At 33.7% G+C, this 130,540-nt stretch overlaps 6 protein-coding genes and 3 long non-coding RNA genes across 12 annotated transcripts in view; 1 reads left to right on the plus strand and 8 right to left on the minus strand.

Annotated features, from left to right (window-relative positions):
- The window catches only part of LOC143080993 (dual specificity protein phosphatase 3-like), a 2,773-nt gene extending 1,114 nt beyond the window's left edge, over nucleotides 1-1,659 (minus strand). The window contains exons 1-3 of one of the 3 annotated variants that reach the window (XM_076257226.1): nucleotides 1,341-1,659; nucleotides 953-1,140; nucleotides 448-679 (exon numbers count right to left, since the gene is read on the minus strand). In XM_076257226.1, coding sequence (XP_076113341.1) covers nucleotides 448-679; nucleotides 953-1,134 — 414 coding nt within the window. In that variant the 5' untranslated portion in view covers nucleotides 1,135-1,140; nucleotides 1,341-1,659. The remainder of the gene's footprint in view (nucleotides 1-447; nucleotides 680-952; nucleotides 1,141-1,340) is intronic. The other 2 variants (XM_076257225.1, XM_076257224.1) reach the window with 2 other exon arrangements.
- A 19,971-nt stretch (nucleotides 1,660-21,630) lies between these two features.
- Nucleotides 21,631-23,035, minus strand: LOC143080994 (uncharacterized). The gene has a single exon (XM_076257227.1). The coding sequence runs from the start codon at nucleotides 23,007-23,009 to the stop codon at nucleotides 22,029-22,031; it is 981 nt and encodes a 326-aa protein (XP_076113342.1). The 5' UTR covers nucleotides 23,010-23,035; the 3' UTR covers nucleotides 21,631-22,028.
- Nucleotides 23,036-23,604: 569 nt separating this feature from the next.
- LOC143080995 (uncharacterized) lies at nucleotides 23,605-30,239 on the plus strand. The gene is made up of 2 exons (XR_012979836.1): nucleotides 23,605-23,746; nucleotides 29,494-30,239. It is a non-coding gene; the product is annotated as an uncharacterized LOC143080995 (long non-coding RNA).
- A 14,874-nt stretch (nucleotides 30,240-45,113) lies between these two features.
- On the minus strand, nucleotides 45,114-81,169 carry LOC143080996 (large ribosomal subunit protein mL38-like). Of its 2 annotated transcripts, none has more exons than XM_076257228.1 (8): nucleotides 80,987-81,169; nucleotides 72,219-72,377; nucleotides 70,250-70,458; nucleotides 60,855-60,973; nucleotides 51,758-51,916; nucleotides 50,497-50,633; nucleotides 49,535-49,622; nucleotides 45,114-45,639 (listed from the first exon to the last, which is right to left on the minus strand). In XM_076257228.1, the coding sequence occupies exons 1-8, from the start codon at nucleotides 81,123-81,125 to the stop codon at nucleotides 45,411-45,413; spliced, it is 1,239 nt and encodes a 412-aa protein (XP_076113343.1). In that variant the 5' UTR covers nucleotides 81,126-81,169; the 3' UTR covers nucleotides 45,114-45,410. The 2 variants fall into 2 exon arrangements, with proteins under 2 accessions (XP_076113343.1, XP_076113344.1); XM_076257229.1 differs by lacking the exon at nucleotides 80,987-81,169 and adding an exon at nucleotides 72,759-72,874.
- A 7,750-nt stretch (nucleotides 81,170-88,919) lies between these two features.
- On the minus strand, nucleotides 88,920-90,263 carry LOC143078494 (uncharacterized). The gene is made up of 2 exons (XM_076253355.1): nucleotides 90,227-90,263; nucleotides 88,920-89,971 (listed from the first exon to the last, which is right to left on the minus strand). Exons 1-2 carry the CDS (start codon nucleotides 90,261-90,263, stop codon nucleotides 88,920-88,922), a joined length of 1,089 nt encoding a protein of 362 aa, XP_076109470.1.
- A 2,188-nt stretch (nucleotides 90,264-92,451) lies between these two features.
- On the minus strand, nucleotides 92,452-103,353 carry LOC143078470 (uncharacterized). Its single transcript, XM_076253328.1, has 3 exons — nucleotides 103,220-103,353; nucleotides 93,690-94,022; nucleotides 92,452-93,207 (listed from the first exon to the last, which is right to left on the minus strand). Exons 2-3 carry the CDS (start codon nucleotides 93,906-93,908, stop codon nucleotides 92,992-92,994), a joined length of 435 nt encoding a protein of 144 aa, XP_076109443.1. The 5' UTR covers nucleotides 93,909-94,022; nucleotides 103,220-103,353; the 3' UTR covers nucleotides 92,452-92,991.
- Nucleotides 95,112-98,492, minus strand: LOC143080997 (uncharacterized). The gene is made up of 2 exons (XR_012979837.1): nucleotides 95,536-98,492; nucleotides 95,112-95,204 (listed from the first exon to the last, which is right to left on the minus strand). It is a non-coding gene; the product is annotated as an uncharacterized LOC143080997 (long non-coding RNA).
- On the minus strand, nucleotides 102,049-102,549 carry LOC143080998 (uncharacterized). Its single transcript, XR_012979838.1, has 2 exons — nucleotides 102,457-102,549; nucleotides 102,049-102,141 (listed from the first exon to the last, which is right to left on the minus strand). It is a non-coding gene; the product is annotated as an uncharacterized LOC143080998 (long non-coding RNA).
- Nucleotides 103,354-117,136: 13,783 nt separating the features above from the next.
- LOC143080999 (zinc finger protein 862-like) lies at nucleotides 117,137-120,931 on the minus strand. The gene is made up of 9 exons (XM_076257231.1): nucleotides 120,401-120,931; nucleotides 119,788-120,102; nucleotides 119,429-119,642; nucleotides 118,930-119,302; nucleotides 118,553-118,807; nucleotides 118,245-118,430; nucleotides 117,986-118,135; nucleotides 117,648-117,852; nucleotides 117,137-117,513 (listed from the first exon to the last, which is right to left on the minus strand). The coding sequence occupies exons 1-9, from the start codon at nucleotides 120,660-120,662 to the stop codon at nucleotides 117,332-117,334; spliced, it is 2,142 nt and encodes a 713-aa protein (XP_076113346.1). The 5' UTR covers nucleotides 120,663-120,931; the 3' UTR covers nucleotides 117,137-117,331.
- Between the last annotated feature and the right edge of the window lie 9,609 nt (nucleotides 120,932-130,540).

The raw sequence follows: 130,540 nt of genomic DNA on the forward strand, positions 1-130,540 counted from the left end.
TTCTGTTTTAGAAATGAGGTCTGCAGTATGCTATGTTAGAATTTATCCATAACCTGGGATCTTTAAAGAATGATTTCAGAGTTAGGATTAGGAGCCTTTCATTCAGTGGTTGTTCATAGTTGCTGTCTGCCATATATTTTAAGCATAAATTGTTGGTATCTTCATTTAATTTTTTTCACATTTTTTCATGCCTATGGGGTTTGTAGATTAAACTATGGTAAAGGTTTGGCTTATTGTTAAAAGCCATACTTGGTCTAGTAGTAACTGGTTGCTTGCATCCTTGTCTTTTGGTCTCAGGTGAAATGTTGTCTCATTGGCAAACATTTCACATCTTCTAACTGTTTTAATACAATAGCTAAACAGTTGTTATCCATTTGTTTGAGCTTTAAGCTTAAGGACTTCCCTTTTAGAATTTTCCTTGGGTGTTCAGTTTTTTTGTTATCTTACTTTTTTACCTTGATCCTTTAGAGCTTTGTCTAGAAATTCTGCTGCCTTGTCAAATTCTGGAGCCATTTTAAATGTTGATATGTCATTAGCTTTTATTCCATAGTACTGTATCCCTGCATCCTTAAAGTAACCAGAAGAAGTGTTTATCTGGTTAAATTTGGTCCCCTGAGCACAGTTCAACACATGTGTTATATTTTCTTTCTGTAGTTTTTCTATGTTTGAGGCTATCTCTCTGAAAAATAAATTTGAATAGTTATTAAGATTAGATAATACCAAAGTCTCTTTCCAAAACATATCAAGCATGTCAACCAGAATTACTTACTGAGTAATATAGTAATGGTGTTACCAAATTAAAAAGGTCTCTAAACACTATAGCAATGATATACCAACATAATAAAGAGGTCTCAGTTTGTATGCTTATGTATAACCAATGTTTATTGTCTTGGTATCAATCCTGTAGTTTTAGATTTTAAACCAATAAAATATCTTATCTTATCTTACTTACTTGTCTCCAATGATGATTCCAGGGTAGACCTCATTATAATGGTCTTTAGGTCCACCAGGTAAAACAAACATCCAGAAAGTTGGCTGGGCTCCATTAGGGGCTTTATCCTCTAAATGTCTATTTTGAGACTGTAAAAGTAGGCTTCTAATTTCACCAAATAACTGGGGATCATACTCTGCCATTGCTATCTGTAAAATGTACAAAATGATCATGTAACATCTGTAAAGTGTATGGTGTTTTATTCTTATCATGCTTATCATCTGATTTTTTTTAACCAGGTGTTCTTATTGTTGATAAACATTACTAATTAACATCAATAATAAATCATCAAATTGATAACATGACAAAAGTTGTGAAAACATAAATATAACTCGTTAAAAATACTAACTTGATGAGTTCTTTTTGTCAGATGAAGTAGCTGCCACTCTGGAAAATATTATACCTGGCCTCGTCATATATTTATATATATATATTATATATATATAAATTATTTATTAATAGATATTACACCTTTCTGTAAATCACTCTCTAAACAGGTAAAAACTCTAGTTAACACGGAATACCATTTATAGAAATAATGTCAGGTTCAACTTTAACAAATTTTGATTTTTGAAATAACAACAGCACATCTCTGTTGCTTGGAGTCATCAACACTTGTTTTGTAAAGTTCAAATGTACTCGACCTGTCAATATTTATTGTTATTATTGCTTTGTCTCCCTTGAAAGGCGCGTTTGACCGGGAGATTTTATGGGATATCTATTAACCGAATATTTAAAAGGAAGCGAAAGAGAGAATAACGGGTCCGTTCGCCTTGAGTCACGTATAGTACGCCCTAGCATTTTGGTCTATTGTGTTCGTTCGTTCTGATTTTTATTTTATTTTGTTGTCATGATGTATGATAAATGTTAACAGAATATGTTTAACCTGGGAACAGTCAGGATATCCAATATATGTTCCTATTGAAGTTGGTTGAAATTTTGATATTTCATGCCAAGAAATCCTAGCTAAAAATATCGGTGGACGTCCTACGGCACCCATTAGTAGATATAGATTTAATTTCATTCAACAATTAATTTATGACCTTCATGTACGTCTCGCTAAGAACACGACCATATAGCAAATGGTCAATATTAATCATCAATGTAATTTGCTCTATGGGATATTTGCAGAATTTCAACGGAGGCAATTTCTTGGCATGATGATGTATGATCCTGTATTGTTGCTACCATTTTTTTTTGCATTTGACCTGCATGAATATCAGTCTTAGTGGCGGATCCAGCAATTTAAAAAGGTGGGTTCCCAACCAAGAGTAAAAAGGGGGGGTCCAACTATATGCTCCCATTCAAATTATGCATTGATCGTCCAAAAAAAGTGGGGTTCCAACCCCCGGACCCCCCCTCCCCTGGATCCGCCACTGATGCGTTAACGAAAACTACATCGAAAATCATCCTTTTATCCTTGGTTGCTATGCGACTTGTTGATGCTAGGGTGCTCTCCTTGAGGTCCGCGTTCTTGGTACAAATCAAATAAAAAATATATATATATATTCTTATTAAAGGGCCCGTAAGGGCAAATCAATTACAAACAAGAAAGTAACAAGCTAACATGTCACATCATTTCATACAAAACAATCATTTAACATTATGTTACATTAATACAAGTGTGGACACAGATCAGTGAGAATAGTATATTTGGATGTTTGACACACATGCACTTGTCTCGAAAATAAATTTCCTATCATACCTTAATATAAAATAATATTAAGGTATATAGGAAAAAAAATTCTGAGACAAGTGCCTGTGGTTTGACAGTGTTTTCTGACTTTTCCCAATAGGTTTGTTTGTTGAAATGTGGTGCACAGTGACAGCCAACCTGTACCAAACACTAAAAATACCTGTGTATTTTATCTAATATTTAGTTTTAATGTTGAATACTGTTATGAAGCCAAGGAGACACTAGTTTAAATCAGTGCCACCCTTTAACAGATTTTTTTTGTGATAAAAGTTGTTATTAGTTGATATTGTAACAGTAGGGGATTTTAAGTTGTGTATTTTCCGTGTCATTCTCGACATATTTTAACTTGAACTGTTTACCCCTGTCTGCCTAAAGAGTTCAAAGCTAGATCCTGAGTCTCTGATCCTTCATATTTGGCCTTGCAAAACTTAACACTAGCAAGTTTTCATAGTTTATAAGCAAATTCATACTGTAAACCAACAAATATCAACAATTTTGTAAAGATAAAAACATGACACATGTATATGAAAAGCAAGTAAAAATTCACATAAAAGGGACAAAGCTCAATCTGTTATTCTTACCTTTGTCTAGATGCATTATATATAATGCTAAACCAAAAAGCGACATCGTGTCTAGATGCAGTACAATGCATTACACCTTTCGTGTAGTGTAGATAGCAGTGGCGGATCCAGGGGGGGGGGTTCCGGGGGTGCGCACCCCTCTTTATTTTTGCCGATCAATGCATTTGTATCGGGACATATGTTTTGCACCCCCCCCCTTTTGCCCTGGGTGCCCTGGGTTAGCACCCCCCTTTCGAAAATTCCTGCATCCGCCCCTGTAGATAGTGATCGAGGTCTAAGCAAGACCAGTTAGACAGTGGGGTCTGTGAAAGACCAGTAGGCTCTTATATAAAAGCTGAAATGAGAGGTTGTCATGGTTGTTATATTTTTTTTCCTTTTTCCTTTTTTTCTGTTTTTGAAGTTGTTATATTTACCAGATGGCTTATGACTACAAGCCGAGAACAATTATTTATCTCAGCACTTATTTAACAAATACTAGACAAATATTTACAATCTTTAACCAAAACATAAGATGCAAATTCAACAAAATCTGAGAATATATTCAATGAATTATAGCACAATAATGTATCTACATATATTTTTTTTAATAATGTATCTACATATATTGAAATGTTAAACAACCATTTTTATCAATAATTTATATTATAAACAATAGTTATTAAATGTTAATTTTACAACAGTCTTTTTTACAGGGACATTAAATTTGCAAAACTTGAAGTGGAGTTATTCCGTCTCCAAGTCTTTGAATATACCAAAAAGAGTTAGTGGTTTTCTCTTTGGATTAATATTAATAATTCCCCAATTGTCACAACCGTACGTATGAATATTCATCTTCTTGTTATATCAACCAGATTTATCTCCCTTTTGACATCAGAATGAAAATAAACAAGGATAAAATTATGTAATTTACGGCAGACGCGCGTTTCGTCTACAAAAGACTCATCGGTGACGAAAAGGCAAAAAGGCTAAAAAAAAGTAATAGAATTTTCAATATTTTGTCGATAATTTAAAGCTTGGATACTGTATCAAAAGAACACACAAGGCGTGTGTGCATAAATGTTCTAAACAGGAAAAGAATACATACGTTATCATTGTACTGTTTTTGTTATTAAAATAATATTTCTACAACGTGTTTTGTTGAGATGTTACCCTGTGCGTCTGTAGTCTGTACACTATGTTTGTTGAGCTGTTATCCAGTGTACAGAGAGTTCGTTGAGATATGTATCCTGTGTGTCATAATTTTTCCACTTGTTTTATCAAGAGCTTCAGATTTTAATTAAGCGTTCCAATGTTGCTTTACTTTTTTCTTAGTTTCTTATCAGTCATCTCTTTTAATAACACATTATATATAATGCGGGAAGGAACAAGCCTTGAAGTGTTCTCGCAGAAATAAGGGGCGACAACTTGATGTTCCTTAAGGGTTAAACAAAAAGGAACAGGACGATAAGGGAAACAGATATTCTGGACTGCGTGGCAAACTTGTAACTAAGAATGAATAACTTTACGGCCAAAGACAGGATAATATGAACAATCTGCCCCAAACAATGCAGGAATAATTAAGCTTTGTACAGAAATTAAAAAAAAATCGCAAAATAAGTAATGAATATATCGTCCGCAAACAAATCCTCCTGTCCCTCTTTTCCCGGAGTCATCTACGTGTAAAGGTTTCGGCAAATGTATGAATACGTACATTATGATTAACTATGTGCGTCTCTGGAGTCTCGAAAGTGCAAAGTTTATACTACATATAGTATATAAGCTCATCATAGATACCAGGACTAAATTTTGTATATACGCCAGACGCGCGTTTCGTCTACAAAAGACTCATCAGTGACGCTCGAATCCAAAAAAGTTAAAAAGGCCAAATAAAGTACGAAGTTGAAGAGCAATGAGGACCAAAATTCCTAAAAGTTTTGCCAAATCCAGCTAAGGTATCTATGCCTAAGGTAGAAAAGCCTTAGTATTATCACTGGACTAGTATATATTTGTTTAGGGGCCAGCTGAGGGACGCCTCCGGGTGCGGGAGTTTCTCGCTACATTGAAGACCTGTTGGTGACCCTCTGCTGTTGTTTTTTATTTGGTCGGGTTGTTGTCTCTTTGACACATTCCCCATTTCCATTCTCAATTTTATTAGTATTATGTGTACTTTTATTAGCTATCGACATAATCATTAAAGCGAAATATGTTATATCCTGATTTTAACATCATTTAATGTAGGTGAATCCCCTTAATCTTATCAATGAATAATATTTTTGTATACGAGACATAGATCAACACCATGAATTATATCTATCTAGATCTATTTATAACATAAACTACGTACTAAAGTGTTCCGAATGAACCTGATGCTGAGGTGGATTGATACTTCGTATTGACCAACTGATTCACTGATTATCAGGGAACCATGTACAAACAACAAGGAATTCAAGAAAAAAATCAGCCTTTTACTGTTTGTATTGTATAGTATGACGAAAATACGTCACATCCAGCAGTACGTAACAAGCTGATTGCCATGGTTACAGGAAATAAAAAGTTTCCACTGACTACCTGGTTGTTTTGGATAACACATAACACTGAGAAGTTTACATTACTCACTTTCTCTAAGTAAAATATAATTAACAGTTAACGGAAATGTTTTTCAGTTTCAATTCATATATTTCACACACGAACACAAGAAAGATAAAGAAAAAAATGATCTGCCTTTTTAATATGGTAAAAAGGAACTGGAAAAACCCTGACAGGGGATATGACCGCCCCCCCCCCCCCCCATAAATTACCCTAGGAAGATACCGAGATAAATGAAATATAAAACCCTAACAATATAAGAGTTCAGGTGTATAAATAAATGTCAGGTTTTTTACAGGATCAATATAAAAATAAACATTGCCCCCCGATAATCCGATGAATAATCAAATATAAAATAAATTATTCGATATAGTTTTTTATAACATATTCGGAGTCTGAAATGTTTTATATCGTGTGTAGGTCAAGAACGCCCCTAGCGGAAAGTATAGTAAAACAGCCAAAGAAAATTTAGTATGAATTTGAAAAGAATGCTATACATCAATATTTGGCTTCAGGGCCAAACGAATAAGACATCTTGTGATAGTTTGGGTTTAACCAAACAATTCTAATAATCAGATCATCTACACTTTGTTGTATATTGAAAGACCTATGTTTTATCTAATTTTGACTCATTGTTTGTTTATATTCGTAAATCATACATTAAACCAGACCAACCGAGAGATTTCTGTTTCTATATTTGTCCAGCAAATTCTATTTAAAGTAACACACAATACAAAAATTAAATTAAACTTGAGATTTGACGTCAGAAGCATCCTTGACACTACTACGTCACATTGTATGTGACCTTTACCTTGCTACGTAATTCAGTCACAAGACTTTGAATCGGCGTATTAGATTACCCCCTCTGTGGTATTGATAATGATGCTCTATACGAGTAGTCAATAAATTTATAACTAATTAAAAAATACTCTAGCAAACACGGGAAACACACGAGTGGTATTGATAATGATGCTCTATACGAGTAGTCAATAAATTTATAACTAATTAAAAAATACTCTAGCAAACACGGGAAACACACGAGAAAAATCCAGAGGAGAAAATTAGCGGACGGATTTAAGCTAAAATAACAAAAACACGAATATATTGCGCCACACAGCAACAAACGACAATCAATCAACATACAGGTTCAGCAAATAATGTGGTGTGGTTCCTTAAGCCTGTTTGTGAGCTCTCAACCCTTTTTGTAATTAGGGAGCTACCATTTGAATTTTATGGGGGGCCGGGCTAGGATGAAAAATTTTGTCCTGCTTTTTTTTTAGTTGTAATCTCTGTCCTGCCTTTTTATTTTTTACTCTATTCGGTCCTGCCTTTTTTTTTATTAGTTTATCCTGACTTTTTTACACCAATTGTCATCCTGCCTTTTTTTTTACTCAAAAATCCTGTCCTGCCTATTTTTTTCAAGTTTCATCCTAGCCCCCCCCCATAAAAATCATTAAAATGACCCTCCTTTTTAATGACATCCTATATTAAAATGCATTTACGTTTGATAATTGTATATTGATTTGGGGTATGATCTACATATCATATTTAAATATGCTATTGATATATGCACCAAACGATGTCAATTCATATATAACAAGAATGTGTCCAAAGTACACGGATGCCCCACTTGCAATATCCTTTTCCATGTTCCATGGACTGTAAAAATTGGGTAATAATCTAATTTGGCATTAAAATTAGAAAGATCATATCATAAGCAACAAGTGTACTAAGTTTCAAGTTGATTGGACTTCAGCTTCATCAAAAACTACCTTGACCAAAAAACTTTAACCTGAAACTCCCCCTTTCATTTTCTATGTTCAGTGGACCGTGAAATTGGGGTAAAAAGTCTAATTTGGCTTTAAAATTAGAAAGATCATATCATAAGCAACAAGTGTACTAAGTTTCAAGTTGATTGGACTTCAGCTTCATCAAAAACTACCTTGACCAAAAACTTTAACCTGAAACTCCCCCTTTCTTTTTCTATGTTCAGTGGACCGTGAAATTAGGGTCAAACGTCTAATTTGGCTTTAAAATTAGAAAGATCATATCATAAGCAACGAGTGTACTAAGTTTCAAGTTGATTGGACTTCAGCTTCATCAAAAACTACCTTGACCAAAAACTTTAACCTGAACGGACGCACAGACGAACGGAGCCACAGACCAGAAAACATAATGCCCCTCTACTATCGTAGGTGGGGCATAAAAACTTAAGGGTAGCTGGTGTATTTATGAATTATGAGTGATGATGAGTATAAGCATAACAAGCAAGGGTCATATTTTAAATATTGTATATCAGTATAGGTCATTCTTTATTAAATAAATAACTATAGGTACTGAATTTCAGTGAATGTTATATTAAAATGGGTACTTTTTTGAGGCAAAAATGGCACACCCCTACCAAAAAAATATCGAAGTTACCCCCCCCCCCCCGTGACTAGATCGACAACAGTAAAAAAAAAAACACCAATCACGTAGCTAACAAGTAGACAGCACGGTACCGATCTACGAGTTCTCATTGTATAAATAAAAGCTACTTAAAATTGAGCCAATTCCAACTAATAAGTATGACCACGTTTTAGCAAACAAATCATTTCAATTGTAGATTTAATTATGTCTACGGCAAATTTGTATGCAGCTGTTTTGAAAAGAGTTGGTTTTAACTAAGGGAATATTTCCTTCTTGTATTTGTTGTAAACGGGTCACATTGTTCCAATTCTATACAAACGGCTGTTTTATTAGTTTGTCTAAAGCTGTACTGTTAAAACCTGACGAAGAGTATGAATCCAACACGATCTCAGGCGGCGGGGCCAGCCATTTAATTTAAAACTTTGGGTCCCAAATTATGTCCCCATTCAAAAGCATTGATCGTCCAAACAATGGGGACCAACATGCGGAACCCTCCCCCTGCATAGGCGGATCCAGGGGGGCGCCCCCCCCCCTAACCTGGGAAAAATTTTGTTGATTGTATAGGGAATCATTGAAGCATGACTGGAGCGCCCCCTTTTATGTCAGTCAGCGTGTCCCCCCCCCCCCCTTTAGGAAAAGTTCTGGATCCGCCACTGCCCTGAATCCACCACTTGGTCTGTGACAGTTCAGTAATGTTAATCAGACGAAACATATTTAACGAGCTTTGAAGGAAAGAACCATGCACCAGTGGTATTTTTACTGTGACCTCTTTATTTTAGAAATATTTTTGTCGGAGCCAAGGTCAAGGATAATTAATATGGTCAGTTCGTTTGCACATTTAGACGTCTTTCTGTCTTTTTCTCTTGTACATAGTTCCCAAAGTAAAATTGTATCTACTAGAAGTTATTTTCATTGTTCATTGTTTTTTTCTCATTTTAAACATTGTAAATATTTACGTCATAGTACAGTAAAGTTAATTATTGTACAATATATTCTGAAACCACAGGAACCACAATCAATTAAATTAACCCTCTAGGTATACGTCGCTCCTTACTCGTGCATCATTTGGTAAACACGGATGATATTAGAAACCATTAACTTATATGTGAATAAAATTAGATGTGAGGTGTATGTCAATGAGATGTGAGGTGTATGGCAATGAGATAGAAACCCAACGACAAAAAAAAAAAAACCCACAAAAAAACCATACATCTACAGAAGAATCATAGTTTCAGTCCACATGGCAAAGTAAACACGCTTAAACATAGGTCATTATACTGTTTGGCCTATACAATTCTGCTAAATAATCAGTCTACCGACTTTCAAATCAGTGAATTGGAAGTAAGCAATTATATTGATAGAGGGTTGCTGCTCACAAGGAAGCTATTAAACCAAGAGTTCCAAATGGTGAAGTTGAAACTCATCCCTTCGTAAATTTTACGGACGCTATCACGAGTTGGTTGACCGTTATGGAATAACCGTTTCACAAATGATATCGGATATGTTCCCTACGTCGTAACTACAATCCCCTTCCCTTTCATGAATGCATGTGACCTACCGAATTAGACTATTTAGGGAGCTACCATTTGATTTTTATGGGGGTGCTAGGATGAAAAATTTTGTCCTGCATTTTTTTTTAGTTGTAATCTCTGTCCTGCCTTTTTATTTTTCACTCTATTCGGTCCTGCCTTTTTTTTATTAGTTTATCCCGACTTTTTTTACCTAAATTGTCATCCTGTCTTTTTTTTTGGCAAAGTGTCTCATCCTGCCTTTTTTTTTTACTCAAAATTCCTGTCCTGCCTATTTTTTTCAAATTTCATCCTAGGCCCCCCCCCCATAAAAATCAAATGGTAGCTCCCTTACCGGATTTGTAATCACATAAGCAACACGACGGGTGCCACATGTGGAGCAGGATCTGCTTACCCTTCCGGAGCACCTGAGATCACCCCTAGTTTTTGGTGGGGTTCGTGTTGTTTATTCTTTAGTTTTCTATGTTGTGTCATGTTTACTATTGTTTTTCTGTTTGTCTTTTTCATTTTTAGCCATGGCGTTGTCGGTTTGTTTTAGATTTATGAGTTTGACTATCCCTTTGGTATCTTTCGTCCCTCTTTTATAGTCAGTCAACCGTACGACAAAAACTTTTTTTTTAAATTAAATTTGATAATAAAGATTAGTTCATTTATCATATTTATATATTATTATATAAAAGGCGTGTTTTCTATGACATCTGTCGTGTTTTTTTTACAGAATGTTCCTTTTCTCCGCTTTAGAAATTTGAATTAATTTAGCTCCGTTCTAGACCCCAGCGCGTCATTGGGATTTCCCATTCATTATTATCGATCAATACACACATACCGGTGGTTAACCATACGTGTGTTTTCTTTCTAAAGTGCACATTTAACAGTGTATTTTATAGTTATTAGTTGAACATATAGGACGATTTTAAATATAGGTTACTCATCTGGAGCTCTGCAACTGTGCTTCAACCGTCTACAACCAAAGTGCCACTGTGGGCATCCAGTTTGGACTTTTTTTACTTTTACTGAAAATACAGTATTTAAATAAAAATCTGAATTATTTAATACCTATTTATATAAGAAAATAATTGGATTACATTTAATTTATAACCAATTGTTAGAGAACGACCATTCGCAAACTTAAAAAAGGGGGAGGGGGTTATGTTTTGTTTTTCCTTAAAAATTTCTGATTTCCAAATTGACGACAAACAATATTCTTTTTAAGAAGAGGACACAATTTATCAAAAAATATTCTGAATGCAGATTTTCCCCATACCTTGTACATGTAGTGTTACATTTGAAATAATTTGATCGATAGCTTTGAAAATAAATCGAATTATTCAACTTTGCGCATTTTTTTCCCCCTGACTTTGACAACAAAACATAACTCCCTTGAAGTTAAATATTTGCTCCCTTAGTTAATGTATGAAGCATTTATCGTAATCTCAAAGGTGGGTCTCATTGGGGTCTAAGCGTGATGCGGGATTGCCGATTTTTTGTAAGCGTGACACGTGAAAGTCAAATTATTGTGTCGGGGAAAACGGGAAATGAGGTCTAGCGGGACCTGGGAAGTGACAAAAAAAATAGAATTGCTTACGTACATAGTGTAAGCGGGATACGGGAATCGGACAAAACAGTAAGCGGGATCCGGGATCGGAACCCCCCAATGAGACCCCCTCAAAGTGATCAAACAGTTTTTTTTTAAAAGTATAATTGAAGGAGATATTGTGATATGAGATTTAAGCAGACTCAATTATAGTCTTTGAGTCAAAAGACACCAAAACACTGCTGGTCACAGTCACCATCATACTGCATTCAATAATGAGCAAATCACACACAGGGTCATATTATCACGGACTGACTGTGCATGGATAGTGTCGGGACTGTTACTTTACAATACATGATGTCAGTAACGGAAATTAATGGTCGAATGAAACAAGGTTGGTATGCCGGATGATAAGTAAGGAGACAAACCCTTGTCCGGTTAAAGTGTGCATCTCGTGTAATTTTTATTGATGTATCATTTCTAGTGTAATATAAGGATTGCCTGTGGACAAAACAAAAGAAAAACATATATCTTTGTGAATTTCCAAATGAACAGTTGTACATATATCTTTCAATGATTTTAATTAGTCAGAATGGTACCCGGCTCTACATGTCCAATACTCTGAGGTCCAATAATACCGGTATATGAAAGCGGTGATAAGCACTCCCTGACTGGCATACTTTGGAATTTTATAATTAAATTATTAAATCAAATATGTTATTGGATAAATTAAGCACATATAATATTGTAAGACAATGCGTATAAACATATTCATGACAAAACAGTGTAAACAAAACAAATTAATTTATAACAACAAGTATACAATCTGAGATGACCTGCATTATCAGAGTTGATTCGATATTTTGCATTTTTTTTTTAGAAGTTTCAGTACACGAGCCTTCTTTTTCGAGTGAATCCAATTTTAGTTTATATACATGTCATACATGATTGCTGCCTGTCAGAGCTCGCTTCTCTGTGGTACCAAATCTTGATATTTTATCGGAATGCATATCTGAAAAGAACATAACTTTACTGTCAGTTATATTAGCATACTATTTAAATGTTTATGATATGAAGTATAATATATAAAGCTCAAGTTAACATATTTAACTCCGCCGCATTTTTGACCTGTCACAAGTCAGGAGCCTCTGGCCTTTGCTAGTCTTCTATGTCTTTTAATTTTATTTCATTTATATGTTTTTGAGTTATTATAAATGTGTCGTCCATTTTCAATGAGCTAGTACACATCTCAGTAATTTGTTTCTGTGTTTTTCTTTTAGGTCATGGGGTAGTCCAAAACTGCCTAGCAAATTTCGAGAGAAAAAAAAACCCCGTTAGATGTCAGAGCAATCTCGGACTAGTTGTTGGGTGGTCCGTTTTTCTTCGTCGTGAGGTTATGATTGTCCCCTTGTTATCTTCATTTTTTTGTCTTCCGACTTTACTCTTTGTGAGTGAGATATATGCTAATAGAACATGACCAATATTACATAACCTATACTGAAGTTATAATCACATGCAACAAATACCCAACAGTTGTTTTAATAACATAGAATTATATATTTTAAAATTACGTATATTTTCATCAATTTTAAGATTTTCATAAGCGTCATTTGTTAACTAACTAACTAACTAACTAATTTTATTCAGTATAAAATCCAGTACAAAAGGATCATCGCTGAAACACATCATTTATAACAAGCAAGAGACAAAACTTACACTTCAATATTATGCAATTATTCCCACTGATGAATGTCTAATCAAAATACATTTGTCTATATATATAAGAAATCGGGTGAGAACATCAGTCTCCGAACAGTTCATTAAATATTTAAATTTATCAAAATTATCTAAATTACAAAAAAACGCATGAAAGTATATCAGATATACATATGCAGCTACTATAGTATAGCAGTTTCCGTTTCAAGGATACAATATGTGTAATATTCACAAATATCGTCCATTTTTTATTTTTCGTATAAATTTACTCTGTATGATAATATACATTTGTATGTTTACACTAATAATACGCAAATCATTAATCTGACTGTTATTACTGTTGTGACCCATTTTCTTTAATTCAACACACCTACAATGTATACGTGACAGACCTTGGGATATTGGTGTATAATTTAAATGCGATGATTAAACAAATTCCTCCATTTAAATTGGTCATGTTTGTAATGTATACATACATATAGTTAGCAATGGCAGTATGTTGATGTTAACTGTGTAATGTTATAAACCATTCAGGGGAGGGGGTAGATGGGATGGTTAGTTGGGCCGCTATAAACCTTTCGGGTAGATGGGATGGTTAGACTAGTTGGGCCGCTAAAATCCTTTCGGGGTAGATGGGATGATTAGGGCCGTTATAAACCTTTCGGGTAGATGGGATGGTTAGTTGGGCCGCTAAAATCCTTTCGGGGTGGATGGGATGATTAGGGACGTTATAAACCTTTCGGGTAGATGGGATGGTTAGTTGGGCCGTTATAAACCTTTCGGGGTAGATGGGATGATTAGGGCCGTTATAAACCTTTCGGGTAGATGGGATGGTTAGTTGGGCCGCTCAAATCCTTTCGGGGTGGATGGGATGATTAGGGACGTTTAAAACCTTTCGGGTAGATGGGATGGTTAGTTGGGCCGTTATAAACCTTTCGGGGTAGATGGGATGATTAGGGCCGTTATAAACCTTTCGGGTAGATGGGATGGTTAGTTGGGCCGCTCAAATCCTTTCGGGGTGGATGGGATGATTAGGGACGTTTTAAACCTTTCGGTAGATGGGATGGTTAGTTGGACCGTTATAAACCTTTCGGGTATATGGGATGGTTAGTTGGGCCGCTATTAACCTTTCGGGGTAGATGCGATGGTAAGTTGGGCCGCTATAAACCTTTCGGGCTAGATGGGATGATTAGTTGGGCCGCTATAAACCTTTCGGGGTAGATGGGATGATTAGTTGGGCCGCTATAAAAGACGGTACAAATCTATGCCAAGAAATTGCCTCCGTTGAAATTCTGAAAACATCCCATATGATATATGGATGGTTAATATTGACCATTTGGTATATATATTGGCCGTGTTCTGAGCGTCGACACGTACATGGAGGTCATAAATTAATTTACTGAATGAAATCTAATGTGTAACTACTGATGGATGTAGGAGGTCCTCCGGAATTTTTAGCGATGATTTCTTTGCATGTGACTGAAATACAGAGCATGCGTTTCATGGCAGTATGTTGATCATGTAAGCTGTGTTTTTGGGTAGATGGGATAATTTTGGGAGGTTTTGATCATATGGATGTTAGAATGAATCAAGTAGTGGACTGATCAGTGTGGTGCACCAGCTGGTAGCTTGTACTGTCTACTGGTAAATTATCTAACTTCGTAACTCATATCCTATAGTATAATAATAATTAAAGAATTCATTAACCCTGAAACATATATAACGCATTTTGCAGCTCACTTAAGGATTATCATTAATTATAATCAATGTTTATTGATCACTCTACGAACTGGGTATATTTGTTTATTTTTCATCAAGGTGTCCGATAAGGTAACCCATTTCTGTTATCAGTGACAAACAATTTACAGTTCTATACTTATTATATGATACTGTTTTACTTCTCACAAATAACTGAATCACTGTCTGACAATACTCATATACGTTGTCCGTGTTTGCGGAGATATGTTATGGGTTTCTGGTGAGATCTGGGAAACTGACTAAAAAATAACAACTGTAAATGTTGTTTGATGAGGTATACATACTGCAGTTCTTATGATTGTGTTCTTATTTATGAGTGTAGTCTTTTGTATAGTGATTTTTATTCTAATTCTTAATGCCCCTTAATGCGACAGTTTCTATGTATTATATAAACATTTTTTTAAGACTTGTTATGATTAGAGTGTGATACATTGTCGTTTAATATAGGTCGAGTTGTGGATATCTTCGTTACATGTATTGTTGTATTATATTATACAATATAGATTAATTGGGGTCGCCCCGATATTCCGACACCCCAATAGTCCGACACCCTATTAATCCGACACCCCACTAGTCCGACACCCTGTTAGTCCGACACTTTTAACATAGATTATGACATTATATATAACTATGCAAATGCTTGAAATACTGAAAAACGTAATTGCAAACTGCATTAGTACACTCAAAAACATGCTAACAAATCTGTTCCTAGTGTCCATTTCTTGTTGGGATGTACAAGTAACCGGCCACGTCCATGCACTTGTATTTTTGTCCATTTGATGAGTTAAGCCATTTTCAACTTATTTGTATAGTTCGTTCTTATGTTGTACTACTATACATTTGTACCACTGTCCCAGGTCAGGGGGAGGGTTGGGATTTCACTATATTTTTAATCCCGACATATTATGTATGTATGTGCCTGTCAGGAGCCTGGAATGCAGTGGTTGTCATTTGTTTATGTGTTACCTATTCGTTTTTCGTTAATTTTTTATGTATATAGATAAGTTCGTTAGTTTTCTCGTTTGAATTGTTTTACATTGTCAATTCGGGGCCTTTTAAAACTGACTATGCGGTATGGGCTTTGCTCATTGTTGAAGACGGTACGATGACCTATAGTTGTAAATTTCTGTGTCATGTTGGTTTCTTGTAAAGAGATGTTTCATTTGCAATCATACCACATCTTATTTTTTATAGATATATCGGCACGATTAAAACAACGTCATCACACAATTTTAGGGAATCGACAATCGCAGTTAACTTATAAATTCCTAAAAGGTGTTTCATATATCCACTTGTTGAAGCCTACCTGAAAATTAGCAAAATCTTTAATTCAGGAACGTCGATTTTGTTACAGTACTATCTTCTGATTTCTTAACTTTTACTTCAAATTATTCTATTTATGTTATCAACTACTCCTTAATTCTATTCAATGATAATCACGCTGTTCATTAAACTCCGTGTAATATGACTTTCATATGCTAATATATAGGTACAGTTTTAGCCAATCTGACCTGAAAGGTCAAATAAGCTTTTCTCATCACTTGGCGTCCGTCGTCCGTCTTCGTCGTCGTCTGTTAACTTTAACAAAAACCTTCTTCTCTGAATCTAATGGTCCAATTTTAACCAAACTTGGCCACAATCATCACTAGGGTATCTAGTTTAAAACATGTGTCCGATCGATGACCACGCCTGCCAACCAACATGCATGGCCATATGGCTGACATTGCTAAACATAGAACATAGGGATAAAATGCAGTTTTTGGCTTATATCTATGAAACTAAAGCATTTAGAGCAAATCTGACAGGTGGCAAAAATGTTTATTGGATTTAGATTTATCTGCCCTGACATTTTCAGACGAATCCGACAACCCGTTGTTAGGTTGCTGCCCCTGAGTTTGTAATTTTACCGTTTTGCCGGTTTTTTTTTATCATTATATCAATATTTAATATTTTTATCTAATAAAGAGTTTTTTACTGTTTTATTAATATTTCTATATTATTTGCTATTTTTCTGCCATTGAGCTGATCGTCATACCGAGGGAAAGATATTTTGATCTATTGCATAGTTACATGTACATATTAAATAACTGTATACTATTAATTATGATTGTAACCTTATTTTACATGATTATCTAAGCATTAGTAAATGCAGGTGAGCGACACATGCTCTTGAGAGCCTCTAGTTAAATTATGTACAGTCACGAAATGACAGTATATATTGTCTATGTATGTTATAAAGTACGAGGTATAAACACAACTGATGATAGTTTTCAAAAGGAAAATGCTTGTATATAAGCTAAGTACGTCCGTAATATTATGTTAATAAGGAGCATGCATACAATTCTTGTAATGCATTCGCTTGCATTATGGCCAATAAGACGACCCATGTATCTAGGTACATGTACCTGCAAACGCTATTATGCGTTATATTATCATGACTATGATATGCATGATTTTTACTGATATATATTTCTCAAGAAGTTTGGACATTTTGACAAAGAAATGTTGTATGCTCTTTGGTTGGGTTATTGTCTCTTTGACATATAAGATATTTGTTTTTATAAAATTGAGATTGGGAATGGGGAATTCCCAATCTCAATTTTATTAAAACAAATATCTTGAAATTTCATTGGTTATATTAATATACCGTTTAGCGGATTATTTTCGTAGGTGTAACAATTCACGATTTTCATTGAATAAGGTATACATGCGAAATATTTTGGAAGTTATTATTTTGGCGGATTCATAACTTTTGTCATACCTTTGCATGTTCACTTGCGGGATTTAATTTGGAGATTTTATTCTATCCGCGAAAATTCACACCCCGCAAAAACAACCCAGTATACGGTATATGAAGCGATAAAGAACTCCATGTTGCATTCGATGACGTTAGTATATGAAGATATATGCGCAGCAATACTTGTTTAATGAACAGCTGCGTCATGAGCGCATGATACGTCCGTCGTCTTGTGTGTGAATTTTTATGCAATAATCATGAATTATACTTTCATACATATGGCGTGACATGTGAGAACCCCCTTTTTTTTTAGCTCACCTGGCCCACAGGGCCAAGTGAGCTTTTCTCATCACTTGGCGTCCGTCGTCGTCGTTATCTTTTACAAAAATCTTCTCCTCTGAAACTACGGGGCCAAATTTAACCACACTTGGTCACAATCATCATTGGGGTATCTAGTTTAAAAAGTGTGTCCGGTGACCCGGCCAACCCACCAAGATGCGTCATGGCTAAAAATAGAACATAGGGGTAAAATGTAGATTTTGGCTTATAACTCTGAAACCAAAGCATTTAAAATTGTTTATCAAGTCAAGATCTATCTGCCCTGAAATTATCAGATAAATCGGACAACTGGTTGTTGGGTTACTGCCCCTGAATTGGTAATTTTAAGGAAATTTTGCCGTTTTTGGTTATCTTGAATATTATTATAGATAGCGATAAACTGTAAAAATCAATTATGTTCAGCAATGTAAGTTCCACAAATATATTGTCCTTTATAGTCAATTTTTAACAATTTTCAATAATTTTGTAAATTTGAATTTTTTTACAAAAGATTTTCCTCTGTAACTTAAGGGCCAAGTTTATTATAGATATTATAGAAAATTGTAATAACAAGAATATTCAGTAAAGTAAGATCTACGAACACATCACCATCACCAAAACATTTTATAAAAAAAATAATAACTCTAAAATAAAATTTTGAATCATCACCAAAAAGTATACATAACTTTTAATTTAGTATAACTAAGAAGTGTATAAAGTTGTAATTCATAATCATAAATTGTTTTTGAAAAACGGCGCGACATGTGGACCCCCCTCTCCCCCTCATTTTTTTATATATAAAAAAAATTCAATATCTCTAAATACAATTTTCAATCAAAACCAAAAAGTATAGAGATCTTTAGATTAATAAAACTAAGAAGTATATTAAGTTTTAAGCAATAATCATAAATGGCTTTTGAGAAACGGTGCGACATGTGGTACAAAAAATTACACCCCTGTTTTAGTTATAAAGTCCCGTAACTCAAAAAGTTTTAATCTTATTGTCATCAAAAAGTATACAGATCGTTTGACCACCATAAGAAACAACTATGATACGTTTCATGAAATTTGGATGATTCGTTCTCAAGTTACGATGCGACATGTTTACGCTGGACAGACAGATGGACAAACGGACAGACGGACATTTGTATACCATAATACGTCCAGTCAAATTTTGACGGATGTATAAAAACAAACACAGAACTGCCATAACATTACTTTCAATATTTGAACCTGCATTTATTTTGCTGATATTTTGATACCTTGCCTAACTAGATGCTTTTTGTAATAATATACGTGTACGTGTTTTTTTTTCTTGGTTCCGTGAAACTACATTTGCACAATCGAATACCGGTAACAAGTAAGAATATAACGATCTTCTGATGAGTATTTCTTTGAAGTGTTGTTTATATCCTTCAAGATCACCTAGTTACATTTCAGGTTGTGAGTGCGAGTTTTTGTTTTGAACAACTTTTATTTTTCTTAATAGTCAAATTAAGCATGGAAATGGGGAATGTGTCAAAGAGACACCAATCAGACCAAAGAACAGACAACAGCCGAAGGCCACTTATGGGTCTTCAATGCAGCGAGAAACTTCCGCACCCGGAGGTGGTCCTCAGTTGGCCCCTAAACAAAAATGTATAGGGATTGTTTTACTTGAACATTTGTATTGTCCTTTTTTCTTATATACTTATTGGCCGATTTTTGTGTTGCCTTTGATATAGATACTCTAGGGGTACCCCTTGATCTAAGTCGCAAAATTATTGAATTTGTGTTCACTTTTATTTCAAATACAATAGATCTATATAATAGTACAAACAATAAACAATCAAATAAATACGGAAAGAACTCACAGTTTTCGATTTCGGTCAAACTAACCAATGAAGGTATATCTTAAATCAACAATATAGAATCAAATCATTTACCAATAAATGAGTTGAAGTTAAAGATTGTTGTTTGCATCTCCCGCAAAGGAGTGGTGAGGGATAAGCAATTCCGTTCGGATAGCGAGTTAATTGACAAGTGAATTGATGTGGAAAGTGTGTGTTCACAGTTTCGGTTTGCAAGTTATCCTGTGTTGTTCCTCGTAAAGATAATCATTTACATAATAGTACTATCGATGTGTCCCTGATTGCTCTCTAAAAACTGGTCTAACACTAGGTTCACAAATAAGAAAGTTTCTGTGTATCAGCTTACTGCTATTGGTCGGGATTAATTGTATTGTCGGACTATTAGTGTGTCAGACCAATGAGGTGTCGGACTAGTGGGGTGTCGGACTAACGGGGTGTCGGACTAGTGGGGTGTCGGACCAATGGGGTGTCGGACTAGTGGGGTGTCGGACTAACGGGGTGTCGGACTAGTGGGGTGTCGGACCAATGGGGTGTCGGACTAACGGGGTGTCGGAACATCGGGGCTGCCCCAGATTAATTGAGCTGTGGATATCTAAGTTATATGTATTGTTGTATATATGTAATACAATATAGAGCTGTGGATATCTTAGTTATATGTATTGTTGTATTATATTATACAATATAGAGCTGTGGATATCTTAGTTATATGTATTGTATTATATTATACAATATAGAGCTGTGGATAACTTAGTTATATGTATTGTTGTATTATATTATACAATATAGAGCTGTGTATATCTTAGTTATATATGTATTCTTGTATTATATTATACAATATAGAGCTGTGGATATCTTAGTTATATGTATTGTTGTATAATATTATACAATATAGAGCTGTGTATATCTTAGTTATATATGTATTGTTGTATTATATTATACAATATAGAGCTGTGGATAACTTAGTTATATGTATTGTTGTATTATATTATACAATATAGAGCTGTGTATATCTTAGTTATATATGTATTGTTGTATTATATTATACAATATAGAGCTGTGGATATCTTAGTTATATGTATTGTTGTATTATATTATACAATATAGAACTGTGGATATCTTAGTTATATGTATTGTTGTATTATATTATACAATATAGAGCTGTGGATATCTTAGTTATATGTATTGTTGTATTATATTATACAATATAGAACTGTGGATATCTAAGTTAGATGTATTGTTGTATTATATTATACAATATAGAATTACGGATATCTTAGTTATATGTATTGTTGTATACAATGTACTCAAATTGAGCTATGTTATATGTATAGTTAGGTCGTCGTCTCATTTCGTCCATAACGTTTTAAAGGTTGATCAAGCTTCAATATCATAACAAATACCATTCAAATTCCATAGTTGAAGTACTTCCAACATTATAATTCATTTGTATGCATGTTTTCCGAGCTTGAAAAAGAGTGATCATGATCTCAAAGATTTCAGAAATTGTTATCTCGTACACCAACCCTTGTACATGTATGATCAATAGCCATACATATATCAGACCGGTAACATTAACATGAACCAAAATCTAGACAATTATAGATACCAAATATGGAAATCTGAAACTATGAAGACCTGTTAACCAAACCAATCTACCAACTCTAGTTAAGAAGAACGAAGTTCACGTGTGAGTGTGTGTAGTTCACGTGTCATTTTCCAATACCAATTTGAGCTGAACATTTTTAGTTTGTGGACAAAACAAACACCTACAATGACAATTCAGGACCAAAGTAAACAATTCAAATAAAATCAATAATGTCTTCGTATATTGCTTTTGATAAGCTAGTTTTCAATTCAAACCAAAACCTTTTAGGTTTAACTTTGTAAAATATTTTAATCCTTGAAAACCTCTATTCACCAGGTAGAAAATGTAAATAAAGTCGATATAACTTTTAAATTATTTATATTATAGATATACACTAAAGTCTTGTCCCATACTTTATACACATGCAGCGGGGACAAAACCTTTTTATCACTACAAAAGTTAGAAAAAATACAACTACTATAATCTATGTTAAGTAAATATCTCTGTCCATGAAAAAGTTTGTATGAATCACATCCATAGAACTGAATTATTATGCAGCATTTCCCACTAGTCAAATTTGATCTCACTGAGTTTATATTGTCACTTTCTCCAATATTTGTACAATGTTCATTAGTACATTTTCTGCAGTCATTTGATACCCAGTCTTTCTTGTCTATTAATGTTACATGAGAAATATGTGATGATGATGATGATGAAACACAACTGTGAACTAACAAAAGTCTAAAGTTTGAGCGTTCGTCAAGAACACTTGGCGAGCATTTTTTCAAGTTCTTTTGGTAAAGTGGAACCAACATTTATAAACAAACTCTTCAGCACGTTCAGTTCCTTTGTTAACAAGTCCAATTTCTTGTTTAATGTTTCGTTTTCGTCCGACAACTGTTGCACTCTTTGTTCAGTTTCAACTTGTTTTATTTTTGCCTTGTCTCTGCTTTTTCGGACAGCCACGTTATTGCGTTCTCGCTTTTCGAAATATTCCGCCGTATCCTTAACAGGTTGGCGTTTCCTTGGGCGGATGGGTCCGTTGCCAGATGGTTTACGTCCTGGTTTATTTCTGAACGGACGAATTACCAAGGACTCTTGTGGTGAAGGAACGGAGGATGTAACACTCTCAATTTGATCAGAGAAAGCTGAATCTCTGCTATTATCTTGGCTGGAATCCAACAGATCGTTGGTGTTAACTGTATCGACTAATTGATCTATGTACATCACCCCGTTCCCAGTATTATTTTTCTCGTCGTTGGTCATAAAGTAAATGTTATTATACAAACTGTCACTTGAAACAATATTGGTAAAAGTATTGGACGTTACCGTATCAATGGTTGACCTTCCGTTGGCCTGTTGGACCAAATCAAATAATGTGGTATCCTCTTTGCTCACCAGCGATGATGCAAGAGTTTCAAATTCTTCTTCATTCACGTCTGCTCCTTTTAAAAGTTCTTGAATGTCAACTGATGCTTCAAAAGATGGATCCAGGTCGAATGGAACTTTGAGGTCACTTTCTGTGACGATATCAACACCGGAGTCGTACAGGAACGTGTTCGGCAATGTCGAATTTTCTTTGAGCCATTCTTTGTTCTCTAATATAAAATCGGTAAAATCCGTCTTATTTGGATCTGCTGTATTTGAAAATTTTAGTGACCCTGAGGTCACAGGAGTCACTGAACGCAAATCAAAATTGCGTGTTGCTGTTACTTCAGAAGCACTGTGATATTCAGACATACCCTAGTAAGATAACTTTCATTCGGAAATTCGGGCTTATATAGAGGAAATTTCTATATTCATACGCGTGAAAATTTAGTGAATGAAGTCTTTTACAATTTTAAACAAGCGTCGTTTATAAAAAATATCACAAATTTCACTGCAATATATATATATATTAAAGTGGAATATACTTCCAAATTTATATGCAAGAGTGTTATAAAAATAAGTAAATCTAGTTTTCCACGGATTATATTTTCTTGGCTGCCATTATACGTCATGAAATTCTATAAATAACCTATGATGTATAATATGTCTTTGATTGGTCAGTATTTTAAGATATGACGACCTGCACCAGGTACATTTGGAATACGTCAAGACTCTAGTCAAAACTCGTCTAAGAAAAAACTATGCTTTTGGGAAACCCCATTCAGTGCGGTACATAGATGTATTGCGCAATAACTCTTAACATCAACCAGGAACCATAGTTATTTAATTTAAATATTACATTTTAATGGTTAATGACTGATATTTATGTATTGATATTGTAAAAGACAAAAGACATAATCTAAGATTTTTTCTTGTCAAACGACTTATCATTTGATAGAAATTCCGTACATGCGGGTCTGTCTTTTCTAAGGTATTTCCTTTGTTGATTGGCCAATCACAGTATTGCATCAGACCTAAATCTAACGAGTTCAAAGAATTTTCTATTACAGCATCCTTAATTTTTCACGTTCTGCCATAATCTGGCCTAGGTAAGAAATATTCGTTATTCTTCTTGGTGTCATCTATAAATTTCTGGACTGCTGCTATATTTTCTGGTTCGAAATCAGCAAACAGAAAGTATGTACAGGCTTGTTTTGGTTTTGAAGTGATTTCGCAATCACACAAACCAACAACACTGGAAAAATAGTACCAGCAAAATGTTTGTAAACATTCTATACTTGTAATATGTTTACAATTATCTTAACACGTGTAATACACCCGACTGTGTAAATGCATATTTGCCACTGCCACTGGGTGTTAAGCAAATAGTGAAATACCAATCAATCAAAAGATGAGTCGAGATAATTCAGATAAGAGTATAAAAATGTGTAGTGAATACATTGTCTAAAAGTTATTCAACACTTAATCAACAGTGACATAATTACTTATATTTTGTCATTGAAGTGTGCTAAAACATAATGATTTTGATGGGCATAACAATCTTTCTCATTCCACTTTAAAGCCAAGCGCATCAACCTGAAACTCACTTATAAATGCAGTCATGTTAAACATTACACTAATCTGTTACAAATATATATTTTATAAATGATATATTATAAATCATACCAATAAAACTTAAATCCAGGTCCATTCGTGCCCATTCACTTTCACGCCCAATCATGTTCGCACCCTTTCACTTTCGCACCCAAAGTCCGTTCGTGTCCAATTTTTATTGGTTTTGTGCGTTATCAAGTTTTGGTATTCCTATTGGTATAATTGTTGTCATTGTCTATAAATAAAGTGAGACAACGTTTTTTTTTTGTGTTGAATAAAACTTAATCATATTTTGGATAGTGTATTGTTAATTCTTTTTTTATCATTGTTTCTAAATAAAGTTAGATTTACATCAAAGTAATCATGATTTTCTAAATATTCAACTGGAATTCGGAATTTAAAATTGGGTGCGAATGTGTAGGGTGCGAACAGACATTGGGTGCAAACATGTAGGGTGCGAATGTGTATTGAATGCGAACAGACCTGATACCATAGAACTTAATTGATGATTAATTAGAATTATTACAGAACTTTGTTGACAAGATTCTCTCCAAAGCTCACTACAACTAGGAATATAGTGACTTTATGATCTAAACCTGTTAATATACTATTCACAGGTCTCCACTGTTATGAAAACATAAATAAGAAGATTAAAAGATAAATATGACTGTGTTTTCTGCAAGGTCCAAAGGAGTAGGTCCGGTAAGGACTCATTTTGGCCTCAAATTTCAGTTTCATCTGACGACAGATTTTGACAACTTTTTAAACACTTAAGTGTCTATTTCACTTGATTCAATTAGTTAATGTGAAAGATTTTAACTGATTTAGTCATTAAAAACGATCCGATTCAAGCTCAAATATGAAAAACCTACCAAATATACTGAAAAATGTCACTTTACAGACGGTTTTTGTCAAAAATGAAAGTGGCTGCACCCGTGTTCATCCACAACCTTTATATAAGTTATGCATTATCATAAAATACAACTTACATTTCAATATTAAGGATGAACACGAATGCGGCCACTTTCGTTTTACACGGAAACCGTCTAAAATTTACCTAAAATGCTAGAATTTTGAAGATTTCAGTAATTTAGCATGACTTAAAGGTGCTACAACCCGATATATGTGCATTGTATTGTCAAAAACAGCCCATATTTATGTAGCAGAAGCATTCAACTGTCCAATAAATAACTAAAAGTTTACATTTTAACAATTTTGTAAAACTGTTATATTTTGGGGCCAAAAAGGGGTCTTACCGGACCTTCTCCTTTAAACTCTTTGCTATGTAAAGTAAGAAAGGACAAGTTACCATTTATGGTCCCCCCTATGTAAAGTAAGAAAGAACAAGTTACCATTTATGGTCCCCCCCCTATGTAAAGTAAGAAAGGACAAGTTACCATTTATGGTCCCCCCTATGTAAAGTAAGAAAGGACAAGTTACCATTTATGGTCCCCCTATGTAAAGTAAGAAAGGACAAGTTACCATTTATGGCCCCCCCCTATGTAAAGTAAGAAAGGACAGGTTACCATTTATGGTCCCCCTTTTACAAGAGCTTGGCAGTACAAAATGTAAAACTAGTATTCACATTTTCTGAAAAGCTTTTTATACGACCCTTAAGGATGTCTGCTGGTCATGTTTTTGAATTCTTGTCATATTTTCGATTTTCTCAGGTTTTATCCATCCAAATGTATTAAATTTTTTTTACACGACACCCCACTTTTGTCTTCATAAATCTGTTCAATAGATCATTTCAGATTTAGTGATCCGGCGGCATGAAATCCTTGTTATTTTTTCTTGGTTTAAAGGGTAAAAAACAATTCCAATGTTAACAAATAGTAAAGTCTGAAGAAAACCCTTTTCCCGCCATTTTCTAAATGTCTCGTATTTTGAAAACTACACACGAGACTAATGATTTTTTTAGTTTATTTTGTTTAAATATCAAAGTTGTTTTCATTTTAAGCAACCACATGAAATCCTTGTTATTTTAAATTAGAGCAGCAGACATCCTTAAAAAATTGCTTTTGTATATATATTGCTATCATTGTCATCTTCGGCTTTGTACACAGACATATTTGGTTTCCTGACAATATGAATAACTTGAGTTGAAGTGAATCGATCTGTATGAAATTTTACTAGTATATATGTAATACCACAAACAGAAAGTTAAGATTGATTTTTGGGAATATGGTATCAGAGTTATGGAATTGGGGTCCAAATTCCAAAAACAAGCATTTTTATACGACCGCAAAATTTGAAAAATTTTTCGTCGTATATTGCTATCACGTTGGCGTCGTCGTCGTCGTCGTCCGAATACTTTTAGTTTTCGCACTCTAACTTTAGTAAAAGTGAATGGAAATCTATGAAATTTTAACACAAGGTTTATGACCACAAAAGGAAGGTTGGGATTGGTTTTGGTCCCAACATTTTAGGAATTAGGGGCCAAAAAGGGCCCAAATAAGCATTTTCTTGGTTTTCGCACTATAACTTTAGTTTAAGTTAATAGAAATCTATGAAATTTTGACACAAGGTTTATGACCACAAAAGAACGGTTGGGATTGATTTTGGGAGTTGTGGTTTCAACAGTTTAGGAATTAGGGGCCAAAAAAGGGCCCAAATAAGCATTATTCTTGGTTTTCGCACAATAACTTTAGTATAAGTAAATAGAAATCAATGAAATTTTAACACAAGGTTTATGACCACAAAAGGAAGGTTGGGATTGATTTTTGGAGTTGAGGTCACAACAGTTTATGAATTAGGGGCCAAAAAGGGGCCTGAATAAGCATTATTTTTGGTTTTTGCACCATAACTTTAGTATAAGTAAATAGAAATCTATGAAATTTAAACACAAGGTTTATGACCATAAAAGGAAGGTTGGGTTTGATTTTGGGAGTTTTGGTCCTAACAGTTTAGGAATAAGGGGCCCAAAGGGTCCAAAATTGAACTTTGTGTGATTTCATCAAAAATTGAATAATTGGGGTTCTTTGATATGGCGAATCTAACTATGTATGTAGATTCTTAATTTTTGGTCCCGTTTTCAAATTGGTCTACATTAAGGTCCAAAGGGTCCAAAATTAAACTTAGTTTGATTTTAACAAAAATTGAATCCTTGGGGTTCTTTGATATGCTGAATTTAAAAATGTACTTAGATTTTTAATTATTGGCCTAGTTTTCAAGTTGGTCCAAATGGGGGTCCAAATTAAACTTTGTTTGATTTCATCAAAAATTGAATAAATGGGTTCTTTGATATGCCAAATCTAACTGTGTATGTAGATTCTTAATTTTTGGTCCAGTTTTCAAATTGGTCTACATTAAGGTCCAAAGGGTCCAAAATTAAATTAAGTTTGATTTTAACAAAAATTAAATTCTTGGGCTTATTTGATATGCTTTATCTAAATATGTACTTTGATTTTTGATTATTGGCCCAGTTTTCAAGTTGGTCCAAATCAGGATTCCATATCAAGTATTGTGCAATAGCAAGAAATTTTCAATTGCACAGTATTGCACATTAGCAAGAAATATCTAATTGCACAATATTGTGCAATAGCAATTAATTTTCAATTGGAGTTATCTTTCTTTGTATAGAATAGTAGTTGATAATATATGTTGGAAATTTGCCAGACATGACTATGATGTCATTTTCTATTTTTATTTGCCAATAACTTTATGTAAATAACTTCATTGGAAATTTGCCAATATAAAATGTTGCTGATGAAGCTTTTTTTCCTTATCTTATCTAAAATGTTTTTAGATAATGTATGTTTGACATTTGCCAGACAGGACTATGATGTCATTTTCTATTTTTATTTGCCAATAACTGTATGTAAATAACTTCATTGGAAATTTCCCAATATAAAATGTTGCTGATGAAGTTTTTTTTATTGTTTTATACAACAGTACAATAAACAATGTATATTCACTTTTACTACCAACCAATCTTTACCATTCAGTGATAACAAGCACTTTATTTTACATTTTAATATTTTATGATGTATTTAAAAGAGTAGTTATTGTTGCAAACTCCATTAGAAATTTGAATTGATATCAGTTTTGGAAAAAGGGAAACGGGGATGTGAAAAAAAAGGGGGGGGTTAAATTTTTCTCATTTCAGATTTCATAAATAAAAGAAAATTTCTTCAAACATTTTTTTGAGAGGATTAATATTCAACAGCATAGTGAATTGCTCAAAGGCAAAAAAAAACTTTTAAGTTTATTAGACCACATTCATTCTGTGTCAGAAACCTATGCTGTGTCAACTATTTAATTGTAGATTTAAAAAGTTTGAAGAAGAAATCTTTAATTGATTTGTAAAATCTTGACAATTTTTTTGTGTAAAAAAAAACCATGTAATGTCAAAAATTTTATAGCAATCCAAATTCAGAGCATTATCACGCTTGAATGTTTTGTCCATACTTGCCCAAACTGTTCAGGGTTCGACCTCTGCGGTCGTATAAAGCTGCGCCCTGCGGAGCACCTGGTTTAGTTTCCCCGACATTTACTTGTGTTTAAGTGTATGGATCTCTCTGAAAATTTACTAACAGTTTCCATATCTAACAGGGAAAGATGGGATTGAGTTTTGGAGTAATTGCCCCAAATGTGCAGGAAAGGGCAAAAAAGGGCCAAAAACAAGCATTTTATGTATTTGTTAATGTCTGTGTCATTTTGGTCTCTTGTGGACAGTTTTCTCATTGGCAATCATACCACATCATCTTTTTTTATATTTTGCTAGTTTCCAGACAATAACTTAAAAGTGGTGAAGTGTATGGATACATTGTATCTCTAAAATTGTAGTCAAAGGTTCTATACTACAAAGAGAAGGCTTGAGTTTGTGGGTACATTGTAGTTGCTCCAGGGGGTTTAAAAGTTTGACATGTTTGAGGGTGTTTTTTTTTCTTAAATTTTTTTATTTTTAAATTTTTGAAAAGTTTCAAGAAGAAATCTTTAATTGCACAGTAATAGGCATTGGCTTTGTAAGATCTTTGACCACATTTTTTTTGTGTCAAATTCAGAAACCTATATTATGTAAAAAAGTTTTCCAAATTCCAAATTCAGACAGTATGAAGCCTATTTATTGTGTCCAAATTTGCCCCAACTGTTTAGGGTAAGACCTTTGCAGTCGTATCCAGCTGTGCTCTGCAAAGCATTTTATTTATTTCAAATTTCTTTTTTTTTGTATTTTTCAAAGTCAGTTTTGAGAAATCTGGTCATGTTCATTCACTTGATTAAATTTTTTTTTTTTTTTTAGCACAGACAAAGAAGCAAGATGGAAGAACATATTTCTAAAAGACAGTTTACTACCAGTGATGAAGATGGAAGTAGCATGGATGATAACTCACCAAAATACAAACGAAAAAAATTAGAAAAAGGAAGTGATGAATATGTTATGAGAAGGGTGAGAAATAATATGGCTGTCAAAAAAAGCCGAGAAAAGAGTCGACAAAAAGCGAAGGAAACAATGGATCAGGTTGATAAACTTAGAAAGGAAAATGAGACATTGGAACAAAAAGTTACAATTCTATCAAAAGAGCTAGGTGTGTTGAAGGACTTATTCTTGGCTCATGCTGGATCAGTTTCACAAAACGAGTGTTCTGGGAATACAGCATCAACATCTGGAATCAAAGATGAACCTACAAACTCAGGTGTCAAAGATCACCAATATTCCACATTTTCTGTTTGACAGTAACCATCATAAATACACACATAAATCATGATCATTATTTTGTAAATGAAAGATTGATACCAGTGATTAGATGTTTTAGACTTGATTATATGACATTCATTGACATTGTTGCTTAATGATTTCAGTTTTTATGTCAAAGTTTTTTTTTATTATTTTTTTATCAAGGATATTAAGTTTATTTTAATTGAAAGTAAGCAAAATATATATAATATAATATGTATAACATGTATTTAATGTTCTAAGATACTACTGTTTGTACTGTTAATTTATCTACTTTGTTATGTATAATGAAAATAAGTAGAGTTACCAAAGTTTTTATTTTTATTTTCTGAAATTATTCAAGTTCAAAAATGTATTTGAAATTTTTTCCTGTTTATGCCCCTGCCATAGTTTTTCACTTGAGTACAGGGTTGAATTGGTACCCTTTTAAAGCAACTTCATGTAAGTGGTCGATAAGTTTACCCAGATCTTAACTAATTTTACTGGCTTGGTAAACAACATCCCCGTAAAATTCAGGACGTGCTATCCAATCTATAAAACTTTTCTATAGGTACAGCCAAACTTCCAAACCAAATATTTGTGTATATGAAAGAATTTAGTAATGTAATTAGTAATTTTAGGTAACGAAATCATGACAACATTATTTACTAGTAGTAGTACATAGATTAAGGTTCATTCATATCTAAAACATCCGCTACAGATACAGACTTAAAGAATTGGTTGTAATATCTGAAAACAGCAGATGGTACCAGAGACATATATACTAATATGCATATATGTCTATGATGGTGTTAATGGCATATCCCCATCCAAAAAGGAATATTAACAACAGAGAACGAAAAGTCGTCCCTTTTGTCGTAAGTTTATGTGTAGGGTTTCCTGTGTAAAACGGAAATACCTTGTATATATAAACCTATAGGAAAGGGCAGTTATTGCTGTTTATATACTTAACTCATTTCAAGTCACACAGCAGAAGATGTGTATCATACAAATGTATGGGTGCCAATGAGACAACTCTCCATCTCCGTCCCAGTTCTTGCTGTTTATATACTTAACTCATTTCAAGTCATACAGAAGAAGATGTGTATCATATGGGTGCCAATGAGACAACTCTCCATCTCTGTCCCAGTTATTGCTGTTTATATACTTAACTCATTTCAAGTCATACAGAAGAAGATGTGTATCATACAAATGTATGGGTGCCAATGAGACAACTCTCCATCTCCGTCCCAGTTCTTGCTGTTTATATACTTAACTCATTTCAAGTCATACAGAAGAAGATGTGTATCATATGGGTGCCAAGGAGACAACTCTCCATCTCCCTCCCAGTTATTGCTGTTAATATACTTAACTCATTTCAAGTCATACAGAAGTTCTGTATCATATGGGTGCCAATGAGATAACTCTCCATCTCCGTCCCAATATTGGTTTCAGTTCTCTAACTTCAGTTTGCCTCAACCAAATGTTATGAAACTTATACACAATGCAGCTTAAAACCACAAAACACTTTTAAATTAGAATTTTGGTTGCGTCCTTTTTACTGTTCTAGAGTTACAAATGTACATGTATGCGCCTTTACAAATGGAATAAAATGCTCAGGAGGGCGCTGCTTTATACAACCGCATAGGTCCAACCCTAAACATTTGGGGCAAGTATAGACACAACATTCTAGCTTAATACAGCTCTGAATTTGGATTGGGATTAAATAGTTGACACAGCATAGGTTTCTGATACAGATGAATGTGGTCTAAGAACTTAAATTTAAAATGGACATTTACCTTTTATGGTCCAATATCTAAATACATGGTTAAGTGCAGCATATCAAAGAACCCCAAGAAACCAATTTTGGACCCTTAAGACCTCAATGTGGTCCAATTTGATAAGGGGGCCCAAATGTCAAAAATAAAAATACATGGTTAGATTCAGCATATCAAAGAACCCCATAAATTCAATTTTTGTTGAAATAAAAAAATTGTTTAATTTTAGACCCCAATTTGGACCAACTTAAAAACTGGGCCCATATTCAAAAAATCTAAGTTCATGTTCATATTCAGCATATCAAAGAACCCCAAGAACTCAATTTTTGTAAAAAATCAAACTAAGTTTAATTTGGACCCTTTGGACCTTACTGTAGACCAATTTGAAAACAGGACATTTGGTTTTCGCACAATAAATTTAGTATAAGTAAATAGAAATCTATGAAATTTAAACACAAGGTTTATGACCATAAAAGGAGGGTTGGGATTGATTTTGGGAGTTTTGGTCCCAACAGTTTAGGAATTTGGGGCCACAAAGGGCTCAAATAGCATTTTTCTTGGTTTTCGCACAATAACTTTAGTATAAGTAAACAGAAATCTATGAAACTTTAACATAAGGTTTATGACCATAAAAGGAAGGTTGGGATTGATTTTGGGAGTTTTGGTCCCAACAGTTTAGGAATTAGGAGCCCAAAGGTTACAAAATTAAACTTTGTTTGATTTCATCAAAAATTGAATAATTGGGGTTCTTTGATATGCCGAATCTAACTGTGTATGTAGATTCTTAATTTTGGGTTCCGTTTTCAAATTGGTCTACATTAATGTCCAAAGGGTCCAAAATTAAACTTTGTTTTATATCAACAAAAATTGAATCCTTGGGGTTCTTTGATATGCTGAATTTAAACATGTACTTAGATTTTTGATTATGGGCCCAGTTTTCAAGTTGGTCCAATTTTTTTTTTATTGGGGTCCAAAATTAAACTTTGTTTGATTTCAACAAAAATTGAATTCTTGGGGCTCTTTGATATGCTGAATATAAACATGTACTTAGATTTTTATACGACCGCAAAAATTGAAAATTTTTTGGTCGTATATTGGTATGACGTTGGCGTCGTTGTCCAAAGACATTTGGTTTTCGCACAATAACTTTAGTATAAGTAAATAGAAATCTATGAAGTTTAAACACAAGTTTTATGACCATAAAAGGAGGGTTGGGATTGATTTTGGGAGTTTTGGTCCCAACAGTTTAGGAATTAGGGGCCCAAAGGTTACAAAATTAAACTTTGTTTGATTTCATCAAAAATTGAATAATTGGGGTTCTTTGATATGCCGAATCTAACTGTGTATGTAGATTCTTAATTTTGGGTCCCGTTTTCAAATTGGTCTACATTAATGGCCAAAGGGTCCAAAATTAAACTTAATTTGATTTTTAACAAAAATTGAATTCTTGGGGTTCTTTGATATGCTGAATATAAACATGTATTTAGATTTTTAATATTTGGACCCGGTTATCAAATTGGTCCACATTAAGGTGTAAATGATCTCAAATTGAACATTATTTGATTTCATAAAAAATTGAATTCTTGGGGTTCTATGATATGCTGAATCTAACCATGTATTTAGATTTTGGATATTTGACCATAATAGGTAAATGTCCAATTAAAATTTTTTAAGTTCTTGGACCACATTCATTCTGTGTCAGAAACCTATATGTTGTGTCATCTATTTAATCACAAACCAAATTAAGAGCTGTATCAAGTTTAAATGTTGTGTCCATTCTTGCCCCAACTATTCAGGGTTCGACCTCTGCGGTGGTATAAAGCTGCGCCCTGCTGAGCATCTGGTTGATTATGGGCCAAGTTTTCAAGTTGGTCCAAATCGGGGTCCAAAATTAAACTTTGTTTGATTTCAACAAAAATTGAATCCTTGGGTTCTTTTATATGCTGAATCTAAACATGTATTAAAATTTTTGCTTATGGGGCCAGTTTTCAAGTTGGTCCAAAATTAAACTTTGTTTGATATCAACAAAAATTGAATCCTTGGGGTTCTTTGATATGCTGAATCTAAACATGTATTTAGATTTTTGATTATAGGCCCAGTTTTCAAGTTGGTCCAAATCAGGGTCCAAAATTAAACTTTGTTTGATTTCAACAAAAATTGAATATATGGGGTTCTTTGATATATGCTGAATCTAACCATGTATTAAGATTTTTATACGACCGCAAAATTTTTCAAATTTTTCGTCGTATATTGCTATCACGTTGGCGTCGTCGTCCGAATACTTTTAGCTTTCGCACTCTAACTTTAGTAAAACTAAATAGAAATCTATTAAATTTTAACACAAGGTTTATGACCACAAAAGGAAGGTTGGGATTGATTTTGGGAGTTTTGGTCCCAACATTTTAGGAATTAGGGGCCAAAAAGGGCCCAAATAAGCATTTTCTTGGTTTTCGCACTATAACTTTAGTTTAAGTTAATAGAAATCTATGAAATTTTGACGCAAAGTTTATGACCACAAAAGAAAGGTTGGGATTGATTTTGGGAGTTTTGGTTCCAACAGTTTAGGAATTAGGGGCCAAAAAAGGGCCCAAATAAGCATTATTCTTGGTTTTCGTACAATAACTTTAGTTTAAGTAAATAGAAATCAATGAAATTTAAACACAATGTTTATGACCACAAAAGGAAGGTTGGTATTGATTTTGGGAGTTTTGGTCCCAACAGTTTAGGAATTAGGGGCCAAAAAGGGACCCAAATAAGCATTTTTCTTGGTTTTCGCACCATAACTTTAGTATTAGTAAATAGAAATGTATGAAATTTAAACACAAGGTTTATGACCATAAAAGGAAGGTTGGTATTGATTTTGGGAGTTTTGGTCCCAACAGTTTAGGAATAAAGGGCCCAAAGGGTCCAAAATTAAACTTTGTTTTATTTCATCAAAAATTGAATAATTGGGGTTCTTTGATATGCCGAATCTAACTGTGTATGTAGATTCTTAATTTTTGGTCCCGTTTTCAAATTGGTCTACATTAAGGTCCAAAGGGTCCAAAATTAAACTTAGTTTGATTTTAACAAAAATTGAATCCTTGGGGTTCTTTGATATGCTGAATCTAAAAATGTACTTAGATTTTTGATTATTGGCCCAGTTTTCAAGTTGGTCCAAATCGTGGTCCAAAATTAAACTTTGTTTGATTTCATCAAAAATTGAATAATTGGGGTTCTTTGATATGCCAAATCTAACTGTGTATGTAGATTCTTAATTGTTGGTCCCGTTTTAAAATTGGTCTACATTAAAGTCCAAAGGGTCCAAAATTAAACTAAGTTTGATTTTAACAAAAATTGAATTCTTGGGCCTCTTTGATATGCTGAATCTAAACATGTACTTAGATTTTTGATTATGGGCCCAGTTTTCAAGTTGGTCCAAATCAGGATCCAAAATTATTATATTAAGTATTGTGCAATAGCAAGAAATTTTCAATTGCACAGTATTCAGCAATAGCAAGAAATCTTCAATTGCACAGTATTGTGCAATAGCAAGAAATCTTCAATTGCACAGTATTGTGCAATAGCAAATATTTTCAATTGCACAGTATTGGACAATAGCAAGAAATATCTAATTGCACAATATTGTGCAATAGCAAGAAATTCCAATTGGATTTCAATTGGAGTTATCTTTCTTTGTCCAGAATAGTAGTTGAATCAACTTAAATCATTGTTTTATACAATATACAATGTATATTCACTTTTACTACCAACTGATAGATTAAAACAATCTTTACCATTCAGTAATAACAAGCACTTTTTTTTTACATTTTAATATTTTATGATGTATTTAAATGAGTAGTTATTGTTGCAAACTTCATTAGAAATTTGAATTGTGATCAGTTTTGAAATAAGGAAAAGGGGGATGTGAAAAAAAAATTGGGGGGTCAATTTTTTTAATTTCAGATTTCATAAATAAAAAGAAAATTTCTTCAAACATTTTTTTGAGAGGATTAATATTCAACAGCATAGTGAATTGCTCAAAGGCAAATTTTTTTGTTTAAGTTCATTAGACCACATTCATTCTGTGTCAGAAACCTATGCTGTGTCAACTATTTAATCACAATCCAAATTTAGAGCTGAATCCAGCTTGAATGTTGTGTCCATACTTGCCCCAACCGTTCAGGGTTCAACCTCTGCGGTCGTATAATGCTGCGCCCTGCGAAGCAACTGGTTGATATTTGGGCCCGGTTATCAAATTGGTCAACATTGAGGTCTAAAGGGTCCAAAATTGCACTTTATTATTTGATTTCTTCAAAAATTGAATTCTTGGGGTTCTTTGATATGCTGAATCTAACCATGTATTTAGACTTTGGATGTTGGACCATAATAGGTAAATGTCCAATTTAAAATTTTCAAGTTTAAGTTCTTAGACCACATTCATTCTGTGTCAGAAACCCATTGTTGTGTCAACTATTTAATCACAATCCAAATTCAGAGCTGTATCAAGCTTGAATATTGTGTACATACTTGCCCCAACTGTTCAGGGTTCAAACTCTGCGGTCGTATAAAGCTGTGCCCTGAAGCATCTGGTTCGTTTCTGTTCTCTAACGTAAGTTTGCCTCAACCAAATGTTATGAAACTTAAACAGTATGCTAAATACCTTTATACACAGATCAAGTTTGAATTTTAGTGCCGTCACTAATACTGTTCTAGAGTAATGCCCATTACAAATGGAAATATTGCAAATTTTTTAATTTTTTACGACCACAAAAAATTAATAACTTGAGTATAAGTATTTCAATTGCTTTGAAATCGTACCACAATACTTAATACCACAAGTAGAAGGTTTGGATTCATTTTGGGGGTTATTGTGCTAACAGTTTAGGTATTTTAAAAGGGCCAAAAACTAGTATTTTTGTAGTTTCTTGACATTAACTTGTGTGTAAGTCAATGGATCTCTCTTATATTATACCACGAGGTTCCATATAACAAAAGGAAGGCTGGTATTGAGTTTGGGGGTAATTGCACAATTCATGTGGGAATTAGGGACCAAAAAAGGACCAAAAACAATAATTTTTTGTCAAGCCTGCAACTTTTGTTGCAGAAAGCTCGACATTGGGATAGTGATCCGGCGGCGGCGGCAGCAGCATTAGCTAACTTGTTAAAAGCTTTATATTTTAGAAGGTGGAAGACCTGGATGCTTCATACTTAGTATATAGATGCCTCATGTTTCGAACTTTCCATCAGTAACATGTCCAATGTCCTTGACCTCATTTTCATGGTTCAGTGACTACTTGAAAAAAGTTAAGATTTTTGTAATGTTAATTTCTCTATTACATGTATTATAAGTAATAGGATAACTATATTTGGTATGTGCGTACCTTGCAAGGTCCTCATGCCCGTCAGACAGATTTCCCTTGACATTGACCTAATTTCATGAATCACAAGGTTAAGTTTTGGTGGTCAAGTCCATATATCAGATACTATAAGCAGTAGGTCTAGTATATTTGGTGTATGGAAGGACTGTAAGTTGTACATGCCCAACTGGCAGGTGTCATCTGACTATGACCTCATTTTCATGGTTCAGTGGTTATAGTTAAGTTTTTGTGTTTTGGTCTGTTTTACTTGTACTTTATGCAATAAGTCTACTATATTTGGTGTATTGAATGATTGTAAGGTGTACATGTCTAGCTGACAGGTGTCATCTGACCCTGAACTCATTTTCATGGTTCAGTGGTCACAATAAAGTTTTTGAGTCTTGGTCTATTTTTCTTATACTATATGCAATAGGTCAACTATATTTGGTGTATGGAAATATATAGTTTTATTTGACCTTGACGTCATTTTCACGGTTCATTGCTAAATGTTAAGTATTTGTGTTTTGGTTTGTTTTTCTTAATTTATAAACAATAGGTCAACTATATTTGTTGTATGGAAGAATTGTTAGCTGTACATGTCTGCCTGGCATGGTTCATCTGACCTTGACCTCATTTTCATTGTTCATTGATCAATGTTTAGTTTTCTTGGTTAATGTTGAGTTCATGAGATAGTTGTAATAAAACTTTATATTTAGGACTATTAACAAAATATCAATGATAAGTAAAGAAGGCGAGACATTACAGTGTGTGCACTCTTGTCTAGTTTCATGACAATAACTCGTGCTTAAGAATATTGATCTCTCTGAAATCGTACTACAAGGTTCCATACTACAAAGGAAAGGTTGGGTTTGAGTGTGGGGGTAATTGTTCCAAGGGGAGATTCAAAAAGTTTTGGTGGTTCCAATTATTTTAAGGGGTTCAAATCTTTTTTTCAAAATTTCTTATTAAAATTTTCAAGAAGAATCTTTAATTGCACAGTATTGTGCCATAGACTTAGGTACAAACAAGAATGTGTCCAAAGTACACGGATGCCCCACTCCCACTATCATTTTCCATGTGAAATTGGATAAAAAATATAATTAGGCATTAAAATTAGAAAGATAATATCATAGGGAACATTTGTACTAAGTTTCAAGTTGATTGGACTTCAACTTCATCAAAAACTACCTTGACCAAAAACTTTAACCTGAAACATGCACTTTCATTTTCTATGTTCAGTGGACCGTGAAATTGGGGTCAAAAGTTTAATTTGGCTTTAAAATTAGAAAGATCATATCATAAGGAACATGTGTACTAAGTTTCAAGTTGATTGGACTTCAACTTCATCAAAAACTACCTTGACCAAAAACTTTAACCTGAAGCGGGACAGACGGACGAACGAACAGACGAACGAACGAACAGACGGACGGACGAACGAACGAACGGACGCACAGACCAGAAAACATAATGCCCCCCTACTATCGTAGGTGGGGCATAAAAAGGGGGAAAACAAGGGTTTTTCTGGTTAAAGAACAATTTAGACAATTTAAAAGCAGTGTATTAAGGAAGGTAATCCAAAATACTGTTATTTATATATGTTTGATAATCTCCTTTACATTAGAAATTTGAATTGAGATTATTTTTGGAATAAGGGAAAGGGGGAGGTGAAAAAATTGGAGAGGTGGGGGGGGGGGGGGGGTACATTTTTTCTCATTTCTCATATCAGATTTCAGAAATTTGAATAAAAATTTCTTCAAATATTTTTCTCTTTGAGGGGATTAATGTTCAACAGCATATTGTATTGCTCAAAAGCAAATAATTCTTTTAAGTTCATTAGACCATATTCCTTCTATGTCAGAAACCTATGCTGTGTCAACTATTTAATCACAATCCAAATTTAGAGTTGTATCAAGCTTGAATGTGTCCATACTTACCCCAACTGTTCAGGGTTCGACATCTGCGGTCGTATAAAGCTGTGCCCTACGTAGCATTTGGTTATTGTTTTTTTGGTCAAGGTTTAGTTTTCTTGATTAAGTCTGTTTCTTAGAAACTATAAGCAATAGGTCAACTATATTTAGTGAATTGAATGATTGTAAGATGTACATGTATGTCTTGTATGGTTTATATGACCTTGGCCTCATTTTATTTCCATCATATTAAGTTAATGCTATAGATAAAGCTTTACATTTAGGACTTTACTTAAGTAAAGAAGGTGAGACATTTCAGCGTGTGCACTCTTGTGTAAGACTATCAACATAATATCAATAACAAGTAAAGAAGGTGAGACATTTCAGCGTGTGCACTCTTGTGTAGGACTATCAACATAATAATAATGATAAGTAAAGAAGGCGAGACATTTCAGCATGTGAAATCTTGTGTAGGACTTATCATTGGATTTTAACTTGTTTGGTGTCACTGTTGGAGAACCTGTGATAGAGAGGAGACATGGACCCCATCTGATATTGAAGGTGAGACATTTCAGTGTGTGTGCACTCTTGTGTAGGACTTATCATTGGATTTTATCTTGTTTGGTGTCACTGTTGGAGAACCTGTGATAGAGAGGAGACAAGGACCCCATCTGATATTGAGGTGAGACATTTCAGCACGTGAACTCTTGTGTAGGACTATCAACATAATATTAATAATAAGTAAAGAAGGTGAGACATTTCAGCGTGTGCACTCTTGTGTAGGCCTATCAACATAATAATAATGATAAGTAAAGAAGGCGAGACATTTCAGCATGTGAAGTCTTGTGTAGGACTTATCATTGGATTTTAACTTGTTTGGTGTCACTGTTGGAGAACCTGTGATAGAGAGGAGACATGGACCCCATCTGATATTGAAGGTGAGACATTTCAGTGTGTGTGCACTCTTGTGTAGGACTTATCATTGGATTTTAACTTGTTTGGCGTCACTGTTGGAGAACCTGTGATAGAGAGGAGACATGGACCCCATCTGATATTGAAGGTGAGACATTTCAGTGTGTGTGCACTCTTGTGTAGGACTTATCATTAGATTTTAACTTGTTTGGTGTCACTGTTGGAGAACCTGTGATAGAGAGGAGACATGGACCCCATATGATATTGAAGGTGAGACATTTTAGTGTGTGCACTCTTGTGTAGGACTTATCATTGGATTTTATCTTGTTTGGTGTCACTGTTGGAGAACCTGTGATAGAGAGGAGACATGGACCCCATCTGATATTGAAGGTGAGACATTTCAGTGTGTGCACTCTTGTGTAGGACTTATCATTGGATTTTAACTTGTTTGGTGTCACTGTTGGAGAACCTGGGATAGAGAGGAGACAAGGACCCCATCTGATATTGAAGGTGAGACATTTCAGTGTGTGCACTCTTGTGTAGGACTTATCATTAGATTTTAACTTGTTTGGTGTCACTGTTGGAGAACCTGTGATAGAGAGGAGACATGGACCCCATCTGATATTGAAGGTGGACATTTCAGTGTGTGCACTCTTGTGTAGGACTTATCATTAGATTTTAACTTGTTTGGTGTCACTGTTGGAGAACCTGTGATAGAGAGGAGACATGGACCCCATCTGCTATTGAAGGTGAGACATTTCAGTGTGTGTGTGCACTCTTGTGTAGGACTTATCATTGGATTTTATCTTGTTTGGTGTCACTGTTGGAGAACCTGTGATAGAGAGGAGACTAGGACCCCATCTGATATTGAAGGTGAGACATTTCAGCACGTGAACTCTTGTGTATGACTATCAACATAATATTAATAATAAGTAAAGAAGGTGAGACATTTCAGCGTGTGCACTCTTGTGTAGGACTATCAACATAATAATAATGATAAGTAAAGAAGGCGAGACATTTCAGCATGTGAAGTCTTGTGTAGGACTTATCATTGGATTTTATCTTGTTTGGTGTCACTGTTGGAGAACCTGTGATAGAGAGGAGACATGGACCCCATCTGATATTGAAGGTGAGACATTTCAGTGTGTGTGCACTCTTGTGTAGGACTTATCATTGGATTTTATCTTGTTTGGTGTCACTGTTGGAGAATCTGTGATAGAGAGGAGACAAGGACCCCATCTGATATTGAAGGTGAGACATTTCAGCACGTGAACTCTTGTGTATGACTATCAACATAATATTAATAATAAGTAAAGAAGGTGAGACATTTCAGCGTGTGCACTCTTGTGTAGGACTATCAACATAATAATAATGATAAGTAAAGAAGGCGAGACATTTCAGTATGTGAAGTCTTGTGTAGGACTTATCATTGGATTTTAACTTGTTTGATGTCACTGTTGGAGAACCTGTGATAGAGAGGAGACATGGACCCCATCTGATATTCAAGGTGAGACATTTCAGTGTGTGTGCACTCTTGTGTAGGACTTATCATTGGATTTTAACTTGTTTGGTGTCACTGTTGGAGAACCTGTGATAGAGAGGAGACATGGACCCCATCTGATATTGAAGGTGAGACATTTTAGTGTGTGCACTCTTGTGTAGGACTTATCATTGGATTTTATCTTGTTTGGTGTCATTGTTGGAGAACCTGTGATAGAGAGGAGACATGGACCCCATCTGATATTGAAGGTGAGACATTTCAGTGTGTGCACTCTTGTGTAGGACTTATCATTGGATTTTATCTTGTTTGGTGTCACTGTTGGAGAACCTGTGATAGAGAGGAGACATGGACCCCATCTGATATTGAAGGTGAGACATTTCAGTGTGTGTGCACTCTTGTGTAGGACTTATCATTGGATTTTATCTTGTTTGGTTTCACTGTTGGAGAACCTGTGATAGAGAGGAGACAAGGACCCCATCTGATATTGAAGGTGAGACATTTCAGCACGTGAACTCTTGTGTATGACTATCAACATAATATTAATAATAAGTAAAGAAGGTGAGACATTTCAGCGTGTGCACTCTTGTGTAGGCCTATCAACATAATAATAATGATAAGTAAAGAAGGCGAGACATTTCAGCATGTGAAGTCTTGTGTAGGACTTATCATTGGATTTTAACTTGTTTGGTGTCACTGTTGGAGAACCTGTGATAGAGAGGAGACATGGACCCCATCTGCTATTGAAGGTGAGACATTTCAGTGTGTGTGTGCACTCTTGTGTAGGACTTATCATTGGATTTTATCTTGTTTGGCGTCACTGTTGGAGAACCTGTGATAGAGAGGAGACATGGACCCCATCTGATATTGAAGGTGAGACATTTCAGTGTGTGTGCACTCTTGTGTAGGACTTATCATTAGATTTTAACTTGTTTGGTGTCATTGTTGGAGAACCTGTGATAGAGAGGAGACATGGACCCCATCTGATATTAAAGGTGAGACATTTCAGTGTGTGCACTCTTGTGTAGGACTTATCATTGGATTTTATCTTGTTTGGTGTCACTGTTGGAGAACCTGTGATAGAGAGGAGACATGGACCCCATCTGATATTGAAGGTGAGACATTTCAGTGTGTGCACTCTTGTGTAGGACTTATCATTGGATTTTATCTTGTTTGGTGTCACTGTTGGAGAACCTGTGATAGAGAGGAGACAAGGACCCCATCTGATATTGAAGGTGAGACATTTCAGCACGTGAACTCTTGTGTATGACTATCAACATAATATTAATAATAAGTAAAGAAGGTGAGACATTTCAGCGTGTGCACTCTTGTGTAGGACTATCAACATAATAATAATGATAAGTAAAGAAGGCGAGACATTTCAGCATGTGAAGTCTTGTGTAGGACTTATCATTGGATTTTAACTTGTTTGGTGTCACTGTTGGAGAACCTGTAATAGAGAGGAGACATGGACCCCGTCTGATATTGAAGGTGAGACATTTCAGTGTGTGTGCACTCTTTTGTAGGACTTATCATTAGATTTTAACTTGTTTGGTGTCACTGTTGGAGAACCTGTGATAGAGAGGAGACATGGACTCCATCTGATATTGAAGGTGAGACATTTCAGTGTGTGCACTCTTGTGTAGGACTTATCATTGGATTTTATCTTGTTTGGTGTCACTGTTGGAGAACCTGTGATAGAGAGGAGACATGGACCCCATCTGATATTGAAGGTGAGACATTTCAGTGTGTGCACTCTTGTGTAGGACTTATCCTTGGATTTTATCTTGTTTGGTGTCACTGTTGGAGAACCTGTGATAGAGAGGAGACAAGGACCCCATCTGATATTGAAGGTGAGACATTTCAGCACGTGAACTCTTGTGTATGACTATCAACATAATATTAATAATAAGTAAAGAAGGTGAGACATTTCAGCGTGTGCACTTTTGTGTAGGACTATCAACATAATAATAATGATAAGTAAAGAAGGCGAGACATTTCAGCATGTGAAGTCTTGTGTAGGACTTATCATTGGATTTTAACTTGTTTGGTGTCCCTGTTGGAGAACCTGTGATAGAGAGGAGACATGGACCCCATCTGATATTGAAGGTGAGACATTTCAGTGTGTGTGCACTCTTGTATAGGACTTATCATTGGATTTTAACTTGTTTGGCGTCACTGTTGGAGAACCTGTGATAGAGAGGAGACATGGACCCCATCTGATATTGAAGGTGAGACATTTCAGTGTGTGTGCACTCTTGTGTAGGACTTATCATTAGATTTTAACTTGTTTGGTGTCACTGTTGGAGAACCTGTGATAAAGAGGAGACATGGACCCCATCTGATATTGAAGGTGAGACATTTCAGTGTGTGCACTCTTGTGTAGGAATTATCATTAGATTTTAACTTGTTTGGTGTCACTGTTGGAGAACCTGTGATAGAGAGGAGACATGGACCCCATCTGATATTGAAGGTGAGACATTTCAGTGTGTGCACTCTTGTGTAGGACTTATCATTGGATTTTAACTTGTTTGGTGTCACTGTTGGAGAACCTGTGATAGAGAGGAGACAAGGACCCCATCTGATATTGAAGGTGAGACATTTCAGTGTGTGCACTCTTGTGTAGGACTTATCATTGGATTTTATATTGTTTGGTGTCACTGTTGGAGAACCTGTGATAGAGAGGAGACATGGACCCCATCTGATATTGAAGGTGAGACATTTCAGTGTGTGCACTCTTGTGTAGGACTTATCATTGGATTTTATCTTGTTTGGTGTCACTGTTGGAGAACCTGTGATAGAGAGGAGACATGGACCCCATCTGATATTGAAGGTGAGACATTTCAGTGTGTGCACTCTTGTGTAGAATTTATCATTGGATTTTATCTTGTTTGGTGTCACTGTTGGAGAACCTGTGATAGAGAGGAGACATGGACCCCATCTGATATTGAAGGTGAGACATTTCAGTGTGTGCACTCTTGTGTAGGAATTATCATTATATTTTAACTTGTTTGGTGTCACTTGTGTGTTCTTTTGAAGATAAATTATGGTTTATAAAGCTCAATCTCATCTGTGTAGCATTTTTGTCGAGCCTTCGAATTTAGTGGGAAAAAGCGAGACGTAGTGATCCAAATATTCACTCTGTGGTTATAGGTTTTGAAATTTTAATAACTTTCTTAAACTAGCCTGGATTTCTACGAAACTTGGACAGAAGCTGGTTTATGATCATAAGATAGTATCCAGAAGTTAATTTTGTAAAAATAAAAAATTCCATTTTTTCCGTATTTTACTTATAAATGGATTTAGTATTCTGCCAGTACTCTGTGATTAAAGTTTTTAAATTTTAATAACTTTCTTTTGCTATCCTGGATTTGTACTCAACTTGGAAAGAAGTTTATGATCATAAGATAATATTTAAAAAAAAAGAGGTAAATTTTGTAAAAATAAGACCCATTTTTCCGTATTTTACTTATAAATGGACTTAGTTTTTCTGCCATGAAACATTACATTCACTCTTTGGTTACATTTTTATTAAAACTATCCTGGATTTGTACCAAACTTGGACAGAAGCTTGTTTCTTATCATAAGATAGTATCCAGAAGAAAATTTTGTAAAAAAAAAATACACTTTTTCTGTATTTTACTTATAAATTGACTTTCTTCCATTTAACATAACATACAGTCTGCAGTTAAAGTTTTAAACATTTATTAGATTCATAAACTATCCAGGAATTTTACCAAACTTGGAAGCTTCTTACAATCAAAAGATAGTATCGAGAGGAATATTTTTATTGATTTTTTCCTCATTTTTGTTGAATCTGCTATTTACAGCAAAAGTAGGCGAGACACTGGGTTCAGTGGAACCCTTAAGAATTTTGTTGTTGTTAACTTTTCTCATTTTTCTGTAATCATTATGTCAGAGTTATTTCTTTGTCATCTTTTTAACTTTTCTTTCTTTAGGTCCCAAATCAGTGTGTAATGTTTATATTTCTCCCACAAAAATATTATAAAATTTTCTTTCAGTTTTTGTTTATCTATTTTAATAAATTTCCAATGCTAAATTTCAATTGTCAAATAACTTTATCTTCAGAGTCATTCCAATGCATTTCTTTGAGGTATTTGTGCCTTAGTTTAGGTCTTCTCCATGTTGGCTGTACACCAGATATTTGTTTATACTTGATCATATTTAACACAGGGTATTTCTGTTGAGGTGGCGGTTCAAACGGCTTTAAATCCTTCAGTCTGTCTTTCAGTACTTCTTCATTTAGATCTTTGATATCTCTGTACCTATCTATGTATCTGTAAATAAAGAAACAACAATCTTTGATATCTCTGTACCTATCTAGGTATCTGTAAATAAAGAAACAACAATCTGTGATATCTCTGTACCTATCTAGGTATCTGTAATTAAAGAAACAACAATCTGTGATATCTCTGTACCTATCTAGGTATCTGTAAATAAAAGAAACAACAATCTGTGATATCTCTGTACCTATCTAGGTATCTGTAAATAAAAGAAACAACAATCTGTGATATCTCTGTACCTATCTAGGTATCTGTAAATAAAAGAAACAACAATCTGTGATATCTCTGTACCTATCTAGGTATCTGTAAATAAAGAAACAACAATCTGTGATATCTCTGTACCTATCTAGGTATCTGTAATTAAAGAAACAACAATCTGTGATATCTCTGTACCTATCTAGGTATCTGTAATTAAAGAAACAACAATCTGTGATATCTCTGTACCTATCTAGGTATCTGTAATTAAAGAAACAACAATCTGTGATATCTCTGTACCTATCTAGGTATCTGTAATTAAAGAAACAACAATCTGTGATATCTCTGTACCTATCTAGGTATCTGTAATTAAAGAAACAACAATCTGTGATATCTCTGTACCTATCTAGGTATCTGTAATTAAAGAAATAACAATCTGTGATATCTCTGTACCTATCTAGGTATCTGTAAATAAAAGAAACAACAATCTGTGATATCTCTGTACCTATCTAGGTATCTGTAAATAAAAGAAACAACAATCTGTGATATCTCTGTACCTATCTAGGTATCTGTAAATAAAGAAACAACAATCTGTGATATCTCTGTACCTATCTAGGTATCTGTAATTAAAGAAACAACAATCTGTGATATCTCTGTACCTATCTAGGTATCTGTAATTAAAGAAACAACAATCTGTGATATCTCTGTACCTATCTAGGTATCTGTAATTAAAGAAACAACAATCTGTGATATCTCTGTACCTATCTAGGTATCTGTAATTAAAGAAACAACAATCTGTGATATCTCTGTACCTATCTAGGTATCTGTAATTAAAGAAACAACAATCTTTGATATCTCTGTACCTATCTAGGTATCTGTAATTAAAGAAATAACAATCTGTGATATCTCTGTACCTATCTAGGTATCTGTAAATAAAAGAAACAACAATCTTTGATATCTCTGTACCTATCTAGGTATCTGTAAATAAAGAAACAACAATCTTTGATATCTCTGTACCTATCTAGGTATCTGTAATTAAAGAAATAACAATCTGTGATATCTCTGTACCTATCTAGGTATCTGTAAATAAAGAAACAACAATCTTTGATATCTCTGTACCTATCTAGGTATCTGTAAATAAAGAAACAACAATCTGTGATATCTCTGTACCTATCTAGGTATCTGTAATTAAAGAAACAACAATCTTTGATATCTCTGTACCTATCTAGGTATCTGTAATTAAAGAAACAACAATCTGTGATATCTCTGTACCTATCTAGGTATCTGTAAATAAAAGAAACAACAATCTGTGATATCTCTGTACCTATCTAGGTATCTGTAAATAAAGAAACAACAATCTTTGATATCTCTGTACCTATCTAGGTATCTGTAAATAAAAGAAACAACAATCTGTGATATCTCTGTACCTATCTAGGTATCTGTAAATAAAGAAACAACAATCTTTGATATCTCTGTACCTATCTAGGTATCTGTAATTAAAGAAACAACAATCTTTGATATCTCTGTACCTATCTAGGTATCTGTAAATAAAGAAACAACAATCTGTCATATCTCTGTACCTATCTAGGTATCTGTAAATAAAGAAACAACAATCTGTGATATCTCTGTACCTATCTAGGTATCTGTAATTAAAAGAAACAACAATCTGTGATATCTCTGTACCTATCTAGGTATCTAAATAAAGAAACAACAATCTGTGATATATCTGTACCTATCTAGGTATCTGTAAATAAAGAAACAACAATCTTTGATATCTATGTACCTATCTAGGTATCTGTAAATAAAAGAAACAACAATCTGTGATATCTCTGTACCTATCTAGGTATCTGTAAATAAAAGAAACAACAATCTGTGATATCTCTGTACCTATCTAGGTATCTGTAAATAAAGAAACAACAATCTGTGATATCTCTGTACCTATCTAGGTATCTGTAAATAAAGAAACAACAATCTGTGATATCTCTGTAGCTATCTAGGTATCTGTAAATAAAGAAACAACAATCTGTGATATCTCTGTACCTATCTAGGTATCTGTAAATAAAGAAACAACAATCTGTGATATCTCTGTACCTATCTAGGTATCTGTAATTAAAAGAAACAACAATCTGTGATATCTCTGTACCTATCTGGGTATCTGTAAATAAAGAAACAACAATCTGTGATATCTCTGTACCTATCTAGGTATCTGTAAATAAAGAAACAACAATCTGTGATATCTCTGTACCTATCTATGTATCTGTAAATAAAGAAACAACAATCTGTGATATCTCTGTACCTATCTAGGTATCTGTAAATAAAGAAACAACAACCTGTGATATCTCTGTACCTATCTAGGTATCTGTAATTAAAAGAAACAACAATCTGTGATATCTCTGTACCTATCTAGGTATCTGTAATTAAAAGAAACAACAAAATCACTAGGGTTTGCTGTTATTCTATGATCAGTTAATAATGGACATACTATGGTATACTGCTTCTGGTAAGTTCAGTCAGTGGATGTTTCATGATAACTCAGTTTGATTACTTGAAAAGTTATAAAACTTTAAGGATGTTTGTTAATCTGTTTCAAAATAAAATTATTATTATTAATTATTATTGATAACAGGGTTTTTATAAAGACTGTTAAAAAATTCATAGTATATAAATAACAAAACTTTTAAACAGAAAAATGAAACAAGCATGTTCATGTTTTTGAAATATACTTAATTAAATTTGACAGGAAACCATTACCTCTACATTTTTCATACATTTAACCCCGACCCCTTTTTTCTTTCAAAAACAATGAAAAACCAGCATTATGAGAGTATTGCATGGCAAGACAGAGTCCCCTACAAGTTAAAAATTAATTGTACTGGAACAAAATGCTAACTTAATCTTTAACTTGTCATGGTATAAGCTATATAACAAATATCAAGTCAATCTTCAAGCATGACGAAAAAAAGTCATTTAAGTGTGGAAAACTTATTATTTAAGTGAATTTTCTAAGTCAAAGGACCATAACTCTGAACAAAATCATCAGAAAGAACCAATTTAGAACTTGCTCTGTAACTGGTAATGATAAAACTATTATACCAATTATCAAATCAATAGCTGCAAGCATGATTAAAAAAATATGTGGAAAACTGATTTGAGTGAATTTTCAAGTCCAAGGACCATAACTCTGTACAAAATCTTCACACAGAACAAAAATTGTAACTAGTACTTTATCTGTAACTTGTCAAAATAAAATAATATATTATATATTAAATCGGTGTATTCAAGTATGAAGAAAAAAGTTTAGAAAACTGATTTGCTGGACCTAAGGATGTACAGACTGACAGAAGGGCCCAAACCTACAGTCCCCTTCTACCTTGTTGATTGGGGACTAATAATAAGGATTTTAAAATTTATATGTAATTAAGTTATAAAGAGAAAAGTAGGGGTTAGCTGGCAGATCTTTTATAGGCACAACATGTATAAAACAAGAAGCTTATGAGTAAAAAAAAGTTTCTTTGCCACCAAAGATAATTGATTTAATACTTTTCTAAATCATATCAATCTGAAGAATATGAGTTTTCCTTAATGTTAAGCACACAATGTATGTTAGAGAGTCTTGGAATCTATAAATTGAACTATGGTTATCAATAAAAGTAACAAGATAGCTCTGACAGCTATATAACTTAAATGTACATACAAGTTAAATGGCTGGCGATGTGGATACCATTTCTGTAGGGGATGGTACGGAGGTGGATGTTTAAATTCAAATCTTGGTTCTTTCATGTCTGAAATAAATACAAAATACTGTGTGTTATAGATTCAATGATATTAGCAGAATGTTTCATCATTATTCAGTTGGAAGATTACAGTTTATATTAACAGAAGTGTAAGCTGGACATGATAGACCAGAAACATTGTTTCCAGGTATATCAAAATTTGAAATTTCTAAAGCAATTTGTATAAATGATTATGGTTGGTTATATCAAATAATGAGTTTTTATGGACAAAGTGGATGTTTCGTAATATTTCAATGACGTCTTAAAATCAGAAGGCTGTAAATCATGGAACTTATTCACATTCAATCCCACTGCAATCTGTTAAATTTCTTTGTACACAATAATCTTGTAGTTTCCAAATATCTGGCGCAGCTCTATACCCGCTGTCACACCATGGCATGCACATCACAGTGTTTAATAAAAAAAATTAAAAAAATTAAAAAAATAAATACAAAGGAGTGAAAAAAATAAAATTTAAACCTTGCAAATTAGAAAACCATATTATATACAATATATCCATACATGTATATAGAATCAACCCAGAGCATTAACTACAGAGTTCATTATTAACTTTTTTCCAAGGTCAATGAAGGTGTTGAATATGACCTTCTCAAGGCTGTCAAGGATGTAAAACCTTTATAGAAATGTTGTGTTTCAGGCGAAATGATGATACAGTTTGGAATGAGCTATACCAAACCGCTTTAAATATAACAGAGCCTTTTGACATTGTTGTGCCCGAGAGACAAACCACATCCAACCAGAACATCTAAACATTACTTTTGCTGAGTATCAGAAACAAAAGGAAAACCTACTACAACAACCAACTGCTGTATCCCACCACTTTTGAATTCCCCCCAAGTAGATCCCCATAAATTTTACCTACCTAAAATATTCCAAAATGTATCTCTAACTGACTCATCCCAATCACTTTGGAACATGTTTACACTGGCTGGAGTAAGGTCATCCTGTAAACTTCGATAGAACTCTAGTGTACTGAAGCTTCTGTCTCGTAATGATGCGCTTAAATTAGAAAGAAGGTGTCTGATGTTATGGATAATATTTCTAAATAATATATAATGTTCTGGAACTCATTCATCATTTGTTCTTCATGTGATCATCATTTAATATTGTTTATGTTTCATTGCGTACATCACTTTATGTTCTCCAGTTTTAGGAGTTTTATAGAGGACAGTGTAGGAACCCGTGTTACTTTCCCCTCTCTTTTGAGTGACAAAAACTGCTCAGCAGGCCATGTGCACAACTGCAAGGAACATTCAGCGGACACGTCCAAAGGAACAATTTGTGGCTAACCACAGCGTGAGTTATCTTTTAAACATTACAAATTATGTCTATACATCAGTGATGAACTGTTTTAATATATTTTCCTATGTTATACAGAAACTATGAACATTAAACCGTTCAAACTGTTCGTATCTGTGATTACACAATTTAATTCAGACCGAACCCGAAGTGTGCAAGAATATTCATCTTTTTATTATTATAAAGAACATTAACAGCTTTATAAATCTACGAACTGTTTATCCATATTTTTAATGGACTTTTATTATCATTGAACACATTGTAAAATTGTATTTATATTTGTATTTTCAGTTTTTCACCGTTTGGAATTGGTAGTGAAATAAAAGTCAGCTCCTGATTATTTTATCTTTACATAACCCAGTCATCTTGGTTAAACTTGTTGGTCCGGCCAGTACATGTAATAAATGTTCTGTATTGTAATATGGTTCTAATAAACAGCTGCACCCTGACCTCATGATACACCCGTCCTGTTTTCAAAGAATAAAATTTCATAACTTCTCAATGTCATATAAGAAATTTAAGAAAAACTAAAGAGAGGTTATAAATCAGTCACTAATTTGAATTCATACCACATCTCATTATTTTATATTGAACTATGTGAATACTAAATAGAAAAGTATAACATCGCAAATATAGTAGACATATTGCTCATAGTATCTGAGATATGGAAATGACCATGAAAACTAAACCTTGTTCACCGATCCATGAAATAAGTTTGAGGTCATATGAAAACTGTCTGACAGCAACACTAACTACATATCTTTTTATTCTCATAGCTACAGCAGAACAATGTATCATTAGATCTAATAAATGTCATAATTTACCAATTCTCTGGTCTTCTGTCTTTACTAAAATCTATTTTTCTGTTTTGTTTATACAACACAAAAACATATCTATGGTAACCAGTGCCATGAACAGGAAAAGGTGGTAAATAATTACAGAGTTCTTCTCCCTTATTTAAATCATTTCCTGGTATATTGCCTCTGAAATGAAAAAAAAATCATATATTATTTATATTAGTGACTGAAATTGGGGGAAAAAATTAACATTACTTATAGCAAGTTATTGGAATCAGTCAAGATTTTTCAGATTGATAATTACTAAACAGACATCAACCAATGATCAATGATTGCTAAAAGGACAGTAATCAACAATCAATGATTGCTAAACAGACATCAACCTATAAACAATGATTACTAAATAGACATCAACCTATAATCAATGATTGCTAAATTATCATCAATTGACAATCAATGATTGCGATTGAACATAAAACGACAATCAATGATTGCGATTGAACATAAACCGACAATCAATGATTGCTAAACTGACATCAACCAACAATCAATGATTGCTTAAGTGACATCAACCAATAATCAATGATTACACAATGGACATTAATCGACATCAATGATTGCTAAATGGACATTAATCGACATCAATGATTGCTAAATGGACATCAACCAACAATCAATGATTGCTAAAATGGACATCAACTGACAATCAATGATTGCTAAATGGACATCAATCGACAATTAATGCTTGTTAAATAGACATCAACTGACAATCAATGATTGTAATTGAATATGAACCAAAAATCAATGTTTTAACACTGACTGGTGTAAGGCATGTATTCATGTATTCAAATGTTATATTTACACTGGTTGATGTAAAGCATTGGAATACATGTACCTGCCTTACATGAGTCAGTGTAAATAAAACATAGGATAACATTCATCTACCTTACATGAGCCAGTGTAAATATAAACATTTATCTGCCTTACATGAGCCCGTGTAAATATAACATAGGAATACATTTATCTGCCATACATGAGCCCGTGTAAATATAACATTACAATACATTCATCTGCCTTTCATGATCCAGTGTAAATATAACATTGAAATACTTTTATCTACCTTACATGAGCCAGTGTTAATATAACATAGGATAACATTTATCTGCCTTACATGAGCCTGTGTAAATATAACATTAGAATACATGTATCTGCCTTACATGAGCCAGTGTAAATATAACATAGGAATACATTTATCTGCCTTTCATGATCCAGTGTAAATATATAACATAGGAATACATTAATCTGCCTTACATGAGCCAGTGTAAATATAACATAGGAATATATTTATCTGCCTTACATGAGCCAGTGTAAATATAACATAGGAATACATTTATCTGCCTTACATGAGCCAGTGTAAATATAACATAGGATAACATTTATCTGCCTTACATGAGCCCGTGTAAATATAACATAGGAATACATTTATCTGCCTTACATGAGCCTGTGGTAAATATAACATAAGAATATATGTATCTGCCTTACATGAGCCAGTGTAAATATAACATAGGAATACATGTATCTACCTTACATGAGCCAGTGTAAATATAACATAGGATAACATTTATCTGCCTTACATGAGCCAGTGTAAATATAACATAGGAATATATTTATCTGCCTTACATGAGACAGTGTAAATATAACATAGGAATACATTTATCTACCTTACATGAGCCAGTGTAAATATAGCATAGGATAACATTTATCTGCCTTACATGAGCCAGTGTAAATATAACATAGGAATATATTTATCTGCCTTACATGAGCCAGTGTAAATATAACATTAGAATATATTTATCTGCCTTACATGAGCCAGTGTAAATATAACATAGGAATACATTTATCTACCTTACATGAGCCAGTGTAAATATAACATAGGATAACATTTATCTGCCTTACATGAGCCAGTGTAAATATAACATAGGAATATATTTATCTGCCTTACATGAGCCAGTGTAAATATAACATAGGAATACATTTATCTGCCTTACATGAGCCAGTGTAAATATAACATAGGAATATATTTATCTGCCTTACATGAGCCAGTGTTAATATAACATAGGAATACATGTATCTGCCTTACATGAGCCAGTGTAAATATAACATAGGAATACTTTTATCTACCTTACATGAGCCAGTGTAAATATAACATAGGAATACATTTATCAGCCTTACATGAGCCAGTGTAAATATAACATAGGAATACATGTATCTGCCTTACATGAGCCAGTGTAAATATAACATAGGAATACATTTATCAGCCTTACATGAGCCAGTGTAAATATAACATAGGAATACATGTATCAGCCTTACATGAGCCAGTGTAAATATAACATAGGAATACATGTATCTGCCTTACATGAGCCAGTGTAAATATAACATAGGAATACTTTTATCTACCTTACATGAGCCAGTGTAAATATAACATAGGAATACATTTATCAGCCTTACATGAGCCAGTGTAAATATAACATTAGAATACATTCATCTGCCTTACATGAGCCAGTGTTAATATAACATAGGAGTACATTTATCTGCCTTACATGAGCCAGTGTAAACATGGTAAATATATCATTTGAATACATTTAACTGTCTTACATGAGCCAGTGTAAATAAAACATTAGAATACATTTATCCGCCTTACATGAGCCAGTGTAAATATAACACAGGAATACATGTATCTGCCTTACATGAGCCAGTGTAAATATAACATGGGAATACATTTATCAGCCTTACATGAGCCAGTGTAAATATAACATAGGAATACATGTATCAGCCTTTCATGAGCCAGTGTAAATATAACACAGGAATACATGTATCTGCCTTACATGAGCCAGTGTAAATATAACATAGGAGTACATTTATCTGCCTTACATGAGCCAGTGTAAACATGGTAAATATATCATTTGAATACATTTAACTGTCTTACATGAGCCAGTGTAAATAAAACATTAGAATACATTTATCCGCCTTACATGAGCCAGTGTAAATATAACACAGGAATACATGTATCTGCCATACATGAGCCCGTGTAAATATAACATTACAATACATTCATCTGCCTTTAATGATCCAGTGTAAATATAACATTGAAATACTTTTATCTACCTTACATGAGCCAGTGTAAATATAACATAGGATAACATTTATCTGCCTTACATGAGTCAGTGTAAATATAACATTAGAATACATGTATCTGCCTTACATGAGCCAGTGTAAATAAAACATAGGAATACATTTATCTGCCTTACATGAGCCAGTGTAAATATAACATAGGATAACATTTATCTGCCTTACATGAGCCTGTGGTAAATATAACAAGAATACATTTATCTGCCTTACATGAGCCAGTGTAAATATAACATAGGAATACTTTTATCTACCTTACATGAGCCAGTGTAAATATAACATAGGAATACATGTATCAGCCTTACATGAGCCAGTGTAAATATAACACAGGAATACATGTATCTGCCTTACATGAGCCAGTGTAAATATAACATAGGAATACATTTATCTGCCTTACATGAGCCAGTGTAAATATAACATAGGAATACATGTATCTGCCTTACATGAGCCAGTGTAAATATAACATAGGATAACATTTATCTGCCTTACATGAGCCTGTGTAAATATAACATAGGAATACATGTATCAGCCTTTCATGATCCAGTGTAAATATAACAGGAATACATTTATCTGCCTTACATGAGCCAGTGTAAAAATAACATAGGAATACATTTATCTGCCTTACATGAGCCAGTGTAAATATAACATTAGAATACATGTATCTGCCTTACATGAGCCAGTGTAAATAAAACATAGGAATACATTTATCTGCCTTACATGAGCCAGTGTAAATATAACATTGGAATACATTTATCAGCCTTACATGAGCCAGAGTAAATATAACATAGGAATACATGTATCAGCCTTACATGAGCCAGTGTAAATATAACATAGGAATACATTTATCTACCTTACATGAGCCAGTGTAAATATAACATAGGAATACATGTATCTGCCTTACATGAGCCAGTGTAAATATAACATAGGAATACTTTTATCTACCTTACATGAGCCAGTGTAAATATAACATAGGAATACATTTATCAGCCTTACATGAGCCAGTGTAAATATAACATTAGAATACATTCATCTGCCTTACATGAGCCAGTGTAAATATAACATAGGAATACTTTTATCTACCTTACATGAGCCAGTGTAAATATAACATAGGAATACATGTATCTGCCTTACATGAGCCAGTGTAAATATAACATAGGAATACTTTTATCTACCTTACATGAGCCAGTGTAAATATAACATAGGAATACATGTATCTGCCTTACATGAGCCAGTGTAAATATAACATAGGAATACATTTATCTACCTTACATGAGCCAGTGTAAATATAACATTAGAATACATTTATCTGCCTTTCATGATCCAGTGTAAATATAACATAGGAATACTTTTATCTACCTTACATGAGCCAGTGTAAATATAAAATAGGAGTACATTTATCTGCCTTTCATGAGCCAGTGTAAACATGGTAAATATATCATTTGAATACATTTAACTGTCTTACATGAGCCAGTGTAAGTAAATCATTAGAATACATTTATCCGCCTTACATGAGCCAGTGTAAATATAACACATGAATACATGTATCTGCCTTACATGAGCCAGTGTAAATATAACATAGGAATGCAAGTATCTGTCTTACATGAGCCAGTGTAAATATAACATAGGAATACATGTATCAGCCTTACATGAGCCATTGTGAATATAACATAGGAATACATTTATCTGCCTTACATGAGCCAGTGTAAATATAACATTAGAATATATTTATCTGCCTTACATGAGCCAGTGTTAATATAACATTAGAATACATTTATCTACCTTACATGAGCCAGTGTAAATATAACATTAGAATATATTTATCTGCCTTACATGAGCCAGTGTAAATATAACATAGGATAACATTTACAGGGGCGTAGCTAGGTATTCATTCAACTGTAGGCACAAATCGGCAGGGGGTCTGGGGCGGCTCAAGGCCCCCAGCAGGTCCAGGGCAGAGCCCATATAGGGGGTTCAGGGGGGGGCAAAGCCCCCCGACAGAAAACAGATTTCAGCGTTTTGGCTGCAAAATTTAATGCACAAAAATATTAAATTTTCTGGTTATTTAATCATGATAATTATAATATACATGATGAAAAGTTCGAAGAATTATGAATAATTTACCATAACATCTGAATGGTGAATTAAATAACGCAGTACAATTGGAAAATCAAATATTAAAAAAAAATATTTACAATATGTACTGCCCAGCATAGATCCGCGTATCCCTTTAATTAAGCAGTACACCCTGTTTGGTATTTTCAAATCTATTCCGTTATGATCGATATATACGTTTAACTTAATTGATAGTACGTATTGACGATCCTTCATTAAAAAAAATAGGCACGTGCACGTAAACACTGATATTACTATATAATAACACTATCCTTTTGGCTAGAAAGACATCAACCACCAATCGTTTGATACTTAAACCTTCACCCTAGCCACACAAACACATACACACATAGTTGATGCCTAATGCAAAAGTTCTTTTCTGTTCATACTAACGTAACAAAATTCAAGAAATTCGTATTTCTTTATATCCCCCTCTACTGTAAAATCCCTACCTGCTAAGGAATTTGAATAATTGTGGTCATTACACGTAGATCTGAGAGTACTCAAAACTACTGAAAGCTAGTTGATAGATTGATTTTTAAACATCCAGTGTAAAATATTTATGCAAGTTTAGAACAAAAAAAAAAAAAAAATTGATTATTTACAATAAACACAACAGGGAGCTTAGTCCTGTAATAGGTGTTGTACAGGACGAAGGTCTGGAAATTTGAAAATGCCATGCATTGGAAAATGAGGGATTATTGGATAGGAGCAGAAACTTTTGCCTTTCAGTAGACCAACTAAGAACTCCTCAAAGAGTGGCATTCTCTCTACAACTAGGCATAAGATTAAATGTCCCCATTCTGACCAGACGTGACTACGTATTTATACATCCTGCACAGCCAAACGGACGACCAACATTGGCAAGTCGGGTGAAGACAAAGTGGAAAGCTAGTTGAAAACTAACAACAACTAATTAAAAATTCATGTGTCTAAGTTGAGGTTCATTCAAGTTTTTGTTGATAAAATTGAAATGATCTGAACCAAAGTTCTAGTTTATAGTTTCTATATAAGGTACACACATAAAAAAAACATTCAATTCTATCCAATATTCCATTCACTAAGGACGAGAGACTAGTGTACACATGACATTCTATAGTTAGAGTTGTGACAACTTCACTGGAGTTCATCTACATATAACGTTGTTTATTAATTTTTTTTTAAATAAAAAAAAAATATTTGTGAAAAAATTATGTGTAGGCACGTGCCTAAAGTGCCTAACAGCAGCTACGCCCCTGATTTATCTGCCTTACATGAGCCAGTGTAAATATAACATAGGAATACATTTATCTGCCTTACATGAGCCCGTGTAAATATAACATTAGAATACATTCATCTGCCTTACATGAGCCAGTGTAAATATAACATAGGATAACATTTATCTGCCTTACATGAGCCAGTGTAAATATAACATATGAATACATTTATCTGCCTTACATGATCCAGTGTAAATATACCATAGGAATACATTTATCTGCCTTACACGAGCCCGTGTAAATATAACATTAGAATACATTCATCTGCCTTACATGAGCCAGTGTAAATATAACATAGGATAACATTTATCTGCCTTACATGAGCCAGTGTAAATATAACATAGGAATACATTTATCTGCCTTACATGAGCCAGTGTAAATATAACATAGGAATACATTTATCTGCCTTACATGAGCCAGTGTTAATATAACATAGGAATACATTTATCTGTCTTACATGAGCCAGTGTAAATATAACATAGGAATACATGTATCAGCCTTACATGAGCCATTGTGAATATAACATAGGAATACATTTATCTGCCTTACATGAGCCAGTGTAAATATAACATTAGAATATATTTATCTGCCTAACATGAGCCAGTGTTAATATAACATTAGAATACATTTATCTACCTTACATGAGCCAGTGTAAATATAACATTAGAATATATTTATCTGCCTTACATGAGCCAGTGTAAATATAACATAGGATAACATTTATCTGCCTTACATGAGCCAGTGTAAATATAACATAGGAATACATTTATCTGCCTTACATGAGCCAGTGTTAATATATCATAGAATGCATTTATCTGCCTTACATGAGCCAGTGTAAATATAACATAGGATAACATTCATCTGCCTTACATGAGCCAGTGTAAATATAACATAGGAATACATTTATCTGTCTTACATGAGCCAGTGTAAATATAACATAGGAATACATGTATCTGCCTTACATGAGCCAGTGTAAATATAACATAGGAATACATTTATCTGCCTTACATGAGCCAGTGTAAATATAACATAGGATAACATTTATCTGCCTTACATGAGCCAGTGTTAATATAACATAGGAATACATTTATCTACCTTACATGAGCCAGTGTAAATATAACATAGGAATACATTTATCTGCCTTACATGAGCCAGTGTAAATATAACATAGGATAACATTTATCAGCCTTACATGAGCCCGTGTAAATATAACATAGGAATACATTTATCTGCCTTACATGAGCCAGTGTAAATATAACATAGGAATACATTTATCTGCCTTACATGAGCCCGTGTAAATATAACATAGGAATACATTTATCTGCCTTACATGAGCCAGTGTAAATATAACATAGGAATACATTTATCTGCCTTACATGAGCCAGTGTAAATATAACATAGGAATACATTTATCTGCCATACATGAGCCCATGTAAATATAACATTAGAATACATTTATCTACCTTACATGAGCCAGTGTAAATATAACATAGGATAACATTTATCTGCCTTACATGAGCCAGTGTAAATATAACATAGGAATACATGTATCTGCCTTACATGAGCCTGTGTAAATATACCATAAGAATGCAAGTATCTGTCTTACACGAGCCAGTGTTAATATAACATAGGAATACATTTATCCGCCTTACATCATTGTACATGAGCCTGTGTAAATAAAATTCGTAAGGGTTTCACGGAACCCAGTTTCCTGCCTATGTTTGCTGTTAATCGCAGACTCAACAAAAATGAGGAAAAACATCAATAAAAATTTCCTTCACGATACAGTCTTTTGATTGAAAGAAGCTTCCAAGTTTGGTAAAAAATCCAGGATAGTTTATGAATCTAATAAATGTTTTATAAACTTTAACTGCAGACTGTATGTAATGTTAACTGGAAGAAAAACTAAGTCCATTTATAAGTAAAATACGGAAAAAGTGATATTTTTTTTTTTTTACAAAATTTATTTCTGAATAATATCTTATGATCAGAAACAAGCTTTTGTCTAAGTTTGGTAGAAATCCAGGATAGTTTAAGAACATTATAAAAATTTAAAAAACTTAAACCACAGAGTGAATGTAATGTTTCCTCGCAGAAAAAACTAAGTCCATTTATAAGTAAAATACGGAAAAGTGGAAATTTATTTTTACAAAATTTTCTTCTTGATACTATCTTATGATCATAAACAAGCTTCTGTCCAAGTTTGGTACAAATCAAGGATAGTTTATGAAAGTTATTAAAATTTTAAAAACTTCAACCACAGAGTGAATGTAATGTTTCCTTGCAGAAAAACTAAGTCCATTTATAAGTAAAATACGGAAAAAATGGAATTTTATTTTTACAAAATTTACTTCTGGATACTTTCTTATGATCATAAACAAGCTTCTCTCCAAGTTTGGTAGAAATTCAGTATAGTTTAAGAAAGTAATTAAAATTTCAAAAACTTTAATCACAGAGTGAATATTTGTGGACGCCGCCGAAGACGGCGCAATGTAGGATCGCTTAGTCTCGCTTTTTCGACTAAAGTCGAAGGCTCGACAATAACATAGGAATACATTTATCTGCCTTACATGAGCCAGTGTAAATACTCCATGTTGTTATCCTGTAAATGACTGTCTGGCGCTGTCATAGCAATTGTCCACCAGGTGTCGGGGTCAGCTGTATATTCAATGTAAGGTTTGGATTTTACCTGTTAATTAAAGAAATTATAATAAACTAAGTAATTGGTATAAATATAGAAATGTTTATCAATAAACTGTCTGAATCTGATGTGTTAAAAGTCTTTTTCAACTGATTGTTCTCGTTTGTTCTTATGTTGTACTGTAACACCAGTCCTTTCAAATTCAAGGACATGACAAAATTGTGTTTTGGTGATGGTGATGTGTTTGTAGATCTTACTTTACTAAACATTCTTCCTGCTTACAATTATCTCTATCTATAATGATTGGCCAAGTAGTTTCAGTGGAAAAATTTACAAATTTTATGAAAATTGTTAAAAATTGACTATAAAGGGCAATAACTCCTTAGGGGGTCAATTGACCATTTTGGTCATGTTGACTTATTTTTAGGTCTTACTTTGCTGTAAATTATTGCTGTTTACAGTTTATCTCTATCTATAATAATATTCAAGATAACAAACCAGATGCTCCGCAGGTCGCAGCTTTATACGACCACAGAGGTTGAACCCTGAACGGTTGGGGCAAGTATGGACACAACATTCAAGCTGGATTCAGCTCTAAATTTGGATTGTGATTAAATAGTTGACACAGCATAGGTTTCTGACACAGAATGAATGTGGTCTAATGAACTTAAAATATTTTTTTTGCCTTTGAGCAATTCACTATGCTGTTGAATATTAATCCTCTCAAAAAAATAATGGAAGAAATTTTCTTTTTATTTATGAAATCTGAAATGAGAAAAATTTAACCCCCCACCCCCATTTGTTTTCACATCCCCCTTTCCCTTTTTCCAAAACTGATCTCAATTCAAATTTCTAATGGAGTTTGCAACAATAACTACTCATTTAAATACATCATAAAATATTAAAATGTAAAATAAAGTGCTTGTTATCACTGAATGGTAAAGATTGTTTCAATTTATCAGTTGGTAGAAAAAGTGAATATACATTGTATATTGTATACAAGAGTGCACACGCTGAAATGTCTCGCCTTCTATACTAATCATTGATATTATGTTGATAGTCCTAAGTAAAAAGCTAAGCTTTATAACAACTGTACCATAAACTTAACATTAACCAAGATAACTAAACAAAGACCAATGAACCTTGAAAATGAGGTCAAGGTCAGATGAACCATGCCAGGCAGACATGTACAGCTAACAATGCTTCTATACAACATATATAGTTGACCTATTACTTATAGTTTAAGAAAAATAGACCAAAACACAAAAACTTACCACTGTGCAATGAACCGTGAAAATGAGGTCACAGTCAAATAAAACCTGCGCGACTGACATAAAGATCATTAAATATTTCCATACACCAAATATAGTTGACCTATGGCATATAGTATTAGATAAAAAGACCAAAACTCAAAAACTTAATTTTGACCACTGAACCATGAAAATGAGGTCAAGGTCACATGACATCTGCCCGCTAGACATGTACACCTTACAATCATTCCATACAACAAATATAGTAGACCTATTGCATATAGTATGAGAACAACAGACCAAAACACAAAAACTTAACTATAACCACTGAACCATGAAAATGAGGTCAAGGTCAGATGACACCTGCCAGTTGGACATGTACACCTTACAGTCCTTCCATACACCGAATATACTAGCCCTATTGCTTATAGTATCTGAGATATGGACTTGACCACCAAAACTTAACCTTGTTCACTGATCCATGAAATGAGGTCGAGGTCAAGTGAAAACTGTCTGACAGACATTAGGACCTTGCAAGGTACGCACATATCAAATATAGTTATCCTATTACTTATAATAAGAGAGAATTCAACATTACAAAAAATTTGAACTTTTTAAGTGGTCACTGAACCATGAAAATGAGGTCAAGGACATTGGACATGTGACTGACGGAAACTTCGTAACATGAGGCATCTATATACAAAGTATGAAGCATCCAGGTCTTCCACCTTCTAAAATATAAAGCTTTTAAGAAGTTAGCTAACGCCGCCGCCGCCGCTGGATCACTATCCCTATGTTGAGCTTTCTGCAACAAAAGTTGCAGGCTCGACAAAAACAATGATTTAAGTTGATTCAACTACTATTCTGGACAAAGAAAGATAACTCCAATTGAAATATTAATTATATTTCTGTATTGTATAAAACAAAGATTTAAGTTGATTCAACTACTATTCTGGACAAAGAAAGATAACTCCAATTGAAATTGCAATTAAGATATTTCTTGCTATTGCGCAATACTGAGTAATTGAAAATATTTGCTATTGCACAATACTGTGCAATTGAAGATTTCTTGCTATTGCGCAATACTGTGCAATTGAAAATTTCTTGCTATTGCACAATACTGTGCAATTGAAGATTTCTTGCTATTGATGAATACTGTGCAATTGAAAATTCCTTGCTATTGCACAAAACTTAATATAATAATTTTGGATCCTGATTTGAACCAACTTGAAAACTGGGCCCACAATCAAAAATCTAAGTACATGTTTAGATTCAGCATATCAAAAAAGCCCAAGAATTCAATTTTTGTTAAAATCAAACTTAGTTTAATTTTGGACCCTTTGGACTTTAATGTAGACCAATTTGATAACGGGACCAAAAATTAAGAATCTACATACACAGATAGATTTGGCATATCAAAGAACCCCAATTATTCAATTTTTGATGAAATCAAACAAAGTTTAATTTTGGACCCCAATTTGGACCAACTTGAAAACTGGGCCAATAATAAAAAATCTGAGTACATTTTTAGATTCAGCATATCAAAGAACTCCAAGGATTCAATTTTTGTTAAAATCAAACTAAGTTTAATTTTGGACCCTTTGGACCTTAATGTAGACCAATTTGAAAACGGGACCAAAAATTAAGAATCTACATACACAGTTAGATTCGGCATATCAAAGAACCCCAATTATTCAATTTTTGATGAAATCAAACAAAGTTCAATTTTGGACCCTTTGGGCCCCTTATTCCTAAACTGTTGGGACCAAAACTCCCAAAATCAAACCCAACCTTCCCTTTATGGTCATAAACCTTGTGTTTAAATTTCATAGATTTTTATTTACTTATACTAAAGTTATTGTGCGAAAACCAAGAATAATGCTTATTTGGGCCCTTTTTTGGCCCCTAATTCCTAAACTGTAGGAACCAAAACTCCCAAAATCAATCCCAACCTTCCTTTTGTGGTCATAAACCTTGTGTCAAAATTTCATAGATTTCTATTCGCTTAAACTAAAGTTATAGTGCGAAAACCAAGAAAATGCTTATTTAGGCCCTTTTTGGCCCCTAATTCCTAAAATGTTGGGACCAAAACTCCCAAAATCAATCCCAACCTTCCTTGTGTGGTCATAAACCTTGTGTTAAAATTTCATTGATTTCTATTCACTTTTACTAAAGTTAGAGTGCGAAAACTAAAAGTATTCGGACGACGACGCAAGAGGACGACGCCAACGTGATAGCAATATACGACGAAAAATTAAAATTTTTGCGGTCGTATAAAAACTTAACACTGAGCAATGAACCGTGGAAATGAGGTCAAGATCATATTAAGCCTGCGAGACTGACATATACATGTAGATCATAAAATATTTCCATACACTAAATATAGTTGACATATTGCATATAGTATTTGAAAAAAAAGACCAAAACTTAAAAACTTAACTTTGACCACTGAACCATGAAAATGAGGTCAAGATCAGATGACACCTACCAGCTAGACATGTTCACCTTACAATCATTCCATACATCAAATATAGTAGACCTATTGCATACAGTATCACTGGGGTAAAGCTGATGACCGTAACTGTCGGATGAAAAATTAGGTCAGTTTCTGTATTGTCTGTTAACGTGTTTCTATATCATTTTCTTTACAAATCATACATTGAAACGATGTAAATTTATAAAAGAATCACTCGGAAATCACTAATTACTTCTGAGAAATGTGCATGAAACGGGAAATTCGATTTGAAAAAATCGCCAAGATGACCGTAAATCACAATCGAGATGACCGTAACAAAATCAGCGATTCATAACAAGGCTGACCGTAACTGCTTTTAAGATGACCGTAATTTGTAAATGATGACCGTAATTTGTAAATGATGACCGTAACTTTTAAAGGATGACCCTCAATTCTAAGAAATATCCGTATTTATATAACTATCTTTTTGTATCAAATGATTAATCGTGTTGGTATACACATATTAATATGAAAGTTTTATCCTATAGGTAGAAGAAAATAAGACGTGCGTCAAATGCAAAGATTACCATATGTATCTTTTTTACAGTAGAGGGTTCAATTTTTAAAATGAATTTGCCAAAAGACATGCGGTGCACAGCCTTCAACTGCTCGACAAAAGATTTTTGTTTTGTTTCTGGGATTCCTTTTAATGACATATAATAAACACACATTTTTAAAAATGCCAAAAAATTGCATGTACACCCATTGATATTATATCGTCTTTCATTTTGTCGTGCAAATAAAATAACAGAAATATTTTGAAAATATCATTCGAATAAACTAGTGAAGGTGAGCTCCAGCAAAGTAGATTCTTAAAATAGTATTGTACGAAAAACGTATCACAAGGCGGAACGTTGTCAATTTGTATATATACAGAAATGTTATTCATACAGTCAGGATTCTACTTCTTCAAAATTATCTCCCCATTACGCCAGTTCATGCTCACAGTCGTAGAAATGGAAGCCATTGTAGGGATGACGCTTTGCCAATTTTGCTCTTGAAAACTGATAAATTTATCCACATAGCACCATTACGATCGATCGTTATATGTCAGTTATATTTTAAAATACAAATGTATCTACTAGCTAATGAGCATTAGTTAATGATCTTGTCTGCATTGATTCAACTTAAAAATATTGTCTGTTTGGATGTCAGATGGAATTTTTGAAAATTCTTAAGCATTTAAAAAAATTCTAATTAAATATTTCGTGGAAGGGCAGACTAAACATTTTCAGTGGTTGAAGATTATAGACCCTAGTTATCACACACACATTTTCATCATCCAAATTAAAAGACTGTCGTCAAGTACTTTTAGAAAAAAAATAGCTATTCGAACACACCTACTCTGTTTTTGTGATTCATTAGATAGGTATCTCAATTGACCCATATATTTCATCTTTTCGTACTGTCATTTTTTTTACGTTATAAAGTCAACCTGTAGCTTTGATATATAATAATGATAGAATCTGAAGCGAGATGCTATATAAAATACTCTTGCTTTGTACGTTTTAAAGACAAAATATACACCCCAAACATGCCCTAACATAAAAAGGTGCACTCGATTTTTCTCTTTTCGATACAATCGTTACCTGTTTTGGGGATTTTTTTTCTTGATTCACATAATGGAAGGGCAGACACGAAAATTTCTGAACTAAAAGATTGATATGTTCTCCGTCCGTTATAAAAAAAATTGGAGGTTATGCATTTTCTACATCCAACTTATAGATACTATATATAAAAAAGAAGATGTGGTATTATTGCCAATGAGACAGCTATCCAGAAAAGACCAAAATGACACAAACATTAACAACTATAGGTAACCATAAGGCCTTCAACAATGAGCAAAGCCCATACCGCATAGTCAGCTATAAAAGGCCCCGATAAGAACCATGTCGTCGACTTGATATCTTATTGTTTTGCATTACTATGTAATAGATACATTGAAAACTTATGCAAATGGTGTTTTTAAAATAAGAAAATTGTCGTTATATTTGTTTCTATTAATTTTTTAAAATTTTGTTACTATATCAAACATTACAGTTAACTTTTATCGCTTTCTCGATAAACACAGAGCTTCGATTCTTTTGTTCTATTTCAAAAGTGTTTCCGACTGCATATATCAAGACAAATTAAGATTTTAATCTGCTTCCTCTGGACCCATACACATGGGCTCGATTACCAAATATTCGTATGTATTATTAATGTTTTTAATGCTCCATTTATTGGCATTATGTTTTTCTGGTCTGTGCGTACGTTCGTCCGTTCGTCTGTTTGTTTGTCCTTTTGTCCAGCTTCAAGTTAAATAAAATTGAAACTTAGTACACATTTTCCCTATGGAATGATCTTTTTAATTCTAATGCCAAATCACAGTTTTATCCCATTTTCATAGTCCACTAAACATAGAAAATGATAGTGTAGATGAGGCATCCGTGTACTAGGGACACATTCATGTTTCTTCAAATTTTCGTCGTATCGCTGTAAATTTGTGTTAAAATTTTAACGTCGATATCAATAAATATTTCATTGTTTACGAGAAATATGCAATTTACTATCATTGTTATAAATCCTAAATATGGCCAATTATATTATAGTTTTTAAAAAAGAAATTTATGAAACATATTTATATCCGCTAACCGAGCCCCTATTGAGATCGACAAACTCAACAAAAAAGCTTTGAATACAATACGGATATTTCTTAGAATTGATGGTCATCCTATAAAAGTTACAGTCGTCCTATATAAATTACAGTCAGTCTTTACAAATTATGGTCATCCTTTACAAGTTACGGTCATCTTTTTACCAATCACGGTCATCCTTGTTTTATGTTACGGTCATCTTGAAAATATTTTGATTATGATTTACGGTCATCTTAACGATTTTTTCAAATCGAATTTCCCGTTTCATGCACATTTCTCGGAAGTAATTAGTGATTTTCGAGTGATTCTTTTATAAATTTACATCGTTTCAATGTATTATTTGTAAAGAAAATGATATAGAAACACTTTAACAGACAATACAGAAACTGACCTAATTTTTCATCCGACATCTTGGGATGACCGTGAATGCAGTTACGGTCATCAGCTTTACCCCAGTGAGTATAAGAAAAACAGACCAAAACACAAAAACTTAACTATAACCACTGACAGGAATTGGGTAATTGAAAATGTAATGGTAATTAAGTGTAATGCATTACAATTTTCTGTGTAATTGAATGTAATGTGTAATTGAGTATTTTTTTAATTACATGAAATGGTAATTTAATTAATTACATTGAAAAAAACATGTAATGCTCAATTACTTTTGAATTACATTTGAATTACATGTACTTTTATGGTGTTAAAGATAAGGATTTGTGTTTAATAATATAAATTGTAAAATCATATTTATTTTACAAATATTGATATCACATACTTTTTTAATATATGAAGTCTGTAATTTATTCTGAAATTTTAAATCATTTATTTGACCTACAGATTTTTTTTGAATAGTCTTATAATTTAAAAAAAAATGTGAGAATCATATATCAGTGTTGATAAGTAATTAATCACCTTGTTAAACAAAAACAAAAAAATGTGTCACTGAAAAATCTTTCTTAGATAGTTCATTTAGTATTCAAAATCACTGCATACAATCATTTTGTAAAATTATTATACACAAAAGGATTATAGAAATAAAAATTAACAGCTGTAAAAACAAACAGCAATTAAACAGATTAAAATGTCATGGGGCAATGCCACTATTACATGAATTTTATCTAATTAGCAAAATATTACTGATATTTAGACATTATATACATTATGTACATTGTTAGTACTAAAAATATTTTCAATATTGTGACAAGCACACTTTTTAATATTTTAAAAATGAAACATTTTTTTTAATTCATTTATAATTTCTTTATTTATATTATGTTTAATTTAAATGAGTTCATTTCTGAGATGTCAAAACACCCCTTGATGTATTGGCAAGTTAATAGGAACAAATTCCCTCTCCTATCAATATGATGATCTTCTAATCATGGAACTTCCATGTCCTGATCAAGCAATATCCACCACATTAGCTCCTGTCGAAAGACTATTTACAATTGCTGTCAAAGTGTTCGGCCCAGACAGTTTCAGACTAAATGACAAAACATTAAAATAACTAATAATTATCAAATGCAATGCTTAAACTATATGCTTACATGAATATTTTACACATGAATTACATATACATGTATAATATTGTTAAAATATATCATGATGACATGTAACTTAATTAATTACTTTAGTAAAGTAATTGTAATTTAATTAATTACATTTCAATGTAATTGACCCCAAGTCTGACCACTGAACCACGAAAATGAGGTCAAGGTCAGATGACACCTGCCAGTTGGACATGTACACCTTACAGTCCTTCCATACACCAAATATACAAGACTATTGCTTATAGTATCTGAGATATGGACTTGACCACCAAAACTTAACATTGTTCACTGATCCATTAAATGAGGTCGAGGTCAAGTGAAAATTGTCTGACAGACATGAGGACCTTGCAAGGTACGCGCATACCAAATATAGTTATCCTATGACTTATAATTAGAGAGAATTCATCATTACAAAAAATCTTAACTTTTTTTTCAAGTAGTCACTGAACCATGAAAATGAGGTCAAGGATATTGGACATGTGACTGATGGAAACGTCGTAACATGAGGCATCCATATACAAAGTATGAAGCATCCAGCTCTTCCACCTTCTAAAATACAAAGCTTTTAAGAAGTTAGCTAACACCGCCGCAGCCACCGGATCACTACTCCTATGTCGAGCTTTCTGTGACAAAAGTCACAGGCTCGACAAAAAACTGAGCATAGTATATGTTGTGCAATGTTAAGAAAAGAAACCAGGAATTTAATTTGAACCATTTACTTTTGATATCATTTTTATCAGTTAATATTGAATTTTGAATTAAAATTGCATATTAATACGGAACAGTTAAATCATTAGTTTCCAAAAATGTCTTTGTTTCATAATATGATGCAGAGGTCACACTATTATACAAACTTGTTACAGATCATGTCTATAAATCAGTGTCAAGATTAGGAATAGAAGTTAAAATATTGCAAAGGATACTGAAAAATTCCTGAAAACCTTTTATGTTTAGGCTTGACCATCCAGTGGTATTGGATTTGGGAAGTTTGAAAAGAAAGAGTGCAGAAACAGCCAGTTCACAATTTTTACGTTTTTAAAGAAACTTAACTCAAAGATGGTGAAAGTGTCGCCACAGCACCTAAATTCAAACTTGATCTAGGTTCGGTGGTAAGCATTGTGTATCTATAAGTGTCATAAAATGTGGTTCAGGCGAAGTCAATTGCAAGTTACACTGTTGATACTGCAAATTCTGCAATTTTTTCCAATTATAAAGTAACATATGAAAATACTGCAAATTATAAAGTAAAATAACTCAAGAATTGTATAATGTAACTCAGAATGTATGATCACTTCGCCTGGCTTCAGGATTTAAGTATGTACATGATGTAGGATCACTTTGTCTGGCTTCAGGATATAAGCATGAAGACCTACCTCAGATGGTTTGAGTCTGTTTCCAATGTGAACTTTAGATACATGTTCCTCATCAAAATCGTAACTTATGTCCATATTGACACACTGATAAAACATAGCATTGTCAAATAAGTCTCTATATATCCCATAATGTTCTGCTAAGGACTTCCAGTGAAATCTTTGCATTTCCTGTGTGTAGATTTTCTTCACTTCTTCTAATGGGACGTTTACTGAAGTATAAAATAATAGTGATTCTACCTTAATAATCTTATAAAGTTAACCTGTAATATCCAACCAACGTAAATATTATGGAGTCATTTATTTTTGTGGGTAACAACTTTCATCGTTTAAGGAAAACTTGTATATGTATTTGTGAATATTTAATGTTTATTCTAGCAGCTCTTTCTAACTCTAAGTAACATGTTCCTATTCTAGTAGCTCTTTCTAACTCTAACTTACATGTTCTTGTTCTAGCAGCTCTTTCTAAGTTTGTTCTTGTTTAAGCAGATGTTTCTAAGTCTAACTAACATGTTCTTGTTTTAGCAGCTCTTTCTAACTGTAACATGTGTAACTTACATGTTCTTGTTGTAGCATCTCTTTCTATGTCTAACTTACATGTTCTTGTTCTAGCAGCTGTTTCTAAGTCTAACTTACATGTTCTTGTTCTAGCAGCTGTTTCTAAGTCTAACTAACATGTTCTTGTTCTAGCAGCTCTTTCTAACTGTAACATGTGTAACTTACATGTTCTTGTTCTAGCAGCTCTTTCTAAGTCTGTTCTTGTTCTAGCAGCTGTTACTAAGTCTAACTAACATGTTCCTGTTCAAGCACTCTTTCTAAGTCTGTTCTTGTTCTAGCAGCTGTTTCTAAGTCTAACTAACATGTTCTTGTTCAAGCAGCTCTTTCTAACTATAACTTACATGTTCTTGTTCTAGCAGCTCTTCCTAAGTCTGTTCTTGTTCTAACATCTCTTTCTAAGTCTAACTAAGATGTTCTTGTTCAAGCAGCTCTTTCTAACTGTAACATGTGTAACTTACATGTTCTTGTTCTAGCAGCTCTTTCTAAGTCTGTTCTTGTTCTAGCAGCTGTTACTAAGTCTAACTAACATGTTCCTGTTCAAGCACTCTTTCTAAGTCTGTTCTTGTTCTAGCAGCTGTTTCTAAGTCTAACTAACATGTTCTTGTTCAAGCAGCTCTTTCTAACTATAACTTACATGTTCTTGTTCTAGCAGCTCTTCCTAAGTCTGTTCTTGTTCTAACATCTCTTTCTAAGTCTAACTAACATGTTCTTGTTCAAGCAGCTGATTCTAAGTCTAACATGTTCTTGTTCTAGCTGCTCTTTCTAAGTCTGTTCTTGTTCTAGCAGCTCTTTCTAAGTCTGTTCTTGTTCTAGCAGCTCTTTCTTAGTCTAACTAACATGTTCTTGTTCTAGCATCTCTTTCTAAGTCTAACTAACATGTTCTGGTTCTAGCTGCTCTTTCTAAGTCTGTTCTTGTTCTAGCAGCTCTTTCTTAGTCTAACTAACATGTTCTTGTTCTAGCAGCTCTTTCTAACTCTAACATGTTATTGTTCTAGCTGCTCTTTCTAAGTCTGTTCTTGTTCTAGCAGCTCTTTCTTAGTCTACCTAACATGTTCTTGTTCTAGCAGCTCTTTCTAACTCTAACATGTTATTGTTCTAGCTGCTCTTTCTAAGTCTGTTCTTGTTCTAGCAGTTCTTTCTAAGTGTAACTTACATGTTCTTGTTCTAGCAGCTCTTTCTAACTATAACTAACACATAAACATGATAAATTTACAACTTCTTGTTCCTGTAGTTCATTGTAATATTTAACTTTCAAAATAAAAATAACATGTTCTTGTTCTAGCAGTTAATTATTACTCTAACTTACATATTATTGTTCTTGCAGCTCTTTCTAAGTCTGTTCTTGTTCTAGCAGCTCTCTCTAAGTCTAACTAACATGTTCTTGTCCTAAAATTTCTTTCTAACTCTAACTTACATGTTCTTGTTCTAGCAGCTCTTTCTAAGTCTAGTTCTTTTTCTGCTATGGACTCTTTCAATTGATGTTTCATCTTTTTTCTTTCTGTTCTGTCAAATTTGGTGACTGGAAATCCAATGTTAATCACTTTGTCTAACTCTGGATCTGTCTGTTTCATTTCTACAACAGAATTCAAAGAATTTTTCATTTAAATCTGAACAAAACACTTGATTTGTAAACAGCATATAAAATGTAATCAAAGAGCAGAATGCTCTGAGGCATACGATTGCCATTGTTTTTATTGACACATGTATACATGTAGCTAGATTATAAATATTATTTTCAAAACTAATTCAACTGCACATGTAAAATGTAATTTACGTAATACGAATAGTTATAAAATAGCCAATCCCGGATAAAAGTGTATGAACAATGTACTTAGGCCTATTGTGTTTTATTTTTGTACTATAAATTCCAAGTTTACTTTCCACAGCAGTCATTGAGACTCAGAGTGAGAGAAGGTATTTCACTTCGTATCTTAATTATCACATATTTTCCTACGTTAATTCTAGGAGGAACCCCATTCCTAACTCTTTAAATGTTTAATTTCCTTTGGGTCAGTTGTCATGACTCCTTTCTGTATATATTCCTCGGTTTAAATTGCGATTGTTTTTAATATAATACATTGTTTATCGACAGAACGAGTTAATTTTTCTCGAAGAGTATTTACATTCAGAATTGACGGAAGTTACTTCCGGAAGGGAGACATCTCCAAACGATAATATGGAAGACTCCATTTCACCTGAAGGGGTGTTGTAGCCATACCTTAACGATGTGGAATACATTTATTTTAATTTAAATGATGCATATGATTTAAAATTATGTAACAGCAATAACCCTCAATAGTAGACATACAAAAAAAGGATCGCATGAGTTTTAAAGTATTCAATTGAGTGGGGAATCCAGAGCAACCATTCAATCTATATATAGCTAATACCCCTTGAAGTCCAGAAACTATACGCATGCACATAATTACCCAAACAAACCCTGGAGCAAGAACGTATATTAAATTCTAATTAAACGACCTAGATGGTTCTCTATTTCTTTATGGAAGTACAATATCAAATATCAGTTTCATAACGGTGACATATATAAGAAAAACTCCACTTCAGTTCTTATATGACAGAAATAGATTTATCGGAATTCAGAGAACTCTCGCATTTTTATCAAAACTGGGGACTTCCCTCTGACGTGTTTCTAAATTTATAAAAACACTAAATATAAATACTGCTTAATTCTGATTTTCTGTGTTGTTAAAAACACGCATATGGTCCGAGACCACAATTGTCATCCCTTGATTTTCGTTATAGTCCCTAGTGTTGACAGTGGGTTACTTGCCATGAATTTTTATACCCCTTCCAAATTTATTTCCCCATGTTTAATGCCTCAAATTGCAAGTAGGGGTGAAATTACACTGTAAAAAAAATTGGGTCCAGAATTTTAAAAGAAAGTAGTGATTTGGTCCAGCTGAAAAAGGTTGAAAATTAGCACTTCGGAAGCTGTCAAAAGATTTCAAGACGCCCTAAACATAAAATTGTCCATATTTTGAGTTAGAGCCGATGAAGTTTTCTATAATTTTGATATAATTTGTCCCAAAAGTAGTACAACACACTGTAAAATTTTCATTGAGAAAGCGCAGGTGGGATTTTTTTAATTTTCATTTATGTTCTAAAAGAAATGCACTACGAAATAATTGTGTTCTCGGACCTAAGAGGTGAAATCTGTAAATATAGAATCTGTACTTTGGCAACTTCCCTAAATGTTTTGATGGTGTGAATTTGTCAAAGAGCATGAAACTAAAGGATTTAAACTTTAATTTTATAGAATTTCTACAAAAATGACCAATTTTGGCATTTTATGGTCAAAATAGGCATTTATAGCTTTTTCAATATTGATGCATAAATGGCATCCTGACTTTCTATCTGACAGGTTTTCATGTGTTAATATTTGTGTTTCTATGCCTTTATCTAGTTCTTTTACTTATTTATGAACTCTGAATCTACAGAAAAGAAGATTATCTCAGACAATATGTGCAAAATGTGTTGTATAAATGACCCTTGTCTAACGCCCTGTTTGGATGAAGTAAAAAGTGGGGAGCTTGGTACATAAAATTTGAAGTCCATAATAAAGACCTCACTAAATTTGTATCAAAAGCACTTTACAATGTCTATTGTACCTGTTCCATTTCACATAATATCTTTCTTTTCTTCTGTAGGATAGCAAGTGATTTAAATATAAGCCTGTTGAGAATAAATTGCATGCAAGTTTTTCCCTAAAAAGGCAAAAATCTTTGTATCAGACCATACTGTTTGTAAGAAAAGTTAATTGCAAGAGTCTTTTTGTGATCAGATTTGTTGTATCATGTCACATGAGTATAGAAATGATAAAAAAGACACAAATTTTTATTTCTTATAGCCTCAGTATACATTTTTAATGTAAATATATGGCACCGCCTAAATTGACCCTAAATTTTTTCCAGTCTTACTTGGCCTAAGACCCTTTTAAACTAATATGATATGTTATTTGTAACTTTTCTTTCCATTTAAAGTACTTTCAATACATATGTAAGGATCATTTATAACCAAAAAGCTTCACAAATTTAAAATTGCTGGAAAATATTACATCTTCATGTAAGGCTCCCCTTCATTGAAAAACCTCAATTTTTAGGCGCAGGCTCATATAAATTTTACTTTTGAATAATTATGCCAAGTCTGATAAATCAAATGAGTACTCTATTGCTTTTAGTACAGGATAAGTTATATATAAAGGCATTTAAAAAGTACTTTTTTGCAATATTTTAATTTTTAAAGCCCCAAATGTTGATAGTTGAAATTTTTCAATTTTAACGTCAAAATTTTACGCGCAAAGATGAGTATAGAACTTAACTTATTGTCTATAATATACATCCTATTGTCATGTAACTTTGTAAGCAGTGTAATAATTTATTAAGCTTTGGTCATACTAAGTTTTTTTAAGATTTGTCAACTCTTTCTATCCTATAAGGTCCGAGACCACAATTGTCGTCCCTTGATTTTCGTTGTTCACAAATATAGTCCCTAGTGTTGACAGTGGGTTACTTGCCATGAATTTTGATACCCCTTCCAAATTTATTTCTCCATGTTTAATGCCTCAAATTGCAAGTAGGGGGTGAAATTACACTGTAAAAAAATTTGGGTCCAGAATTTTAAAGGAAAGTAGTGATTTGGTCCAGCTGAAAAAGGTTGAAAATTAGCACTTCGGAAGCTGTCAAAAGATTTCAAGACGCCCTAAACATAAAATTGTCCATATTTTGAGTTGGAGCCGATGAAGTTTTCTATAATTTTGATATAATTTGTCCCAAAAGTAGTACAACACACTGTAAAAGTTTCTTTGAGAAAGTGCAGGTGGGATTTTTTTAATTTTCATTTATGTTCTAAAAGAAATGCACTACGAAATAATTGTGTTCTCGGACCATATAAGTAAAGGGAAATATCAAACATGAAGATTATGAAAAGAACATTATAGGAAAGTTGTTTAAGTTCAACCCCTTTGTTTGTTTTTACCTTTTAAAGCAAAACAATCATAAGAATCTGAGATGTTCCTTAATGTTTAGAATAAAACAGTTGACGTGAGGGCATTGTCCTGAGCCACTGGTATAAGTCTACAGATTGCATGAAAGCAATCGTATCCCAAAAACCCAAACAATCTTTATTTGGAATGAATGGCCCTCCATATACATTTGGAAGTCATTGAAATGCGATTTAATTTGAAATGTATGCATGTTTCCTCAATCATACACTATTGATTGTCATGTTTCTTACTTTTTATGTTAATTTTGAGCTCTAATATGAACGTCTAAAATTGAAATCTGACAAAATTAGGTTTTTTGGAAGGGTGGGCTTACCTTCCAGTTCTGAAACACGAATAAGAAGGCCTGAAACTTTGACAAATAGTGTTAACCAGAAGTCATATAACTACTGATCATGCTTATTATCAAAATACGCCTAGGCAACAACTACTTTCGGTTGCAGGTCCAGTTAAAGTAAAAAAATCAGATTTAAAAAAAATTTTGGTGCAAATGACCCGGTGTACCCAGACTAGTGTCACTCCTACTTTACAACTGTTGTGATAAATGTGTTAACTGGAGTCCATTGACTCCATTCTACATGCAAACTACAGTTGAATGCATCTATTAGCATCCCTCAGACTTCCAGGTAGAGAAAAGAACTTATGTATCATATATCTAGTGGATGCCAGGTCTTAAAACTTTCCAAACAGCACAGATAAGTCTGTGCACAAGATTAGTTGGTGAGGTGAAAATATGTCATATTTGTCCATTTGTTATGATGAACCTTAAAGCCTCAAAAAGGTCAAAATAATACTTGAAGCAACTTAGTATCAAATTTATTATAAACAGATAAACGAAACACCGAAATAACATTTAATAGGGATGATAGGTGTCGCTTTGAATTGATACCAATTTGACTTTTTCTATAGTGCCGTTAGAATGCCTTCCAGTATATATACGCTTCAACTTGGCTCTACTGTTCCTGTAACTGCTAAAAAGCAGTTTATATATTGTGAAGTCATCTGTTCTCGTTAGTAATAAGTTCTTGATAGCAATGAGTGTCGTTAAAATATATATATGTATTTTGTGAAATGGCACATGTTTTCTATTTGTCGGTTTATTAAGGACAGAACAAAAACTTGCTTCTAGCAAGTAATAATTTCAACATTTCAAGTTTTCAGACAGGGTACAACAGAAGAAATCATACCTGTCAACTTACCCATATCCTTCGGGTGTGACCCAAGATTTTTAAGAATCTGAGAAGTCACCTGGGACACCCGCTGGGTCGTTAAATAACCTGAGAATTCTGAAAATGACCCGTTTTCACACGGATTCTGGGGCCTTCAGACTCATCTCTTTTGATATACCCGCAAATTCATTGTTCTTCTATGAACAGGAAGTTCAACTAGATGTGTAAAGAGTCAGATTAAATGACCCATTAAGTACATGGCTTCACTTGACAGCTTTGGTGTCAAACACACTGTTAATTAACACCAATGACCTAAGCTTTAGGTCGGAAATAACATGCGTATATCGAAATTGTTTCTTAAACAATTCAAGTTAATTCCTCTTTTTTGTCACCATTCACAATATACTTCTTAAACTATTTTTTTGTTTGTAAAAAGAATGAATCAAATATGAATTGAATGCAAATGCATATCAGAATAAAACTTTTAACTATTTTTTCTTCCTTAGAACAATTGAAAATAGAAATTTTGAAAATTACTTTTTTCATCTAAACTTCTTTTAATTGTTTAACTTTATTTTTTTATACTCTAATATCAATATGATTAGAAATCTTTTCTATGAAAGCAGCACACAAATGTGTGTAATAGATTTACTGTAAATAATAGTTGAAAAGTTCAATAAAGAAAAAAAAAATATATGTTAAAAAAAATCAAATTCACATTGTATACATATCATGGAATGAATATAAGAAAAGGAATTAAGGCGGTATAACACAAATCTTTCAATGACATTCAAGTGCAATGAAATAATAATATATACAGTTTAAAATTACTTAACCATATGAAAATGTTTTGGAAAATGTTTGATTTAAATTATAAGAAAAATGTCCCCTAAATACTGAAATTCAGCTCGAAAAAGTTTGTACGCTTAATGACCTGAGATTTCATTCTTCAATGCAGGTCATAACCTGCATTTTTATTGTCATAGGTTAACAGGTATGAAGAAATATTTTTTTCCGATTTTAACCTACTTTTCTTTATTCCCTGACCCAAAATTACCCAGAAGCATTAATCAGGTTAATAGCACATTCTTAAACGTAAATAAAACTAAGCTAAAAAAGAAGGTCAAGTCCACATGCGTAATATGCAAATGTAAGATGTGGTGTAATGTCGTTAAGGAAAAAACATCTATGGAACACAGTTTTGGCCATATCTTGTGAACTTTTAAATTTTATTCAATTCAATTATCCTAAAAGTATTAATGCCCTTAAATATTATTACTAAGACAGTAAAATATTAATAACAGCTGCGACAACATCTTATCACATATAAGAATTGGTTTAATAATTTAAAACCATCTAAAATATATTAAAGATTAATATTCAATGCATATTTTTGTCCTTAAGTGATAATTCCTAGAATATCTGACAAAGATGCATTAATTGATCAATAAGGCTAAAACTCATTAGAAATTATTTGTTTCTAGAGACAAATGACATTTGAAATGATACTTAATTGATATTTTTCTTCAACTTGTAAAAATTCTAAATCCTCTATTAATATCAAATATGCATACCATGCATACTATATGTAACTTCTAACGAATGTAGGACAGAAAGTAACAGACAAAAAGTCACAGACAGTCAGATGGTCAGGGGTACTACTTGTACAAGTTATTCTTATTTACTTGAATAAGAAAAATGTTCTCACAATCCCACAAAATGCACAACAATCCCCAAGTTTTGAGATGTAAAATCATGCCTTTAATGATTTTTCCCAGGTTTGCTCAATTTTTTTTTTTTTTTATTAAAGTTCAGCATTTCATCTCATTAATTTAACAAAGAAACTGATTGAGCAAAGATCTTGAGTATTTGCACAAGGCCTTAAAAATTGCTCCTTCAGGCTTGTAAAAGAGCAGTGTTTTGAAGATAACAGACAAATGGGATTTTCATTGTCCATGAAATTACACTTAAATGATTAGTAAAGACATCTGCAAAGGGTACACAATTTAAAATTCTATTAGAGCAAAGAAATCTTAAGAATTCAAGAAAAGAAGAAAGGATGACTTTTTTTTTACTTATACTGCACAAGTAAAAAATTCTGAATGTCTAAGGGACAAAACTAAGCCAATTTTTTTTTTACCTTAAAATATACAAGTAAATAAAACTCACTTGTATAAGTACAAATGTATGCCACAAATTAACTTAGATCATACATCATGTACATGTATATATATGTGTATATTTTTTTTAACCTCTTCAAGTAAATAAAAATTACTTGAATAAGTCGTACCCCTAACTGACAGACAAAAAGTCACAATTCAGTTTTGAGATTATTTTTCTTTGAACAAAAAAACATTTATTTTGAAAATATTTTTTTTTGTATTTTTCATGTCAGATGTTTTATATATTACAACAACAACAACAACACTTCAAAATTATTCAATAAATATCTACAATGATCAAATAATTGTAATGACAACAGAATGTCATAGTGGCTTTGTACTTAAATGAATTCATTTTGACAATAAATATATCCTTTGATAGTCCAAAATTACTCGGACGTCCAACAGCTGTTTTGCCAGACAAGCTGGGGCTGTGGGACGTCAGACAGTGTGTCAGAGCTCGTCCCATATCAAAAAGTGGACATTTGCTCGTCCAAAATAGATGCGCTGCTTCGTCGCTTCTGGTGCCAACAGACAGCCTTGGAATTATATAAATCGGTTATCAATTTGTTCATTTTTCATTTATCTCTTCATTTATGTAAGTTTCACCTACCACCCTTTATTTTCTCATATTTAGACAGTTTTCACAGTGACCCATCGATTCTGGCATTTTGACTGATTGTCATGTGATCACGATAAAAAAAAAAAGTAAGGCACAATGGACTATGGGAAATGATGTATGCATATGACCCTAGGTCAATATGAATATATAATTTCTAATACCTCACTCATTTATAATACAAGCAATGTAAATATCCAAGGGCTTCTGAAATGTTATCGTGGTTGGCACTAAATGCTTAATACCGATCTCCTGTAAAGGAGGTGAAAATCGTGGTTGGCTACTAAATGTTAAATATCAATCTCCTATAAAGGAGGTGAAAAAAGTATAAATATTTGCATATTTGAGTCTGGAGGTCTCGTTACTTGATGTCCATTTGAAAATAAAAGAAAAAATGTCTGAATCGATGGGTCACTGTGAAAACTGTCTAAATATGAGTAAATAAAGGGTGGCAGGTAGGTGAAAGTTACATAAATGAAGAGATAAATGAAAAATGAACAAATTGATACATGTACCTGATTTATATAATTCGAAGGCTGTCCGTTGGCACCAGAAGCGACGAAGCAGGCAAATATCCACTTTTTGATATGGGACACGCTTTGACGTCCCACGGCCCCAGCTCTACTGGCAAAACAGCCGTTGGACATCAGAGTAATCTCGGACTAATCCTTTGACTGATTAAAAATTCAATACATTTTCATTTATCATGTTTATCAAGGTTTATGAGCAATTTCCTTATCTCAAATGAATATATGTAATAAAAAGAAAAATTTTCTAAATATATTTAAACAATTGTCAAAAAATTATTTGTCAAATCAAATTTGTGACTTTATGTCCTGATGTCGTCTTGCACAAAACGTCAAAATTTGAAATTGAGCACAACAGGGTCGAGTCAATATCGTAGCAGCTACGTAGCGGCTACGTACATGTAGCTGCTAACAATATTTATGTTACAACTAGTCTATAGCTACACGTTCAATAGTCAAAATCTACGTACATGTAGCACTACGTAGCTGCTACGATATAGAACGCAGCCCTGATGTTTTTATTTTTCTTGTTTTATTCAAGAGAAATCGTGAGGATAAGGGGAAATAATTACAAGCATTTATTAAATTAATACAATCAACTTTGAGCATATTAATATTTTGAAGAACTGGGAAAAAGTTTGTTAGTGTTACACTATCGAAAACCGATAACACTAGGATAATTTACCAGTAATTCGTTGTGCATGTGTTTTTTCTTCTTCGGGTTCAATCTTTCTCGGCCAATACATCTTCGTCCTGACTTGTTGTCGATCAACTGTAATAACATTTTGCAGAACACTTTTTAATCTCTTCATTGCTTGCGACATGTTTGTAAAGGATAACCTCCCTTGATTTTAGGCGTGTTTGACTTTTATCTCAGGTTCACCTAATCACCGAAAAACAAATATCTGAGAGAGGCAGGGACCTTTATGAAAAAATACCAACTATGAAACACTCAATTATCAACGGCGAGAACACAGAAGAGACAAAAGCCAAACTACAAACAGTGGCACATTACATTGACAGAACGGGCAGATTTAATACTGCTGTTCCACAATTACAATCTTAACCCTGCAGCGCATACCAATTTTTAAAACACAGAGAAGAAAATACGTCGAGGAAAACCGCACATTTGGACAATTCGTGCCAACAGGCCTTAAGTATGTTAAGATTTTTGCCCTGTGGCTTGGCATTTTTGTACAGAGAATTTTTTTTAAAAAACTTGAAAAAATACAAGAGAGAGCATTAAGATTTGTATACGACGACTACTTATCATCCTCTGAAACTCTTCTTGAGAACGCAAAGGTTCCAACCCTACAAGTAAGACGCATCAGGACAATGGCACTTGAGACTTATAAAATTTTAAATAATTTGGCTGCTGTATGTTTACAAAATTTACTCAAAATTAAACACACTAAATATTCTTTTAGATACAGTAATATTTTGGATATACCACAGGTAAGAACTACCTCATATGGAAAAAAATCTTTTAGTTTTGCTGCTGCTTCTTTATGGAATAGCTTACCAGACCACTTCAGGACTGTTAACAGCTTCTCACATTTTAAGAGTCTTGTTCAGTCCTGGAGTGGAACAGAATGTTTTTGCTCTGCCTGTAGATAACTAATGTGTTACAATATTTAATGCTTTTTATGCTGCATTAACAGCTTGCTTTGCAACTGAAATTTTAAAATTTCCCCTCTGGATCCGCGCCTGGGTTTCCGAGGGTTGGACCCCCCCTTTTTTTTGGACGATCAATGCATTTTAATAGGGACATGTAATTGGAACCCCCCTTTGTCCTGGGTTAGGAACCCCCCTTTTTAAAATGGCTGGATCCGCCCCTGATTTTCGAAGATATGCATTTTCATCATCCAACTTGAAAGACTGTCGTCAAGTACTTTTAGTAAAAAAAAAACACATAATGGAAGGGCAGACACGAAAATTACTGAACTTATAGATTGGTATGTGCTCTGTCCGTGGTAATTTTTTTTTTTAAATCGGAGGTTATGCATTTTCTACATCCAACTTGATAGATACCCATGTCGTCGACTTGATATCTAATTGTCCTGCTTAACAATGTAGTAAATCAATTGAAACCTTATGCAAATGGCGTTTTTTAAAATAGAACACTTCGTAATTGAGAAGAAAATTGTCATTTTATTTGTTTCTATTAACTTTTTTTTTGTTTTGTTACTATAGTAAACATTACAGTGAGCATTTATCGCCTTCTCTAACAAAGAGCTTAGATTCTTTTGTTCTATTTCAACCGGGTTTCCGCCTGTTGAGAATTGAGGAAACTAATGGGGTGCATCAATATATAAAGAAGAAGATTGGCTAACATAAAAGTTATATATTTTTATTGGTTAAAATCAATTGCATCATATTTTCTTTGTTTATTTACATGTCTGGTAATTACAAAATTCATTGTAATCATAAGATAAGAGAAGATGAGAAAAAAATATTTTGATTCGGCATAAGTTAAAGGCAGTGGTTATTTTGCAGGCTCAATTAAAACATATTTTTTTTATGAAAGAACTGCTGGTGGTCCAAAATCAACAACATTTTATTCCACTATTAAACACCATTTTTATCAAAATGAAATATTAAATCAAACAATAACATAATTTTATATGAAAATGATAAAAATTCTCAGTGATCCTAAAGAGGTATCAGAAATTTTCAATAAATTTTTCATAAATGTGGCTAAAGATATAGGAGATAAAACATTAAAATAGACAGAAATCATCCAAGTATAATAAAAATTGAAGAAAATAAAAACGATTATAATGAGTTGAATTTTAAACCTGCAACAGAAGAGTTTCTGAGTAAACAAATAAATAGGTTAAATATAAGAAAAGCCACTGGATATGACAATATTTCACCAAAAATTATAAAATTGGCACAGCCAGTAATATCAAATCCTATTAAAATCTTAGTTAATAAATCAATTGAAAGCTCAATTTTTCATGATAATCTTAAAGCTGCTCAGGTTTCCCCACTTTTAAAAAAGAATAACTCTCTTGATAAAGAAACCTATAGACCTGTAAGTGTGTTACCATGTATTTCTAACATTTATGAAAGAGCTATACATGACCAACTAATGGAATTCTTAAATAAACATTTTCATCCTCTTCTTTCGGCATTTAGGTCAGGTTTTGGTTACCAAACTGCAATTATTAAAATAATAGAAGACTGGAAAAAAGCTCTGGACGAGAACAAATTTATTGCTGCAATTTTGATGGATCTATCTAAAGCATTTGATTGTTTACAGAACGATTTACTATTACTTAAATTGGAAGCATACGGTCTGTCTAAAAATTCTCTAAAATTATTAAAAAGTTATTTAGAAAACAAAAAACAACGCATTAAAATATGGAGGTTCTTACAGTAAATGGGATCGTATGTTTAAAGGCGTACCACAAGGGTCAATTATTGGTCAAGTTCTTTTCAATGTCTGCATAAATGACATATTTCATTTTGTACAAAAAAGCACCATTTATAACTATGCTGATGACAACACTGTATCATACAGTGATCATAATTTAGATAAAGTTGTTGAAAGTTTAGAAAAATATAGTTTAAATCTAATAAACTGGTTTTCTATAAAATTAATGAAGGCTAATCCTGACAAATTCCAGGCTATAGCCATTGGAAAAAAAACCAAATAAACATAATTTGATATTTAATTTAAATGGAAGCAACATTTCTTGTGAAGAAAATGTTTAACTTCTTAGAATAACTATAGATTCGGACTTAAATTTTAACAATAATATATCTGAAATATGTAAAAAGGCATCAAGACAATTAAATATTCTAAAACGTATGGGTAAATATTTAAACAGGCTAGGTAGGTTAACAGCATACTACTCATTCATACTTTCGAATTTTAACTATTGCCCAGTAATTTGGGACTACTGTAGTGAAAAAAAATCTTTTAAAATGGAAAAAATTCAAAAAAGAGCTCTAAGATTCATTTATGAAGATTGTGATATTACTTACGAAAAACTGCTAGAAAAATCTAAGTTACCATCTTTAAAAATAAGAAGAATAAAAACAATTGCAATAGAAACATTTAAAATAATTCACAAAAAAAGTCCGAGCTACCTTCATGATTTGATTGATATAAAAATTAACAAGTATGATTTAAGATCACAGGAACAGCAGTACTCCCAAGAGTTCGAACTACTAAGTTTGGCTTAAGATCGTTTCTCTATAATGCTGCACAAATGTAGAATGAGCTACCATTGTCGAATGAAAAAATCTTTTGACCAATTCAAAAAATTGGTACAAACATGGGATGCATGTTTTATTTTACTTTTATTTTTTGTGTGACTATATGATCTGTGCAGTCTTATTATTAACTTGTGCTATGTTTTAAGTGTACTATATGCTTTTAACTTATATACGTCATTTATGGTATCTTACTATGCATTATATGTTTAAAATTGTGTTGTTTTTCATGACTTTTGTATGTATGTGTGTATTGTATTGTGTGTGTGTGTATTGTATTTTGTTATTAAGTCGATTTGAAAAGCTCACTAGAGTTTGTGTTATGTAGTTTATTGAATATTGACTCTAAATAAAACTTTGAATCTTGAATCTTGAATCTTGATTATAATATCTAAATTCAAGCCGGCAAATAGTTATCAAAGAGGGACGAAAGATACCAAAGGGACAGTCAAAGGTACCAGGATTATTATTTAGTACGGCAGACGCGCGTTTCGTCTACATAAGACTCATCAGTGACGCTCATATCAAAATATTTATAAAGCTAAACAAGTACAAAGTTGAAGAGCATTGAGGATCCAAAATTCTAAAAGGTTGTGCCAAATATGACTAAGGTAATCTATGCCTAGGATAAGAAAATCCTTAGTTTTTCGAAAAATTCAAAAGTTTTGTAAACAGGAAATTTATAAAATTTTGATATTGGTTACCAAATTTCTTTGTTTTCTAAACTTCTCCCAATTTTTGTCACTCCGGTTTTTATTATATTGTGAACAAAGCATTCGTTTTCGATATATGACCCTTCTCTGTTATTTATTCTGTTTTGGATATATGACCCCTCTCAGTTATTTATTTATACATGGAAGTGGTTTTCCTCTTTGATACCTAGATTTTACAGGTACATTAAATAAATTTTTGAAACCTTTTTCATAATCATCATATATTCTATTTGGAGGTAGACTTTTTCAACACATTGTCGGAATTCCTATGGGAACGAACTGTGCGCCTCTTCTTGTCGACCTCTTCTTATTTTCATATGATTCGGAGTTCAATTAGACACTTGCCAATTAATATATCTTCCAGGTTTGGAAATTAAAGAATCAGCAGTCACGGCTTTCAAGCAAAGCCTTAATTTTATTCCTATACGACTTATACCACGAGTTGTAATCTCAGTGGTAAATGGTTATATTCTTGTCTTTTATTTTGCTTATATGCTTGTCTATATGCCTTTTGGTGTTTCTTTGTTGACAAATTTGTTTGTTTTTATAGTGATTAAGATTATAACACAATGCTCAGTGCTGTGAGAAGTTTAGCTAGCTATAAAACCAGTTTTAATCGACCATTTTCTACATGAGAAAATGCCTGTACCAAGTCAGGAATATGACAGTTGTTGTACATTCTTTTGATGTCATTTGATTAGGGGATTTTCCACTTTGAATTTTCCTCGGAATTCTGTATTTTTGTGATTTTATTTTTTTTTATATTTTTCCTCATCAGAAGCACCCAAAGCCAAATTTTTGAAATGCAAGTATATAAAAGAACTAAAGCTTTCGTTTATGGAGAAAAAACAAGCCCAGTAGTCAGCACTTCGGTGTTGACATGAATATCAATTATATGGTCATTTTTATAAATTTCCTGTTTACAAACATTTAAATTTTTCGAAAAACTAAGTATTTTCTTATCCCAGGCATAAACTTCCTTAACCGCATTTTGCCAATCTTTGCTAGCCAAGGATTACGATTCACTGAAGTTGTAATCTTTTAGGTTTGGCGTAATATACGTTATTTCCAAAGTTATGAATTGTTGGAGTTTTACTCATGCCGGGCACCATGATTCTGGGATGCTGCATAGCAGAGCTGCCATTGATGTTGTTCCTTTTACAATTATCTGTTGGTGGTGCTGATATAATTTGCAACGGTGTATAATTTGAAGTTGTAAAGTTTGTTTGATGGTTTATTTCCCCCCCTTTTGACTTGCTTCCTGGTGTAAAGGTGATGACTAAAGTGAGGCGAGTGACAATCAGAATTCTTATTTATGTATGTTATACTTTCATTAATTTGTTCTATTTGCTTCTGTAATTGAATATCCTGTTCTTTAAAAATTTCAGGGTTGGGATGGTTGGCTGCCTTGTTGCATTCATAAATTGAGTAGATGGGAATTTCTAATAATGTTAGCCTGCAGTTAGGATGATTTTCTGTAATGGAGCCAAAGTTTTGTAATAAAGTGATGATATTTTGGGCAGCATCTACTTCTTGAGACTTTGATGAGATATATCTGTTTTTATCTATTGAGGTTGTGTTACATGTGCCTAACCAGACGACGTATGTATGCAGATTTCGGTGAGGTTTAATCTTATCTTCAATGCTTTTTGTTAACCAGTCATATCCTTGTTGACTTATTCTGCCACTGGCACACCACCATAAAATGTTCTTATCAAACGGATGGACTACCTGACTAGCCAGACGCATCCTTTGCTGTCGGATAAAATAACAGGCGTGAAGAGAAGACGAAAGAGGGGAATAAAATGTATGCCTTCCTAACATTCCTCAACATCGGTATAATACATATCATAGTGTAGCAAGTGACCCATTCGGTTTTATTTGATACAGTCAAACATAAAATTACTGTATTTATTACATGATAATTGACATTAAGATTAGATAAATCTTACATAATAATAAAGCAAATAATAAGCAAAGAACATATCTATCAGTTTTATTTAGAATTGATAACACAGATCAGTAGTACATTGGATTATCAAGGATAAAGGAGGTGGAATTTTGTAAGTATTTTTTTAGAATATTTATGTTAGTGATCTAATGAGTATTAAACAAAATGAAAAATCGTTCAATTGCTTTAATCGACTATATTAAGCGTTTAAATGTCAATCGCCTTTTTCCAAATCAGTATCAGCATTTGTTTACACTTATTCAGTGTATCTGTCGTTCCGTTGTTTTCATCTTCCTGATGTGGTTTTTTTCCCATGTTTTGGTTTGTGACCCGGATTTGTTTTCGCTTTATCGATTGATGACCATTGAATAGAGGTATACTATTGTTGCCTTTATTTACTTTTATTTTTATGTTTATTTTTAATTTTAGAAACATTCGATTTTATTAGGAAACACAATTATAAAGTTTCAAGGAACATGTTTGATTTTTATAAAATGAATAAAAAGTTAGATAACAAAAACAACGAACTCCGAAAAAAAATGTCGGTCATCAATGCTATTCAACTTCGAACTTTATTTGGCTTTTTTTTTTTTTTTTTTTTTTTTTTTATCTTTTTTGGATTCTCGCGTCACTGATGAGTCTTTTGTAGACGAAACGCGCGTCTGGTGTAATTACAAAATTTAATCCTGGTATCTATGAACAGTTCATATACATTAAACGAATGGATAAAATCTGTCATATTCCTGACAAGTAGAAAATAGTGGATCAAACTTGGTTTCATAGCTAGCTAAATCTTTCAATTGTATGACATTTGCATAAAATTCCATTATATAGACAACGATGTGTGGACAAAAAAAGCAGACATTAAAGGTTTAAAATGTAAAAAAATTAGGGTGCAGCAGTGAACATTGTGTTGACACATTAAAGTTTCCCTTCACATTGAATGGCATCAGTCATTGGATAGCGGTATACAAGTGTTGCCTTTCAAACGTAACAAATCAAAACTATAAACCCAAGTCTTAAATATTGTATTGGTTTTACCCACATCCTCACTGTTTAATATCTTCTAGCATTCAGTCCATGTTAAGTTATGGGGAGAAAACTCTGCAATATGAAACCGAATACTAGATGATAGCAAACATATAGACAAGGGTTTGGGAGGGGGGGGTTACTTTTTTAAAAATACAAATAACACCCAGCTTAGACTAGCAAAAGAATATCTTTTGAAATACCACCAATATGGAAAATGGTTAACACTATTGCCGAACCGTATTCTTACGGCCAACTACCGTAAACGTGGATATTGAAAGAATGACCATTCTACTATGGTCACATGTACATGTACTTCCGCTAGGTAAATTGACCAATGAGGCTATACCCATATCCTCACTGTTTAATATCTTCTAGCATTCAGTCCATGTTAAGTTATGGGGAGAAAACTCTGCAATTTACAAAATCATACGTGGTAAATCACATAAGAATTAGAAAATACTTCGCAATCACATAAATAATAACACTTTTATTCCCAATACTCAAAACAAAAATGTTTATGAACTTAAATCGTTTAATTGCCATCAATTACAAGACCAACATTAAGTTCAAAATATATAAGCATTAATTCTATAAATCATAGTTGCACAACAAAATACAAATTGTATGAAATCCTTCAAATCACAATACTTAGATGTAAACATATGTATTCTAGAACCTATTACCATTAAGATTGTCATTTAAAAAACCCTTTTTAGCCCGGAAAAATCTGCCTTCTCTCTATATTGTAGTTCAATATTTTCGGCTTGGCTAACAGACGCCGCAAGATTCGAAGCCACAATTTCAGAATCAATTAGTGTATTTACACGACCATAATATTCCGCATTTGCTTTACCGAACCACCCAACGTGATTCATCACTTCGTCAACATTGCTAGCTGAGTCAGACAAAGCCATTGTAACAGTACAACCAGACCGGAAACTATGAGGCGTTTCCCCTTCATATATACCCAGAGTCGACAGATAGTATCGTAATCTCTCATATACCACAGAATAACTAACTGGTTTCTCCAACACCCTACCACTTTCTGAAACTACCCTAAACAAGTAGCCTTTTGTCAAATCCACATTACACGAGTGGGCAAATTGAACAAAATCCAACAATCCTTTTACCGGGCAAACTACATTGTCATCGCATCTCTTGATGAAGAACGAGTTACTCCTACCCTTTTTACCCCGGAGAGTTTTACCAAACGTATGCTGGAAAACAAACCCTGAACCGTCTTTAAGAAACTTCACCTCTTGTGCAACTACTATAGAGAGATCACTTGCTCTATCGCCAGCAAAATACTGCAACTTAAACCAAGCTTGATCTCTGTAAAGGACAAATATTTCCTTAAGCTTAGAACCGTCTTTTTGAAGTTCTCGAGAAATAAAAGCACTAATAGATCTAATCTTTGTCAAAAATATAGGCTTCGCCTGTTTGGGTAGAATATGCGCCTTAGCTTGTTCGACTTGCACCAATTTTAAATACTCTTTGAGTACAGGTGAAACTGCCGGATTTCCTTTCCTTTCCACATCGCACAAAGTTCTACCCAACCCTTTATCATCAAATAAATTTACCAATTGGTTAATGATACCTTCTACTGTTGCCGAAGCTAATCGGTTAGGACAAGAACACTGAAACATACCCTTTAGTCCCAAATATTGACAGTTTATATCATGGACAGTAGTTTTTCCAAACTTATCCTTCCAAACCAAAAAAATTCTTACATCATTTGGTCCACATGTAGCTAGCGAAGGCTTTTTCGGTGATTTTTCAAGAAAACAAAGAAAAGTTATTTATTGCTTGCCAGTCTATAATAATGTCAGCACCCTGCAACAAACTATTGGAATATTTACTATATATAAAACAGTAGATACTCTAGCTTCGTGAAAATAAGACCCTAAATGCAAACAATGACCCTTAATCCCACTTTATCTAGAATAAAGCCACGTTTTGAGGGCGTCTTGACTACACCTTTGTCACCCTTCATACCAAGACATACCGATTCCACGGAGTAGTATTTCAAAATTGGCCACCATATCGGTAAAGGTCGCATTTCGGGGACAATAATTGTACAAGAAATGCCCTGCTCTCGCAACAGACTCAATACTGGAAATACAAGTACGAAAGGTGGGTAAACATACGGATTTTGCTCACTCCTCAGGTTCTGTGAGAACAAATTAACTCCTGCGGAACATGGGGTAGGCCATGGAGTAAAATGTTTCAGTGGAACACCTGTAGATGACTTCATGACATTAGAATCCAAAGACATTAGGTCAACTGAATGGGGACCATACAAAGACCCTACCAGTAACCACGACTCCTCACTTAACATTGAATCCGCGGTATTAGTTAATCTTGATGGGGCATCCACTTCGTTTAAACAGGAAGGGACATATTTCAAATGTAAATCAATGTTATAAGTTGACACATGGCTAAATATTTCTTTCATGATGCAACTTAAACTCTAGACTTGCAACCTTGGTTTTCCCATGCCGCTATAACAGCCATGTTGTCAGTAAACAAATCAACCCTAGAATCTTGCAAAAAACTGTCTAAAGACTGTAACGACTTCAGGACAGCATCAGCCTCTTTCTCATGAATTGGTCTACAGTCATTTGTATCCCAATAGTCCCCAATGTCATTGTACTCGCCTCAAGCTTCACTGAAGCGCCATACCTGAAACCAGAGGAATCAGTCGACAACTCAATCACCTTGTGAAATTCAGACCTCCATTTGGAATATCCAGTCCAAGTATCAAGAAAACGCCAATGCATTAATTCATCCCTCAACGGTCCCAATACCTTAACCTTTCTACTGTTTTTAACGCAAGTAGATATTGCAGCATTCACTTCCCTACAAAACAACTTGCACCCTGGAACAGCCAATGTCAACGAAATACATTTACCACAAAATCTTTGCAGTGTCCTCAAGTCAACCCCATCCATTAAAAGTATAGATTTCCTCAAATCAATAAATTTCAACTTCTTATCATCAGGAAGTATGTACGTCTGTTTAACAGAGTCAACTAAAAAACCAAGAAATTTCTTACATGTGCCAGGTATTAGTGAACATTTACTAAGAGACAGTGTATAACCTAGCCTTGTCAGCAACTGCAACACCTTATAGGTTATTTTACTTGCTTCAAGCATAGCATCATCGCTATTCTTACTTCCACCTGTAACAACAAACCTATCGTCGATATACAATGTATTTATGACGTCTAGCTGTCTTAAATAAGAGGTCACACAAATTCCTATCGATTGGTAGATAAACGGTAGAGTAGTATATATCATATAAAAAACCACCGAATTGAATACCAAAATATGTCTGAGATGATTCTTGCAAATTGACATGGTCATAGCCCGACTTTTCATCACATGTTATCACCAAAGCATTCTCTTGAACCAACCTTTTAAATTCTCCAAATGAAAAGGTAAATCTTTGACCCATAAATTAAGATATCTTTCGTCATGGCATAACCGTGGTTTACTTGGTTCTACAGTTAATGGCATAATAACTTTAGGGGTTGACATTCACCTACCCTTCCCAAAAGTTTGATGCACCCAGTTGAAATTCTCTCGCACAATTCTTTTGATATTAAAGCAGAGTATTTTTTACAAATAGCTGCATTCTGAAAATAATTTCTAGGGGGTATTTCAGAGTCATAATTTCTTCCCTTAAAGTTTCCCTTAAAACGTCGAAAAAACTCTCCAACATCAACTCCATCTTCAAGCCACTTCACCACGTCTTGATGTGCATTTTCATCAAGAATAAGCCTCCATTCTGATACACAATTATGTAACTGTCCAGAGACAAATTTATCAGGGTCACGTAATTGTAAAGAGTCTATATCAAACAAAACATTATCAAGATAGACCTCTTCCGCACGTGGACTGAGGTTTGTAAGTGAAGGAACTCTGCCTTTAAGTGTTAGCCATGCTGGTTTCCCCCTTACTGTTACATTCAAAGGATCAAATCCACTTTCTAACTCCCACTCTGGGATTTGTACAAAAAAATCACCAATAGTTGTATCCGTAGTTCCCTGTAGATAACAAAGAAACTACTTTGATTTAAATGAAAAACCAGCATAAGTTACACTCAAAGGAAGAATTCCTTCACCTTTAACCCGCGTGGAAAAACCACTAGTACAGTAGCGTGTTGGTTTGAAAACCAAATAGCAAATAAATAGAATAAAAACACTATGCAAAAATTTCTTCTACATTATTTTGTTTTATTACAAAAGATAAATAATTATCAACAAATTAAATTTTTATCCTTCATTTTCCTTTGGCCGCTTTCATCTTTTCACAGTCCTTTATCTGATGTGTATTGCTTTCACAAAAGTGACAAGCGCCTCTAGGACGGAATCCAAACCTAGCCCCCATGGGCCTTGTATTCCTGTAACCCCCGGCTGTAAAATTACCATACGGTTGCACACCTTGAGGTAGATAATTTGGCTGATACATGGAATACATAAGCGGGTTTTGGAATTGTGGGTACAAATTACTCAAAGGGGATTCTTCCCGCTTTGGAGCATTATCACTACCCTGAGCAGCGTTACCATCATTTTTGTTCTCCGATTGTTTCTCTTTGAAACATTTAGAAATAGCCTTCGTAATCGTATCAACGGCTTTCCCACCTAAAACTGATAGGCACAAACTAGAAATATCCAGTTTGGAGTAGTGCCTGTTAGCCTGCCTAGCCAGCTCTTCATAAACGTCCGTTTCATCGTGATCTATTAAATTTTTTGGAAAATTTTGCAAGTTAATCTAACGTTAAGAGAATTAGAGAATCGCTTGGATTCTGTTGCAAGCACAATGTCATCACCTTGCACTTCAGCTCTGTTATTATTTCAACTTTGGTCTTTTTTTCCAAGGAAGCTATCCTATCTTCTAAGGTATCACTAGCAGTAGACGAGTCAGGTTTTCTTTTCCCAGCCTTTGGTTGAGTGTCCATATCAGAAGTACTTTGTATTGGAGCCTATAAAAAATTCACGTAAAAAACATTTAAATAATGATAACATTATATTTCAATAAAAATTACATATATTCTATTTCAAGCTCAAAACTTTCATTCATTTTATTCTAATAAAGTCAATATAATAGCATATGAGTTGGGTAGCTTTATTTATCACCTATGTTATTGTTATCTGTGTTAAAGTACACGTGACCTTTTTGTAGACTCATTCTTATTCAACCATTAAACTAATCTTAGTGTATTGATTTGTAATTAATTTCAGCTGTGTATTTCTAAAATATCATAAATACTATAGTTTTATATATAATAATGCTAATACATAAAGTGAAAATCTTGAAAACTATTACGAAGCATCGTATATATCAATTTTTTTTTTATTTTTTTTTTTTTTCAAAATGTAAATAAACACGAATGATTAACCCGAGGAGACGCAAGTAAAAAATCGCGCTGGGGAATATTAAATATAGAAAAAATAAATAACTCACAGAGTCTCCTTCCGAAACCTGCAGATCTTGACCCTTCGGCTGTCCAAACTCATTTGCATATATAATCAGTGAGTGGAGGATCCACCTGGCCTCACCCACATCGTCATCACTTCTCCCAGACAACTGGCAAATTTCATCCAAGTCCTCCCCAGTAAGCACCTTTACATGTTGCGCTATCTCCTCCATGTTCAAATTTTCAGTTTTCAGTTCTTTATTCATTCTAGCTAATCCTTTTAATGATTCCGGCTGTCATGGTCTTATACGTTTGATTACTGGAACTAGTTTCATTCCCTTTAAACTATATCGCTTCTTTAGGACTGGTGGCAACACCATCTAAAAATAAACAATCAAAAGAATTTATATAGTAATTATCTTCATTCTATTAACATTGCATACAGCTAATTTCACAATGGCTGCAGAGCAAAACCCTGGTTGGCATGCTTGCTTTTTAAAAAAAACGTTAACTCAAGTTTTGTAATTAAGATTTAAATCTTCAAACAATATACTGTGAAAGTACTTAAATTCGTGGGTATCAATTTTCGTGGTTTGAGCAATTTTGACGTGTTCGTGGGTTTTTAAATTCGTGGATTTTTGTTTTCTAAAAAAAAAAAAAAACTTTTAGAAACGAAGGTTACACATACTAGTAGTCTGGATTGAAGGAAATTGCAAAGTAAACATTGACCCGTGTAAACGGTAGTGATAACACTAATTAACCCATGATAAAGTGATCAACATATTAAAGTCCATCAAAGGTGTTAATTAGGCCATAAACATGTCACCTAAAGAAAACAGTAGCATAAACAAATGCTATAGACGTATCTTGAATTGTCAAATAATTCTTATCAAAATCAAGCCCAGCATGAAATTATTATTTCCCATATGTACGAGAACTATGAGGATATAAAATGAACACTTTATCATACTAGCATATCACTACTGGAAATCTGACTTTTATCGATCAAAAATATTTTTTATGAGAATTAAAAGATCATAAGTTAGGTTATTAAAGATTAAATAGGCATAATCCCGCATGCAGTTGTAGCTCTGTGACTGCTATTAAAGTATTTTCAGATTTTGCGTTATTCAATGTATGCTCTAGATCATATCAGTAGTCAAACTTACCGATGGGGATCTTTCCATGTCTTGAATTGGACAATGGTTGTTTTATTTCGTTGGACACTTAAATTCGTGGATAAAGTCATCCACGAAAACCACGAAAGTTTGTACCCCACGAATAAAAGTACTTTCACAGTATATGGTAAATATACTATATTTAAACTTGATAAGAAGTTATTTAAATAACTATATATTATATAATTTACCAACAAAGCAAGCAATCCAACCAAAGTCCCGCCCTACACGCATCAAGAAACCAGCTCTAATTGTGCTGTTTCTAGGGTAAACAACCAGATAACCAACAAATTATAGAATGTTAATACTTTATTCACATAAAGCACCGAAAATGACATCCAATAGGTGCGTAGTACATCATTCCAATAAGAAGTATGGTAAAAACTGAAAGAAAAAAAAATAATAAACAACTTTACAATATGATCAAAAAATCAATAAAGCATAAACAACATGTTTATCAGCTCAAAAATACAATGACAATAACCCAAAAAACATATAACACATTTACAAATTTTATCCCAAATTGAATGCCATACATGTATACCTATACATAAATGTCCCGAATGGCGTTCCATAGATTTAAAATTTGGCGTGGAAAATTATACACATGTCATATAAAAAAATTTAACTTTACGATAGGGATTTCTCATAAAAAACGTTTACGGGGTTAGAATTAAATATATATATGACAATATTATAGATATAAAAAGCTTACCACGTTACGAGACAGTAAGGAAATAACATGTAAAGTGTATCTCAAGTTGTTTTCAAAACAAGTAGGAAGTAAAGTGATGATTCAAAAATTAGAGTCAAAAATGGTAACGACAATTCCGGATTTGGAGCTAGAACACTCCCCGTCTGATATATTACAATATCACTACCTCATAAAAATTGAAAAAACAAAATATCAATCTTACATTATCAGACAATATGAAAATGTACCTAGTGTCTCTGAATTCAAGTACCAAATATCAATACTAAACTTTATTGACAAAAAGGTGTCAAACTATTTACTAATGTCAAAAATATCAATCATATTTAATGTTCATAATAATATCACTATTCTGAGAATAAAAGTACAAGTTCTGTAACTGGACGTGTATAAACAACTGGTTTTCCTTCCCGGATAACACGCACACGGACTTTACGGACTATGTCGTCAGAACTGCTGAATGCTTCTTCCACTACGCCATTTGGCCATTCATTCCTACAAACATTTTTGTCTCTCAAAAGAACAACATCACCTTTTTGAAGATTCGGTTTCTTGTGATGCCATTTGCGTCTGACCTGAAGAGTCTGAATATATTCTTCACGCCATCTCGTCCAAAATATGTTGGCTAATGTTTGAACCCGTCTCCATTCAGCTTTGAAAAATTTTTTTACACTGAAATCATTTAATGTATAAACTGTGTCAATATCACTTGTCTTCTGTGTCAAAAGTATCGATGGAGATAAAATCATTGGTGATTCAGGGTCCGCGTTTATCGGAACAAGCGGTCTATTGTTTATAATTGCAGAAACCTCTGCCATGAATGTCACAAGAACGTCGTGAGTTAGATTTTTCCCATCTACTGTTGAAAGCATAGAGTCTAATATAGGCCGAGAAATTCCAATAATCCTCTCCCACACTCCCCCCATGTGTGAGGAGTGAGGAGGGTTGAATATCCAAACTGTTCCAGATTTGTATAAAAAGTCTTTTAGAGGTCCATTCTCCACGTTCACTGTATCAATCTTCAAATGATCGGTTGAGCCAACAAAATTTGTCCCTCGGTCAGACCTAAATATCTTTACTTTTCCACGAATTGCCACAAATCTTCTTAGAGCGTTAATAAATGCAGAAGAAGACATTTCTTCCACAACTTCAATGTGCACTGCTCGAGTTGTGAGACACGAAAATAATATCGCCCACCGCTTTGATTGTGCGCTACCACCACGGGTTTTCCTGGTAACTACATGCCATGGACCAAAAGCATCGATGCCAACATTACAAAATGGTGGCCCAGGTTCAAGCCGATCGGACGGGAGATCCGCCATCTTCTGAATTTCCAAAGTACCCCTCAATTTTCTACAAGTGACACAACGATGTATGAACGACTGTATCAAGCGTTTTGCTCCCGTTATCCAGAAACCTGCCTTTCTGAGCGCCCCTTCGGTAAAATGGCGTCCTTGGTGGCAAACAGTTTCATGATAATGGCGTATAAGTAACTTGGCTATATAATGTTTACCCGGTATAATGGTTGGATTTTTCTCATGTATTTCAAGATTCGACTTGTTCAATCTTCCACCAACGCACAGAACTCCACGTGAATCTAGATATGGATTCAAAGCTATAATATTACTATTCTTAGATAGACACAAATTTTGCTCCATATTACTGATCTCCGTTTCGTACACTTCGTTTTGCACTAATCTTATTACGAACAACTCATCTTCTTGATACAGTTCAACAGAATTCGGTTTCTTTTCTTCAGTACTTATCCTTTTACGATTTCGGACATATCGATGTAAGAATGCGATAGACTGAACTAATCTGCTCCATTCCGAAAATCTTTCAAAGTGGTGAGATCCAAGCGCTGATTGTAGGTTGACAGATGTTTTTGAGACATGAACATTTAAAATTGGGCGTAACTCTTTGTCATCACTAGGCTGAACTAACGTATATGAAGTTTCGGAACTTGCTGTTCGCTGTTCACATTTAGAGATGAATTCATGTGGACCCAGAATCCACATACTACTGTTGACTTCGTGTGACGAAATACCTCTGGTAGCTTGATCAGCAGGATTAACTTGTGTTGATACAAAGTTCCATTGTTCTGGAGAAGAGCTTTTCCGTATACGATGTACTCGATTAGCTACGTACGTATAGAATCGTCTAGTTTGATTGGTGACATACCCTAGAACGATTCTACTGTCGCTGTAGAACTGGATTGTGTCAATCTTCCGGTCCAAATTGTCAATAATGAAATCAGATATTTCAATAGCCAAAACAGCAGCGCATAACTCCAGTCTTGGTATAGTATTACCGCTTATCGGTGCCAACTTCGTTTGGCCTAACACAAAGCCCAGATGAGAAGAGCCATCATGATGAAATACTTTCAAGTAGGACACTTTCGCAATTGCCTTCTCAGAGGCATCACAAAAGGTGTGAAGTTCGATCTTTGTAGCATCTCGAACAGATATTGGCGTATACATTCTACGGATCATTACATTTTCAAGGCTTGTCAAAGAAGTTCGCCATTGTTCCCATTCTTGTCTGAAATCTTCAGTTAACGGCTCATCCCAGTTTACTGACTCAATCATGAGTTTACGGAGTATGATTTTACCTTGTATTGTCACTGGTGAAACAAATCCTAGCGGGTCAAAAATACTATTGATTGTTGAGAGGACGCCTCTTCTAGTAAATGCCTTTTCATCGTTCGAAACCTTGAACGTAAATGTGTCGGATTCTAAGTTCCAGTATAGTCCGAGACTTCTTTGTAACGGTAAATTGTCAGTTTCAAAATTCAAATTCTCTAAGTTTTCGGCTAGATCTTCAGGATCTAGTTTCGTCCTCACTTCTTTGCTGTTTGAAGAGAATTTGTGCAAACGCAAGTTTCCAAAAGTCTTAAGAGCTTCTTTAGTTCTATTCAAAAGATCAATTGCTTCACTGTTACTGCCAACAGACGTGAGCGCGTCATCATGGTCATCTACATAGAAATTTCTACATACTAAATCTTTAACATCCTTTCCAAAGGTTTGCTCTGCAATCTCAGCAGTTTTCTGAAGTGCAAACGTTGCAATTGCCGGAGAGGGACTGTTCCCGAATGCATGCACTCTCATACGATAGTCAGTAAGTTCATTATCTATATCGTTATCTCGATACCACAGGAATCGCAAGAAGTTTCTGTGTTCCTCGTTTACAGTGAATGAGTAGAACATTTGTTGAATGTCCGCCATTATACCAATCAGTTCCTTCCTAAAGCGCATAAGAACACCAACTAAGTTATTAGTCATATCAGGTCCACGGAGCATTACACTATTTAAAGAAACGTTATCATAACTTGCCGATGAGTCGAATACACATCTTACTTTATCCGGTTTCTTTGGGTGGTAGATGCCAAAAACAGGTAAGTACCAGCACTCTTCATTACTTTTCAGAGGAGGAGCCAACTCAGCATGTTTACACTCAAAAAGTTTCTGCATGAATGCAAATATGTGTTCTTGTTTTACTGGATCACGATCAAAACTTTTCTCCAGTGACTTAGCACGATGCAAAACCATTGCTCTGTTATTCGGAAGACGTCGTCTCGGAGTGCGAAAAGGCAAAGGTGAACACCAATTACCATTACTGTCCTTCTGGAGATTAGCTTGCATTATTTCTAGAAATTGTCTATCTTCTATAGATAATCCAGGTTTGTCATCTTGTGTAGTGCGTTCGAATATTGCACTTGTGATATTGCCATTTTTCTTGTGATGAACTCCAAGGTTAATACTACCGCAAGAAAAACACTCATTTACATCATAATTGTAAGGGCAAGGTTGAAGAATCGAAGCACGACCATCTGGTGCAATGTGAGTCAAGTAGGCATTGACGTCATTTGGAGCATGTATTCCATATAAGCACATGTTACCTATCACTACCCAACCAAGAGGCATCTTTTGCACAAACGGAGCACTTTGAGGTCCAATTATTTGATCGACAACATGATGCGCTTCTGTCATGTCTCTACCTATGAGCAACATAATTTCACAGTCTGGATCAAGAGGAGATAGATAATGAGCCATTTCTTTCAAGTGAGAATGTCTGATAGCAATATCAGGCGTAGGAATTTCTTCTGTGTTGTGTGGAAGATCACTACATTCTATTAGCATCGGTAAGTCCAACTGCACTTTTCTGTCCAACGACTCAACTACGAATCCACTTGTTCTGCGCCCTGACATTTTTACTCGACCTGAACAAGAAGACAATGTATATTCTTCTGCTGTACCCTGTACTCCAAAGGTATCGAAAAATAACGGTGACGCTAATGAGCGATTACTCTGATCGTCTAATATAATATAAACTTTCTTGTTATTGTCATATTGATCACGCTGAAAAACAGATTTTTGCACAGGACTTTCCATCAAAATATTTTCCGCAAATTTCAGTGCAACTAGCTTCAACAACGGTCTCTTGATTAACCGATTGTTCCTCCCTGCCTTGGACGGACTGCTTCGACTCATTATTGTTCTGATCTGCAGTAAACTCTCTATTCAAATGTAGTGCTGCAGGGTGACGATCACTGCCACACTCACTACATTTGATTTTGTTTGTACATGTTCGCTTAACATGTTTAGTGGACTCACAGCAACCATAACAAATCTTATTGTCATTGATGAATTTCTTGCGTACTTGCAACGGTTTGGATTTAAAAGCTCTACACTGATTAAGTGAGTGTCCAGTTTTATGTATTAAACACTGTTTTTGTAAATCAAGGTCACTAGAGATCTCTGTTTTCCTGACTGAAATCGCGGTCCTGAATGCCGGTTTGTCATTGTTGAATACCTTTTTAGTTTGTGTTGTCTGATCATAAGCAAAGCTCGGGTCATTTTTAATCTGACTCAGTTCTCGGATAAACTTAACGAAGAACGTGAACGGTGGAAATGTTACTTGTTTTTCTCTTTTATAGTGAGAGGCTCGTGTCGTCCATTTCTCCTGAATGTTATACGGTAGTTTATTCAAAATCGGAAGTACGCCCGATGACGAGTCAAAATAGGCTAATAATGCCTGGTACCTTGAATCTTCCTTGACTGATTCAATCTCACATAGTATATCTGACAACTCATAAAGTCTTTTATTATCTTTTTGTGTCAGTTTTGGGAAACTATTTAACTTGGCCATTAATGAGGCTTCGACCGCTTCTGAAGAACCGTAACGTTCATCTAATCTATCCCATAAGCGCTGTAGTCCTTTCGCCGGATTATTAATGTTCGCTGAACGAATGCTATTTGCATGTTTCGTGGATTCTGGCCCTAACCATTTGCCCATAAGCTCCAACTCTTCCAAAGCTGAGACTGATAATTCACCAATTATATTCTTAAAACTTGCTTTCCATACTGCGTACATCTCTGCTTTATCATTGTACGGTGTAAGTCTCGATAACAACAAATCTTTTTTCATAAGAAATCTAGTTATATCGGTTGCAACATTTTGATTAATAGCAGCCGTTTCAGGTTGAAAGGTCAGTGCTTCCGGATTTAAAGTTTTTGTGTTATTATCATTGTCATTGTGTACTATACTAACACTTCGCACTCCATATTCAGGATGTGATGGCTTTGGTGTTTGTTTGAATGTTGGCCAATTACGGGATTCGTCGCACGCATCACCTACTACGAGATTTACAAACGGATTATGTAATGTGTTAACGTTGTGATCAGCAGCTAATACTTGATCACCCTGTTGTTCAACATATTGTCTAGTGCGATCAAAGGCTGTTTTGGCTAGAATAACATATCAGACTTTTTACTGCCAAAGGCACTTTGCTCATATTGCAAAGCCTCTGCCTCGGCGACAGCGGCGGCGGCTTCCTTCTTATAGTTTAGCAGTTCTATTTCAGCTGCTAATTCTGCCTTTTTAGTAATTGATTTAGCCTTCAATATTTTTTCTTGTTCTTCTATATATGCCTTCTGTTTTTGCATTTCAGCTTCTTTCAAGGCAAATTCCAATTTGACTTGAGCTGCTTCTGCTTTTGCACGTTTTCTAAGGGCAACAGAGCACGAGTTGGAAGAAGCTCTGGAATGTGCTCCAGATCTATGCGTGAACTGAGAAGAAGTTTCGTGTCTGTCTGAAACCTTCGTTTGCTGAAGTGCACGTTCAATAATGTCTTTGTACTTTAAATCTTCTTTTTTGTGTTCTTCAGCTATCCTGAGACTGTCCTCTGTACGTGTGTTCCTGAAATATTTCAAGTACTCCTCTGAATAGAGACTGTACTTGCAATGACACAAATTTAAAGTTTTTTGAATTTCTAACACTGTGTCATAGTCTTCTGAATTTGTTGTCGAAAATCTTTCAAGGCAAAGTTCTACTTCTGTTTGAACAAGTTCTATCTTCTTTAAGTGAGTTCTAATGTTAGCATTATAAAGCTCCAGTCCACTATCTGTAGGATCACGTGTTCTTGAATCTGGGTTATCACCATGTCCATGTTGTGAATCCATTATCCCGTGTTTTTACTGTGCTGTTTCTAGGGTAAACAACCAGATAACCAACAAATTATAGAATGTTAATACTTTATTCACATAAAGCACCGAAAATGACATCCAATAGGTGCGTAGTACATCATTCCAATAAGAAGTATGGTAAAAACTGAAAGAAAAAAAAAAATAAACAACTTTACAATATGATCAAAACATCAATAAAGCATAAACAACATGTTTATCAGCTCAAAAAATACAATGACAATAACCCAAAAAACATATAACACATTTACAAATTTTATCCCAAATTGAATGCCATACATAAATGTCCCGAATGGCGTTCCATAGATTTAAAATTTGGCGTGGAAAATTATACACATGTCATATCAAAAAATTTAACTTTACGATAGGGATTTCTCATAAAAAACGTTTACGGGGTTAGAATTAAATATATATGACAATATTATAGATATAAAAAGCTTACCACGTTACGAGACAGTAAGGAAATAACATGTAAAGTGTATCTCAAGTTGTTTTCAAAACAAGTAGGAAGTAAAGTGATGATTCAAAAATTAGAGTCAAAAAATGGGAACGACAATTCCGGATTTGGAGCCAGAACACTAATATTGATTAATAAAACACGCACAACTGAAGAAATCAAGCAGACCGCGTAAATAGAAAATAGAACGATTAACAAATTGAACTAGATATAAACCAAACGGTTTTCGTAAAATAAAAAAAAAAACTACTTCTTTTCATATTTCTGTTCAAAAGTAGAGCCATGCTACATTCTAGAATCTTATTTAATCCATTAAACAACACGCAAGATAACTTGAAACATGCAGCATTAAATGTATTCTTATTATGACATAATAAAGTACCAACATTTTACCATGTTTTATTCTGTTCACATATTCGCATGCTTCCCACGTGCAACCCGAGCGGTCAAACGTGGTCCTATCTAATTTTCTACATTCTAACATTTATTCTCTAAATTCTGAAAAAAACCGGCACGTACTCTTTTATTATATCATAATAAAATAACACCAATATAAAAAATATATAGCCACCAAGGCTCCTGACCACCAAGGTTAAAATATCTCATATTAGCCACCTAGGCTTTTGACCACCAAGGTCTAATAAATCTCATTAATAGCCACCAAGGCTTATGACCACCAAGGTCTATGCCACCTAGGCATTTTTTTTTTTTATTTTTTATTTTTTTTATAATAAAAAAGATTTGTTACCTTTGTAAGTGTCAGTACGGCTGCCGTTCTCCAGTAGACACGTCTTTCTACCTTCGGGGATATTGAAAGAATGACCATTCTACTATGGTCACATGTACATGTACTTCCGCTAGGTAAATTGACCAATGAGGCTATAATAATACTTCTAACTTTTCAGTGCCCTATTCAATCATGATTAAACTTCTTTTTAAAATTAAAACTCAGAGAAATATGCAAAACGGAAAATCCATAATCAAGTGGCAAAATCAAAAGCAACAAACGTATGCAAAACAACTGTCCTATCTTGGACTTGGTACAGACATTTCATTAAAAAGAAAATTACAAATTAAACCTGGTCTAAATGATATTTCGTCGATAATGGCGTAATTAATTTGTGGGACTTTTCATATGTTATTACTCTTAGTTTTTATTACAATACTATCAAGAAAGTGTTTCCTGACACGGTGAGGTTTTTATTTCTGAATCAGCTGTCTTTCGCACTTTACTCAGTACACTAAAATTTGAAGAAGAAAAAACATAACATAAACTACTCTTCATTTCAGATCAACTATGGACACGTCCCTCTGTCAATGTTGTTCCAAAATAGGTACATCCGCTTCCGCTGTTGTGATTTGCTTAGACTGCAAGGAAGGTTTATGTAAGCCATGCTTGAATGCACACAAAGAGAATCCTGAATATATCATTCATAGAATCAGTGAAGTAAATTCTAACCAGAAATGTATGTTTGCAGCATCCAGTATCAATACAAGCAAAGATGATGTACTGCCTACTCTTTCAATACTTAAATTCAAATTTGAACGTGAAATTAACATATTATATGATGGAAACGTCTATATCTCGAGCCTAGCTGTAACCAAGGATAACCGTGTCATTCTCTGTAACACAAGAAGTAAAAACCTGCTAGTTTACAACGAAAATGGAAAACACATTCAATATTGTAAGCTGCACGGGGAACCTTGGGACATTGCATTTATACATGGCGGGAGCAAAGCCGTTGTAACGTTGGAAAATATGTCTGCTATACAGTTTATTGAGACCAGCCCTACAGTGAACCCTGGAAAGAGCCTCTCATTACCACAGAAATGTTATGGAGTGGCTGTTATTCACAACCATGTTTATTTGGGTGGACGTGGTAGTATCTATGTGATAGATAATGCAGGGAAACCAGTTACATCTTTTGACCTAGGTGTAAATGGATTTGTATGGTACCTTCATCCAGGACCATCGGAAACCCTTCTATTTACATCTTATGATTTTGATGATGTTGGGAGTCTAAACTTAAAGACTGGAAAGTGTTATTTCCGTTGTGAGAATAAAACAATTAAAGGACCGGAAGGTATAACGACGGACCAAAGCGCAAATATTTTTATAGCATGCAGGGACTCTGAAAACATCCAAAGATTGACACCTACTGGAGTATGCCAGAGTATAGTTTTATCATCGAAAGATAAAGTTAAAAAACCATATGGACTTGCCTTCAACTCACAATGCACGAAATTATATGTAGCAAACAATGATGGACAATCAATCACGATTTATTTAGGCTTTTGATGATTTCCTAATCATATAAATGGAACTTTAAAACAGTCTTTGAAACTGAAAATTACGTGAATTTGAACTTGAGTAAAATTGAGCGGTCACACTTAGCGCAATTTAGAAGTGGAATGTTACCATTAAGAGTGGAAACTGGTAGATACTCAAGCGAAAGTGTAGAAGAAAGACTATGTATATTTTGTAAAAATCAAGAAACTGAAACTGAGTTCCATTTTATGTTTGATTGTCCATTGTATATTGAATGTCGAGTTAACTTTTTTTGTAAACTTTTAATTGAGAAAAATTTCACAGATTTGAATCATGCTGACAAATTGAACTTTCTAATGTCTTTCCACATAAGAAAATTAGCAAAATATATAGTTCGTGCATTTCATATAAGACGTCAGTTGTTATATAACACTTACTTTTTTTTACATATTTAAAGCTTAAATTTTTGTTCACAAATATTTTTATGTCTATATATTTTTGAAATTTACTTACGTCAAAAAAAGATTAGAACGTGATATAATTGTTTAATAATTGTTTTACTTTATATGAGGTGACTTATAGGTCCATTGGGCCGGGTGTATTACTATTTATCATATATTATATGTTTATAATCTGTACATAATTTACACATGTCACTATAATAAATAATTAACTTGCTTACTTACTTACTTACATATAGCATAGACTATTAGACAATATACGTATAGTGTCTTGAAATATGAAATTTATTTGTACGAGGCTTAGAAACGGGAAAATGCGAGGTTCTACCGAATACAAATAAATTTCATATTTCAAGACACTATACGTATATTGTTTTTATACTGAAATCGATAAAAAAAATAAAAAATAATAAAAATATGAAACAAATATTATTAAAAAAAAGTGTTTGGAATTTCCCTCTTGGGGTACCATTTTGGGGTATTTCCCTATGAGCGTAGTCTAGGCGGTAAGCATTGACAATTTAAGGAATTAGAAAGGGAAAATGAATTTAATTAATAACATTTGATAAACATGGTATATAAATTACCAATTTGAAGACATAACAGGTTTAAATTCATAAAAGTTTGACCATTGTTACTACACGTTGCCATGGTTGTGACGTGACGTTGTAAGTAGGCGGGGCTTATAGGTGAGTTGAGGTCATTGACGTATAAAGCTAACGTTTATATGTATAGCTTTATCTGTATAGTAAAATAGCTGATTGCAGTATAATCTATTTTTCTAGACATTAGACTAAAACTATACCGACTGATTTATATTTAAAGAATAGTGTATTATATAACATTGTTCAGATACGTTATACCTAGTTAGTAAAGTTTCAACCTGTTCAATCGCTATGTTCATCTAGATACAAAACAAATAAAGGACTAACACCCTGAGTTATATTACAAGATCCGAAACTACTCTTTAAACGTCAAGGACTACACCCCTGAGTTAGATTACACACACACAAGATCCAAAACTACTCTTTAAACGTCACTGATCGTCAATGAAGGACTGACACTCTGAGTTAGATTAGAAGATCCGAAACTACTCTTTAAACGTTACTGGTCGTCAATGAAGGACTGACACTCTGAGTTAGATTAGAAGATCCGAAACTACGCTTTAAACGTTACTGATCGTCAATGAAGGACTAACACCCTGAGTTAGATTAGAAGATCCGAAACTACTCTTTAAACGTCACTGATCGTCAATGAAAGACTAACACCCCGAATTAGATTAGAAGATCCGATACTACTCTTTAAACGTTACTGATCGTCAATGAAGGATATTCTGAAGATGAGTTGTGTGAACAGATAATACCATAGCTCTTATAGGAAACAGGGAAACTATACAACACTAAATGCATCGTCATGCCATTATAGGGATCAGCCAGATTGAAAAATGGAATAATGTGTCAAGTTTCATTTTAATGCGTATTTATAATAATAATGTAATGTTACCATTATAATCAGGGCGTATTTTATTATGTTTTTTGTTATATAAAATTGAGAATGGAAATGGGGAATGTATCAAAGAGACAACAACACAACCATAGAACAGACAACAGCAGAAGGTCATCAACAGGTCTTCAATGCAGCGAGAAATTCCCGCACCCGGAGACGTCCTTCAGCTGGCCCTAAACAAATATATATACTAGTTCAGTGATAATGAACGCCATATAATAGACGTCGCATACGGTGTTGGTGATAATACGGGTTTTGTTTTCCAGTTCGCCTTTATTGCATTTGTTAGAAGTTTTGGAATTGATAACTATATAAATGTATATATCAAAATGTGCGTAATTAAAAGTAGAAATGGAGTATGCCTTAAAATCAATACTTTTATTCATTTTGTTACTCGAATGATCCGTAATAACACTGATTTTGAGCGTGTAGGCAAGTAACACCGCGACATATGATCAGCGTTGCTTTTAAGTTATTCTTGTCATTTTTTAAACTTTTAAAAGTTGTACTCCTTGCAAGAGTAGTATTTGGTGTTAATGGTGTATGTTTTATTTATGACGTCATCGTTAACTGGACGCGTCTGACCAGGACGAAAAGTTCACTTAGTTTTGTGGTCAAGCCGAAAATTGGAAAAAAATATGGATAGGAGTGAAGTTAAGAGTGATTTTAAAAGGTAATTCAAATAGACTATTACAAAAATTATATATCATTTTATTCCGTATATGATAAGGAAAAAAAATAAAAAGTTTTGTTACAACATTTCAAAAGATCTTCGCAGAATTAATGATTTTTTTGAAATTTGTATTTCTGTCACAAAACCCAAATCTCGCATATTCTTTGGAGCTCTTCAAAATTCAAAACGAATGCTGCAGACCCAAACCACAATTTACATATCCACCCTTCCTGTGTCAAAATTATACAACAAATATATAACTTTCTATGTCTTCAATTAGTAAGTATTGTTTAAATTATGTCCTAAATTGTTTATTTCATTAAATCTGTTGAAATGTCACACTCGCCGTTTTCTGACGTTTTGCCGTATTTGTTAAGTGTCTTATGAAAAGCAATAGGCAGTTTCAGTCTTTTCTACGATATAAAATTTAATTCAAACGTGAAAACTTTTTTTTTAAGTGTATGAAAAAAAAATTGTGTCGAAGTTTTAGGAGAAAATATTAAAAAAGAAATAAACGCGATCTGTTTGTTTTTGTCTAGTCAAAATGTCACAAAACGTTGTTTTTTACATTTTTGTTACAAGTATGATAAGTCATATTTTACAGTTTTGGAGGGGGAAAATTTGAAATTATAATAGCACAAAAAATACTATATAACATTAAAATCTATTGTTCAGGGATTTTTTTGAACCCATTTTCGATCACATTTCGAAAGTTTTAACGACACAGTCAGCGACTACTTTGGTCTAGTCATAATGTCACACCATGCTTTTTTACTCGTTTTGACGTTACGTTCTGTAAAACTTGACATGTAGTGTCTAACGTGCAAATTACGGAAGCCTTTACGTGCCATGCTACATGAACTTTTTCCAATTTGATATAACAGATTATGAATTTGATATAACAAATTATCAATTAAAAATAACAAATTGTGAATTTCTCTACCAATAGTATGATTTAATTATAATAATGAGATTGATTGAAAGATTGCGTAACCCAAATTTTCTTGTTTATTGATTGATTGTTTATCTGACGTCCAGCGACAAATATGTCATTAAATGCTTATTCAAAACTTTCCTAACAGGTTTAATGTTTCTGAAACCCTCTCCCTCCCCTTTTATATATTATTTGAGGCAGTTTGGGGAACTAGTTTGAACGTTCTCTATTCAGTACATTGGACCTGGTGTCTTAGAATTAACGATTATAATAGAAAAAAGGATAAATTTTTATTGCACATTTTCAAGTCAGAAAGATTGGATAGTTTTATTGAAATATTTGTGTTTCTAGGGACAGAGGAACATGAAAGGATAAAAAATGCTTGCCTTTCCTAAAAAAATCCTGGCATGCTTCTTTAACAATTTCGATCGGCACATGCAAGAATTAATGAAACATCCGTAAGTTCATCCTTGCATTTTTCTTTATGTATTTATTTCAATATTTATTTTGTTTGGACACTTTTTTTTTTTTTATTAAAATCAAAGACCCATGCGCGAGATCTAGAAGAGAAAACCCATGCACAATCAGTGCAAACGGGATCTGATATATCAAATTTATAAATTTTCATTTCATATATCAAATTGATAATTTGTTATATTACTATTTATTTGTTATATCAAACTGAAAAAAGTAAAGTTCTATACGTAGCAAGTCAAGCAAACCGCTCATATAAATTATGCTGTATGACTGAGCTGCACGAAATGTAAAAAGTACGACGTTATTTAATGCATGAAAAATAACGTCAAACTAACGTTACCAAAACTAACACCAACACCGTACGCGACGTCCATACTAAACTCCAAATTGTGCACAAGAAACTAAAATTAAAAATAATACAAGACTTACAAAGGCCAGAGGATCCTGACTTGGGACAGGCGCAAAAATGCAGCCGGGTTAAACATGTTTATGAGATCTCAACCTTCCCCTATACCTCTAGCCAATGTAGAAAAGCAATCAGTGCAAACGGGATCTGATATATCAAATTTATAAATTTTCATTTCATATATCAAATTGATAATTTGTTATATTACTATTTATTTGTTATATCAAACTGAAAAAAGTAAAGTTCTATACGTAGCAAGTCAAGCAAACCGCTCATATAAATTATGCTGTATGACTGAGCTGCACGAAATGTAAAAAGTACGACGTTATTTAATGCATGAAAAATAACGTCAAACTAACGTTACCAAAACTAACACCAACACCGTACGCGACGTCCATACTAAACTCCAAATTGTGCACAAGAAACTAAAATTAAAAATAATACAAGACTTACAAAGGCCAGAGGATCCTGACTTGGGACAGGCGCAAAAATGCAGCCGGGTTAAACATGTTTATGAGATCTCAACCTTCCCCTATACCTCTAGCCAATGTAGAAAAGCAAACGCATAACAATACGCACATTAAAATTCAGTTCAAGAGAAGTCCGACTCTGATGTTTGAAAGTAATTACAATGTAAAGATTAAATTATTTCATGTTTCTTTAGAATTATATAGGAAGTATAAGTATAGCAATAGTGGATACGATTATTTTATATTAAAGCATTTTGTATATAGAATAATAGCGATACGGATTTTGCTATGTATTATTCTGTTTATCATATATTTTACAAAACCAAATTAAAATCGTAAAGAATTGCATTTGTGCGGAAACAAACTTCACGAAAACAATAATACTTCAGATATTTCTTATTGTACTTTTATATATAATATTTGCTCGTTAAGCTACTGGGTAATAATTATCGGGGAAAAAAACGATTTTAGTTGAAATGATAGGACTTTTTTTTGTAAATAAAACACCTATTGTTTCCTAAGCCTGAAAATACAGCAACTGGACGTTATAGGTCAAACGTTGACGTCATTCTAATTATGACGTCACGCAAGGTATGCGATACGGATTTTGCTATGCGATACGGGTTTAGCTATGCGATACGGGGTATGCGATACAGGGTATGTGATACAGACTGGAAAAAAAGAACCTTTTAGTACGGTGACCAGACCCAATATTTTTAAAATTTAATCGTCAAACATACTATATAGAGATTAATACATGGTCTTTTCCATATAAGCCTGGGTATCATCCCGAGACCCCCATATCAGCCCGAGACGGAGTCGAGGTGCTGATATGGGTCGAGGGATGATACTCAGGCTGATATGGAAAAGGCCATGTATTAATCGCTTTATCATATACTTCCGACAATAGTTTTGTATAAGGCAAATAAACAAATGCAATAACTATAAAAACAGTCAAAAACTTTATAAAGAAGTTAAATTATGAATCAAATATACTATACTTGTCCAACAACATCATCACTACCTCCATACATATGTATGGTAACCCTATAGAGGCATTTTGAAACATTAAAAATTTGGAAGAGTTTTATGATCATTATTACTCCATGTTTGTTGTACTATAAAATGATTCATAATTGTCCACGGCATCTGTTAGAAAGTACTAAACTATCCCCACAAACGTTCCCGTAAATTTTGACGTCGTCATAAAAAATATCTGACGTCACAATGGAAAAGTAAACAACCAATACCGGAAACACCGGAAGTTACTTGCACGAGAGGCACTATTATTGGTTTTGTGCACGAGATGCACCTGATATGGGTTATCAGCCCGGGTGGGAAATTATGGCTTGTGTACTTCCGCTCATTACACATATGCAAAAGCTATCATATCAATGCTGTAGTATATGATAAATGGCTATATCATATATCCTTGGATTCGGAAAAATGACAGTTGGAAAGCAAGTCCTTGGAAACGTCCGTTGTCGTCAAGCTTTATCAGCAACAATAGCAGGGGGAATTAATTAGGTGGCGCTACAGTCGTCCGTAACGTCAAAAAGTCCGCCAAATCAATCGGCTAAAAGATTGACGTTTAAAGTATTTTTTGCAACTTGTCATGCTTTTATTACAATTAAATTTTAAAATTTGTAGGTTTTGTGACCAATATAATTTCTTTACGACATACAAACATTACAAAAAATAGCTTGTTATTGCTATTCCTTTATCCTGTCAGTTCTAAAAAAAAATAGCCATCTTTTTTGTTCGCCAAAAAAATCGATTTTTCCTAATTTGACGTTTGCGTATCCAAATACAGAAAAGAACGGTTATAATCTAAAATGAAACCGGGAAACCTATTTCAAATCTATACACTGTTTTGAAGCCATCCTTTTTTACTTTTATACATCAATTTTAGTGACCACCAGCCATGTCAATTTTTATCTGGTTTTAGCTACGTTTCTACTTCAAAACAGTAAAGTTTAGCTTCTTTTCATTGTACCTGTTTCAAAGTGCTCTAAAATATTGATTTTATTAAAGACATGAATGAAATTTTGATTAAAAGTTGTGGATTTTCACAATTCCATACGATACTTGTATTTTAAAGTAACTAAAACCCCTTTTGATCCCCTACACAAATTGACGGTGACATTGTTTTCTTTTTTCAACATACGTCATGTAACGTTTATAACAAAATATGTGTCAGGGTCATGTGCATAGTAAAAATTTACACATTGGAAAAGTGAAACAACAAACAAAGATCTTCTTTATTGCGTTTAAAGCTAAACGTCTTGGAAAATTCTGACAGATCTGACAAACTATTGATAGCCTACTGTATGGATGGACAAAAGCACAAAAATAGCAATAGAAAATGCATTGCAAAGAAAATTCTGTAGGAAAAAAACATATGAAAAAAGAAAATGAAGGTCAGTTAATAAAATCTTGCTTATATTATTATCTCTTTATTTAGTAAGCTATATTTCCATTCTCAATTTTATAGTAATAAGAGCAAAAACTAGCTTATCAAGCCAAGTCAGCCAAACAAGAAGTTTATTCATAGAGATGTGTTCTTACAAAATTGAATTTATTCAAATGGCAAATTCTTGTCAAATTTAAGCATCTTTGATCATTATTGAAGTAAAATGCACAAAATTTGTCCCCCCAGTTTCATTTCATTTCCTATTACTAGTATTCAGGTAAAGTATATATACAATACTTTGTTTATAAATATGTAATTATTTAAAGAAGCTTGTTCAAGAGAAGAAGCCCCATTTTTTCCAAAAAGTTTACTTTCATAATCTATAAAATACCCTGAGAAATAAGACAAAGGGCTACTGTGCAAGCTAATCTAACAGTTTAATTTTACAATAATAATGATTCTGAAATTCAAAATTGTGTCACTTTCACTTATAATTTAAAACATATATTTTTTTACAGAATTTCTGTCAATATTTTTGGTATAAAACTTATAAATCCATTTTTTTGTATTTTACTGTTCAACTAAGAAACATAGGCTTGAGTTTAAAGGCTCTCTTAATTTGAAGAAATTTGTTGAGACTCTTGGTCACACTTTATAGAATATAAAATATATATGATCAGTACTATTTATTTAATAATTATATCAATTTTCACAAAGATTATTGAAATTGTATAAACTATGTTTTATTGCATGGTAAATTCCATACATCACATATGGAACTATCAAAAAAAGGCACAAAAGTTCTATTCAGTTTGTTTAAATATTTGAATAATATAGAAAATATACCTATAAATATACATAAAAAACTGTTTGAATCTTTAATAAAACCTATTTTAATGTATAACTCAGAAATTTGTTATATGGACTACTATGAAAAAATATTAAGATCTCAGAGTAGAGCAATAAATAATCATAAAGATTTTGATTTACTAACATCAATTGATAATAGCTTTATTGAAAAGGTGAATTAAAAATTTTGCAAATTAATTCTAGGTTTAAGTAAAAAAGCAGTAAACATTGCATCAAGGGCAGAGTTAGGACAATATCCAATAGATGTATATGTAAAGGTTCAAGCACTAAAATATATGGCAAGAGTATCTAACACAGAAATTAATCCGTTGTTATATGATGCATATTGCACAGCTAAACTGTTGGATGAAACAGGAACCTATTCTTGGTATACCTTTGTAAAAAATATAACTCATGAAAATAATTTAAATATATCTGATATACAAAATATTGACTTTATAAAAGAAAAATATAAAATGAATAAACACATGAAAGAGATTGTGCAAGAAAACTATAAACAGCTGTTCTTTAAAAAATTAAATTCTTTAACAGAATATTATAAATTATTTATCTATAGTAAATTCAAAAAGAAATATGAAACTGAGCCTTATCTACTTAAAGAAAATAACTTTGAAATAAGGAAAAAATTCACTAAATTAAGGGTGAGTGACCATATTTTGGAAATTGAAAGGGGTAGATACAAAAATATAAAAAGAGAAGAACGTTTATGTCAACATTGTTGTCTAAATAAAATAGATGATGAAGAGCATTTTTTATTTACATGTACAAAAAATAAAGATTTGAGATTTGAATTTTTGCAAAAAGTTAAAAATATCTATTCCGATATAGATAATATGGATAATTTGGATAAATTGGTTTTATGTCTTTCTTGTCCGTCAATTATGCAGTATGCTGCTTCATTTGTTAAAAAGTCATGGTCACTGAGGAGGGTGGACTCAACAACTGCATAATAGATACATATATGTATATAATGTTTGGTTCTTTTGTTTTTTTTTCTGTATGATGTATTGTAAAATTACTATGTTGATTTATGTATGCCTTCAACCCATATGGGTACAAATGTGCATTATATTCAATAAATAATTTAATAATATAAGAAGTGTTTAAAAAAATTCTGCATGTAGTATATATTTTCATCCGCCAGATCTCAATAATTTCTTTCAATATAGCTAGATTTTTAATTTTACATGTAGGTGTCATTATCCACATTTCTGAATTGTTATTTTTTTTCTGCAGTAATATTTTGTCTTTTAATATAAATTTTACATTTAATTAGTCCTTCTCTGAAAAATAGGGGGAAGTATCTCTTCTTTATATTATCATAGCATAGTTATTAATCGAGTTTCGTTTATTTTCTTTCTAATTTTTGTAGCCTAAAGTTAACTCCTTTTTTAATTTTTATGCATTTTGCTGGGTTTTTATTTTTGACTGGTGATATTAAGGGGAGATAACCACTTGCACAAATCGGCATAAAAACCACTGCTTCGGTTTGGAATCAATTTGACGTTTGCGTATCCAACATTCTATTGTCGAGATATTCATATCGAGTGTTTGTCTTAATGAGATGCTTTATTAAATTTAAATTCAGCCCATCATTTTTAGTTTCCTCGTAAATATTTAAATTTTTTGTTCAGGAGACTTGACAATTTTCACCCAAACTCCAAGTTTGCAGATAAAATAAAGAATAAAGGACTTTGATTTGATGTGTGAGCTTTGACAAGAATAAACTATGGATACTCAAGATTAGTTAGGTCAATAAGTTTTTATTACAACAATAGTATTCAGTGAGTTAAAATGAGGTTTGTCTCATCCGTTTTTTTACTGAATTTTCACGGTCACGTGACTCTATTGTTGCTGATAAACTTGGGGTCAAACCGTGACCTGCTTTCCAACTGTGAGTACTTTTGGAATATCGATGTCGTCAAAAAGAAATGTGGTAACAGTTTTGCATAAATTAAGGTCAAAGATCAACATTCTGTTTTCTTTTTTTCTTTCTGTATCTTAACAATTGAAAGATATAAGCAGCATTTTGTGTTAAATTTCAAATCAATTGAAAATGAATTATCTCGAAAATGTAAAAAAAAGGGAACATATTACTCAGTAATCGGTTAAGGTGGTATTGGTGTCTTCCTCCATCTTGGATTTGATGCAGGAATGCAGATATTTATTGTAAATTTTCATTTAAAAGAACCAATTTATAAGATTATAACTTATAAATATTAATATTTTTGCAAATGTTGATTATTTTTGGTTGTTTTAAAAAAAAATTTAAATTGGCATTTGAAGGGGAGGTAACTCTAAAACAGTGCATTTTCTGAAGGATTCTACATGAAATTTTCATATTTTGTATTTTAACCAGAAAAAACGAACGGTGACCATATCTTTTCTTTTGATATTCTCAAAACATTGTCTGAAAGCCATCTTTTCCTTAAGTATTTAACAATTCTATCATTTTGTTTAGTTTCTAATCACAAAATGGTGTTTTTTCCTGTATAATCCATACAAAATGTGTCATTTTGTCACGTCTTGTAGCTTGAGAAAATGCGCGATGACCTATCGTTTTTATTATATTTTTGAACATTTATCAATAGATACTACGTTTTGGTAAAATATGAACAAATTCTATCATTTTTATTTTAGACTCCCATACCACCTTAATTCTGAAAATTGGCGTTTTTCAACACTTGTTCTATTATACAAGATCAATACAAATTCCGTTAAAGTTACAGTAGTTACTTTGCCGGGTGACATTCAACCTCAGCAATAAAAGATAAATGTTGTTTTCAAGTAAAGCCTTCTATGAGGGTGGTAAAGGGGGGCCCTCAACACGGAAACACGTGAAATAAAAATGGCAAAAACGTTGCACGGAAAATAAAAATCGGAAAAAACGAAGCACGAGAAATAAAATAGTAAATATTAATGTAAAAAGTAAAATAATTCTATTAATCAGCCGTTCTTGGAGATCATCTAGCCATTATATATGATGGACATGATGACCCTGCAGTCACATTTTAGCGTCCGCTAGTTGCAACTGATTTGAAAGAAAAATATTATTCATTATAATTAATTTTATAGCAGTTTTAAAAATTCTGCATGGGAACACATAATTTAAAACAATCTCCTGACTGACCGGGGCTTTGAATTTAATCCCGGCCTTTCTTTAAATCAAATGCAGGCCAAGCACGAGAAATTAAGAGTACCGACACGAAACACGGAAAATAAATAAAGGAGAACACGAGGCACGCACGTCGAGCCAAACACAAGACAACGAGAAATAAAACTTCATAACACGAAAACACGTGAATTAAAAAGGCGGAAAACGTTGCACGAAAATAACCCTTTACCACCCTCTTCTATCCTGAATGTTTATTTTGAAAAAGCTCATGCATGTAATTCATTGCAACCAAAAACCACGAATTAGCTCGAAGAACATTAAAAAATCCAATCAAAATGATCAGAAACAGATTTCATCCAGGAGTATCTTCTGATTCTTCTGTCGAGGAATTTCTACATAATTCTTACCCTTGAGAGGAGCAAAGATCCGTACATGTAAGGTTTTGTTGTAAACAAACACTTTTCACATGAAGATTTTCCCTAACATGAACACAAAAGATCCTGCAAGAATTCTGCTGACATATGCCCTTTAAAATAAACGGGGTGTAATGAAATAATTAATTTTCGCCAACCGCATTCTATAGGTGACGAAACAGGGGGTTTAGCAATGTTTTATGCGGTCAAAATTTCCGCTTCACAGAGAGGTAACCTGACTAAACATACTTTGTTACTGGTGGCAAGCTTGACGCGAATTTTATTAATATCGTGATGGAATGATTTAAAGAGATCATTCCTCAGATCATACATCTTCGAAACTAAATTCTTACACAAACAAGGGCTTCATCTTCATCAGTACTCCCAAAATTCTGTAACTACAATAGTCGTGTGTGTCCTTTCAAGTCTTTTGTAAAAACAATTCAAACGAGAAAACTAACTGCCTCATTTATATAAAAAATGAACGAAAAACAAATATGTAACACATAAACAAACGACAACCATTGAATTACAGGCGCCTGACTTGGGACAGGCACATACATAAATAATGTGGCGGGGTGAAACATATTAGCGGGATTCCAACCCTTCCCCCTAACCTGTGCAGTGTTCTCCCCAGAAATGTTTGAAGGCGCAAAATTCAAGGGCGCGTAACTCTTTTTTTGGGTGAAATATTGTGACACGAAAGCAATCAGTCATAAATCATGGCATGCAATATGAATTATAAGGCTTTGTGACATGTATTTAATAATGCATAGTATTTATAAATTAAAAGAATATATACATGATGATGTATGAAATGATCTGATTTCAGTTAAAAAAAAGTAAATAAAGTTCAAGAAAAGATCCTCCTGTTCTTTTGGGTCTTCCAGTGCTGAACAGCTTCAGAAATATCTATCTCTGTACTCTCTTCTCCTTCTAGGGATATAGTCACAAGACAGTTTGTTATCTTATTTGATAGCCTGTTCCTCAACTCTGTCTTGATCCTCTTTAGGGTTGAAAATCCCCTTTCACAATCTAAAATATAAATAAATTAATACCTGAATTTTTATATTTCAACTAGCAACTTAAATAAATAGTATGATAAATGAAAAGATAATGCATACTCATGTTATGATGTAAAAGATTTTATTTAGGATATATGTATTTACCTGCAGTAGATGTAGGCAATAATAAGCCAACAGCTGATAGGCTTGACAACAGAGGAAAACCTGCTACTAACTTGCCAGCCAATTGCTGCATGATCAAACTAGCAGATAGAGACTTGAGGCTGTCATCAGTGTTAATTGTATTCTTTAGTAGCCTCCACTCCTGACTTAATGGCACCAGATCAATTTTGAAGTGGTCTGAAAGGATCTGAAAAAGATATATTTTCAATTTGAAAAAATAAAATAAATGAGTTGAATAAAATAATAAAGAGCCAAAAAAACTTTTAGTTGTTATACTTTGTTATATTACATAGAAGAAGTACATGTATAAAGCTATTTACCCCTATTTGCTCCCTGCCATAACCCTCAGCTTCTTCTGGATCTTCTGGAACACTGTTGGGGTCAAACACAGAAAAGCTTTCCAACAGAGGTAAATCTGGAAACCTCTTCTCCAAATTCTCCACCACATGGTCAATGTATGGAAAGTAGACCTAAAATGATTTTGGAAATGTTTACATTGTGAACAATTTTATAGAACAGACTTATTCAATTTACAAATCCAGATTATTGTTATGTCATATACATGTACTTATGAATTACCTGTCTTTCAAATTTATCAAATTCCTCCTCTGTTGGACTCTTGACTTTGAAGTTTTCTTTGATTAAATCATCTATCACTTTCCCCACTGAAGCATAATGTTCCCCATGCCTTTCTTTAAATGATTGGATGGTCTTTATAGTTCCAGTCACAAGAGGTCTTACTACTGTGTAGTCTCCATCTTTTCTCTGTAAAACAAATCTTGTATTTAATAACTAAATTTAGATTATTTGCCTATTTGAATCTTGACAGTGCAGATATTATAACAATTAACTGAATTATAAATTAGATATTTGTAAAATAATGTTACCTGCAAGGCTTTTGACAGTTGTGATAGTGGTGGCAACAAATCACACACCATGTACAAAGTTGCAATGAAGTCAAACTTCTGTACAAATGTGGCCAGGCCTAGTGCTTGGGCATCTCCTCTCTCCTTGGCTTCTCTCTCCAAACTTGTGATGATTGAAGGAAAGCATCTCCTTATAGATTGGACAGCTTTGTCATGGGAAAGCCACCTAACAGCTTTTGCCTCTGTAATTTTGATAACTGGCTCCTGGAGAATTTCCTAAAATAATGAGCATACATGTACAATAAAAATCAATACTTGCATGTCCAATTAATGATTTTTAAGTGTTCAACTAACAACCACATTAATATAATATTTTAGTCATATTAAGATGTTCTTACCTGAATGTGATGAAGTGCTGCCATTCTGACTGCACTGTACTGGTAGAATCTGTACAGCTGTTCCACAATAGCCTTAAACTTCTTCAGATAAGCGACAGCCGCAGCAGCTTGGGAGCTTGCTAAAGCCAACCTATGGGCAACACAGTGGTTTGCAATCAAGGTTGGAACAGACTCCTTCAGCAATGCTGCAACACCTCCTTTTCTACCAAGCATGACAGATGCCCCATCACTTCCTAATGCACACATATTCTCCAATGGCACGTCAATCTCTTCCAGAGTTTGGACTATGGCACTCTTGATAGTTGCTGCTTTCCCATCAAAAAGTTCAATCATTTTTAAAAAATGAGTTGAACTTTTGCCATTTTTAAGAAATCTATAACAAAAAACAAATATGAGGTATTTCAATGAAAGAAGTGGCTGAAAAAGTCATGTTAGTAGTTTAGGAATTAAAATTAAAAAAAATCATAAGTAACTGTCTAAAATTTAAAGATTTTTTTACCTCACATAGAGAATCAACTCCTTCTTAACAGCTACATCAGTAGTTCCATCAACCATTACAGTATAGAAGGGTGAATTTTTCAGGTCACAGATAAGTGGAGTCTGTACAATATATTTAAATGACAGCAAAGCTTCCTGGATAAATCTTTCAGAAGTGTATTTTGCATTCTCTCCAACCATCAAGGCATTCAGAACATCAACACCAAGGTCTTTGCCTGTCAAAAGATTTTTTGATAATTTAGATGGTTAGGCCTAGCACAGCACAATAATTCATTCAAAATATTTTTCTTGAAATAATAATCTTGAAATAATATTATATTTGAACTGAGCATTATTATAAGTAATGAAAATCAAACGTACAAAGGTTCATCAAAGGAACATAGTTGGTTGTGTGTGGAAGTTCCCTTTTGCACAGCCAATACAAGCACTTCATTGCTGATTCCATTGCCATCTCATTTAATGTGACTTCCTTCTCAACTGCTGTGGCAAGACTGGTGTTAGCAAGAACTCTTGCCCCTTCAAAAGCAACAGCCTCTTTATGTGTCTCACTGCGCCCATGTCTCAGAATACTTTCACGTACCATCCATAAGCAAGGCAAATCAACCCATGCAGCTTTCCCTGGTACACACTTTTTGGGTCTCCTTTGATGTTTTGTACACAAGTTACATTTCATTCCTTTTAAAAAAGAATTAATACAAAATTTTGATTCAGGTTGTTTAATTTCATTATTATACCCAAGAGACATACATGTCTCTGGTATACATGATCACGTTCTATGTAAATTAATTTCATGTTGTATGCTCCCTAAAAAATGTATTTAAAAAAATATAGTTTATAATTATACTGAGACTCATGAAAATACTGACACGAACGAGATTCATCCTCAACTAATTTTTTTTATATTGATGAACGATTTCTGCAAATAAGTTAATAATAATCTTTTATGAAATAAAATTTATAAAATTTTCCTTACCCCCTTCAACATTCCTAAGCCACGAAAATTCAGTCAGCCACTTGTCATTGAAACCAGAAACACGGTGCTTGTTGTTATCTATTGCTGAAACTTTAGCCCGCTTTGGATTAGGAGAAGCAATAGCCTCTGCTATATATACAACTGACGATGTAGACGGAGGTGTATTCTCCTTTTCATTAGAAGTCATTGGTCTGAAAAAACTTCTAATTCCATCATCTGCCTTTCTCTTAACCCCTTTCTTATTAGTAGATATCATGTTCATTTAAAATCAAAATTGAATATGGTTAAGATATTTTGGTATACAACTTTTTAAAAGAAAAATATTTTAATGAACAGCTGACCAGTTTCCGTAGTTTGACATTACGCTTCCGTGTGTATTATTGTCGAAACCTATCTCTGGCAGGTAGAAATAAACGAAACTTGACAAATTCGTCAAAGTTAAAACCATTGAAATTATTTACTAGTGACATTATACAGAAGCTGGGCGATTCCGTACTCGTGTTGATTGTCGCATATTTCCAGACGTACGGATTTACGATCGATGTTCTATAAAAAAGTGTGACAGTGGTATAACAGTACAATAAAAGAACGAACTATAAAAATCAGTTGAAAAAGGCTTAACTCATCAGATGGACAAACATACAATTGGACGTAGCCGGGTACTTGTACATCCAAACAACAAAAAGACACTAGGAACAAATCTGAGAGTACTCGCAGTTATCTGACAGCTAGTTCAAAGCCACCAACAACTAATAAATCATTCGTGTACAAGACTAAACTAGCAATCCGTACACACCCAACTGCGCCTACAACTCGCATGCATGTGTCATTTGTTTGCAGTAGTGAACACACAGAACAATCACACCCGTATCAGAAGTCCTTAGGATCATTCTGTCGCTCTTTCCCTTTTATGTTAACTTCATGTCAAAGTATAAGGCATTAATTATCATACGAGTATTGGCCCTTGGTGAGTGCTAAGCAAGTTACAACAGTCATTAACATTATTGTCTGGAATAACTTCGACAATTTCGGATTTACAAACGTTCCAGCTGAGTAAAGCTCACTATAAGGTGGAATCATAGGGGATTTGTCATAGTTTTAAAAAAGAAAAACAACCAAAGAAATTAGGGAGAGCCTGTTGGTTTTCTTTAACAGAAAGAAACTTCTTTCAGTCAGTATCCTTCTCCCTTCAATAATCTGATACACTTTGGTTGAAAGTGTACTCTTTGTGCGGCTTTCCTTTTCAACAGACAACTTTATTGAGCTTTTCATGTCGTAGCGGTAAAAATATGTCTGCTACTGTGTGCGCTAGCGAAAAGCATTGGGTCATATTTTTATAATAGTCACCTGCAAGGTCACCATTTTTTTTGCTTTTTTGTTTTCATCAATACATTTAAGCAATGCCATACCACCTCTCAGACTGGTGTAAGTTGTGAGTGATGGGCCAAAGGAAGGTAGGGAAAATGCACACGAGGCATCAGAATTGAATTGGTTCACCAAATCAGGTTCAACAAACGACCCATACTCTACAACACATTGCTGGCAGATTCCATCATTTAGTGTTTCAACAGAACTTAAGAAGCAACGTTTACTCTTTACAGTAAAGGAGGTGACTGATTCAGTGCTTATTCTCTGTCATACGATACAGTTTTCAAAATTAAAAGCCATGTGTTGCCTTTTTTAAGTACTAGAACCTAATCGTAAAGGACTTCATAGTTCGAACATTTTCAAGATAACTACATGTCCAAATTCAGACATGGTTCTTAATTTTTTAAATGTATAAAAAGAAAAAAAACCCATATCAAATAAACATTTTTTTTTAAATGGGTACTTGTAACATATTGTATTTGATCATTTTAAAAAGATGACGTTTCAGTACATTTTGCTTTTTCAGTAAACACTTCATTTATTGATAAATACTGTGAACGTTTTGTGCATATCTAAATATTTTCACCTATGTTGGAAGATGTGCATAGTACCAAATCATAAAAATACAAATTGTGTACTCTCTAGGAAATCTTGTAAGATGTCCGCTGCTATTTTTGCTAAATAGGTGCAATTTGGGTACCGTTACGTTATAGTCCGAATGACGATTAAACTCCTTAAATAAGCTACTTTTCCTTACTTGGTCACCGTACTATTTATTAGATATACAAAATTGTTGTATTTTATCTTAAATATATGATAAATAATCAAAAAATTTAAGAGTGTTGCAGATTATTTTTAATGTTTCATATTTTGATATCCCGGGACTTACATAGCCTTCTCTATACTGTATGGCATTTTTGTCACGTTAACATTGCAAAATTACTTATTGGTAGTTGTGGTCACATGATAAAAAGAATAAGGTGAAGTAATTACGGATTTTATTTCGTTTATAAATATTTTTATTTGTGTACACTTGGTACAAAAAAGAAGGGGGTGATTAGAATTAGAATGTATACTGCAGCTGTCCTATTTGAGCAGTCCATTTGCATTGACTGTATATTCATATGTGATACAAGTACACACCCGTGATATCGCGGGTCCGTGACTGACTTAGAGTATATAACTATGCATAAGCCTTATTTTAGTAATTTGTATTGTCATCTGATAAAGTCATGTCGATTATAAGATACACATTTTTTTTTGCTTTCAAATCTTTCTGTTTGAACCCGTCGACCTGGAACTTATCAATTATTGGTAATATTAATTATTTGAAAAACAAAAGGTCCTGGCTATCCAGGAATGGAGTATTTTTTAATCAACAGCATTGTCCTATATTAGTTATCTTAGAAAGTCTTGCTGATTGCTGAATAAAACTACAATAGGAAACAATTTGACAATGATAGAATTTAGTAGTGTCAGCCCTTTGATTATGACCCGTGTATATAGCAAAATCCTAAATACACTGTATGGTGGTGCGCCTGTTAGATGCGGAACGTAAAGATAAGGTAATAGGTAACAGGTGAATATACTATTGGTATCGGTATCGGATTCGACCCGGAACTTGTTAATTATTGGCAATATTAATTATGTGGAAAACAAAAGGGTCTGGAGTGGTGTAATTTTTAATATACACCATTGTCCTATATTAGTTCTATATAGAGTTGAATTCTTTGATTTGTCGTTTTTACCCGATGACGGCTGACAAATTGGACCTCGTAATTTTAGTATTATAGATACAGTCACTGACCGTATATCACATTGTTTATGACGTTGACAATGCGTTTCCGTAGAGTTTTATGTATGACGTCAATAAAACATACAGGTTCGCGGAAATTTTACGTCGTCTGCTCCAAATTAAAAATTGATGGGTTTTACCCTAAATACTTCATTTAGAACACTTATAAGAGTTGCAGTATAGAAAGAATAACCATACATTGTCTCGAAATATCAATCGGTTATTTGTACTCGGCTCGAAACAGGTAGAAATGCTCGGCACAGCCTCACTTTCTACCTGTTTCTAAGCCTTGTACAAATAACATTGATATTTCGAGAAAATGTATGGTTATTCTCTATATATTGTGTGATTACGTAACCCTGTGTCTGCTTATCTCCTCGCAGATCTACGATTCCGCCCGTAATACGTAACGGATCATCATCATCTGGAGTGAAAAAGTACTGGAATTATTAATGCATTTAATATACTTTATATATACGATTTAACAAGTATAAACTGACTCATCTATATAAGAATGTCTTATGTTTTATTATTCAACAGTTTAAGAAAATGTCTATTTGAAATGGATATTAAAAAAACATTTGCATTTTGTTCAATATTGACTTTTGGCAAGTGAAGTGTTTTAATTGAAATACAAAGCATATTCCTCGCAGTTAGTACAATATTTCAGAGCTTTCATTCCTACTATGCTTTTCATAAGGATAAGGATTAAGTTTCAGGGGTTATGATTAGTGGTATTTGTGAGGGTTAGAGTTTAGATCTAGTATTAGTGATTTGGTTAGGAAAAAAGTTTGTGGTTATTTAATGGTCTTTGGGGGAGTTGAAGGTTAGAAACCGAAGTTCATACTACGGAAGTACATTCGATGTAAGAAAACATAAGGATTAGGGAGGAGGTAGTGTTTGGATTAACGTTAGTGTCAAAGTTATGGTTATCGTTATCGTTAGTGTTAGGGTTAGGACATGGGAACTGGACTTGGACAATTAGATAGCTCCATGTTTCTTCTTCACATGAGTTATCCAAATTTCCTAGATGTGGTGACTGCGCATAAGTGAGGATGAGGATTAGGGTTTTACTTAGTTTTTGTCATTGAATAAGAATATCTGTTCAAAATGTCCATGTCAGTGTCTACAATCAAACTAATGACAGACTCATTAACCTCCAAGACCCATCGAAACAACATCTGACACGCAAATCTAATAATACTTTTAGATATTTGGATGATATTTTGGCTCTCAATAATGACGACTTCAGTATGTATACTCAAGGAATTAATCCTGTTGCACTTGCCTTAAATAAAGCTAATACTAACAATGACCACAGTACTGACTGCCCTTTTCTCGATCTTGATATCTATAACATTAACGGAAAGTTTAATACTAAAATTTATGATAAAAGAGATGGTATTTGATTTTTCCTATCGTTTTATTCATTTTTAGATGGTGCCTTGTCACCATCCTACGATGTTTATATATCTCAACTTGTACGATTCGCTCGTGTATGTAACAATGTTTCAGATTTTAACGAGAGAAATTTATGTAGACTATTACTGAAAAGTTATTACACTAGGGTTTTCGATCTCACAAATTAGTCAAAACATTTACTAAATTTTATCATCGGTATTAGAACATCATTCGTAAATATAGCTCAACATGCAGACTTCTTATACGTTCAGGTATTTCACATCCAATATTTTATGAAAATATTCTTTATAAAGCACAAAAATGTCAGTATTCACCTCAGAAGCTAACAAAACCTTTAAATAGACTTATTAAGAAGGGACATATTTACGATACTGTTGTCAGGTCATTAAAGACTGCATATTTTGGCCTTTATATTGATTCACTTACAGTTTGATAAATTAAGTCGTATAAGAAAAGCAATATGAGTATGTTAAATTTGATGTATGCATTTTTGTGCTTCTTCGTTACATTTGATGTTTTTATAGTGATATTAAGATGATAACACAATATTGACTGCTGTACCCCTATTTTTGACATTTTTACTCTTTGAGTATGTTTGTTTTGTTCATGCATCGTTGACAATGTAATGGAATTTGATGCGACTGTCATACAAGTGAGACGTTTAGCTAGCTATAAAACCAGGTCCAATCCACCATTTTCTACATTAGAAAATGCTTGTACCAAGTCAGGAATATGACAGTTGTTATCCATTCGTTTGATGTGTTTGGACTTTTGATTTTGCCTTTTGATTTTGGATTTTCCTTTTTGAATTTTCCTCGGAGTTCAGTATTTTTGTGTTTTTACTTTTTGAAAGCAGGTCACGGTTTGACCCCAAGTTTATCAGCAACAATAGAGTCATGTGACCGTGCAAATGCAGTAAAAAAACGGACGCGACAAACCTCAATTTTACTCACTAAATACTATTGTCGTAATAAAAAGTTATTGACCCAACTAATCTTGAATACACATAGTTTTTACTCGTCAAAACTTACACATCAAATCTAAGTCCTTTATTCTTTATTTTATCTTCAAACTTGGAGTTTGTGTTATAATCGTCAAGTCTCCTGATCGAAAAATCTATCTTCAAACTTGGAGTTTGTGTTAAAATCGTCAAGTCTCCTGATCGAAAAATCTAAATATTTACGAGGAAACTGAAAATGATGGGCTGAATTTAAATTCAATAAAACATCTCATTAAGACAAACACTCGATATAAATATCTCGGCAATAGAATGTTGGATACGCAAACGTCAAGTTATTTTCGATACGAAGCGATGGTTTTTATGCCAAGTTGTGCAAGTGGTTATCTCCCCTTAATTTCACCAGTCAAATATAAAAACCCAACAAAATGCATAAAAAGGAGTTTACTTTACAAAAATAAGAAAGAAAATAAACGAAACTCGATTTACAACTAATTTATAATAATATAAAGAAGAAATACTTCCCTTTTTTTCAGAGAAGGACTAATTGTAATAATTAAAAAACAAAATATTAGTAAAAAAAGCAATTCAGAAATGTGGTTAATAGCACCTACATTGAAAACTAAAAACCTAGCTATATTAATATAAATTAGATCTGGCTGATGAAATATACGTTGTAATATTTATAATGGTATATGGGATCAAACCTAGTAGAATTTTTTTAAACACTTCTGATAATATTTAATGCAATAAAACATATTTTATACAATTTGAATAATCTTTCTGAAAATTGATAGAATAATAATATTGATCCTTTATATTTTACATTCTATAGTGGGACCAAGGGTCACAATAACTTTCTTCAAAGTAAGAGAGCCTTTAAACTGAAGCCTATGTAACTGTTTCTTAGTCGAACAGTAAAATACTGCCTAGAAGATATCCTACAGAAAGGGGATAAGTTTTACATGTTTTATACCAAAAATATTGACAGAAAATTCTGTAAAAAATAATGCTTAAAATTATAAGTGAAAGTGACACAATTTTGAATTTCAAAATCATTATTATTGTAGAATTAAACTATTAGATTAGCTTGCACAGTAGCCCTTTGTCTTATTTCTCATTATATAGATTATGAAAGTAAACTTTTTGAAAAAAAAAGGAGCTTCTTCTCTTCAGGTTGCTGTATCAGCTGCTGTATTGTATATGTATTTTACCTGAATAATTGGATATTAATCTCAGAAATGAAATGAAATAAGTGGAACAAATCTTGTGCATTTTACTTTAATAATGTTCAATGATGATTAAATGACAAGAATTTGCCAAATAAATTCAATTTTGTAAGAACACATCTTTTGACTTTTAAAAAATAAGCTAGTTTTTGCTCTTATTATTGTAGCTTACTTAATAAAGAGATAATAATATAAGCAAGATTTTAACTTATAAAATATAAATATAATTATTAAACTGACCTTCATTTCCTGTTTAAACTTGTATGTTTTTTCCGCCAGAAATTTTCTTTGCAATGCATTTTCTATTGCTATTTTTTGTGCCTTTGTCCATCCATAGGCTAACAATAATTTGTCAGATTTGTCAGAATTTCCCGAGACGTATAATTTCAAACACAATAAAGAAGATCTTTGTTTGTCGTTTCACTTGTCCAATGTGTAAATTTTTACTATGTACATGACCCTGACACATATTTTGTTTTTAACGTTCCATGACGTATGTTGAAAAAAGAAAACAATGTCACCGTCAATTTGTGTAGGGGATCAAAAGGGGTTTTAGTTACTTTAAGTGAAAAACCACAACTTTTAAACAAAAAATCCCTGCTATTGTTGCGGATAGAGCTTGACGACAACGGACGTTTCTAAGAACTTGCTTTCCAACTGTATAGGATCTTTGCATCGAAATCTAAAAACATTTATTTAAAAAAAACAGTTGTTGGCATGACACGGGTTACGTTCTTCTCAGTCGGAAAGCAAGCCCTTAGAAACGACCGTTGTTGCTACTTTCTGAAGACAGCAATGGGACTTATATTAAAACCCGCCATTCTGAAATTGCGGTAATTTCGCGGAAAAAATAATTTGGCGCCAATTTGGATTTTTTTCTTTTGTCTGTTTTTAAATTGCCATTAAGGTCAAAAACTGATTTCCTTTGATTTTTTAAAGCATTGTTTATCATGGTTCTTCTTATTAAAGAAAATAATATTTACACATGTTTAATAGGGTTAGGGTTAGGGGTTAGGGTTAGGGTTAGGGTTAGGGTTAGGGTTAGGGTTAGGGTTAGGGTTAGGGTTAGGGTTAGGGTTAGGGTTAGGGTTAGGGTTAGGGTTAGGGTTAGGGTTAGGGTTAGGGTTAGGGTTAGGGTTAGGGTTAGGGTTAGGGTTAGGGTTAGGGTTAGGGTTAGGGTTAGGGTTAGGGTTAGGGTTAGGGTTAGGGTTAGGGTTAGGGTTAGGGTTAGGGTTAGGGTTAGGGTTAGGGTTAGGGTTAGGGTTAGGGTTAGGGTTAGGGTTAGGGTTAGGGTTAGGGTTAGGGTTAGGGTTAGGGTTAGGGTTAGGGTTAGGGTTAGGGTTAGGGTTAGGGTTAGGGTTAGGGTTAGGGTTAGGGTTAGGGTTAGGGTTAGGGTTAGGGTTAGGGTTAGGGTTAGGGTTAGGGTTAGGGTTAGGGTTAGGGTTAGGGTTAGGGTTAGGGTTAGGGTTAGGGTTAGGGTTAGGGTTAGGGTTAGGGTTAGGGTTAGGGTTAGGGTTAGGGTTAGGGTTAGGGTTAGGGTTAGGGTTAGGGTTAGGGTTAGGGTTAGGGTTAGGGTTAGGGTTAGGGTTAGGGTTAGGGTTAGGGTTAGGGTTAGGGTTAGGGTTAGGGTTAGGGTTAGGGTTAGGGTTAGGGTTAGGGTTAGGGTTAGGGTTAGGGTTAGGGTTAGGGTTAGGGTTAGGGTTAGGGTTAGGGTTAGGGTTAGGGTTAGGGTTAGGGTTAGGGTTAGGGTTAGGGTTAGGGTTAGGGTTAGGGTTAGGGTTAGGGTTAGGGTTAGGGTTAGGGTTAGGGTTAGGGTTAGGGTTAGGGTTAGGGTTAGGGTTAGGGTTAGGGTTAGGGTTAGGGTTAGGGTTAGGGTTAGGGTTAGGGTTAGGGTTAGGGTTAGGGTTAGGGTTAGGGTTAGGGTTAGGTTAGGGTTAGGGTAGGGTTTAGGGTTAGGGTTAGGGTTAGGGTTAGGGTTAGGGTTAGGGTTAGGGTTAGGGTTAGGGTTAGGGTTAGGGTTAGGGTTAGGGTTAGGGTTAGGGTTAGGGTTAGGGTTAGGGTTAGGGTTAGGGTTAGGGTTAGGGTTAGGGTTAGGGTTAGGGTTAGGGTTAGGGTTAGGGTTAGGGTTAGGGTTAGGGTTAGGGTTAGGGTTAGGGTTAGGGTTAGGGTTAGGGTTAGGGTTAGGGTTAGGGTTAGGGTTAGGGTTAGGGTTAGGGTTAGGGTTAGGGTTAGGGTTAGGGTTAGGGTTAGGGTTAGGGTTAGGGTTAGGGTTAGGGTTAGGGTTAGGGTTAGGGTTAGGGTTAGGGTTAGGGTTAGGGTTAGGGTTAGGGTTAGGTTAGGGTTAGGGTTAGGGTTAGGGTTAGGGTTAGGGTTAGGGTTAGGGTTAGGGTTAGGGTTAGGGTTAGGGTTAGGGTTAGGGTTAGGTTAGGGTTAGGGTTAGGGTTAGGGTTAGGGTTAGGGTTAGGGTTAGGGTTAGGGTTAGGGTTAGGGTTAGGGTTAGGGTTAGGGTTAGGGTTAGGGTTTAGGGTTAGGGTTAGGGTTAGGGTTAGGTTAGGGTTAGGGTTAGGGTTAGGGTTAGGGTTAGGGTTAGGGTTAGGGTTAGGGTTAGGGTTAGGGTTAGGGTTAGGGTTAGGGTTTAGGGTTAGGGTTAGGGTTAGGGTTAGGGTTAGGGTTAGGGTTAGGGTTAGGGTTAGGGTTAGGGTTAGGTTAGGGTTAGGGTTAGGGTTAGGGTTAGGGTTAGGGTTAGGGTTAGGGTTAGGGTTAGGGTTAGGGTTAGGGTTAGGTTAGGGTTAGGGTTAGGGTTAGGGTTAGGGTTAGGGTTAGGGTTAGGGTTAGGGTTAGGGTTAGGGTTAGGGTTAGGGTTAGGGTTAGGGTTAGGGTTAGGGTTAGGGTTAGGGTTAGGGTTAGGGTTAGGGTTAGGGTTAGGGTTAGGGTTAGGGTTAGGGTTAGGGTTAGGGTTAGGGTTAGGGTTAGGGTTAGGGTTAGGGTTAGGGTTAGGGTTAGGGTTAGGGTTAGGGGTTAGGGTTAGGGTTAGGGTTAGGGTTAGGGTTAGGGTTAGGGTTAGGGTTAGGGTTAGGGTTAGGTTAGGGTAGGGTTAGGGTTAGGGTTAGGGTTAGGGTTAGGGTTAGGGTTAGGGTTAGGGTTAGGGTTAGGGTTAGGTTAGGGTTAGGGTTAGGGTTAGGGTTAGGGTTAGGGTTAGGGTTAGGGTTAGGGTTAGGGTTAGGGTTAGGGTTAGGGTTAGGTTAGGGTTAGGGTTAGGGTTAGGGTTAGGGTTAGGGTTAGGGTTAGGGTTAGGTTAGGGTTAGGGTTAGGGTTAGGGTTAGGGTTAGGGTTAGGGTTAGGGTTAGGGTTAGGGTTAGGGTAGGGTT

The sequence above is a fragment of the Mytilus galloprovincialis genome, chromosome 6 (assembly GCF_965363235.1).
Source record: "Mytilus galloprovincialis chromosome 6, xbMytGall1.hap1.1, whole genome shotgun sequence".
Lineage (NCBI taxonomy): Eukaryota > Metazoa > Mollusca > Bivalvia > Mytilida > Mytilidae > Mytilus > Mytilus galloprovincialis.

Excerpts from the sequence above, each read along its gene's own strand:
- LOC143080994 (XM_076257227.1), bottom strand. The coding sequence starts at position 23,009 with ATGTCTGAATATCACAGTGCTTCTGAAGTAACAGCAACACGCAATTTT.
- LOC143078494 (XM_076253355.1), bottom strand. The coding sequence starts at position 90,263 with ATGGTGGCCAATTTTGAAATACTACTCCGTGGAATCG. Across the intron at positions 89,972-90,226 it reads AATACTACTCCGTGGAATCG|CTACATGTGGACCAAATGAT; the intron begins GTATGTCTTGGT and ends AGCCTTCGCTAG.
- LOC143080996 (XM_076257228.1), bottom strand. The coding sequence starts at position 81,125 with ATGTCGCAAGCAATGAAGAGATTAAAAAGTGTTCTGCAAAATGTTATT. Across the intron at positions 72,378-80,986 it reads ACATGCACAACGAATTACTG|AAATGAAACAGACAGATCCA; the intron begins GTAAATTATCCT and ends ATTCTGTTGTAG. Across the intron at positions 60,974-70,249 it reads ACAGACTCAAACCATCTGAG|GTAAAATCCAAACCTTACAT; the intron begins GTAGGTCTTCAT and ends TTTAATTAACAG.
- LOC143078470 (XM_076253328.1), bottom strand. The coding sequence starts at position 93,908 with ATGAATAAAGAACTGAAAACTGAAAATTTGAACATGGAGGAGATAGCG. Across the intron at positions 93,208-93,689 it reads AGGTTTCGGAAGGAGACTCT|GCTCCAATACAAAGTACTTC; the intron begins GTGAGTTATTTA and ends AATTTTTTATAG.
- LOC143080999 (XM_076257231.1), bottom strand. The coding sequence starts at position 120,662 with ATGAACATGATATCTACTAATAAGAAAGGGGTTAAGAGAAAGGCAGAT. Across the intron at positions 120,103-120,400 it reads GCTTAGGAATGTTGAAGGGG|GAATGAAATGTAACTTGTGT; the intron begins GTAAGGAAAATT and ends CTTTTTTAAAAG. Across the intron at positions 119,303-119,428 it reads GAGTTGATTCTCTATGTGAG|ATTTCTTAAAAATGGCAAAA; the intron begins GTAAAAAAATCT and ends TTTTTGTTATAG.